The 127,984-nt window shown below is 39.1% G+C and overlaps 3 protein-coding genes across 3 annotated transcripts; all 3 read right to left on the bottom strand.

The window, feature by feature from the left end:
• Positions 1-1,677: 1,677 nt before the first annotated feature.
• Positions 1,678-2,446, bottom strand: LOC124459897. Its single transcript, XM_047009677.1, has 2 exons — positions 2,393-2,446; positions 1,678-2,331 (listed from the first exon to the last, which is right to left on the bottom strand). The coding sequence occupies exons 1-2, from the start codon at positions 2,444-2,446 to the stop codon at positions 1,678-1,680; spliced, it is 708 nt and encodes a 235-aa protein (XP_046865633.1).
• A 6,177-nt stretch (positions 2,447-8,623) lies between these two features.
• Positions 8,624-9,436, bottom strand: LOC124459898. Its single transcript, XM_047009678.1, has one exon. The coding sequence runs from the start codon at positions 9,434-9,436 to the stop codon at positions 8,624-8,626; it is 813 nt and encodes a 270-aa protein (XP_046865634.1).
• A 27,606-nt stretch (positions 9,437-37,042) lies between these two features.
• On the bottom strand, positions 37,043-105,330 carry LOC26530003. The gene is made up of 4 exons (XM_023181462.2): positions 105,239-105,330; positions 104,939-105,155; positions 38,532-38,658; positions 37,043-37,706 (listed from the first exon to the last, which is right to left on the bottom strand). Exons 1-4 carry the CDS (start codon positions 105,328-105,330, stop codon positions 37,123-37,125), a joined length of 1,020 nt encoding a protein of 339 aa, XP_023037230.2. The 3' UTR covers positions 37,043-37,122.
• Positions 105,331-127,984: the final 22,654 nt, after the last annotated feature.

A 127,984-nucleotide genomic window follows, 5' to 3' on the forward strand; every position in this document is an offset into this window, starting at 1 on the left:
TAATAATTGTACAATCTCATTTCACTTACTCTAGTCTTGGCCTCTTGGTTTCGAAAAAATCAATGCAGCTGCGTATTTTTCGCGCTTATGTGTCTACTTATATATAATAAAGTACCGCAAGAGTAAGATGAGATAGAGAGTTTTAAAGTTTATAAAAAGCGTCATTCTGATTGTTCGCACAGAATTCCGTTTTGTGCTACAGTGGTACAAAGTTTATTTGCAGGCCCGAACTTCGGCAACATTCCCTTCTAATTGGCAAGCGAGCCACTGGAGCTTACTTCATCTTTTCCGACGTCGAGGACTGCTAACTTTACTGGTGGTCTGGAGAGGACACATAGTTGTGTCTGTACCTTCGCCTGGCGGACTTGACCATCCGCTGCGGTGGTCACTTCGACCACTCGACCCTTTGTCCAGGTATTCCGCAGCTGGTTTTCGTCCACTATAAGTACGATGTTGCCTACTCCAATTGGTTTTACCTTTTTATGCCACTTGCACCTTCGTGTTATGTTTGGTAGCATCTCTTTGACCCAGCGTTTCCAAAATAGGTTGGCGGACATCTCACTCTGGCGGAGCGACCATTTATATTCAATTTGTTCAGGATCAGAAATCGGGTTTTCTCCATATGATGAGTCAAGCAACAAGTGATTTGGCGTAAGAGCTTCTTGATGTTCGTCGTCCAGGGACACGTATGTCAGGGGTTTGGAGTTGACCACCATTTCCACCTCTGACATGGCGGTAAAAAGACTTTAATCTGAGAATTTTCGACTTGGTGTTATACGGTATAACACGGTTTTGATGGAACGCACTAAGCTCTCCCAGGCTTCTCCCATGTGAGGAGCTGACGGTGGGTTGAAGTACCACGATATTTCCTGCTGCGACAATTCTCTATATATTTCCTTTGGTGTACCTCGGCGCGATATATGAAGTCTTAAACCCATTAGGCATGAGTTTGTGGTTAGACTATGCACTATCTCAATGCTTATTGCTCGCATCGTGAGGCAGGTTATCAGCATGCCCATCTTTTCAATGATTTTCTTCCATCGATAACTGTTAGCGGTCCAAAATAATCAACTCCTACAAAGGCTCAATTCACACACAATACTCCATGGTCTTTCAAGAAGAGTTGTAACCTCCAGTCGCGCTCCAGTTACTGCTGACTGTAGCTCCAAGCGGAGTATCGAGAGCGGCTGCAACGGAGGCACCTTGGATTTGGTTGAAACGAGACTCAAAAGTATTTGGTTATTTTGTTCGATAGGGAAATACGCAACGGCAGAGTAGGCGGTCTTTTCCCGCATCGACGAATACGTGAAATTGAACTCGCCAGTCTTGTGCATGCCAATTTTTAAAATACCATCTCAGAATTTGCACGTCCTCTATCAAGGGGAAGAAGGACAGCCATGATTGCCACATATCCTGAAGATTGGGTGGTATTTCCTTATCCCAATCAATCTTCGATCGCGAAACTTGTTGGAGCAGTATTTTGAGATACATCACTATACAGGGTACAAAGCCCATGGGGTCAAAAACTGACATCAAAACTTGTAAAATTTCCCTTTTGGTTGATGCGTACAAACTTTAGTGCATAGGTGAAGGCATCTTGATGTGGGCTCCACCGCATGCCCAATATTTTGTATCTCTTCACTGTTAAAGAACTGTTTTTCGTCGTGGGTTGTTGTGTCACAAAGTGCAGCTAGTACCCGTTGATAACCACTTGCGCATATGGAAGCCTCCGCGTTCGTGGACTTCTCTAACTTCCTTCGCTAATGTAATGGCTTCTTCTTCCGAATGGCATGAATCGATGAAGTCGTCTACGTAGTGACTTCTCTGATTAGCTTTAGCTGCCGAAGGAAACTTATCTGCGTGTTTCTTAGCGTTCAGGTCGCGCACATAGTGCGCAAATGTCAACACATTTAATTGGAAAGTTTCCACGACGCCTGTTGTCCGATTTTGCCATAGGAATCGTTGTGCTTTAGCGTCTTCTTCTCTTACTGCTATTCGATGGAACATTTCGGCGATGTCACCGCTGACACCAATTGCTCTCATTCTAAAGTTATACATAATCTGCAGCAAGGGCACGAAAATATCGGGTCCCTTTAGAAGAAAGTCATTTGGGGCTACTCCCGATAATTGAGCTGCCGCGTCCCACACCAATCTGACCCTGTCAGGTCTATGTGGATTTCGTACGGTAAAAATGGGCAAGTACCATCCGTTTTCGGGTTTCTCCACGACTTCTTCCTCTAACTTTCTGGCATAGCCTTTGGCTATTAGTTTTTGTATTTCACCATGTAGCTCTTTTGCATGCTTAAGAGTGATCGTTTTGCTTCGGGCAGGCTATTTGGAAATACACGGGGGAAAGCAATCCCGTGGTGTTCATCCGCGAGCTGTAACTAACAGTGTCTTCCAGAATCTGTAGAGATCGCTCTTCATCTGGAGACTTGGTAAACATCGCCGGTGATTTTTCCTCCGTTAGCAAATGTTTTTTAACCATCTAATGCAAATTCAGATCGCATTGACACTGATGCAGGTTGAGTCCTCCATCAGATCGTCCAGATCCGCCAAATATAGTCCATCCTAGTCTCGTTTTTGCAGAAATTGGTTGCTGCCATTTTCCTTCGCGCACCTTTAGCGAAGCTATGAGATTCGGATTATTGCTGCCAATTATCATTTGAGGTATTGCGTTAATAAAGGTCAGGATAGGCAGGTTTTTTAGATGCGGATATCTCTGTCTTATCCTATCTGCTATCATTGTCTCGGCTGAAAGTCCAATGGACTTGGCTGTACAGACTCCATTTACTTTAAATAATTTATTGCCCTGTCCTTCTTTTGAGATTCCCAAGTTCAGCTGCTTGGATTCCGGCTCCTGCCGACTAACATCGCCAGTCCATCTAATGCATAGGCGATTGACGAAACTTTTCACTTCGAGCGCATCACCCAATTTTTCTTCTACAAGTGTTAGCCGTCATCCATAAAGGCGTAGATATCGACGGATTTTGAATTGGAGTACAAAGTGACTAGAACGATTCGAACAAAGCATTCTGGCTGGTTGGTTAGTGACCCACGAAAATTGTGTAGGGCGCTTTCCGTCACCTCCTTGTCAAGAAGACGATGATGTTTTGCTTTGCAGCCATTTATGTCGCAAGCTACGCGACTCCAGCAGGCTCCCTTTTGTTTTTGAGACACTGAGCACATAGGTTATTGTTATTTTTTTGGTTATTTATCGCGTTCCACCTGGCTTCCACTGACATCCGCAACAACTTTTCGCAAGACACTGGTTTGTGGTGTCCTTTGCATATCGCACAGAAGATGTGTTTATGGTTCTCTGTGGGCGCTGTGGTATGTGTATGCATCATTCCTCTATTGATTCTTCTCTTCTTGTCGCTTTCTAGTAATATGTTTGGCGTGGATACGCGACTTGCCGCTTCAGCCGACTGCTAGGTGATGTATGTTCGGGAAGGGTATGGATCTTGAATGTAGGGCCCAGTTAAGCATCATATCAGGTCCCATCTTCTCGATAAGCTCTTGCAATAACGTAGGGTTGTTTGGGTGCGCATCTAGATTGCTTGCCCAAATGGTAGCATATTATATATTTTTCACCGCAAGTGCAAACTCGATCAGCGGTTCTAGTTTGTCCTTTGGAGGAGGCAAATTTCGCACATTCTCCATCAATAGTTTTATTATGTGTTCTATTAAGTACTTATAACGTTCGGCAACGTTTCTGGGAACAGTAAGCTGTCTCGCACGGCTTCAAGTGCCCTACCTTTCAGACATCTCTGCAGGCGCATAGCGTTCTCCTCGTTGCTGTATCCACCGATCCGGGTGCTAGTTTCATAGGTGCTTATAAAGAGCGGCCATTCTCTTGGATCTCTTTAGAAGGCTGGTAATTCCCTCGGAATTGATTGTCGAGCAGCTACTTGTTGTTGTGTTATGCCATTGGTTTTGCATGGCATGCTCGGCGCTCTTATACTCGTCGCCTGTGGAGTGTTGATGGCACTATCATCCGTCATCATTATGTATCGGTTTATGCGGGCAGCATGTTATGGATGGTCATTCGCTTCTCCGTTTGACTGCACTCTCGGGTTAAGCATTACTTCATCTTCGACGTGCTGATCCTTGATACCTTGGTGGTTAACCTTGAAATGTGATTTAGCTTCGAGTTTATGTTCGCCTTCATCAGGCACGTGGCGACATGTCTCCATACATACATACAGGAACTCGAGGTGCTGTTTTTTGATCCGCAGCAGGTACAGTAGAATTGAGATGTACACCTGGAGCATTTGAGCATTTCCTGGTTGTCCGGCCCCTGGCATATACCACAGCTGCCATTCGTTGCCATGTCTATACGTAATTTTACGAGTGGTAGAATTTAAAATTGTTCTTTCCTTGGGATTTGTGTAAATTCCTCCTCTTTAGGTCTCCGTAGCTTTACTACACCGGAGGAAAGATGTGTTTATGGTTCTCTGTGGGCGCTGTAGTATGTGTATGCATCATTCCTCTATTGATTCTTCTCTTCTTGTCGCTTTCTAGTAATATGTTTGGCGTGGATACGCGACTTGCTGCTTCAGCCGACTGCTAGGTGATGTATGTTCGGGAAGGGTATGGATCTTGAATGTAGGGCCCAGTTAAGCATCATATCAGGTCCCATCTTCTCGATAAGCTCTTGCAATAACGTAGGGTTGTTTGGGTGCGCATCTAGATTGCTTGCCCAAATGGTAGCATATTATATATTTTTCACCGCAAATGCAAACTCGATCAGCGGTTCTAGTTTGTCCTTTGGAGGAGGCAAATTTCGCACATTCTCCATCAATAGTTTTATTATGTGTTCTATTAGTACTTACAACTACTATTAAGTAGTACAACGTTCGGCAACGTTTCTGGGAACAGTAAGCTGTCTCGCACGGCTTCAAGTGCCCTACCTTTCAGACATCTCTGCAGGCGCATAGCGTTCTCCTCGTTGCTGTATCCACCGATCCGGGTGCTAGTTTCATAGGTGCTTATAAAGAGCGTCCATTCTCTTGGATCTCTTTAGAAGGCTGGTAATTCCCTCGGAATTGATTGTCGAGCAGCTACTTGTTGTTGTGTTATGCCATTGGTTTTGCATGGCATGCTCGGCGCTCTTATACTCGTCGCCTGTGGAGTGTTGATGGCACTATCATCCGTCATCATTATGTATCGGTTTATGCGGGCAGCATGTTATGGATGGTCATTCGCTTCTCCGTTTGACTGCACTCTCGGGTTAAGCATTACTTCATCTTCGACGTGCTGATCCTTGATACCTTGGTGGTTAACCTTGAAATGTGATTTAGCTTCGAGTTTATGTTCGCCTTCATCAGGCACGTGGCGACATGTCTCCATACATACATACAGGAACTCGAGGTGCTGTTTTTTGATCCGCAGCAGGTACAGTAGAATTGAGATGTACACCTGGAGCATTTGAGCATTTCCTGGTTGTCCGGCCCCTGGCATATACCACAGCTGCCATTCGTTGCCATGTCTATACGTAATTTTACGAGTGGTAGAATTTAAAATTGTTCTTTCCTTGGGATTTGTGTAAATTCCTCCTCTTTAGGTCTCCGTAGCTTTACTACACCGGAGGAAAGATGTGTTTATGGTTCTCTGTGGGCGCTGTAGTATGTGTATGCATCATTCCTCTATTGATTCTTCTCTTCTTGTCGCTTTCTAGTAATATGTTTGGCGTGGATACGCGACTTGCTGCTTCAGCCGACTGCTAGGTGATGTATGTTCGGGAAGGGTATGGATCTTGAATGTAGGGCCCAGTTAAGCATCATATCAGGTCCCATCTTCTCGATAAGCTCTTGCAATAACGTAGGGTTGTTTGGGTGCGCATCTAGATTGCTTGCCCAAATGGTAGCATATTATATATTTTTCACCGCAAGTGCAAACTCGATCAGCGGTTCTAGTTTGTCCTTTGGAGGAGGCAAATTTCGCACATTCTCCATCAATAGTTTTATTATGTGTTCTATTAAGTACTTATAACGTTCGGCAACGTTTCTGGGAACAGTAAGCTGTCTCGCACGGCTTCAAGTGCCCTACCTTTCAGACATCTCTGCAGGCGCATAGCGTTCTCCTCGTTGCTGTATCCACCGATCCGGGTGCTAGTTTCATAGGTGCTTATAAAGAGCGTCCATTCTCTTGGATCTCTTTAGAAGGCTGGTAATTCCCTCGGAATTGATTGTCGAGCAGCTACTTGTTGTTGTGTTATGCCATTGGTTTTGCATGGCATGCTCGGCGCTCTTATACTCGTCGCCTGTGGAGTGTTGATGGCACTATCATCCGTCATCATTATGTATCGGTTTATGCGGGCAGCATGTTATGGATGGTCATTCGCTTCTCCGTTTGACTGCACTCTCGGGTTAAGCATTACTTCATCTTCGACGTGCTGATCCTTGTTACCTTGGTGGTTAACCTTGAAATGTGATTTAGTTTCGAGTTTATGTTCGCCTTCATCAGGCACGTGGCGACGTGTCTCCATACATACATACAGGAACTCGAGGTGGCACTGTTTTTTGATCCGCAGCAGGTACAGTAGAATTTAGATGTACACCTGGAGCATTTGAGCATTTCCTGGTTGTCCGGCCCCTGGCATATACCACAGCTTCCATTCGTTGCCATGTCTATACGTAATTTTACGAGTGGTAAAATTTAAAATTGTTCTTTCCTTGGGATTTGTGTAAATTCCTCCTCTTTAGGTCTCCGTAGCTTTACTACACCGGAGGAAATAAAGAATTTGCTCAAAATTCTTTACGAAAGAGTAAATTTAATTCCTCTTGGAAATTAAAGGCAATTTCTTATAGAATTTAAAAAGAATTGTTGCTCGTTCGACTAGTTAATCTAGCTCCGCCAGTGCCTTTGAAATGAAAAGTAATCCATTTAATCCTCAAGTAAGGTCAGCGTAAACTTTTTAATTCTGCAAGTAATTTCAGGTTATTTTACAAATTTCTTATAACTAATAATTGTACAATCTCATTTCACTTACTCTAGTCTTGGCCTCTTGGCTTCGAAAAAATCAATGCAGCTGCGTATTTTTCGCGCTTATATGTCTACTTATATATAATAAAGTACCGCAAGAGTAAGATGAGATAGAGAGTTTTAAAGTTTATAAAAAGCGTCATTCTGATTGTTCGCACAGAATTCTGTTTTGTGCTACAGTGGTACAAAGTTTATTTGCAGGCCCGAATTTCGGCAACATTCCCTTCTAATTGGCAAGCGAGCCACTGGAGCTTACTTCATCTTTTCCGACGTCGAGGACTGCTAACTTTACTGGTGGTCTGGAGAGGACACCTAGTTGTGTCTGTACCTTCGCCTGGCGGACTTGACCATCCGCTGCGGTGGTCACTTCGACCACTCGACCCTTTGTCCAGGTATTCCGCAGCTGGTTTTCGTCCACTATAAGTACGATGTTGCCTACTCCAATTGGTTTTACCTTTTTATGCCACTTGCTGTTTGGTAGCATCTCTTTGACCCAGCGTTTCCAAAATAGGTTGGCGGACATCTCACTCTGGCGGAGCGACCATTTATATTCAATTTGTTCAGGATCAGAAATCGGGTTTTCTCCATATGATGAGTCAAGCAACAAGTGATTTGGCGTAAGAGCTTCTTTATGTTCGTCGTCCAGGGACACGTATGTCAGGGGTTTGGAGTTGACCACCATTTCCACCTCTGACATGGCGGTAAAAAGACTTTAATCTGAGAATTTTCGACTTGGTGTTATACGGTATAACACGGTTTTGATGGAACGCACTAAGCTCTCCCAGGCTTCTCCCATGTGAGGAGCTGACGGTGGGTTGAAGTACCACGATATTTCCTGCTGCGACAATTCTCTATATATTTCCTTTGGTGTACCTCGGCGCGATATATGACGTCTTAAACCCATTTGTTTGTGGTTAGACTATGCACTATCTCAATGCTTATTGCTCGCATCGTGAGGCAGGTTATCAGCATGCCCATCTTTTCAATGATTTTCTTCCATCGATAACTGTTAGCGGTCCAAAATAATCAACTCCTACAAAGACTCAATTCACACACAATACTCCATGGTCTTTCAAGAAGAGTTGTAACCTCCAGTCGCGCTCCAGTTACTGCTGACTGTAGCTCCAAGCGGAGTGTCGAGAGCGGCTGCAACGGAGGCACCTTGGATTTGGTTGAAACGAGACTCAAAAGTATTTGGTTATTTTGTTCGATAGGGAAATACGCAACGGCAGAGTAGGCGGTCTTTTCCCGCATCGACGAATACGTGAAATTGAACTCGCCAGTCTTGTGCATGCCAATTTTTAAAATACCATCTCAGAATTTGCACGTCCTCTATCAAGGGGAAGAAGGACAGCCATGATTGCCACATATCCTGAAGATTGGGTGGTATTTCCTTATCCCAATCAATCTTCGATCGCGAAACTTGTTGGAGCAGTATTTTGAGATACATCACTATACAGGGTACAAAGCCCATGGGGTCAAAAACTGACATCAAAACTTGTAAAATTTCCCTTTTGGTTGATGCGTACAAACTTTAGTGCATAGGTGAAGGCATCTTAATGTGGGCTCCACCGCATGCCCAATATTTTGTATCTCTTCACTGTTAAAGAACTGTTTTTCGTCGTGGGTTGTTGTGTCACAAAGTGCAGCTAGTACCCGTTGATAACCACTTGCGCATATGGAAGCCTCCGCGTTCGTGGACTTCTCTAACTTCCTTCGCTAATGTAATGGCTTCTTCTTCCGAATGGCATGAATCGATGAAGTCGTCTACGTAGTGACTTCTCTGATTAGCTTTAGCTGCCGAAGGAAACTTATCTGCGTGTTTCTTAGCGTTCAGGTCGCGCACATAGTGCGCAAATGTCAACACATTTAATTGGAAAGTTTCCACGACGCCTGTTGTCCGATTTTGCCATAGGAATCGTTGTGCTTTAGCGTCTTCTTCTCTTACTGCTATTCGATGGAACATTTCGGCGATGTCACCGCTGACACCAATTGCTCTCATTCTAAAGTTATACATAATCTGCAGCAAGGGCACGAAAATATCGGGTCCCTTTAGAAGAAAGTCATTTGGGGCTACTCCCGATAATTGAGCTGCCGCGTCCCACACCAATCTGACCCTGTCAGGTTTATGTGGATTTCCTACGGTAAAAATTGGCAAGTACCATCCGTTTTCGGGTTTCTCCACGACTTCTTCCTCTTCTAACATTCTGGTATAGCCTTTGGCTATCAGTTTTAGTGTTTCACCATGTAGCTCATTTGCAAAAGAAGGGTCTGCTGCCATTTTCTTTTGCATGCTTAATAGTGATCGTTTTGCTTCGGGCAGGCTATTTGGAAATACACGGGGACCATCTTTCCAAAGCAATCCCGTGGTGTTCATCCGCGAGCTGTAACTAACAGTGTCTTCCAGAATCTGTAGAGATCGCTCTTCATGTGGAGACTTGGTAAACATCGCCGGTGATTTTTCCTCCGTTAGCAAATGTTTTTTAACCATCTAATGCAAATTCAGATCGCATTGACACTGATGCAGGTTGAGTCCTCCATCAGATCGTCCAGCTCCGCCAAATATAGTCCATCCTAGTCTCGTTTTTGCAGAAATTGGTTGCTGCCATTTTCCTTCGCGCACCTTTAGCGAAGCTATGAGATTCGGATTATTGCTGCCAATTATCATTTGAGGTATTGCGTTAATAAAGGTCAGGATAGGCAGGTTTTTTAGATGCGGATATCTCTGTCTTATCCTATCTGCTATCATTGTCTCGGCTGAAAGTCCAATGGACTTGGCTGTACAGACTCCATTTACTTTAAATAATTTATTGCCCTGTCCTTCTTTTGAGATTCTCAAGTTCAGCTGCTTGGATTCCGGATCCTGCCGACTAACATCGCCAGTCCATCTAATGCATAGGCGATTGACAAAACTTTTCACTTCGAGCGCATCACCCAATTTTTCTTCTACAAGTGTTAGCCGTCATCCATAAAGGCGTAGATATCGACGGATTTTGAATTGGAGTACAAAGTGACTAGAACGATTCGAACAAAGCATTCTGGCTGGTTGGTTAGTGACCCACGAAAATTGTGTAGGGCGCTTTCCGTCACCTCCTTGTCAAGAAGACGATGATGTTTTGCTTTGCAGCCATTTATGTCGCAAGCTACGCGACTCCAGCAGGCTCCCTTTTGTTTTTGAGACACTGAGCACATAGGTTATTGTTATTTTTTTGGTTATTTATCGCGTTCCACCTGGCTTCCACTGACATCCGCAACAACTTTTCGCAAGACACTGGTTTGTGGTGTCCTTTGCATATCGCACAGAAGATGTGTTTATGGTTCTCTGTGGGCGCTGTGGTATGTGTATGCATCATTCCTCTGTTGATTCTTCTCTTCTTGTCGCTTTCTAGTAATATGTTTGGCGTGGATACGCGACTTGCCGCTTCAGCCGACTGCTAGGTGATGTATGTTCGGGAAGGGTATGGATCTTGAATGTAGGGCCCAGTTAAACATCATATCAGGTCCCATCTTCTCGATAAGCTCTTGCAATAACGTAGGGTTGTTTAGGTGCGCATCTAGATTTCTTGCCCAAATGGTAGCATATTATATATTTTTCACCGCAAATGCAAACTCGATCAGCGGTTCTAGTTTGTCCTTTGGAGGAGGCAAATTTCGCACATTCTCCATCAATAGTTTTATTATGTGTTCTATTAAGTACTTATAACGTTCGGCAACGTTTCTGGGAACAGTAAGCTGTCTCGCACGGCTTCAAGTGCCCTACCTTTCAGACATCTCTGCAGGCGCATAGCGTTCTCCTCGTTGCTGTATCCACCGATCCGGGTGCTAGTTTCATAGGTGCTTATAAAGAGTGGCCATTCTCTTGGATCTCTTTAGAAGGCTGGTAATTCCCTCGGAATTGATTGTCGAGCAGCTACTTGTTGTTGTGTTATGCCATTCGTTTTGCATGGCATGCTCGGCGCTCTTATACTCGTCGCCTGTGGAGTGTTGATGGCACTATCATCCGTCATCATTATGTATCGGTTTATGCGGGCAGCATGTTATGGATGGTCATTCGCTTCTCCGTTTGACTGCACTCTCGGGTTAAGCATTACTTCATCTTCGACATGCTGATCCTTGTTACCTTGGTGGTTAATTTCAATGTGATTTAGTTTCGAGTTTATGTTCGCCTTCATCAGGCACGTGGCGACATGTCTCTATACATACATACAGGAACTCGAGGTGGCACTGTTTTTTGATCCGCAGCAGGTACAGTAGAATTTAGATGTACACCTGGAGCATTTGAGCATTTCCTGGTTGTCCGGCCCCTGGCATATACCACAGCTTCCATTCGTTGCCATGTCTATACGTAATTTTACGAGTGGTAAAATTTAAAATTGTTCTTTCCTTGGGATTTGTGTAAATTCCTCCTCTTTAGGTCTCCGTAGCTTTACTACACCGGAGGAAATAAAGAATTTGCTCACTATTCTTTACGAATGGTGTGTCTACTTATATATAATAAAGTACCGCAAGATTAAGATGAGAGAGAGTTTTAAAGTATTTAAAAAGCGTCATTCTGATTGTTCGGACAGAATTCCGCTTTGTGCTACAGTGGTGCAAAGTTTATTTGCAGGCCCGAATTTCGGCAACATGTATATTAAACTTTTAACATAGATATATGTACATCTAAGTATGTTCATACATGCATATAAATATTTTCACATATGCACTATGGCATAAGCGTAACAGGAGTCAGGGCTAAGCCAGCATATGAATATATTTATATGTATATAAACATAGGCTAAGTGAAACAATACTTTTGACAAATCCTATTCTAAATTAAATCCAAAAACTACAAGTGCCCGACACTGGCGTGTCTGTGTTGATATCATCAAAGGTATTGGAATCCGGTCATTCCATTTTAGACAAACTGGCCAAACAGTTGTCTAAGGAGTATGCCTCTACCGTACATTTATTTTCGCAATAAAAATTTGTTTCACCCACTGAGAAGTTTTCCAAGAAGGGTGGCCTTGAGCTGCTTCAAATACATTCGCCAGCTCAGTCTATTACATCCTCTGCCCTTTTACTAACTGGCTCCAGTTAGTAATTGTCTCGATATCCAGAGATTATATGAACCCATATTTATTCCAACATCTCTCGCCATGGTCCGTATGACTTCAACAATCGGTGGAGGATGTTCAAACCGTTTCTTAGCCTAAAAAAATGTACAACAAGAAGTTAAACAATTTATTAGCGTTATATTACTTTTGCAAATAATAGACTACTTTCAATTACAATTTTCAATTATAAAATTAGTAGAAATAAGTAAAAAATTTTATTACGTATTCATGAAAATTACAGCTTGTATATATTTTTCATTAATCGGTTAATGTTAATTTCGTTCCATTAATTTTCAAAAATTGTTCTTACCAGGCAATAAAAAAATTAAACAGCACCGGTACAGTTTTCTCTGAGAGTATTGAATAATATTTGGAAAGTAGACTCTTTTTAAACCATAGGGTATATTAAAGTCACACCTAGAATATGTTGCTCAGTGGAATTGAGCTGTGTTTGCCACTTTTTAGGGTTGCCAATAAACTATTTAAAATGTATGTTTAAAGATGTGTACAAATAAAATTTATGCGTTATGCGTTTCCTGGTTTTCGTACTATTTGTCTTTCGATGAATGTGGCGATGATTTGGTGCCATTGGAGGGTTTCTTGCTCCGTTGCTGAAGGATATATCGGCCATAGTGTGAAAGGTGCCTCAGCGATAACTCCTTCCACGTTTCTCTTTCGGTGCGATTACGTGATACAATGCTCACTTAACTTGTTCCAAGGACTCGATCATTGTGGAAGATTTCTAGATATCCCCTCATTTCCACTCCATACCATCCGTGAACATAGGCAGCTCGCAGTTAAGAGTTTTAGGGATGTCATTTATTTAATTTTGTTAATTGACAGTTAGTTAGTTAGCTTAAGCTAAACTTGGTTTATAATCCACCCCGACTAGGTGGAGGTGTTTTGTTTGCGGAAGGTGACAGCTTGCCACAGCTAAAGTGGTCAGGGATGGGTTGAGTCCAGCGCGATGTCCAAAATATAATCAGCAGTTACGTTGAAGGTTATGGTAAAGTAAAGAAGGAAGTGAAGTGACCAAAGTTGAGCAGCGATAAGGTGAGAAAAGTCGTTGAAAAATTGGCCAAGAACACGAAAAGTTTCGTGTAGACAGTAGTTAGGGAAACAGCTACTAAGGGAACACAATTATATAGAGTGTCTAGTAGATTGGCAGAAAAGACTTCACCATTGATAATTTTATGGAGAAAGAAAATGCCAAATAATAGAAAGAAGTCTGTCAGAATAAGAAAGTACTCGGAGTACTTCCACTTAGGGAAGCAGTATTTAACCAATTTTACGATTTTAATTAAACCAGTAGTTTAGGCGAAAAGTTAAGTTTCGTTAGGAGAAGAGAATGATTAACAATATCGACAGCTTTACTAAAGTCAGTATAAATGGCATGAGTTTGAATCCTGGTACGAAAGCCGTGGTTCACAAGGTCAGACAGTTCTAAAAGGTTTGTAAGAGATGCTCGGCCTTTAATGAAACCACGCTGACATGGAGAAATAGTAGATCTATATAAATATTGAAGGAAAGACATAATAATTGTCTCAAAAAGCTAGCGTATTGCAGAAATCTTGGCGATGCTGCGGTAGTTGGAAACTGACCTTTTTAAAAAGATTTTATGCCCATTTAAAAAGCGGAATTATATGACACTTATTCCAAACCTCAACAATATTGGCGGTCTCGTTAGACAAATAGATTAGCCGAGATAAAGATTAAGATAACGAAATCGACCACATTTTTAAGATGAAGCTTGGAATATTATCAGCCCCATTTTTTTTTTAAATGGGTTTTGATAAAAAGACCCCAAATTCGGACCCGGCAAAAAAAAAAAGACACATTTTCAAAATTTGTAAATTTGATCGTACACCTTTGGACTCAAAGAAAAAGTTTTAGATCTAGTAAAACTAAGATAAACTGGCCGCAGGGTCCATTTTGGAGCCATTTGAAAAATTCAATTTTGTATGGAGTTTTTTGGTGTCTCTGCTTGACGTCACTTTACGCCACTAACACACACTAAAGTATAACTACACTTGAACTATGAAAGATAGTGAATTAAATTTCCCGTCGAATGAGATATTGTTCAACAAATCGGATTAAAAATAGATAGACTTCGTTGCCTTGCAAAAAAGGTGTTTTTTTCTGTTTCTGTGTTTTCAACAGCCCAACTATTTCCCTCTCTTTCTTTTGATGCAAAACGCCGTTAAGTGGGTAAAAGGGTTCATGAGACAGGTACTCCCACATTCGCCAACAGGCAAGCAATCAGATGATGCATTTTTTTATAAAACTAGTGCAACGAAATTTTTCAGGATAGAGGCATTAACAATTCGCAAACAGTTCTAGAAAGTCAGGTGTTTATAAGGTATTCAAATCGTGGATTCCATATCGAAGTCTGCTGTTGTGACAATCTGATGAAACAACCTGACTACTCTGGCTGCATTTGCTTGCTAAAAATCTGCCTGCTCCTCTTGCCGACCTGCCTACATTGTGCTGCGCCACCCACTTCCCTGTTCTGCGACTGCGTACCTGTGATTAGAGTTGATTGTTTCCGATCCAGCCGACGATTCTCTTTCCCTTATGACAATGGCTGGTGGTTCGTGGTGTACTGAAGTCGAGCGAGAGATCATTCAAAATTTGAAGTCTTCTGGATTCTCTATTTTAAAGATAGCTAGTATTCTTAAGTGTTCTAGAACTAAGATTTATAAAGCTCTTAGCCTTAGCGTATCTATCCAAAAATGCAAAAAAAAAAAATTCAAAATTTTGTATCACACAAGCTAGAAACCCCTCTTAATTTTTCGTTGTGTTGCACTTCTTTTTTTTTTTAGTGTGTTTTTTTTTGTATAAATTTTAAGCTGCACAACGATTACTTATTACTTTTCATTTTTCTTCAATTCAATCAGCATTTACTAAAATTATTTTCAATTTTTGGTTTATCATAAAATGCTGAAACAGAAATTACATCAACAAATCAGAGTATCAATTGACTACCAATTGATACTCTGATCAATTGACCATCAACTCATAGTTTGCAAAAACTTGGTTTGAGAATCGCCGAATTGATACCGCTTAATACACTAAGCACTTACCCTATACTTTAGTGGCAAAAAGGCCTTCCATCGATGTTCCGTAGGAGGGTGTTTTTTTTTTATGATGATATCTCCTTTGCGCTCTTTGACCACCATTAAACTCAGTTTCTGTCTCTCACTTTGGTTATTACACTTACTTCATTTACCGTTGCACTTGACTTGAATTATTTAAAATTACCTTTATGCGACTTTAGATTGATTTCATATTAGAATTTCTTCAGAGGGGAGGGGACGCACAACCCGAATAACGCAGGCAGAACAAAAAGAATAGTAACACGTCCGTACAACTCAGAAATTTATTAGAGACTAACTGAATGCGCGTGCCAGTAATTTAGTTTGCAAGCGCAGAGTTCAAATGCAAAAGAAATATATAAATGTATGTGTCCAAATACATACGCAGATAGAATACATGTGTGCGTTGCTCTGGAAAGTTCTTGTACAGTACTATTTTAACAGAATTAATAAAAATTTGTATACCCTTGCAAAAAGGGTATATTAATTTCGTCAGACGTGTGCAACGCATAGAAGGAAGCATCTCCGACCATATAAAGAATATATATTCTTGATCAGCATGACGAGACGTTTTTGGAGCTCATGGAAGTACTATAGGGTGCAAAAATTAAGCAATCGCTATGAAATTTTTTAAACATGTTCTTTAGGATATTGTGCATTGCAAGTGATAAAATTGGCTAAATATAGAAAATTGTTCATTAAAAAAATTATTGGTATCGAAAAAAAGGCAAAAAATCAATTTTTTGTAAAAAAGCTCATAATTTTTCCATTTTGTACGTTTTTTTTTTCAATTCTACTACCAGCGATCCGAAAAAGTGTCTAGATTAATAAACAATTTTCGTTTTTTGTTTTTATACAATTCAACTGCCGACGTGTACAGACGTGTTTTTTTAATGCACTCCGCATAAATTGAGTGTAAAAAAAAAGACCGCGTTTGCAAAAATTTGTGTAGGGCTCTCAGTCGCCTCAGAGACGCCTATTTACAATCATATTGCTATTAGATTGCTCTAATAGCAGTAAATACTAAGTTGCAACAACAAAGTGCGTAATTTTTACAAAAGCCAAAAGCTTTTTCGATCCCCACTAGCAACAGCTACAAGAACTAATTGTACAACAGCAACGTGGGCGTCGACTCTCGGTCCAACGCAACAACGCGTACTTTTCGGTGGTGTCGCCGACCCCACTGAATGCTAACGTAAGCAATAACACCGAAAGTGCCAGCCACTCAGCAATCAACAGCAACTTACCGTGGAGAGAGCAGTGTGCTTCTCCATCAATATCGATAACTGGGTCACCGATTGCACCGACCAGCACCGTCAGCTCGTTGACAGCAACTGCTGCAACGTCTGCCGAAGTATTGACCTGCCTCAAGCCGTCAACGACAGAGTCAGCCACAATAACATCCATTTCAAACTGGAATGGATAGATATATTAAAAGCTATTAGAAACAGTAGGGGCAAATAACTTTGTTGTAACCCCACTCAATAGGGGTAACATTAAAGAAATTAAATGTCAAACCCAAACTGAGGACAATTTCCGCATCATCGAAAAGTACCTCCGTAATGCTAACATCAACTTCTATACCTACCAACTAGAAAGCAGTAAAGGTCCAAGACTATGCAGCAACTGTGGAGGGAACCACACGGCCAACTACAGAGGATGTCCAAAAATCACTTTCAACGCCTCCAAAACTACACCGGAGGTATTCTTCGCCAAAGCTGTTAGATCATCCAACATGCCTGCTGCAACCAGGCAGTGTGCTCCGAACTGGACAGACGGAGCCCGCGAAAGAGACCCCGTCACTCCACCATCTACAGAATCCGCAACCTAGCGCACCAGAGCTTGGCCAGCAAACTCCATGTGGTTTAGAGGCCCTATTGATCTCACTCAATCAAAACATAACTACTTTTATGACGTTCATGCAAAACTTTAGGCACGAACTGATGCGGAATCAAAACCTGCTTATCCAGAAGCTTATCGAGAATAAATAATGGCTTTCCTACGTCTATGTCTTTGGAATGCTAACGGCATCTCCAAGCACAAAAATGAACTGCAACTATTCCTAGACTCAAGTGAAATCGACGTTTTGTTGATTTCGAAAACACATTTAACATCAAAAAATAAAATTTTCAAATACCAAAATATACCTTCTACGCAACAAACCTTCCAGACGGAAAAGCTCATGGCGGGACTGGTATCCTAATCAAAAACCGTATAAAACACTCATTCCTCAACAAATTTGAAACACAGCACCTACAAGCAACTGCTATAACCGTCCAAACCAGCTGCGGCAACACTACATGCCCTGTACTGCCCACCACGCTTCTCAATCTCTGAAAAGGAATGTACCAATTTCTTTAACACACTCGGAGATCGCTTCATTGCAGCAGGGGACTATAACGCCAAACATGCGCACTGGGGATCTCGCCTGGTAAATCCTAAAGGCAAGCAGTTGTACAACACAATAGTCAACCCTCTCAATAAGATGGATTGCGTCTCGCCGGGGAGGCCTACTTATTGGCCCACAGATCCACAGAAAGTGCCTGACTTGATTGATTTCGCAGTAACCAAGAGGATTCCGCGTAATCGGATCACTGCGGATACACTGCTACATTTAACTTCCGATCACTCTTCAGTGCTATCACACTATAAACAAGACCTCAAGTACTTGATCGCTCATATAGGCTTACAAACAACAAAACAAATTGGCTTAAATTTAAAATGTACATGAGTGCCCACATTGACTGTTCGCTGAAACTGGATGCTGCAGAGGACATAGATATGTGCGTCTCTGCACTTGATTTGATGATGGGAGCTGCAGCAAGAGTATCTTCTCCGCATGCCTCTTCTTACACTAAACCTGTTGACAGGCCTACGAACCGGCGGATAGAACAATTAGTAACGGAAAAACGACGTCTAAGAAGAGAATGGCAGATTACTCGCTCACCAGCAGCAAAACTTCGCCTAATGCATGCTAATCGCAACCTCTCCAAGGCGTTAGGACAAGAGGAAAGCTGGGCTCAAAGGAAATACATAGAAAAGCTCAGTCCAACCAGCACTAAACATCCTCTGTGGAAAGCCCACCCAACTTTAAGCGCTCCTACAGAGACAATTTCACCGATAAGGAGTCCAACCGGTGGATGGGCCCGCAGTAATGAAGAGAGGGCATCCGTATTTGCCACACATCTTAAAATGGTTTTCCAGCCAAATCCAACATTAAACTCATCTGTACTTCCCCGTTAGAGCACATTAACGGATAGTGAGTACTCGGAACTCCAATCGGACGAGATCACTGCAGTTATTAAAAACCACATAAAACCGAAAAAAGCCCCTGGCCATGACCTAATCACACCGAAAATGATCCTAGAACTCCCTGTCATCGCCATACAATACATCTGCAAACTGTTCAACGACTTCCCAAGAACATGGAAAAAGTCCACTTTCATCATGATTCCTAAAGTGGGAAAGGACAAAACCCAGCCATCATCCTATAGGCCAATTAGTTTGCTGCCATGTCTTTCGAAGCTTTTTGAAAAGGTCCTGCAGATCCGCCTAAACTCATTTCTGGCATCGGAGAACACAATCCTTTCACACCAGTTCGGCTTCCGCGAAAAACATGGGACAATTGAACAAGTCAATCTCATAACATCCGAAATACGAACAGCCTAAAAGAATACTGTGCGGCTGTCTTTCTCGACGTTGCCCAGGCTTTGGATAGAGTTTGGCTGGAGGGTCTGATGTTCCAAATCCGGCAAAAACTCCCACAGTACACCCACAAACTCATGGAATCTTACCTTTACAATAGGAAATTCGCTGTAAGATGTAATGGCTCCGTCTCGGCTGATTTTGAAATCAAAGCTGGTGTACCGCAAGGCAGTGTACTCGGCCCATTGCTCTACTTGCTGTACACTGCAGACTTACCAACGAGTTTAGGACTTACAACGTCCACTTTTGCCGATGACACGGCAATCCTCAGCAGATCCAAATGCCCAATACAAGCCTCTGCAAAATTAGAGGTGGTAGAGGAATGGCTAGCAACCTGGCGTATCCGGGTCAACGAGCAGAAATGCAAACATGTTATATGTATGCAGCAAAAAAGTCACATTTATTTGGAACAATTGACCTGGAGCCTGATAAGATCTTAAGATAACAACACAAAGGTCGCAAAAACTACCACTTTTGCATAATAGATTGCATAATTTTTCTTACTACATTTTTGAATCAAAAAAATACAATAATTTATGTGCATAAAATCAAAACATTTAAATATTTCTTCAGTCTTCGGTAAATTGGACTTTTAAATTTTTCGTTTTCCAATCGACTACTGTATTTGTAACATTCGAAACATTTTTTTTTTTATAATCAAATTTTTCTCTTTTTATACCATACACCCATAGGGTGAAATGGTATATTAAAGTCGCCAAAATATATGTAACATTCAGAAGGAAGCTTAATCCGACCCCATAAAGTTTATATATTCTTGATCAACAGCAACAGCCGAGACGATCTAGCCATGTCCGTCCGTCCGTCCGTAGACGGACCTAGACACCTAGACACCCGTCCGTAAAACCTAGATCTCGGAGACTATAAGAGCTAGAGTCACCAAATTTGGTACGCAGAAATTTTTACCACGCCCCCTACCGCCCCTGCAAATTAAATAAAACCGATTTTCTCAAACACTATCGCAACTAGAGACACAAAATTTGGTATGTATATTTGTTTAGTAAATGCGCACATTTTGCATGTTTACAAATTTTGCCACGCCCCCTACTGCCCCCGAAAATGAAAATAAAACTGATTTTCTTAAATATTATTCTAGCTAGAGACTAGAGTTGGTATGTATATTTGCTTACTAAATATATTAGTTTAGTTTTATGTGTAAAGATTTTGCCACGCTCCTTTCCTTAATTTAAAAAAAACTCTATTATCTCCCGTATTTGTGCACCTTGTGTAATCTTCTGATCAAAATCAGAGTAAAAATAGCCAAGTTATGCATATAAACGTTTTTCCATAAGGCCGGAGTTGGCCGTTGGCTGTTGGGGCCGCTAGGGTGCTCGTATGCTTGAATGAGCGAGATACTGAGATATGCTTGTAAAAAGCATGTGAACAGAATTTTTATTAAATTCGAAAATGCATTTGTTATTTTAAATTTGAAATATTTGTTTTAATGGTGTATGGTATACCTAAGTCGCCGAGACGACTTACTTACTTCATTTAAAATTAAATTTTTAAATTGTTGTTAAACTGTTTTGACATATGGTTTTGTCACTTTGCATGAGTACGAATGTCATGTTGCTATTTTCATTTAACACTTACTGTGTTTAAATACTTGAATTATTTGTCGTTTAAATTTAAGTGCAAAATTCTCTCGCGTCGAAGCCGAACGTAGTTCTAGATCTACAAACTTATAAGAATATAAATATATACATCAAAATAACTGCATAAAAGATTTTCAATCTTGGGTCAACATTTTTTTGTTGTACTTACGTTGAATAAGAGAATGATGTAATCATCGACTGGTTGCTGCATTGGACATGATTCACTTTTATACACTGAACATGAAAATGTTCACTTAACTTTTTGATTGACTTTTGATTGATCTTTGTCGAACTCCACTGCACTTTACACACCTTGTTTCAGAAGTGCTTTAACATTTTGGAATTTGTTAGTGCATTAGTGCACCTAAACATGTTAGGTATGCTTTAAAGATTTGCATAGTACAATGTTATGTTTTTCTAGTAATGTTAAAATAACATTTTTAAAAATTTGATTCCTTTCAAAATTTTTTAAACGTTAACATATTAATACATTTTTCAGTATGTTAAAAAATATTCTAATTTTTCATCATTTTCATAATTATTATTCTACAGATGACTGTAGCGCACAGAAGGAAACGTTTCCCACCCCTTAAAGTATATATATATACTTCATCAGCATGAGAAGTTGATTCGATATAGCCATGTCTATCTATCTGTAGGTGCGTATGCGTTTTACACAGCCATCTTTAAAGCTATCGGGATAAAACTTTTGCGTGAGATCAATTGTGTAAATCGCCCATGAAGCGGTTGGAATATCCCTATGAAATTCAGTAATATGATAGATTCGTGTATAAAATATCATCACAAAATAGCAGATCCCAAAATTTCAGATCGGATAACTAGAACACAAGTTACAGTCAATATAAATCAGCTCTGCTCCAACTTCAATATCAATCCCATACAATAAAGTCATTGAGTTGTCAACCTTATGTTGTACATTTGAAATAAAATTAAAATTGACAAAAATTTAATACAACGTTATATTATATAACTACTTATGCTATTTTATGGGTCTTTGAAAAGGATTGAGAGGTGTCAAGTAAAATTATGTATTGTTCTCTTCTTTCTTCTTCTGTCAAATAAAATAATGAGAGTTTAAAATCTCATTTGAAAAAACATAGTTCTATACAAAATTCAAACACGTAAAACAATAAATTTAACAAAAGAGTAAACATTTTAAGCGATTGCTTAAATGCATTTCGATCCAAAAATATTAAAAGTTTAATTTAACATTACTTTATTCCATTCATATTTTGATAGACGCAAAATATTATCCAAATGATGGAGGAAAAGCATCGAGATTTTAAAACTGTCAAACGACATTTCTGTGACACCGTACATTTGCTTTTAGGTTGGTTTCAGGTTGTTATCAATTTCTGTGACACCCCTGAATATTTTAATTGTCCATTTTCTTATAATTTAATTTTACTTTTAAGAGTTTGGATTCCCCAAATTATCTTGATTATCTAATTTGTACATCAATATTGTTTTCATAACCATGCCTACAATAACTAGTGAACTGTTTAGAATCTTGTTGGTTGTGTTAGGGCACTCTTTGGCGCATCTAGTAAAGAGCTTTTATTCTTATTGCTTTGCTGTTTTTATAAACGTCTCCGTCTCTGCTTTACAAACATCTGACCAATTTTATAATACCCTCTGCAAGGGTACAAAAAGTACTTCACACACACTGCTGACCGCGCTCGTTAAAAAGCTATAAGACCTAAAATACTATCAATATCGTTATACAAATTTAACAGCATACTCTTAAGACCCTATATGTACATTCGCAATTTATATATAAGATATCCTCTTTAAGTTAAATTAAATATATAGAACACAAGGTACAGTCAATATAAATCGGCTCTGCTCAAACGCTGTGTAAATTTATCTGACAAATATTAATTTTTTATTACAAAAGCTTAGAAAATAAATTTACTCATGTTATGGTTCAAAGTCATGGTTTTTGACAGATCGTTCCAACGGGAGTTATATGATATAAATAGTTATCTGATCTTGATTAAATGTAATATGTATATTAAACTAAATAATAGTAATTTGTATAACAATAGGTTTGAAAACACCAAAGCGATTGAGAAATGTCACTGATCTCATGCCTATATGACTTTGCCTATGTATATGCAAAATTCGAAATCAACTGTAGCTATTACGGTCTAGGAGGAGTTTGAGTAATGAGGTCGGAGATGCTTCCATCTATGCGTTGTAGACTTCTGACCAAAATTAATATACGCTTTTTTCAACGGTATAAAAATCTGTCGATTCCAAATGATTCCAAACTTTAAACTGAAATTACCATTGGTTTTTTGGACTTAGTAGGTAGTGCTTAGTCTTTAGTCGTGAAATGAACCCCTTATTATATAAGGAATAGCGGATTAGCACATAGGCGGCATCGAATCCACCAAAGTTTAACTAGGATCTGCCGCTATGCATTTTGCTTTTTTCTTTGTGATGCTTTCATAATAAATAATAAATTTTCAATGGGGTTTCAATGTGGCGACTGTTTGATTGCTGATATATTTTGGATAGTTGTCCTGCTGATAAAAGCTTCTGCTCTCTGACGTGACGGTCGTGTTTTTGCATAGCTCCTGAGTTTTTATTAATATTTATTGTTTTCTCTCAGTTTTTAATTGTGCTTAGTTTGTTTACGCTTTCACTGGTGTTGTTTGCTTGACACCCTTGTGTTTTATTTCCATAATTCGACAAATTAAATAGTTTAAACAGTTTTCCTGTTTCGTGATTAGTGTTTGGTGCATTTAATTTTTTTTTCTTTTTATTTTTTCTCTCGTCATTGCTTCTGCAGTTGCTCCCCTCATCGCCCCCATTATACCATCAGTGCTAGTGGCTTTGTTGTTCTATCTGCTTTGTGCTTGTGCTCAGCTTCTTTCCCGCGTAATCACTTTTGTAAGGCCGCCTCTCAAAGCTCGGCTTATAACTGTTCTTGCACTCTCTCTTGTGCTGTGCACTCTAGCTGTTCTCTTTGTTTTATTTGTAATTATTGATTTCTTATCGATAATTATCTTTGTGCTGTGTATTTAAATTTTTCTATTTATTCTTATATATATAAATTTATTTATTTATTTATTATTTTTTTTTTTTTGCCTTGTGTTTCTTTTGGCTTTATAATGGCTTGTTGTCTACCTACTTGCAAGCATTCTGATCGTTTTGATGATCAGTATAGGGCAATATCTTGTTGGCTTTGCGATAATCTTATTCACTTAAAATGTGCTGGCCTCAATGGCCGCGACTACGACAAATTTTCTGGTTTGTCTGTGTCTAAGCCTGAGCTTGGCTTAATGCGCTGGACTTGCCCATCTTGTGCCAGCCAGCAGCTTGATTTTAGCCGTATGTCTAGAGATATTCGTTTAAAGTTTCTTTCTTTAAACAAACTGGCCAAACAGCTGTCTAACGAGTGTGACTCTAGCGTACATTTATTGTCGCAATTCAAGTTTGTTCCACCTTCTGAGAAGTCGCCCAAGAAATGAACCCTTGAGTTGCCTCGCAAGCAGTCGCCAGCACTCTCTATTACATCGTCTCCCATTTTACTTTCGCCAACACCATCTTCTTGTCCCTCCTTATGCTCTTCTTTTCAGATTGAAGTACCCATTACAAGCCCTGGTGTACCTCATTCTATCCCTCACGGGAACTCTGATCAATCACAGGATCATGCTGGCTCTCAATCACTTGCTGATCCCAATGCTCCTCCGCCTCCACTAACTGTAGTGCCTCATCGCAAACAATTATTTATCTCTAGGCTTGCTTCTGATACTTCTGAGTCGTCTGTGGCAGCTTACATTAGTAATATATGCCCTGCTAAAGTGTTAATTCAAAAGTTTAAGTTTTCTAGGCCTCGCGAAATCTCCTCTTTTAAAATTACAGTACCTAATGAGTATTTCTCAGCTATGGTTGACACTAATTTCTGGCCAGAGGGCCTAGTTGTACACGAGTTTGCGCCCAATAAGCGCTCCCGTCCGTTGCCTGTCCACCTTCCTAATTTATCTTCTGCTTCAAAAAACTAATAACGTCTAGTCTTTGCATTCATTATCAAAATGTAAGAGGACTTCTTACCAAGCTCTCGAACCTGTTCTGTGATAGCCAAACCTTTTCGGCTGACATATTAGCTTTCTCTGAAACTTGGCTTAACTCCTCTGTTTTGGATAATGAAGTTCTTTTTAATAACTTTATTTCTTATAGGGTTGATCGTGTTGGTCGTCGTGGCAGTGGAGTACTCATTCCTGTCAACTCGAATCTGTGTTCAAGTGTTGTGCCGATTGATCTGCCCTTAGGTGTTGAGTTTATTTGCGTCGAAATTACATGTTCCAACTTTAGCTTATATATTTCTTGTTCATATATTCCTCCAGCTTCTGATATAACGACCTATATGCATCATGCTGATGCTTTGCAAACTATTTTCAATCGTCTTAAAGATCGCGATTTCCTTATAGTTTTAGGTGATTTCAACTTGCCTAATATTTCTTGGCTTGTTGATGATAATCTATCTTTCTTAATTCCTTCATCTCAACATGTTTTTCTTGATAGCCTACTTGAATGTCCGCTATATCAGTTGAATTCTTTCCTTAACTCTTCTAAAAGAATCCTTGATCTTGTTTTTGTCTCTGATCCCACTGTTAGTGCTGTATCCCGAACACAGCCCCTAGTGAAACCTGAAGAACTTTATCACCCTACCATTGAACTTACTATTTCTTACAATTCCGTTACTAATTCATTTAAAAACAACGCAAATTCTCGTCGCAGATGTTTTCGTAAAACAAATTTCAATCTTCTTAATAGCCTTATTTTCTCTTTTGATTGGTCATTTCTATTTGAGTGCTGCGATATAGATCGTGCAGTGAAGTATTTCTACTCTGCTCTTAATTCTCTAATTGATAAATGCGTTCCTTATGTGAATGTCTCTACCGTCTCCAGCGCGCCAGTCTGGTTCACACGTAGGCTCTCTAATCTCCGTAACATTAAATCGAGATATTTTAAAAGATTTAAAAAAACTGGTTCGCGACTTGACTGTGCAAATTACTGTATAGCCAAATCTCAATTTTGTCTTTTAAACACTCAATGCTACAATAATTATATCGTTCGCTGTAAGGTTGAATTTTATAAGAACCCCAAAAGATTTTATAACTTTGTTAATTCCAAAAGACGCTCTAATGTACTACCTTCCACCTTTAGACTTAAAGACCAGACTGCTAATAATGATTCAGATATTGCAGATCAGTTTGCTAAATTCTTTCAGTTGACTTATTCTACTACTGTTTCGGAACCCACACCCTATCCTTTTTCAATCGCACATTTAAATTGTATGTTTTTTCCTAGCATTACTGAAGACTGTATTATCTCTAGCTTGTCATCTATGACGTCTTCCTTCGTTCCCGGTCCTGATAATATACCTAGTTGCATCCTTAAAATGTGTTCGAATTCCCTATCTAAGCCTTTATCTCGGTTATTCTTTATATCGAGTGAGACTTGTACCTTTCCCGATATTCGGAAGGAGTCTTTTATTATTCCGCTTTTTAAAAAGGGTAGCAAATCGGATGTTTCTAACTACCGTGGCATTGCCAAACTTTCGGCAATACCAAAGCTGTTTGAGAAAATTATTACGTCTTCCCTTCAACACCTATCCAGATCCACTATTTCTCCTTGTCAGCATGGATTCATGAAAGGTCGTTCGTCGCTTACTAACCTTTTAGAATTGACTACCCTTGTACACCATGGCTTCCGTAAAAAGTGTCAAACTTATGTTATTTATACTGACTTTAGTAAGGCTTTCGATAAGGTTGATCATTCTATGCTTCTCGCGAAACTTAACATAATGGGTTTTTCCCCAAAACTGTTGGCTTGGTTAAAGTCGTATCTTATTGGCAGAACCCAAAAGGTGTCTTTTCGTTCGTCGATATCTAAAACTGTTCGAGTTACGTCAGGTGTACCCCAAGGCAGTCATCTGGGCCCCCTGTTATTTACACTGTTTATAAATGATTTGCCTTTGGCCTTGGCTCATTCACGCGTGCTCATGTTTGCGGATGACGTCAAGATTTGTTATTCCTATAATTATCCTTCTTTCCAACAGTACTTGCAATCAGATCTCGATGCGTTCTGTGACTGGCGCCACGTTAATAAATTACACCTTAATGCCTCTAAGTGTTCTTTTATGACTTTCAGTCGTTTGTCTCCGTTCCTAGCTCATTACTCTGTTAGGTCTGTTCTGTTAGATTGTGTACCATCGTTTAAAGACTTAGGCGTGATGTTTCACCCAAAACTTTCATTTAATGTTCATATTTCTTTAATTGTCAATAGAGCATGCAGCCTTCTTGGCTTCATTAAACGTTGGGCCAAAGAATTTGATGATCCCTATGTAACAAAGGTTTTATACACTTCGTTAGTTCGCCCTACTCTAGAATATTGCTCGCCAGTCTGGAATCCGCAATATGATGTTCACCAGCGTAGTATTGAATCGGTACAGAAGCAATTCCTTAAGTTTGCGTTACGCAGTCTTAATTGGGACCCGAGTCTTCGCCTACCTTCTTATTCTAGCAGACTTCTTCTTATTAATCTTCCTTCACTTTACAACCGTAGGCTCGTTTTTGGCATTCTCTTTCTCCATAAACTAGTCAACGGCGAAGTCATTTCTACTAATTTACTAGATACGCTATATTTTTGTGTTCCCTCACGTCGGACCAAAAACTTTTTTCCTATTCACCTTAGTAGATGTCTGACTAACTACTCTCTTCATGAACCTCTTCGTGTTCTTTGCCAATCTTTTAACAACCTTTCTCACCTAATTTCTCTTCATCTTTCTGTCACTTCTTTTCGCGCTATACTTTTTAATCATCTACAGCGAAACCAATAATAATATTCTGGACTTGGATTGGCTGCAACTCATCCCTGACCACATTGGCTGTGAACCGGGGCATAGCTGGCACCTTATGCAAATAAAAAACCTCCACCGGGTCGGGGATGTTTAGTTGTGTATATAGCTAAGCTATCTTTTTCAATTAATTACTATCTGTCTTTAGCTTAAGCTTTTTCGTCCACTGCTGTGTTAGTTGACGTAAATAAATAAATAAAAAAAATAAATAAATAAATATGTCCATTTTATGGGCATATTCCATTTGATATATGGGAGTATAACATTTATTATGATGCTGGCGTAGACATTTTGGGCCAAATCTATAACTGTTTTTTAAAATCTTTAATATTACAGATAAGAAGTATAAAACTATTTGAAGATGTTGTAGATCTAGTAAAACTAAGATAAACTGCATACCAAAACTGCTTGGTTTAGCCCCAATATTCGTTTTATTGGCAATCGGAATTCTGAATTTCGTATGGAATTTTATTGACGTTTGCCAGCATGCTTCTTTTTATACCATACACCCACGCCCCCTTCCGCCCCCGGAATTTACATAAAACTGTTTTTCTTAAAAAGTTTGGCAGATAGAAACATCAAATTTGGTTTATATACTCGTTTAGTTAGCGGGCAGAAAATAATTGTTCCAACTTTTTGCCACGCCCCCTTCCGCCCCCGGAATTTACATAACTCTGATTTTCTTAAAAACTATGAAAGCTACCGACATTAAATTTGGTACGTAAGTTAGCTTAATAGACGCGCAGATATTGACTATTTAAAAATTTTGCCACGCCCGTTTCCGCCCCCGAAAATTAAACAAAACTGATTTTCTCGAAAACTAACAAAGCTAAACTCACCAAATTTAGTATGTATATTGGCTTAGTATGCGCGCAGAATACATATATTTTAATATGTTGCCACGCCCACTTCCGCCTCCATAATTTAGAAAAAACCGATTAGCTCTTGCAATTTTTTGACCATCGCGATCAAATTTGGCAGACTAATAAATCTTATCTATTTCTATCAAACTACCAAATTTGATTGAAATCGGACTAGAAACATACAAAATATACGTATGAACGTATTTTGCTACGCGATCCATAAGGGCAGAATTGGCCGTTGGCTAGTGGCGGCGCTAGAGTGCTTGTGTGTTTGTAGAGTGAGCGAGATAGCAAATGGTATGAGGCATGTTAAAACAATTTAGTAGACATACATTTGGTTTTCGAAATTTTAAATATTTGTTTCACCTGGTGTATGGTATACCCAAGTCGGCGAGACGACTTACTTACTTCATTTACGATACTAATTTGTACTAAATAATCTTTTTCTTTAAATTAAATTTCCCGTCCAATGTTTTTTTTTTAAATCGAATCAAATCGCCCACAAGCAGGTAAGAGCAGGGTAATTGGAGTAGTAAAATTGCGGTAATCGTCCCTTTTACATACCCAGCGGCCTTTTGAAGGTTTATTTCATCACTGAGTTACTTGGGGCCGAGATAACTAAAACTAAATTTCAAAAAAACCTAAACGTCATAAATTCGTGGCCACAACTTGATGTATATCAACAAATCTTACACAAATTTCTCAACTCGTCCCCTCTTAATCCGGTTGTAATTATCGACTTAAGGGGTTACGCCACCCCTGAGGTCCAAAAAACAGGTGAAAAAACGAATTATTGCTGTGCGGCTAGTATACAATTTAGGAAAAAACTTTTATTATACACAGATTGAGGGTACTTTAAAGAATATTTATTGAGAAAAAAAATTTTGTTTAAAACAAAATGGCGGAGATATGGGACGGCAAGTGCCACCATGATTTGTAAATCCTTGCAGGTGGGGTGTCAAATTTCTCGGCTAAACATCACCCGAAAAATCCAAAAAAAAATATTGTTATTCAGGAAGGCTATGGCTATCCGCCCACGTAGGATTTTTTTTTTAAAATTTTTTTGGTAAAATGGCGGTTGTTTGAAAAAAAACGCTATTTTTCGGAGAACATTTTTGGCTAAAAAAATTTATAACTTCCAAACCTTAAATCAAAAAAATCCTACGTGGGCGGATACCCAACACTGTAAAGAATATGTGATAAAAATTTAAGCCAAATCGGTCCAGTAGATTCGGAGATATTTGACACCCCGGTTCAAAATAAGTAGTTTCGAGAAAAACGCAAAAGAAAAAAATTTACCGCGTCGGGGCCGACTCGGCCGCGCTGACTTCTAAACGCTGTAACTTCGGAACTAATTCGAATACATCTTACGAATATGATGTAAAGTGTAAAAGATTCTTAAAACTATAGAGGATTTTTAGAGCCAAAAAAAAATGTTTTTTTTTTTTCAGGGGTGGCGTAACCCCTTAAAGTTGCAAAAATTTTATAAACCCTTTGGTAAGAATAGCAAAACAGCCACGCCGAGGATCTTTTTTTAAAAAACACAATTTTTTATACCATACACCCATAGGGTGAAATGGTATATTAAAGTCGCCAAAATGGATGTAACAGGCAGAAGGAAGCATTTCTGTCCCCTTAAAGTATATATAGGGTGCGTACGGTATTTGAGGACAAAGTGATAGTAAAAATAAAAAGCTTATTTCGAATAAAATTTAATGAATGTTCACGAAGTTTTTACACAATATTTAATGGTTATATATCTATAAATTTATTCAATAAAATTTCCATTTAAAAGGGTTTCACAACTGTCCCCAGGACCTCGATATAAGCAGCAGAATTCACTCGAAGTCCTTGAGAGAAAAAGTGTGGTGGCACCACATGTCCTTTGTTGCTCACAACACCTAAAACCATAACAGTGGCTGGAAACTTGGTGTGCATAACCACTGGTACCTCTGTAGGATTGGAACATAGCCGATTAATCTTCTGGTCTTGGTCAAAATTTTTTTCGTCAGAAAAAAATCATAACATCTCCGCCGCTTCAGGGTGTTTAATTTTGTTAAGAAGACGTTTTAAACTTATAACTCGCTGTTCTCGTGTTTTATCCGACATAAACTGTCCTCTTCGCATAACATTGGACTTATACCGGAGATCTTCATGGGCATCTCGACGGATAAGACCGTCAGAAACATTAGATCCTTTGCCAGGGCCCTTATTGACTTTGAAAGGTCGTCATAAATAATCGCTTGCACTTTTTGAACAAATTCTCGTTTCTCGGGTTTTTTGCGTTTTGAAACAGGCTCTGCGTTGCCCCCTGATGCTTCCAACCCACAGCGCACCTTCTAAACGAACGAACGGGCGCACTTCACAAAATTCGATATTTCTAAATCGGTGTGATTTGCACATAATGCGACAATAACTGCATGTCTCTTCATTTGTTGAGTTAAGTTGTAGTCCTTCATGTCTTATTTAAGAGAAATTTACTGTAAAAAAGTGATTTCTGAAAGATATAGTAACATACATGTCCTTAAATACCATACGCACCCTGTATATTCTTGATCAGAATCAATAGCCCAGTCCATCCAGCCATGTCAATCCGTCCGTCTGTCCGTATGAACGCCTAGATTTTGAAGACTATAAGAGCTAGAGCCACCAAATTTGATACTTACACCCCTGTAATACATACGGTGTTAAAGTTAAATTAAAATTTTTGCCACGCTCTCTCACGCCCCCGTAAATTAGGTAAAACCAAAAACTAACAAAACTAGAACCGCTTAATTTGGTATGTTGATTCGTTTGGTATTCGTGCAGATTAAAAATACTTAAAATTAATATCTACCAAACTACCATTTTATTAATATCGGACTAGAAACATGGAAGATATAGGTACAAAAACGAATTTTACTGGGCGGTCCATAAGGGCAAAGTTGGCCGCATTCGAGTAGAGACTTATGACACCGATGATGATAACAGGTGAGAGTTAGAAGAATTGTGCACAATAGCACAATGTAAGTCGGCTATAAATAATTCGCCCGATACGATCACGCTTCCAAGAAATGCGCTTAGTAAGAAATTTAAAGCATTCCAAGTAGTAAATGTCCATAAAAACATCAATGTCTATGTTCATCATCGGGCTAATGTCTGATGTATGTCTGGTGTTTTTCTAAATTAATAAAGTGTACTGTTTTCTAATAATCAAAAGTTCTCATAATAGTATTTAAAAATAATTTTAAATGAATTAGGCATTTAGTAGATGTTGTATTGTTTGTACATATTTGCGAATGTATTAACCTTAGCTTTAAAGCTTAAAACCTTGGAAATAGTGCGGTGGAAAGAGATTAATAGAGTAATAAATACATAAATTATTTTTTTTGCTTTTTTAAGGTCATTCAACGACAGGTTCAAACAAAAGTATTCCGACAAAACACAAACACAGGACATCCCAGACGGTGTGAGTCTGAGTTCGCGGTTGTCTTTGCGGATGCTCCCAGTTTTAGTGTATCAATCGGCCTCCAAAGAATCTGTGAATCGTGGAATCTGTTTAGGACTTGCTTCGGAGTCTCTAGCTACGTACCACTGTTGGTGTCTGCGCCTCAACGCAGTTGCTGGCCAAATTTTTATTTGGTACCCCCATACGTTTGGCCCGGTCATTGGGCCAAGGGGGGGTGGAGTTGCTCTCTTGCTTGCTGGTTTTCCCGCCTCTCATCCTCTGGACTCCTGCCTGTGTGAGTGTGTCGTGAATTTATCCGCAAATTTCCCCAGGCCGTTCCATATTTCTTGTTGCTGCAAGAATTTGCTTCTTCTTTCCCGATCGTTTGTTAGCTGACCAAGTCCAGTGTTGGGCAACGCAGGGGTCGGGCCTTTGTATCTGACAGAGGGCGCCAGGGAGACTTTGGGCGGCTCTTTCGCTAATTTGTAAATTCAAATTTTAGAGTAACGGATAGCGCCTGACCGTTAAACCTCGTCTCAGTAGTGCCAATCCAGTATGGTTGAAGAGGAAGAGTTCACGTCTGGGCCGGACTCCGACTCGGGTTACGGCTCCACCAGAGAATGGCCCGCAACTAATTGTGGCACCAGCGTCAACGGAAATGGAGTGCTCGAATGCGGCACCGGTAGCTCCACCGGCATCGAATAATTGGGCTCGACGAATTGGGTAAGCTCCTTGGGGATTTAGTAGAGGTGTTCATGACAAAGGCGGTCCGACACGTCAATGTCAACACCAAACAAGCGATGACAAGGATGAACGAGCTGCAAGAACTCCCGTGTCAAAAGGTGCTCGACGGCCAGCTGACCGTCTGTAATGAGAGAAAGTCTGCTGAGTCAGATCAAGCGCCCGGCGAGGCCAAGACCATAAGTAGATTCTGTGGAAAGCCCCCATTCTGCGATTCTCCCAAACGCCCAAGTGATGAAGTGGTGACTCAAACTGTGTGCCAGCAAAAAAGCAAAAAAGTGCACATATTGGAGAGATCAGAACTGCAAAAGAGCCTGCTGCTGACGGTGCCGAATGGCAAGTAGTAGCTCCAAAACCGAGAAGGCATCCAAGCAGAGGCAGCAACCAAATGCTATTATTGTTGAAAAGAAGGGCAACATGTCATATAGTGACATTCTTAAACTGGTGGCGCGTAGCGAGGGTGCAAAGCTCAAAGCCGTCAGCGAATGTGTCCAAAAAGTGAGAAGAACAGCAAGGGGCGACCTTCTTCTAGAGATCAAAGGTAGTGCCGATAATTTGCAGCAGATTAAAGGAGATATCGACGGGGCGCTGAATGGCAATGCTGAAGACCATACCTTCATCCACCGTACCCGGCTGGAGATTCTAGACATGGATGATGAAACAACCGTAGACGAGATCATCAATGCGATTTCTGCTGAACTGAGCATAAATCTACCCCATGATGCTGTAAAGAGTCTGCGTCCGCTGCGCTCGGGGACTCAGAAAGCCATTCTGTCCCAGCACACGTAGCGGTGATTTTGCTTAAAGCTGGTACCGTTAAAGTCGTTTTTAACGTATGCAGGATTCGCATCAATGAGACCCCAGTGAGGTGCTATAAGTGCCTAAAAATTGGGCATATCGCAGCCAGGTGCAACAGGCAAGTTGACAGAAGCAAGGCGGGCCTGAGATGTGGGCAGAACAAACACAAGATAAAAGAGTGTAAAAACAAGGCTAAATGTTTTTTGTGCCTAGAAAGGGGTTTTGACAAGTTGGACTACGTTCAGAATTGCCCTGCATGGACCTAGCAAAGTCCCAAGACGGTGTCCCACCACAAAAATGATTAGATTTTTACAGATAAATCTAAACCATTGTGAGGCGCTAGCGCAAACGGTGCTTGAGCTAAACACAGACGCGGTGTTATAGGACGCGGTGTACGTAGACAGCAACTGGAACAAGAGTCTCTCATCGAACGCGACTATCTGGTGATGCAATGTGCGGGTGCAGCGTTGCTCGCAGAATTCTGTGTGGGCATCTGAGCTTTTTGTGCGTGCTCATATAAATGACTTTTGAGTCTACAGCTGCTATTTGCCGCCAAGCCTTACTGGAAAGCTATAGTAGGTCATTGGACGAGTTGATTACGGATATACGAAACCACAACCGCGTTATTGTTGGCGGGGACTTCAACGCGTGGGCGGTAGAGTGGGGCAGCCCCTTTACCAATGCTAGAGGGCGTGTACTTTTAGAGGCGTTTGATGCCGTAGACGTTGACCTGTTAAACAGCAGATCCCAATTTACTTTCAGGCGCGCAGGCATTTTATCAATTAGTGATCTCACTTTCACCAGCAGTGGCCTTTATACATCGTCGTCATGAAAAAAAGGCGACTTATACTGCAAGTGACCACGAGGCCATCGTTTTTGCTGTGGAGGAATCTGGACGCCCACTAAATGCTTCTGAGACTCAATATAAAAAATATAAGATATATACGATTAGTTTGCAGGAATTTACAGCGGCACTCAATAGCTGCGACTGGGAACAGGATGAAGCAGAGGTTATGGCTCAACATCTCTCCAATATGGTCGAGAGAGCATGCGATGCGGGCATGCAGCAATGTGGTGCATACACAAAGCACCACAAGTCTGTATATTGGTGGAACCAAAATATTAGTGAATTGCGGAAAAAATGTATTGCAGCCAGGAGACGATACCAAAGGGCTAGACGCCGTGATGCTGAAAACTGGCCGAAACAGCTGCAGCACGAATTTAGCTTGGCAAGGACGACATTAAAGCACACTATTTGGGCAACTAAGAACGAAAATTTTCTAAGACCATGCGACTCAGCAGAGCAAGACCCTTGGGGGAAGGCGTATAAAATCGTCGTAAAGCGCATATATGCAAATAGGCAGCACACACCTTTAGAAGCGGAGTAACTCAGCTTTATAGTCACGGAATTATTCCCGCGCAGAGAAAACTCAATCGATAGTAGACGTCCCGCCACACCAGCAGCAGAAAGTTATGTCACTGACCCTGTGTCAATTCAGGAAATCGTGGCTGCAACAAGCGCACTAAAGCCGGGTAAGGCACCAGGACCAGATGCCATCCCCAACCAGGCCCTCAAGCTGGCAATGGCGCTCCGCCCAGACTCCTTTTTGGAGGCATACAATAAATGCCTATATGAAGGAGTTTTCCCCAGGATCTGCAAACGGCAAAAATTGGTTTTGATCCCGAAACCAGGGACACCCACAGAGACGGCCTCATCGTTCAGGCCCATCTGCCTGGTGGATACTATGGGCAAAGTTCTAGAGGGTCTTATATGTACCCGGCTTCACAGAGCTATAAATGCCGGAGGGGACCTATCGTCCAATCAATTTGGCTTTCGCAAAGCCAAATCGACGGTCGACGCCATTGGCAAGGTTGTCAGTATAGCCGCGGCAGCCATAGAAGGCACTCGATGGAAGCACGGGACGAAGAAGTACTGTCTGATTGTCACGCTACATGTTTGAAATGCTTTCGATACTGCAGACTGGGGATGTATTTTGGATGCACTATACAATATATGGAGTCCAGAGTATCTACGCGCAATTACGGAGCTTGTCCTAATAAGCAGCAGGAAACGGGTCGAGACGGCATCGGTCAGTGTGGAGGGCTCCATCATATGCTCGAAGCGCGCTATTCGGTACCTTGGAGTTTGGCTGGATACGAGGCTATGCTTTCGAGAACATCTGGGGCGTGTGCACGCAAAGGCTCCGGAGTCAGCGAGGGCATTATCGAGAATCATGTTGAACACACGCGGCCCCAGACAAGAAAGAAAACTACCACTCTCTACCGCTACAACATCCATCATTCTCTACGCGGCACAGGTATGGACAGAGGCAATAAAGACATAGAGCTATACCAGAGGTATCCAGGCAGCATATAGTCTCAGTGCGCTCAGAGTATGTTGCGGGTTCAGGACCATCTCCGACGACGCCGCACTTGTTATTGGGGGAATGGTTCCGATCGAGCTACAAGTAGAGGAAGCTAGACTAGTAGCATCTTCTCTCAAAGATGGGCCATCTAGGAGGGAGAAGAGGGCTGACGCTAGAAGGAGAAGTATAGCCACATGGCAGCGGAGGTGGGATCAATCCTCCAAGGGGCGTTGGACCCATAGAATGATTCCCGATGTATGTGCGTGGCTTGGTAGGCAACACGGTGCCGTAAATTTCCACCTTACGCAAATCATCAGTGGGCACAGCTGTTTTAGGTATTACCTACACCGCTTCGGACACGACGCATCCCCCTTCTGCCCGTCCTGCGGGGACGGCGTCATTGAGGATGCAGAGCACGTTTTGTTCGAATGCAACCTCTTCTCTGGCGTGTACCACCCTCACAGTTGGTAACCTGATAAAGAAGATGATTTCGAGTCCACGTAAGTGGGATGCGATAAATTCTTTCGCGGCTAGTGTGATGCGCGATCTGCGATTAGCCGAACGCCGTAGGACAGAGGTACGACAATAAAAACAACACGGCTGCAGTGAAGCACTACCTTTCGGCCGTCCCGCAGCAGTTCACGTCATTTTTTGTATATTACTGTAGTGTACGTCTTGTATCTGATATGTATTGCACGTATACTGTATGTACATAAGTTGCCTCACTGTTAGATGTTAATTACTTTGTTAAATCAATAGAGTTAAAAAAAAAAAAACACAAAACACATTAAGCAAAAAAAATGGAGAAATGGAAATAAAAATATCAAAGAAGCTAACATCGGCTATGCCGAACTTTATATAGCCTTGCAGTCCTTGGTAATAATAATTTTACATGTTCAAAATTTGTTTTCTGCAACTCAATTCATCAATATTCAAACAAAACAATTTTACTCTCTATTTTACAATTATTTTACAATCACATATGTAAATTTCATAGCGTACTCCGATTTTTATGAAAATGTTTCTTCTAGTTCTTCGTGACCTATATGATATAGTGGTCCGATCCTTATGGTTTTCATACTTTATTTTTCCCGGGTAATAAAAAACCCCGAAAAAAAATTTCAGCCCGATAGCTCTTAAGACGGTTGAGTAAAACGCATACGCACAGACGGACGGACAGACGGACATGGCTATATCGACTCAGCTTCTCATGCTGATCAAGAATATATATACTTTATGGGGTCGGAAACGTCCCCTTCTGTGCGTTACAAACATCTGACCAATTTTATAATACCCTCTGCAAGGGTATAAAAACTAATCACCCAGAGAAATCCACCCTGACTTTTTCGGCTTGTCCCAACCATATTAGTATTATGCGAAATCAGTCAAAATAATTAAATATTTCTTAGTGGATAAAGCAAAAATTAAAAACATTTGTTAAATTTGTTTCTGCAGTGCAGTAGTTTAATAAAAATTAAGCTTCCGTTATGTTAAACTTCACAAATTATTTAAGTAAGACGCTTTATTATTAACATTTCGTTATTTTGTTTTTTCAGTAAAACGTTCAGAATCAATTTGGCTTGTAGTATTAGTATAACTTTTTACAGAGCATCTTAGAACCTCATCGCTAGTGAGTTGTAAGTCATAGCTTGGCTCTAAATTGTTGTTGGTAATTATTTTTCGTACTAATTTATCAATTGGTGACGAAGAGCAAGTTTGTAAGCCTAAGTTTGTGTTTTCCAAATTGACAATATTTAAGGATTTATCAGGATTCACGACCATATCGACTCCTTTACTATTAAAAAAATCGAGTACCCACGAAACAACGAAAAAGCAAGCTGCGTTCATCGGAAATGCTCTGATTAATGTAGAACTAAGTCCGCGAAAGAAAAAGTGGATACCTTCTTTCCCATAGCCCTTTATTGCACAGTCTACAAATCCATTATACTTTGCGAGGTTTCCCAGAGAATCAGATTGCATATGCGTCTTAATTACATCAATTGGGTAACAGGCTAACCAGGATGCCATTCCAGCGCAGCCTCCAGCTAAAAGCGTATATGGAATGCTAGGTTGTTTCCTCTGACGCATTATGAATTCGTAGGACACAAAGTAGCAAGAAAAACCTTAAAAAAATTTGGAAAAAATTAAATAATATAGTATTGAATTATGAATTAAAAAAAATAAAAACATATAGACAGATATCAATTGTTAGAATAGTTCATGATAAAAAATTAAAAAAGAACAAATTTTTAAAAATATATTGACATTTCTAAAATTTCTAAGCCTATGGGTTTCAGAGCATCCAATGAGTATTAAGATATCTATGTATAAGAATGTTTGAGAATGTGTTAAGCAAGAGAATTTAAGGGATATTATTCTTTGGAACGAGTTATGTGCTTTCTTTAATCTATAAGATAATTTTTTTAATCAGAATGAGCCCCTTAGGAGCGGGGCAGTGGTGGTCGTGTGGTGTCGTTTGTTGGTGTCCTGTTGTTAAAATATATATGGTTTACCGAATCGGCTCATCGTTACTCTTCCCTTAATTTCCCAAATTCCAAGTGGGTACTAACATTGAAGCTTGCATCGACATGGCCAGTCTACGGGTAATATCCCCTTTTGGTCATGTCTTTTTATAATTCTCAATAGTAGTTTCTTCGGCACGGCCAATCTCTAGGTTAAATTTCTGATTTGTAGTGGGCAGCAAAATAAATTTTTCCTCCTTAGCAAATTTTCTCTTAATGTGGCACAGGCACACAAAGAAATACTTTTTCACATTTTCTATCACTGATACTTTTGAACAAATAACTAATTACACTTAAAAACTAACTCTAACTAACTCTTGGAGAGCAGTGTGGGCTTATAAAAGCAGGCAATGCGTTGCCTGTTGGGAATAAACATGCTGTCTCATGTTGCAGGAATGTAAGATTAGGAATGTCAATGGCACGTACCGGATAGGGTGCAGAAGACCGTCCGCATCGCGACTGGTAGCTCGCTGGTCTTTGGTAAACTTCCTTTCAGGACCAAAGAACAAGGACATGAACACGCCAAGATGATGTCGTCTAACTTGCTGGTGGTCTGCGGGTCCAACGGAGATGCGGAATTAATGCAAAACAAGACGTCGGTATCATGTGGGGGTTGCGGTGAGGCAGCAGTGTGACCAGTGGAGGACTCAGAGGTGGCGCAAGGTACGTCGGATCGTGAAGTGTGCGAATGCGGTCACTAATGCCGATTCAACATGCTCCCTCTTAGTGATGGTGGGCCAAGCAATTAGCACATAACAACAAGGAAGAAGTATCACCTGCAGGACGCTACTGTAGTCTGACGTAACGAATCTGAATTGTCACTTCTGAAAAGAAAAAAGTCTGCATCGCGACTGGATGTTTTACAATACCACGAGAGGTAAGCAGGTGGACGACACAAACGTTGCCATCATTGCAGGGTGCGTCTGGTAGATATGCCATTTGTTGAATGGAAGTTTGTCGTCTGAGTACCACAAGATCGCTTACTACAAGATTCTTACATGGAAATTGCCATTTGTTTCGCTTGTGTAACTTCTTTAAATATGTTTTCACCGGGCACAGAAATGGTAATTCACGACCTTCATACGCTACGTACGGTTAATGATTAATGAGGTTTGGTCCTTGAACTCTGTTTCGAGACTAGCAAGGGGCCGCCGACTACGAAAAGACCAGGAATCAAGGCCAATGAATTGGTGGGGTCTTTGGACGAAGGAAATATCGGCCGCGAATTAACACAATCATCTATATTAGCAAGCAGAGTTGAGAACTTCCCGAAAATATAGTTTTGGTTGGAAGTGGCCTTATAGAACCGAGTATTAAAAGGTTAATGGTTTTGGCAGAGAAACACACCAATACGTAAATATGTCCCATCGAAAATATAGTTTTGGTTGGAAGTGGCCTTATAGAACCAAGTATTAAAAGGTTAATGGTTTTGGCAGCGAAACACACCAATACGTAAACATGTCCCATCGAGGTGTGGCAGGCACGGCCCGGTAGTCGTAAAGGGGCGTGAGAAGGCTGTTCGCTGGGAAGGCAGGAAGGAAGGATGTATGACTTAACAATATTTATTATTATTATATATATTATTTTTAGGATAAGACGAACCGCAAAATGATTACGATCGTCACAGAACAGTCGCAGTGATATTCGCCAAAATAATATTCACGCTGAGTGACTTGGATTAACAACTTGATCTCACCAGAGTTCACCTCGCACAAGTAGTCATTTGGAAGTCTGCGACACTTTCGGAAAACCGGACCATGTATGCTAGCACACGAAGTGTACGTCCCAGTAAAGCAGGTCATTGGTTGGCCTGGCTATTGCGATGTAGACCTTCACTACCAGCTGCTCTTGTGGGATATGTGTCGCTTGTAGCCAGTACTCTTGTGGTTCCTTGGTGGGTCGTCCCACCACAGATCATTACTGTGTACCTTTACGCAAAGGAAAGCCAGGTAAACCAAGAGCATCTTGAAGTTCATTGACAATTGCGATTGCAGTTTGTTCAGTGCGAACCCTCCTTAACATACATATAGGACTTGATAATATCGCTGGCTAACGCAAACTTGGAGTCCATATCACTTACGAGTTGCTGAATTACTCGGATGGCCAAGAATGGAGCCAAGGTTAATGCAAACGTGATTGTGTTAAGTTCGTAATCACCGAGTTGGCCGTTTTTGTTCAGGAATAGGATCCTCTGAAATGATGTGTGAATTGCAAAGATCATAACTTGCCAGTACATTTTCATGACGTCGTAAATTTTCTGGAGGCGTTAAAGGCTACCCGTACCTTCGTTGTGGTATTGTTTGTCTTGAAAAGTGCATGATGTGGCAGATAAAATCTTGTTTTCACTGCTGTAAAATGTCACCCGACGCACTTAGCCCAAATCCAAATACTCTTTGATGAGGACAGCATAATCAATTTTACCTGGAATATTTTTTAGAAGACGACGCTCGTTCTTTGAAATTGAGCCCCTGGTTTGGAATGACTGAGATTGATGTTGCTCGGGTCCCAAAACGGAAGTGAGACCATATGTCTTTCCGAATCATTTCTCCCTGTGATCCTGATAAAATTAACCTCGCAGAATTGGTCGTAATGTTCTACCGGTTTGACACATACCAAAAACCCTGTGAGAAGAGTTTCGAGAAGATCCTGTTTGCATATAGCAACCCTTTTATACCCTCTAAGCGATACGTGCAACTTTATGATCCGGAGCATTCGCTCAGGGATCACGCTAGCTTCCAAAGCAGTGTGTAACAGATCCCGTGATAGGAAAGTTGTATCCTTGTGCCAAAGGTCCGCGATGGTTGTACCCAGTTCCGCGGAGGTCTGGACGTGGGAACTGATATGGCCATTGCTGGTGTATTTTCAACCGCTTCGAGCGTACGAAACCGCTCGGTGAGGAAATCATCCATCGTTTGCCACTCTGGAATGGCGATCTTATCGCCAAGAGATTGCAACAGAAAAATACGAACATGGCACCCCACGTCGTGACTGGAAGGCCACAGTGCTCAAAGGCACGAAAGAACGCCTGCGGTGATCCTGTAGCGCCTTTCCGGTCCCATGAGGTAATTGGGATAGGTCAAGAAGTGCTTTGAATTAGCTATTAACAATAATGCGCTTGTTATCGAATAACGGGTTGGGTGCATTCAGCGCTGCTTCGAACCTATCATTTGTAAGGGGATTTTGCTTATATGATCTTCAACACTTGTTTTTCAAATGGGCAATTTTGTGAATCGCTGATGTAGATAGCAGTTAACAAATCACTGAACGTGGGCCATTAAATGTAATTTCACGTAAGCACCTCTGAGCCAATAGAGCTTACACCCAAGGTCTGTTTATGATTCGTATATCAACTCGCTGAAACTTGGTAGCACTGTTCATACTTAGCCTGGAGGGCAAGATATTTCGAACTACCTGTCGGTTTCGTTAAGAGTTCGGAGCACTGACCGTATTTCTGTTCAACCATTTTCCATAACTTTATGGACAAAGACATGGCTTGGGTGTTCTCTTCGAATTGAATTGGTTTCTCGCAGACTGAGATAATTTTCTGCAGAGCCATGGTGCATGCAGCTAGAGTCTTTTTGGATTCAGATCGAGTGGCTCTTGGAGCAGTTACGAAAATTCGTGCATGTGCTACCGGTAGCTTCACCTTTTTCCCGCTTGCGTGGACTGCTTTGGGGTGGTTTCCTGTAGAGAGGCGAAGAAGATTGGATAGGGTTTGACACGCTCCGAACGGAAGAGTGGTACTTATCTGCCGCGAAATCGGTGTAAAAATCGAAAAAGTTTTCAAATTGATTTTGCGATCCCAGCTTAAGCCACGAAGTGCAAATAGCAAGAACTGCTTTTGGACGGATTCAAGTCTAGTCTGGTGCGACTCATATTGAGGTAACCAAATGTAAGATCCATACTCTAAGATAGGACGGACAAGCGAAGTTCAAAGCATTTTAGTTGTATAGGGGTCGTCAAACTCTTTTGATCATCTTTTAATAAAACACAGAATACTCATGGCCTTTGCGACCGTGGTGGAAATATATGTTAAAATTTAATTTATGGTCCATACGAACGCCCAAATCATTTATATTATTTAGACGTCTTAAAGGATTATTGTTAAGTGACCAGTTGAGAGTTACAATAAAAAGTCATTACCTTACATTTGGTAGTGTTAAGATTTAATAGATCATCGTTATAAGAAATACAAAGCTTGACATCGTCAGCATACATAAGCACACGCGAATGATTAATGACTGATGGAGGATCGTTAATGTATAATGTGAAAAGCAGAGGGCCAAGATAACTACCTTGAGGTACAGCGGATGTCACAGAAATGGAATTGAGAAAATAAGACTTAAAAAGTACCTTCTGTTTTCTATTTGTTAAATATTCTCGAACCCAAGAAAGGAAAAGGGGTGGAAACCCAATGTCGTTCAGTTTAGAAAGTAATAGGGTATAATTAACAGAATCAAAGGCTTTGCTGAAGTTAGTGTATATGACATGAGTTTTCTTTTAGCATTTTTGAACCCCTTGATAAATATAGAGGTAAATTTCAAAAGGTTAGTGGTTGTAGATCTACGTTTCGCAAACCCATGTTGGGAGGGCGAAATAATAGAGCTACAAAAATGTTGCAATTGCGAAGTTATAAATTTCTCAAAAGCTTTCGGAATAGCGGACAATTTTGAGATACCCCTATAGTTAGAGGCTTCGGACTTTTTGCCATTTTTATGCAGAAGAATGATATATGACTCCTTCCAAATAGATGGAAATGAGGAAGATTCAACAGACAATAAAAACAATTTTAGAATGGGTTTGCAACATGCGTTTGTACAGAACCTGAGTACACATCCAGGTAGACCATCTGGCCCCGGAGAATAAACAGGTTTAACTAGTTTAAGTTCACTAAGAAGAGAACTTTCATGAATCACTGGATTAAAAATACAATTAGCCTTTTTTAAATGATAAGGATACGGACTTGCTCGATATTCCATTGAGGAATAAGTTGTTTTGAAAAAACTCGCAAACATATTGGCAATTGCCTGATCAGTGCTCCCTTTTTTATTTTGAAAAGACAAAAAAGATGGGTGCACAGAGGTCTTACGTTTAGAATTAACAAAATTATAAAATTGTTTAGAGCCAGAAGAAAACTAAAGCTTACACCGCTGAAGATAATTTTTATAGCATTGTGTATTAATGAATTTCATCATGAATTTTGAACGAGCGACTGTATACAGTAATCTGATGAACGACGTGTTTTTTAAAACTTCTTATAATATCGTGTCTTCACATTTTTCAAATTGAATAACTCACGAGAGAACCAGGGAGGTTTGTTAAGCCGCTCCAGGCTAACAAGAGGCACACAAATATCAAAGAGTGAATTTGGAGTATCATAGAAAAAACGAACAGCTGAGTTCATATCTCTACAATTATGCAGATAAGACCAATCGGTAGTAGTAATTTCATTAAGGCTGGCAAAGTCAGTCAGTGAAATTTGTCTTTTGGAAGAACAAATAGTACGATCCTAGAAACCTCACAATAAGAAGAATCCAATACAAAAGTAAGATCTAACGATTTTCCATTAGAATTTAAGACAGGATTGACTTGGGATTAATATAAGCTTAGAAGACCATCAATAAAGTCATGTGATAAAGAGGTCAACAACATGGTACATTCATCTGTTGGTGACCATGCTAAAGCGGGTAAATTAAAATCACCTACAACTATGAGCATGTATTGACTGGAAACTAAAGAGAAGACAAACTGAATTGCCTCTAAATGATTTAAATATACCACTATGTCTGACAATGGTGGAATATAGGAACAAGTAATAAAAGCATTTAAAGATTTAAAATTTACTTTAACACCGACAAACTCAATCTCCTAGGTACGGGAAAATTGATTGATGATAAAGCAGCATCAACAGCTATCAGAACGCCACCACCTATGCGGGAAATCCGGTCACGTCTAAATATAGAAAAGTTTGTGGAAAAAACAGATGCATCAGCAATATCAGGTTTCAGCCACGTCTCTGTAAAAGCTAGAATGTTATGCTCAAAAGAAAGACTATCTACATAGAGATTAGGAAGTTTAGATTTCAGTCCTCTAACGTTCTGGTAACCCAGGTTAAGGGACGGAGCTAGTTTTTTGACATACCAGCAGATGCTGATGTGGCAGGAAAAGCATTAGTTGTTGTTGTTGGTAAGCGAATCGGTTGCAGTTTTTTCTTCTTTACAGTACATTCCTTAACTATAAGATTAAAAAAATTTTAACTTCTCCACCGCAATATTCGCGATCTTAACTTTCTTTCGAATATAGGCTATTACATCGTATCTACAGATACAGAAACACTCCAAGGACTGTTAAAACGTGCCCTTTAAGTGTCAAAACTATCTCTAGTCCGCCTCATGAATGAGCGCATCTCATTCTCTATCTCCCGGCAAGCATCACATCCATATTTTATGCCACCACCTTTAGCAATAGACTTCTTGATTCTTCCTGTGTAACCTGCGCACTTAACGTGAACCGCATTGTCACACAACCAACAAAGAATATAATCATGCAATTATTTTTAGAGCAGACAACCATTTTATAAAAAATTTAAAAAGTTTTTACCTTTAAAATTTAATTTTAAAAAGCAATAAATAAAATTTATTATTTATTATTATTTTTTAATTTTAAAAAGCAATAAATAAAATTTTAAAGGTAACAACTGACCAGTTCTGATACAAGGGTTAATGTGCAGAGTAAGCGTTCGCAACTAAAGAGTAAAAAGTTCAAGTGATAGCCGCAGGTAGGCAAAAGACGAGAGCGCAATCAAACAAAAATAGGAAAGAGCGAGAGAGCGCGTCAAATTGAAGACATACCCCAACAATTTGTACGCAAGAGCGCGATAGTTAGCTACAACGGTAAAACTTAAGACAAAAGCAAAAGAGATAAGCAAAACAATAGCACCGCTAATGCAAGATTTGTTGTAAGATTAAATTTATGTTTGTTGGAAATATTCGATTTTGTTTTGCAAGTGCACAAAAACTAGTGAAAGCAATCGCGAAGTGAAAATAAAGTTCGGATGTTAAAATTTTAGTTAAGCAGAAAGTGAGTTTATAAGTAGTACAAAATTATTTAATCGCGAGAAAAAAATAAAATTTGATAAGCGCAAAAAAAACACGTCCGTCCTTTGCAACGAGTAAAAGTATTCTTGTGTTCTGCTTTGTGCCGGTCGTTAGCATAAGAGCTTGCAGCTATACAGCCGTTAAGTGGTATTTATGTATACGTGTACTTATGCTGCAACGGATAGCGGAATTTAATTAAATTAAATTGAAATATGAAAAAAGTTGTACGACTTTTCGTATGTGGATAAATATAATAACGATCATTAAATCAACACTACATTTTTGAAAAAAGGTGTACGACTTTACGTTTGTTTGTGGATAAATATAATAACGATCATTAAATCAACACTACATTTTTGGAGTCTCGTCCGGTATTTTGTTTAAAGAAATTAACACACATATAACACTGCGTGCGTGAAAGAGACAACAATCAAATTCATAGCAGTGAGCAAAGCAAAAACTTTTTGTGTAGGCATCATTGTGTAAGAGCAAGCGAAATAGGCTGTGCTAAATCTCGTAGCATAAAATCGTTTTGATGCCTAAGCACTTTGGGACACGACGGCGGTCAGTGTAGCTTCCTAGAACAGTCTAGAAAGATTTGGACAGAGGGAATGAAAAGGGAAATGTCAGCAGATGCAGAGGCAACCCGTTGGCAAAGGCAAAGCTAGACGTAGCGAGAGGTAAAACGTCCACAAAGACAGAGGCAACCGTTGGCAGAGACAGAAGCTGGCAAAAGGCAAAAATCAAAAAAAGTACAGACAGCCCGCTAGCAAAAACTAAGCGTAGACTTCGTGGGATATCTAACGCGGACAGCATAGTAAGTTCTAACATTAATAAGTATAGTAAGTTCTAACAAATAAGTAAAACTAAGCATTAATTATTGGTATTGAACAAAAGAAAACTATTGTAATGTAGACGAGGTTTTGCCACAGTGAAACTTATTGAACCGAATAGAACCTTAGCACAGTGGGAAGAAAACGTGATTGACAGAATAGACTTCTTACCCATTACAATATTCAATACCAGGATAGCGAGGAAGAAGAAGAAGACTGCCTATAAATTATTTTAGTCGAACTTGGTACACTGTAAAAGACGTTGAGGGCAGTGTATTCTATTTTTCAAGCTCAGGTAGTCCAAACAATAATCTGTGGGTTTAAGTGTTAGCATAGCGTGCTATTACAGAAAAATGGGACAAGTTTTAGAATTTATATACGCAAAACAGTTGTTAGCTGCGCTAGCTAAATCATTTATTTGGAGTCAACATAATGTACACAATTGGGAGATCTTATTTATTTATTTATCTATTTACGTCAACTAACACAGCAGTCGACTAAAAAGCTTAAGCTAAAGACAGATAGTAATTAATTGAAGAAGATAGCTTAACTGTATACACAACTAAACATTCCCGACCCGGTGGAGGTGTTTTATTTGCATAAGGTGCCAGCTATGCCCGGACTCACAGCCAATGTGGTCAGGGATGAGTTGCAGCCAATCCAAGTCCAGAATATTTTCATTGGTTTCGCTGTAGATGATTAAAAAGTAAAGCGCAAAGGGAAGTGACAGAAAGTTGAGAAGAAATTATGTGAGTAAGGTTGTTAAAAGATTGGCAAAGAACACGAAAAGGTTTGTGAAGAGAGTAGTTAGTCAGACATCTACTAAGGTGATTAGGAAAAAAGTTTCTGGTCCGACGTGAGGGAACACAAAAATATAGCGCATCTAGTAAGTTAGTAGAAATGACTTCGCCGTTGACAAGCTTATGGAGAAAGAAAATGCCAAAAACGAGCCAATGGTTGTAAAGTGAAGGAAGATTAATAAGAAGAAGTCTGCTAGAATAAGAAGGTAGGCGAAGACTCGGAGACAATTAAGACCGCGAAACGCAAACTTAAGGAATTGCTTCTGTACCGATTCAATACTACTCTGGTGAACATCATATTGCGGATTTCACACTGACGAGCAATATTCGAGAGTAGGACGAACTAACGAAGTGTATAAAACTTTTGTTACATAGGGATCATCAAATTCTTTGGCCCAACGTTTAATAAAGCCAAGAAGGCTGCATGCTTTATTGACAATTAAAGAAATATGAACATTAAATGAAAGTTTTGGGTCAAACATAACGCCTAAGTCTTTGAATCATGGTACACAATCTAACAGAATAGACTTAATAGAGTAATGAGCTAGGAATGCAGACAAAAGACTGAGAGTCATAAAAGAACACTAAGAGGCATTAAGGTGTAACGAGTGTATCGAGGAACGAAAAGATACCCTTTGGGTTCTGCCAATAAGATACGACTTTAACCAAGTCAATAGTTTCGGGGTAACTTAAGTAACACAACTGCCGCCGTGTACAGACGTGTTTTTTAATGCACTCCGCAAAAATTGAGTGTTAAAAAAAAAGACCGCGTTTGCAAAAATTTGTGAAGGGCTCTCAGTCGCCTCAGAGACGCCTATTTACAATCATATTGCTATTAGATTGCTCTAATAGCAGTAAATACTAAGTTGCAACAACAAAGTGCGTAATTTTTACAAAAGCCATCTCCACCAATTCGGGCCCAAGCTCTCTCGATGCCCACCAGCAACAGCTACAAGAACTAATTGTACAACAAGAACGTGAGCGTCGACTCTCGGTACAACGCAACAACGCGTACTTTTCGGTGGTGTCGCCGACCCCACTGAATGCTAACGTAAGCAATAACACCGAAAGTGCCAGCCACTCAGCAATCAACAGCAACTTACCGTGGAGAGAGCAGTGTGCTTCTCCATCAATATCGATAACTGGGTTACCGATTGCACCGACCAGCACCGTCAGCCCGTTGACAGCAACTACTGCAACGTCTGCCGAGGTATTGACCTGCCTCAAGCCGTCAACGACAAGTCGCCCAGAGTCAGCTACAATAGTAAACCCAACGACTTCTGTCCAAACTGGAATGGATAGATATATTAAAATAACTAAGCGGAAGCTTAGCTCGCAAAAGAAAAAAAGTGGCAATACGCCGAAAATAACCAAACCAAATAAACGGGTAGCACCCCTTAGCGGGAATCGGTTTAAAATTCTTGCCGATCAGCAAGACGATCAAGCCGGCGCTGTAGATAAAGTTAAATCGGCTAGACCACCCCCTTTATACATCCGTGGAGCCAACTGCAGCGCCCTGATTTCGAAGCTAGTAGAAACAGTAGGGGCAAATAACTTTGTTGTAACCCCACTTAATAGGGGTGACATTAAAGAAATTAAATGTCAAACCCAAACTGAGGACAATTTCCGCATCATCGAAAAGTACCTCCGTAATGCTAACATCAACTTCTATACCTACCAACTAAAAAGCAGTAAAGGTCTCCACAGGGAACCACACGGCCAACTACAGAGGATGTCCTGTCTTGAAGCATCTTAAATCACACCTAAACGGGTGCAAACCCCCAGCTGGACCAAAAATCACCTTGAACGCCTCCAAAACTACACCGGAGGTATTCTTCGCCAAAGCTGTTAGATCATCCAACATGCCTGCTACAACCAGGCAGTGTGCTCCGAACTGGACAGACGGAGCCCGCGAAAGAGACCCCGTCTCTCCACCATCTACAGAATCCGCAACCTAGCGCACCAGAGCTTGGCCAGCAAACTCCAAGTGGTTTAGAGGCCCTATTGATCTCACTCAATCAAAACATGACCACTTTTATGACGTTCATGCAAAACTGTATGCACGAACTGATGCGGAATCAAAACCTGCTTATCCAGAAGCTTATCGAGAATAAATAATGGCTTTCCTACGTCTTTGTCCTTGGAATGCTAACGGCATCTTCAAGCACAAAAATGAACTGCAACTATTCCTAGACTCAAGTAAAATCGACGTTTTGCTGATTTCGGAAACACATTTAACATCAAAAAATAATTTTCAAATACCAAAATATACCTTCTACACGACAAACCATCCAACCATTCCACATGCCTCTTCTTACACTAAACCTGTTGACAGGCTTAAACAGACAATTAGTAACGGAAAAACGACGTCTAAGAAGAGAATGGCAGATTACTCGCTCACCAGCAGCAAAACTTCGCCTAAGGCATGCTAATCGCAACCTCTCCAAGGCGTTAAGACAAGAGGAAAGCTGGGCTAAAAGGAAATACATAGAGAAGCTACTGAGCTTTGAACTGCAATCAGCACTAAACATCCTCTGTGGAAAGCCCACCCAACTTTAAGCGCTCCTACAGAGACAATTTCACCGATAAGGAGTCCAACCGGTGGATGGGCCCGCAGTGACGAAGAGAGGGCATCCGTATTTGCCACACATCTTAAAATGGTTTTCCAGCCAAATCCAACATCAAACTCATCTGTACTTCCCCGTTAGAGCACATTAACGGATAGTGAGTACTCGGAACTCCAATCGGACGAGATCACTGCAGTTATTAAAAACCACATAAAACCGAAAAAAGCCCCTGGCCATGAACTAATCACACCGAAAATGATCCTAGAACTCCCTATCATCGCCATACAATATATCTGCAAACTGTTCAACGACTTCCCAAGAACATGGAAAAAGTCCATTGATTCCTAAAGTGGGAAAGGACAAAACCCAGCCATTATCCTATAGGCCAATTAGTTTGCTGCCATTTCTTTCGAAGCTTTTTGAAAAGGTCCTGCAGATCCGCCTAAACTCATTTCTGGCATCGGAGAACACAATCCCTTCACACCAGTTTGGCTTCCGAAGATTTTAAGATCAATCACGGGGGCCCCGTGCTATATACGAAACGACAACATTCAAAATGATCTAAATATACCTGCCATACGCGAACTAATAATAGAACTCGTCTTAAAAGAAATGACAGACCAACCCAATAACAAGTGAGTAGGGCCGCCTGCAATATCCCCAGGATTTATCTTAAGTACTAGACTAAGAAAAATATCTCAAACTTGTTGTTAGGCTCTAATTTAAGAGTAGATTCAACAAATATATATTAAATGTTAAAAAAAAAAAAAAAAAAATAGTTTCGGGGAAAAACCCATGATGTTAAGTTTCGCGAGAAGCATAGAATGATCAACCGTATCGAAAGCCTTACTAAAAGGTTGGTAAGCGACGAACGACCCTTTATGAAGCCATGCTGACAAGGAGAAATAGTGGATCTGGATTGGTGTTGAAGGGAAGACGTAATAATTTTCTCAAACAGCTTAGGTATTGCCGAAAGTTTGGCAATGCCACGGTAGTTAAAAACATCCGATTTGCTACCGTTTTTAAAAAGCGGAATAATAAAAGACTCCTTCCAAATATCGGGAAAGCTACAAGTCTCACTCTATATAAAGAATAACCGAGATAAAGGCTTAGATAGGGAAATCGAACACATTTTAAGGATGCAACTAGGTATATTATCAGGACCGGGAACGAAGGAAGACGTCATAGATGACATGCTAGAGATAATACAGTCTTCAGTAATACTAGGAAAAAACATACAATTTAAATGTGGGATTGAAAAGTGATAGGGTGTGGGATCCCAAACAGTAGTAGAATAAGTCGACTGAAAGAATTTAGCAAACAGATCTGCAATATCTGAATCATTATTAGCAGTCTGGTCATTAAGTCTGAAGGTGGAAGGTAGTACATTAGAGCGTCTTTTGGAATTAACAAAGTTGTACAATTTTTTTGCGGTTCTTATAAAATTCAACCTTACAGCGAACGATATAATTATTGTAGAATTGAGTGTCTAAAAAACAAAATTCAGATTTGGCTATACAGTAATTTGCACAGTCAAGTCGCGAACCAGTTTTTTTAAATCTTTTAAAATATCTCGATTTAATGTTACGGAGATTAGAGAGCCTACGTGTGAGCAAGACTGGCGCGCTGGAGACGGTAGAGACATTCACATAAGGAACGCATTTATCCATTAGAGAATTAGGAGCAGAGTAGAAATACTTCACTGCACGATCTATATCGCAGCACTCAAATAGAAATGACCACTCAAAAGAGAAAATAAGGTTGTTAAGAAGATTGAAATTTGTTTTACGAAAACATCTACGATGAAAATTTGAGATGTTATTAATTGAATTAGTAACGGAATTGTAAGAAATAGTAACTTCAATGGTAGGGTGATAAGGATCTTCAGGTTTCACACGGGGCTGTGTTTGTGATACAGCAGTAACAGTGGGACAAAGATCAAGGATTCTTTTAGAAGAGTTAAGGAGAGTCAAGTAGGCTATCAAGAAAAACATGTTGAGATGAAGGAATTAAGAAAGATAGATTATCATCAACAAGCCAAGAAATATTAGGCAAGTTGAAATCACCTAAAACTATAAGGAAATCGCTATCTTTAAGACGATTAAAAATAGTTTGCAAAGCATCAGCATGATGCATATAGGTCGTTATATCAGAAGCTGGAGGAATATATGAACAAGAAATATATAAGCTAAAGTTGGAACATGTAATTTCGACGCAAATAAACTCAACACCTAAGGGCAGATCAATCGGCACAACACTTGAACACAGACTCGAGTTAACAGCAATGAATACTCCACCGCCACGACGACCAACACGATCAAGCCTATAAGAAATAAAGTTATTACAAAGAATTTCATTATCCAAAACAGAGGAGTTAAGCCAAGTTTCAGAGAAAGCTAATATGTCAGCCGAAAAGGTTTTGCTATCACAGAACAGGTTCGAGAGCTTGGTAAGAAGTCCTCTTACATTTTGATAATTAATGCAAAGACTAGACGTCATTTGTTTTTTAAAGCAGAAGATAAATTAGGAAGGTGGACAGACAACGGACGGGAGCGCTTATTGGTCGCAAACTCGTGTACAACTAGGCCCTCTGGCCAGAAATTAGTGTCAACCATAGCTGAGAAATACTCATTTGGTACTGTAATTTTAAAAGAGGTGGTTTCGCGAGACCTAGAAAACTTAAACTTTTGAATTAAAACCTTAGCAGGGCATATATTACCAATGTAAGCTGCCACAGACGACTCAGAAGTATCTGGAGCAAGCCTAAAGATAAGTAATTGTTTGCGATGAGGTACTACAGTTAGTGGAGGCGGAGGAGCATTGGGATCAGCAAGTGATGATCCTGTGATTGATCAGAGTTCCCGTGAGGGATATGTGCTGTCTTCTAACACGATCCGAGATAACGATCGTTGAGACTTCTGAGAACATAATAGCGAATTTGGTCTGCAAGGTCGGCCCTCGCTAGACCCAAAAATCGGGCCCATCGATCAACACAAAAAAGGTCTGAGTAGGAGTTATAAATGAATTATTATGTATAATTAAGTATAAGTTGGATTTTTAGACCCCATTTAAATCTCGTAATAGCATAGGGATATCTGTATATATCTTGCCGTAAGAAATTTCCTTTTCTTTTACTTTGTTTCCTTTTAAATAATTTTGTAAATTATAATGTCAAACGAATTTAAATGGTATTGGTCGCGTTTATTAATTCTGAAATAACCATGAATTGTGAATAAACATTGAAGTTCTGTCACCTACATAAAATCCATACCGAATGTTTCGCTAGTATAATTTTTTGTGGTCTTGTTTTAGGGTCAGTTATGAACTATGTATGGCATCTGCCAAGGTAGGGAGGATAGAGAAGGGAGATGCGTTCAACAGCATAGCATGCTCATATTTTCCTGACAGGTCCATAGATTTAAGTCTCAGTTGACAAAAAGTGCACTTCATTTTTCTTCAATTGTGAAGTACGATAAGACTAGGCAAGAACCCCGCCCCATCCGTCGAGCTATCCTTCCAAGGAGTCGGATAATAAGTGCACGCCAGCCCGCAGTCTTCTCGTGGCCGAACTGCTTTAGTGCAACCCACAATACACCATTCACTACGCGTTAACTACATAGAAAAAATTTGGCGCCCAACAGTGGATCCGTCTACGAGGAATAAAATAACTTCAGCAAGCGATCCTTATAGAATAAAAAAAAAAAAAAATTAAATATTATCATTCTTTAGACAGCTATCCAAAATCTATGCTTGTTAAACCATCCAGTTAATTACAAAATTTTGTCTTCGTTAAATAAGAGATTCTTTTTACAACAGATATTTCGAAATTTTGGAATTTGTTTTAGAGATTGCGATGGCAGATCGATGGTTATGGTCTGAATCGACTAGGACAAACCAAGTTTGACAAGGTGATATCGATTGTCATAAGATTTTGTTAAATTTAAATTCATTTTTGAAGTCTTTTATTTGCATTATGGCAATGCAAACTACTAGAAGAATTCTGATAACTTGACCTAGGCAGATTGGAAGAATTAGAATAAATCAAAAATAGTTAAATTATTAATGTCCATAGATACACCAAATTGGTGATGGATTCGATATAGATGTAATGTATGGTGACAGAAATTAGGATACAAATTTTGTTTGGAACAAACTTTTTAGAATTAAAGCACTCTACAATGACTACTCGACATAGTAACCAAAATTTAGCACAGGCTTTGCGTTCATCAGATGTCTTTTGCAGTATTTGCAACGAAGTCTTAAATACAAATGAGCTTCTGACAGAGACTCCGTACAAACATAAGTTTCATCATCGTTTATCACTGAAGTATTGCAAATTTCGACAACTTACCCATTGTGTAAAGATAGCTGCCGCAGCAACCAACTTAAATATATAAATAATAATTTAGAAGCAGAATTAAGAGACGCAAGTTTCACCTCGCAGGCATTAGGCCTTCTGAATGGGCACCGCCTAGCAATATACCTTCGGGTGTTCCCGTCCAATTGTACCGTGTTTTATATATGTGTATTTTTAGATTGAGCTTAACAAGTGTATTTGTGTTTCGTTGAAAAAAGTTTAATGTGAGAAGGTATTAACAAAAGTATGCAGATAAATGAGAAACTAACAATTTTTGTCCGAATCCACACGATTTTTAAAAAATCAACTTTTTGCAGTACAATATGTGTTCAAAAGGGCGGAGCTGCTTGACGTTGGAATAACAACAATCGTTCCCGTGACGCGCATCATATGTTGCAAAACATTGAACAAAAGCACATAAATGACGATGGCATTAAGACAATAAATGAAAACGTGAAAGCTTTCGTTAATTATATAAATAAACACTTGTTAAAGTGTAATTCAACTCTGGCAAAATTTAAAGGAAAGCATGCAAAATGGCTTGAAAAAGACACTTCCATAGAAATCTCCGGTCTCTGTTCAACAGAAATAACCGGTTCAACAGAAAAAAATGGGTCGTCCAAAGTGTGATTACGAGAACGCTGGTCATTGCCTTAAAAGAAAATTAGCTGCTGAGCTTTCCGATCAGAATAACAACTTATCTCCCTTACTTATACATTTAGCTGTTGTTTTGAAAGCTGCTGGGAGTTGCGAGACCCTAAAACAGGTAAAAAGTAAACTTTTTATAGACGAGCCAAAGCAAATGTCCGCTGACTGTGCACTTGCCTTTCTATTGGAAAATGGATTTACAAAAAATCAGTATATAAATATACAACGGAATGCAAAAATGCAGGGTTATGATATATACCCAACATATCCAGCCGTACTTAATTCGAAATTAAAACTCCGGCCAAAAGAAATTCAATATTATGAAAATAATTCGTATGTTTTACTTTAAAATCTTTTGGACCATATATCTTCCCGTATTCTGGAAATGCAACATGAAGTGAAGTGGAAACACTTCCCAACTTGGAACATTGCAAACTAATTTTCAGCTATGGATTTGATGATTCGTCCGGCCAGAGTGTATGAATCGATCGACAGTTTTCTATTTGTTACTACAATTGTTCCGTTAAAATTGATAAATGAGACAAAACAAATAATTTGGATTAATAGGGCTCTGCAATCTGTTAGATTTTGTTGACCATTCAAAATCGAGGAAAGTACCGAGCTCATATAATCAGAAAAAAACAACTTAGATGCCCAGATTCTCAACATGCACATATTTTTGTAGAAATTTAAAGAGAAATGTATATATGTATGTGCAGTATACTGGACACATAACACTGATAGATGGTGAAGTTCTAAACGTATTGTCAGGAACCAACTCGTGTCAATCTTGTTCAATTTGTGGAGCGAAGCGAAAACAATTGCTGGACATCAAAGATGTGAACTCGAAAGTTTTCATAGCTAAATCACATGCTCTTCAATTTGGAATCAGTCCATTACACACTTGGATCCGCTTTTTCGGGTTTGTTTTAAAAATCTCATTTAGAATAGAGTTAAAAAAGTGCCATGTCAACGACGCCGACAAGATTAAATTAAAAGCATGAAACAATTTGTTACAATTAAAAATGATGAAACAAATGGGATTGAATGTAGACAAACCTCTTTCAAAAGGCAGTGGGAACTCCAATAATGGCATCACAGCGAGAAGAGCATTTTCCAATCTTGACTTATTGTCATCAATTCTTGATTTTGACTGTGACATATCAGGAAAAGTATCCATGGTACCCCATGTCGCCCACTGTTCACAAAGTCTTAGTACATGGGCATCAAATAATAGACACTTGTATAGTTCCCGTAGGCTGCTTTGGGGAACATGCATCGAAATTCCGAAATAAACTATACAAGCGCGACAGAAGAACATTGGCAATAGTAGATAACACCCAACTCAAGGATACAGCTACTCTAGCTTCAACACCAGTGAATGCACCGGCGGCCCTCATGCTCAACTCAGTGAAAAACGCATCAGTCGCCCACTGACGCCGAGTCCCCAGGCATCATAAACTGAGGCGCTAGATTATGGTGAAAGCGCGAAAACCGAATCGGCTAGTAGCTGTCCGATATGAAGAGGATATTCTGGCCCCTACCATCGTCGAGAGATCCGAAATCCAACCACCAGTACCAGGAACGATTGGCATTCTAACGTGTCCACCGTTAATGGAGTTGAGCGGTCTGCCACATTTGAGCATTGCGTTCCTGCCACATTGGAGCCATCTACGGACCAGAGCAACAGGCATCAAACTACGCCGTTGCACAAGTCCCTGTGGACAAAGCCCTCGGTTGGAAACGAAAACACTGGCGTGAACGAAGAAACCGTACTGGCGAGATTGTTTCGTGAACCTAAGGTCGCCGTTCCAACAAACATATGCGCCAACGACATCCTATCAACGTTATACGGCTCCCAGTGGTTTTCAATGATGGATCTACAAAGCGGATAATGACAGGTGCGGATGGACAAACCCTCCCGACCAAAGACAGCCTTCACTTAAAATGCTGGACTTTTTGAGTTCAATGTGATGCCACTTGAGCTTTGCAACGCCCCCGCCACGTGATGGACAATCTTCTGTCTGGGGTGATGGGGAATTTCGCGCTAGTCTATCTGGATGACGTGATTGTTTACTCTCGTACAACCGAGGATCACCTCACACACCTGCAGGACGTGTTTGAACGACTGGCAGGGGCTAGTCTTAAACTTAGTCCGAAAAAGTGCAGCTTTTTTGAGAAACAACTTAGTTACCTAGGCCATATCGCGAGCCGTGATGGGCTACAGGCGTGCCGATAAAATTGATAAAGTGCTGAGCTGGCCTACACCTCGAAATACCAAAAAAAATGCGATCGTTTTTGGGACTTACCTCTTACTACCGCAAGCTTATCCCCAACTTCGCTAGTATCGCTCCACCCCTCCACCAGCTGACCGAGAAACTCCGAGGCTTTGAATGGGACACTTACTGCAGTCACTCGTTGGACACCTTGAAGCAGTGTTTAACGACAACCCCCGTTTTGGCGTTTCCTAATGACACCGGTCAATTTATTCTGGACACAGACGCCTCGAATTCTGGCGGGAGCGGCGCTCTATCAACTACAGGATGGACAAGAACGAGTCCGTGCCACTAAACACTTTCATCATTATTTGTATGGCCGTCCGTTTCTCGTACGGACTGACCATGCATCTTTACAGTGGTTGTACAACTTCCAGAAGGGCAGATGGCACATTGGATAGAACGTCTGCAACAGTACGACATGCGGATTCAGCATAAAAGTGGTACGCAACAGGGTAACGGCTACAGCCTCTCTCACGGATATTGTAGCGACTGCGAGAGAGTCGAACGAAAAAATGGAGTGGCCGTTCTGTTTACCCAAGTCCTGTTTCCCGACCTTCGTAAGGAGCAAGAGGCCGACGAGGCCCTCGATATAGTGCTCGATTGGATGAACAAGGCTGAACGACCGCCTTAAACTACTTTGTGGGGCGAGAGCCCGGTGTTAATTTCTTCGACATAAACGCTATAGGTTTCTCAGCTCCTTCTTCGTCCAATTGTACCGACATCGCGCCGATGTCGTAGTTGCTTGCATCACAATGCACAAAGAATTTCTTGTTGAAGTCTAGATTAATCAAGATCGTTGCAGAGGTAAGTTTATCATTGCAGCAATCCGCGCCTATCTCAAAGAGCACCATCCCGAATGGGTTTTACATATACCTACTATAAGTTGTGCACTAAGGAATTCGTATTATTAAAGTATAGGATGCTCTCCTTTCCATGCTTTGTTTGGCTTTGACATGGCCACACATGGCTCCCAATAAACTCTTTTTGAAAAGATTAACATGCTAAATGAATCAAATAACGTGTTGCGAATGAACGATCAGTAAGCATTACGGCGTAATATACTCAAGAAGAATATAGCAGTCAGCGGAGCAGAATGCAAAGGTATATAATTTAAGAACCAAGAAGGTTAATTTCAAGGTAGGACAAGAAGTCTTTAGACGTAATTTTTGACAGAGTAACTTCCAAAAATGAGTTAGTGCTGTATTTCGGTAAATGGTGCATAATTGTGTCGATAAAAATTATCAGCTGAGCTTAGAAGTTCGATAGGTTTACTAGTGCAACCCTAGCGAAGTGGCATCATGCGCGATCACATGCATTGGTCACTCTTTTTTCTGACGAATTTCCGCCCTGGCTAGACGCCTTAACCATGCTGCTCTTCCAGAAAAAATATAAAAATTTAAATCTGAATTTTCTCGGCCATCAATCTAAGTTATTGAGTGAATTCTAATCTAGAGCATCTAGGACAACAATTATCATACATTTTGTTTTGAATCTTATTATTGTAAGCTATTTTTATACCATACAACCATAGGGTGAAATGGTATATTAAAGTCGCCAACATGTAGGTAACAGGCAGAAGGAAGCTTCTCCGACCCCATAAAGTATATATATTCTTGATCAGGATCAACAACCGAGTCGATCTAGCCATGTCTATGAAAGCTAATGATATTAAATTTGGTATGTAAGCTAACAAAACTGATTTTCTCGAAAACTAACAAAGCTAAAGTCACCAAATTTAGTATGTATACTGGCTTAGTATGCTCGCAGAATATATATATTTTAATACGTTGCCACGCCCACTTCCGCCCTTTATAATTTAGAGAAAACCGATTGGCTCTTGCAATTTTTTAACCATCGCAATCAAATTTGGCAGACTAATTAATTTTATCTATTTCTACCAAACTAATTTTATTGAAATCGGACTAGAAACATGCAAAATATACGTATGAACGTTTTTTTGCTACTCGATCCATAAGGCCAGAATTGCCCGTTGGCTAGTGGCGTCGCTAGAGTGCTCGTGTGTTTGTAGAGTGAGCGAGATAGTATATGGTATGAGGCATGTTAAAACAATTTAATAGACATACATTTGGTTTTGAAAATTTAAATATTTATTTCACCTGGTGTATGGTATACCCAAGTCGGCGAGTCGACTTTCTTCATTTTGTGGATATTTAAATCTTTGGAAGTGTCTAATAAGTTCTTTTGAAAATTTAGCCCTAATATAATTGAATATTGAAAACCTGATCAAGGAATTTCATAATTGAGTTCCGAAAATTAGCCAGAGATATTTCTGAGACGTCGAGGGCTCAAAAGCTGGACACCGTGAAGGGCTATAAAGCCAATTCGACAAAGCCAACTAGTTTGGAATTGTCGCCCGAGTCGGATACGAGAGAAAGTTTCTTCGTTGCGGTTCGACCGAATTTGTTGCATAGGAATGCCAGTCGCTTGATTTAAGTTAGCATTTTATTCCTAAGCATCATCCAGCAGACGACGAAGGCCTTCGACGGTCCGGACGGATGGGTAAGTCCTAAGTTCTTGACAAAAAATCATGTTCTTTCTGGTACTTCCTTGTTTTTTTATGCAAAAAGAAAACGAGTTCTGTAACGAAAAATCTGCAAGTAAGAAAAAGTTCTCTCAAGAACAGTAATGTTAAAAAAAAAATATACTGTTTTTCTTTATCCTTGTAGTTCATTTCCCTGATTCCGTAAATGTGAAATATATGTGCTCTAGGGACTTTGTGTTATTATATGTACTATGGGTGTATTGAGTAATGCTGGTCCAAAGAACCCCTCCAAAGACTGTTTGCTAGCCGACAGCCAGAAGTCCCACCCGGACCAAACTTTTCGATACTATTATCCCGTATGAGTTGGCATCGGCCTGATTTGTGGGGCTCTTGTCCATCATAACATCTGATGATTCGGGACTGCGAGAGAGAATACGTATATAGGCCGAAACTGACCTCGTTTGTCGTGCCCTAAGCACTATCGGTTGTCGGATTGTTGGAATGTTTTTTAAAAACCTGTCTTGTTAGTGCCTCTGTGCCTGTGTTTTTCCTCTTCCTTGCACTTGGACTATATTCCCTTTTCTGTTAACTACCACGTGGTACGTACTCGGAAGTATAAAATGTGGGTGTCAGCTTATGTGAGCACAAGACATTCTTCAGCACAATTTTGTCTCCGGGTTGGATATCGAATGCTTTGGCGTCATTTTCCTTGTCTGCTTTCTCTTTTCCCTTCTGTTTCTTCCAGCAATCCAAGTCCCTTTCCGAAGATTCACCGACATCACCTACTACGTCTTGAATATCCGGTCTTTAATGATTCGATTGAGCATCAATTCCGCAGGAGCTACCCCTGTGGTTCCATGTGAAGTTACGTTGTACATCATGACATGGTTTTAGTTTTCTCGTTTGTAATCTTTCCTTTTCGACGAAGCAATTTTAATACGTTTTACCAATGACTTGTTCATATTTTCAACTTCGCCAATAGCCTGTGGCCAATAGGGTGGTGACGTTTTTTGGGTAACACCATTTGTCCGACATAAATCTTAAAGTTCGAGATCTACGACTTGCCGACGTTGTCAATTCTCAGCGTTAGTGTTATTCCCAAACGAGAAAATATCTCCTCCATATGTTCGATCACCATCTTCAACGAAATGGTTTTTATAAATTTCAATTCCAAGTATCTGGAAAAGTAGTCGATTAACTCCATTACATAGTCTTTGCAGGGTAAAGGTCCTAGTAAGTCAGATGTGACACTTTGCCAAGAACCTGCTGGGAGCGCATTCCGATCCATAGGCGCTGATAGATGCAGTCTCTGCAGGCTTTAACAAGACCTTTTGCTTCCCGATAGATCTTTGACCACCACACCTTTAAACGTAATCTTCGTTTTATAGCAGATTCGCCAGGATGGCCCTCGAGAACTAGTTCGAGCATTTGGAATCTTGGAATATTGTTGCTATGACTATTTTGGTTCCGCGTAAAAGTACATTGCCAACTGTCGATAACTCCCATCGGAATGGATAATATGGACTGAAAGCGTTCGCCTTTCATGAGCTGGTACTAAGGTGAGGCATTATTTCTCCGTCATGCATACTTTTCTTCATGATTTCCGATATGGCTAGCAACCTTGGTACTCCTTTGGCTACAATTTGATAGATATTCTGCTCATCCTGCCAGTCGAAATCTTTCGCTTCTGTTATGTGGCAAAGACGCGACACGAAATCTGCGATGTTTTCCTTTCCTGCTTTATAAATATCTAGAAATCGGTAGAGGTAGCAACCAACGTTCGATACGTAGTTGGATTGAAGATGGATTCCAAAGGCTTATGGTCCGTTATCAGATCGAATTCCAGACCTGCTACGAAGTAGTAGAACTTCTCCACTGCGCGTACTAGTGCCAAGCTTTCTTTCTCCGTTTGCGATTATCTCTTCTCAACATCAGTTAGCCTTTTACTGGCGAACGATACGATAAGATGCTCGTCGTGGTCATCAGTCTGTACTAGAACAGCTCCCAATGCCACTGGGTTTGCATCGGCTATGAGGCACGTGAAGAAATTTGGTGAAATATGGTGTTTGCCTTTATCAATCTTCTTAGTGGCTACGTCTCGAATTTTCCGGAGTCCGCTTTAATACCATGGTCCGATAGAATATGGTGAAGAAATTTGAGTTTTGTTGTTTTGTACACACATTTCTGCTTATTCAAGACACCGTTGAGGATGTCAAAGATTTTAAAAACTGCAGATAGCGCCTTGTTAAATTCTTCTTCGATTTCGTCAATATAGTTCAGAGCATTAGGGCAGCTAACTAACAATTCCTCCAGCCGCCTCTGGAAAATTTCTGGGGCCAAGTTAACTCCGAAAAACAGTCTTTTATATCGAAATACATAGTTCCTTGTGTGTAATCTAATTTGTATATTGCAGTTAGCTTTTGCCTTGGTTTGTATACGTCTCTTTTAACATATATATACATTTTTCCCTTTTTATTTACATATTAGTTTAAGGCCTAGTAGCTATAGCTAGTAAGAAGATTGGCTTTAATTTACAATCACTGCCCAATCACAGTATAAATAAATAAAATAAATATTTACATATTGATTTATAATTTGTTTTTATATAAATCAATTATTTAATAAAGTCTGTCTGTTGCAAATATAATTGCACTAATCCCAGCAAGACAAGTGAAGACTTTCTTTACTGTTGGCTGTGTGACAATGTAATGCACTTTAAATGTGCTGGTTACACAGTCAACACAGCACAGGGTGGCTGCCTTAAATGGGGCTGTGATTCGTGTTGTGGCTTGGAGCTCGAGATGCGAAGTTTTATGAAACGTACTGGGGATGCATTTAAGACCCTGTCAGCTGGCGTTCATAAGCTCTTTTGGCGATGGAGGTTCAATTCAAAAGTTCTAAATATTTGATTGAATCTTCGACGCGAAAGAGGGCCAGGTTTCAGGGCGCATCCCTCAGTGCGTCGGCACATCATTCTCTACCAGTTCCGGCTTCCGACAATGACCCTATGTCACCAAATGCACAGCAGCTGATATCGTTTAGGAGTCCGGCTTTGGCAGGTCTGAAGTCTCTTCCCATTTCCCCTGGAGACAGTATCCCACCTACTAACACGATATCGGTTGTAGTTTCCGAACCGTCCGGGCAAACATCCGTTTTTAGGAATATTGCCAATAAAGTAGTTACAAGAGGAGCTAGTAAAGTGCTGGCTGCTTCTGCTGCTAATGCGTCTGCTGCTAATGCGTCTGCTGTAGCCGCTACTGCTGTGCCTGGCACTTCTAGTTCCCTTCTTGTAGTTCCACCCAAAAAGCAAATTTTTATTTCGAGGCTTGATCCCAATACTACTTCTGAAGAAGTCCATAACCTACATCAAGGGCAAAGTTCAGGCACCAAACATTGCTACACTCGGGACATTTCGTCCTTTAAAATAAGTGTCTCCCCAGATCTTTTTGGTCAAATATGTCATAAAGATTTTTGGCCGGAACACCTTGTTGTAAAAGAGTATACAATAAAAAAGAGGAATCGGCCTCCGATTGGCTTGCTACCTGCCTCTGTAAATAACGTTCCTACCGACATGATCGGACTATCCGCAATGGTGGTGGTGTTTTGATCGCTGTTGACTCGGCGTTCTCATCTGAAATTGTCTAGTCTTCCAATCAGGAGATTGAATTTGTTTGAGTTAAAATTTCGTTTAATTCTTTTTCTGCCGATATTACTTGTTCGTATATTCCACCAAAGTCCGACTTGGCAGTATACACTCACCATTTGGAAGCTATTCAACTTATTTCCTCATATCTCTCTGACAAAGACTTGCTCGTTGTTCTGGGAGATTTTAATTTACCTGAGATTGCCTGGACCCTCTCATATGATTCTTTATTACTGTGGCCCTCCTCGTCACATTGTTTCATAGATGGTCTGCTTGAGTTGTCCCTAACTCAAATAAATCCTGTCCGGAATAGTCGTAACAGATCCCTAGATCTGGTATTTGTGTTGGATTCTTCCAACTGCGATGTTTCCAGGACTTATCCCTTAGTTATCCCTGAAGACAACCTTGATCCAACTCTGGATGTAACCATTGACCTTCCTTTTGGTGTTATGCCTCGACATAATAACACGATGCCTCCAACCCGATGTTTTCGCAGGACAAACTTTACTAAACTTAAAAAACTCTTGTTAACTAATGATTGGACATATCTGTATACTTGAACGGATATGGACTGTGCCATTTCTGTCTTCTATAAAACTCTTGACTCGTTCTTTGATATGTGACTCACGTGAGTTATGTAACTTGAAGAACGTAAAATCGAGATGTTATAAAAGATTTTAAAAATCCGGTAAAGCATCGGATTTTTCCCTATATGTAGTTGCTCGATCAAATTTGATGGTGCTGAATTCACATTGCTATAAGGACTATCTTCAGCGATGTAAACTTAGGTTTTCTCGCGATCCTAAGCAGTTTTATAAATTTGTAAATGTTAAACGTAAGACTTCAGTGCACCTTGCTTGTCTTTCGAAAACAATAAAGCTGACAATGATCAGGCAATTGCCGAAAAGTTTGCTGATTTTTTCAAAACAACTTATTCCTCTTCGATTTATCAAGAAAATGCTCCTTATCCTCATCACTTGCAATCGTCTAATTGCATTTTAGACCCTGTGTTTGATGGAAGTTCGGTTCTTAGCGTGCTCAGTTCCGACAAACCAATATATGCACCTGGCCCTGATGGAATACCAGGCTGCGTATTAAGGTTTTGCGCAGAGGCCCTATGTAAGCCAATACTTAAGTTATTTACACTGTCCGTCACATCTTCCGCTTTCCCGCCTATCTTCGGAAAAAGGGGAAGAAGTCCAAAGCCTCCAAATATAGGGGTATTTCTAAATTGTCTAAGATACCCAAAGCATTTGAGAAAATATATATCACTCGTTTGCGTTTTTGTGTGTTTGTGTTAATAATTTTTAACAACCTTAATTCTGTTAAAACCTTTGTTGGTTTTTTTCTTTTCTTTCTCTCATTTTTTTCTTTCTTGTAAATCACAAGCAACGCTCATTTGTTGTTGTCTTGAAATTTCTGTGAGTTCAAATATAGGGGTATTTCTAAATTGTCTAAAATACCCAAAGCATTTGAGAAAATATATATCACTCGTTTGCGTTTTTGTGTGTTTGTGTTAATAATTTTTAACAACCTTAATTCTGTTAAAACCTTTGTTGGTTTTTTTCTTTTCTTTCTCTCATTCCCACCTTTTTTTCTTTCTTGTAAATCACAAGCAACGCTCATTTGTTGTTGTCTTGAAATTTCTGTGAGTTCTTGTTGCAGTGTTTTTGTGATTTCTAGCTCCCGCGCTCGCGCTCTTTAACTTTTTTTTTTTTTCTCTCGTTTTCGTTTCACTTGTCGCCGTTATTTGCGCTCATACAGCAGTCTGTTGTGTGTCTGTAATCTAGACCCTATAGTGCTCTCTTTATCTTTTAACCCTTGTGCACCCTCAATATCTCGCTTTCTTATTATTTCTGGACCTCAGAGTGAGTTATATATTTTAATACCAATACATATCTCATTTTTATTTGTTTGGTTACTAATTCATCTAATTAACTCATAATGCCTGTCTGTTCGGTTAAAAATTGTTTGCAGCCCGCCCCACCCCTGAATAGTTTTATTTACTGTTGGTTGTGTAAAACTACAGTACATGTTAAGTGCGCCGGCTTTACATGCACGGTAAAGGATCTCTTATATCAAAAAAAAAGGGTCTCAAATGGGGATGTGACTCATGCCGTATCGTGGAAGATGAAATGGAACTTTTCATGCGGCAAACAAAGGATAACCTGATGAGTCTGTCCGCCAGTTTTCTTAAACTCTCGCAAGAGTTTGAAGCTGTTTTAGTTTAGTAGTTTAACGCTACTGACTGAGTCTCGAAAGCGTAAGAAGGCAGGAGACTCTACTCTATCAAAAAACTAACAACTTCCTTCTCTGTCGGCTATCAGAATGTCAGAGGCCTTAATACTAAACTTACTAAACTCTTTGTAGATAGTCTGTCTTTTGATTTTGACCTAATTGTCTTTACTGAGACTTGGTTAAAACCTGACGTTTTTGAAGCCACAGTTTTACCCTCTAATTTCAATATTTTTAGACGTGATCGTACTGATCGTAGGGGTGGTGGAGTTCTTATTGCTGTAGATTCCGCCCTATCATCGGGTCTGATAACAATACCTGTCTCAAGTACTATCGAATTTATATGCGTTAAGGTATCTTTTACTCGTTTTTCCATTTTTGTTACCTGTTCTTACATTCCGCCCCAATCGGAATGGCCAACCAATTTACTACACTTAGATTCTATTAAATTTATAGTTGAACTACTTTCTGACAGAGACTTATTAATTGTCTTAGGGTACTTTAACCTGCCCACTATGACTTGGTCAACAGTTAATGGTAGAAAAACGTTGCTGCCCTCTGGGTGTCATGATTTTATTGATGGTCTGCTTGAGCTTTCGTTGGCCCAGCTGAATTCGATTTCTAATACGTCTGGCAGATTTCTGGATCTGATTTTTACTTCTGATCCTAGCTTTTGTGAAGTATCTAGAACTAGTCCAATGGTGTTACCAGAGGATAGTTATCATCCAACTTTAGAGTTATCTATTGAGTTTCCCAGCCGCGAGCCCATCTCCGAGTGTGATCCTACGATACGCACCCGATGTTTTCGGAAGACTGACTTTGTCGCACTAAACAATGCCTTTCTTAATACCGATTGGACTAATTTATACACTTGTACGGATATGAATTCCGCCATTTCTTTACTTTATACCACTGTTGACTCGATCTTTAATGACTGTGTACCCCTAGTGTCTCCTGTGGTGATGCAAAAATCACCATGCTTTACGCGGGGGCTGTCAAAACTGAAGAATCTTAAGTCTAGGTATTACAAAAAATATAAAGTCACGGGTCTATCATCGGATCTGTCTCGTTACTTGGTTGCTAAATCGAATTTTATTGTTTCTAATTCTAAATGCTATAATAATTACTTACAACGTTACAGGTTGCAATTCTCCGAAAATCCTAAAGAGTTTTATAGTTTCGTTAACTCAAAGCGAAATTCTATCTCCCTTCCATCGTTTGCAGTTTTTAATAATGATTTGGCGTTTTCTGATCAATCTATTTCTAATTTATTTGCTAACTTCTTCTCGACTACGTACATATCCACTAAGTACAACTCTAGCCAGATATATCCATATCCTATAACGAAATCCAACTGTATTCTTAATCCTATTATAACGCAAAGTTCGGTAGCTAAGGAACTAATGACGATTAAGCCGGTATACTCACCTGGCCCAGACGGTATTCCCGCTTGTGTCCTGAGGTTCTGTGCGGAGTCATTGTGCTCGCCTTTACTTAAGCTTTTTGAGTTGTCCGTTACACTGTCCGAGTTTCCAACTATATGGAAGGATTCGTTTGTTTTACCTCTTCACAAATGTGGTAATAAATCCGACGTCACTAATTACAGAGGAATTTCTAAATTGTCAGCGATACCTAAACTGTTTGAGAAAATTACGACGTCTCAAATACAGCATTTATGTAAATCTATTTTTTCGCCATACCAGCATGGGTTTGTCAAGAATAGGTCTACCACAACTAACGTTTTACAGCTTACATCTTTTGTAATCCAAGGTTTTAAGAAACAAAAGCAAACTGATGTTATATATACGGATTTCAGTAAGGCTTTCGATTCGGTAAACCATGCCTTACTATTACATAAGCTGAATTTAGTTGGCTTTCCGGGTGCTCTGCTTGCTTGGATTTCACAATATCTAAGCAATAGGAGGCAGAGGGTTCTTTTTAGGTCCTCTCTTTCTAAGATCATTTGTGTTGAATCGGGAGTCCCACAGGGCAGTCACCTTGGCCCATTATTATTTACCATTTTTATTAATGATCTCCCCACCGTTCTTTTAAATTCCAGAGTTCTTATGTATGCCGATGATGTAAAAATCGCTAATCGCATCGTAGGCTCTCTCTCATGTCATACCTTGCAAGCTGACCTGAATTCTTTTCAGGGGTGGTGTAGTGCTAACTTGTTATCTCTAAACTGTTCTAAGTGAAAGTTATGTCTTTTTATAGAGGTTCTCCCCAATTAACGAGTTACTTTTTAAATAATTTCCCGTTAGAAAAAATTAATAATAATTCCTTGGTTGTAAAAGATTTGGGGATCTTAATCGACCACAAACTTAGTTTTAATCAGCATATGTCGACTACTGATAGTAGGGCTAAGAGTGTTCTTGGCTTTATAAAGCGCTGGTCGAAGGAGTTCAAGGATCCATATATTACCAAAATACTTTTTACGTCTTTAGTCCGCCCCATATTAGAATATGGATCTTGTGTTTGGTCTCCTCAATATGAGTTTTATCAAAACCAATTAGAATCTGTACAAAAACAGTTTTTACTCTTTGCCCTTCGTGATATGCGCTGGGATCCAACTGTACAACTTCCATCTTATTCTAGTCGACTTCAGTTAATTAACCTTCCTTCTTTAACTAATCGTAGAACAATGCTTGGTGTAACTTTTCTTTACAAACTTTTGAATGGTGAGATTGACTCTTCCGAGCTGTTGAGCCAAATTAACATTTCTGTTCCATCTAGAAGGACCCGCATTTTCACACCGCTTATACTTCCCACTTGCACAACTAACTATTCTCTGCATGAACCTTTTCGTGCACTATACTTTCGTGTAGTGACTACAACAGACTTTGGCACGTTATCGGTTCCGAAACATCGCTTCCGGGTATAAAAACTGCGATCTTGTCATTCCTCGCTCGTAATTAGTTGTAATCATCTTTATTTAAACCTATCCTGTTTTCTTTTTATATGTAACCTATTATCTCATGACATTTAATATTTTCTATTTCTTTAGTTTAATTTATGTTTATATCTGTAATACGCCTATGCCCTTAGGTCGGAGTGGGTAGAGGTTGTAACATTAACTTTACTTAGGGTCATTCGTAACAGGCCCGGGCCTGGTGTCATATGGGCCACTTGTTCGTACTGAGCGTTGTACGACTACGTCTATATAAAAAAAAAAAAAAAAAAAAATACTAACATCTCAATTGCAGCATTTTTGTTGCTCGATCCTTTTGTCATCCAAACATGGGTTTAAGAAACGTATATAGACAACTACTAACCTACTAGAATTTACATCTCACTCAATCAAAGGGTTCAAGACTGCAGTGCAAACTGGCGTCATTTATACTGACTTCAGCAAGTCCTTTGACTCTGTTAATCATACTCTGCTTTTATATAAATTAAACGAACTTGGCATCCCCAGCCTTTTGCTAGATTGGATTCTTCAATATCTTTCTAAGCGTACACAAAAGGTCCTCTTTAAGTCTTCATTTTCTAAGACCATCCAAGTGACCTCTGGAGTACCTCAGGGTAGTCATTTGAGTCCATTGCTATTCACTTTTTTTATAAATGATCTTCCATTGGTAGTGTCACATTCTACCTCAGCTATGCTATCTTTATTCATAAACTTTTAATAGGTGAAATAGACTCTCCTGAGCTATTGAACCAGTTAAACCTATCTGTACCCCGTAAACCTACTAGAAATTTTATTCCTCTATCCTTAAAACACTGTACTTCTATTGTACTATTCTTTGCATGAACCTTTTCGAGTCCTATGTTCTGATTGCAATCTTCTGTATCCCGTAATCAGATCATAAGCCTCTCTTTCTCTTGTGAAAACTTCTATTTTAGCACATTTAGCTCGTAATTAGCTGTAGTTAATCATATTTTTAATTGTTTGTCTGTTTTATTTGTATTTGGGCTGCGGTCCACGGTCGGTCGGGCGGGAGGTGGACAGCGCGCTGCTTGGGCTCGCGCGAAACAGGCTATGTCCTGGTGTCGTGTTGGCCACTTGAACGTACTTCGCATTGTACGCGTCAACGTCCAGACAATAATAAATGTAGTCATCTGCCGACTTGACTCATCGAGCTCCAATTGATGATAAGGATTTTTTAAATCCAGCCCGGAAAAGTATCTCTCTTCCCGATGCTTGGTCATGAACATGTCGAGTGTTGGCAGAGGGTTGTTTTCCCTCGAGATGGCCATATACGCCATTCGCATATCCAGACATAGCCCTATCTCGCCGGTTCCTTTATATGTCATTACAACTGGCGAAATCCATGAACTCGATCCATGGGTTGGCTCTATAATTTCTACGCAGCACACCGGCATTTACAACTGTACTCATCTTCCTATGTATGCATGTATGTATGTTCAAATCATCAAGTACACACACAAATACAAAAGCATTTCGGAGCGAAATTATTCTCTTCACAGCCGATAACAAGTTCCTAAGAACGAGTTATATCGATCGGCGACGAGAACTGATAGAACCAATTCTATTGGTAAACAAGTTCCTAAGAACCAGTGATATCGATTGAAGACGTGAACTATTTATAAATTTAACAAAAATCTAAATTATCAATATCAAAAAAATAATACGAACAATCAAAGAGTCCCCTTGTACCTCGAGAAATCACTTCCCGTGATAAAGTTAACTGTAAATAATGATACCATTACTGCCTTGATTGATACTGGTTCAACAACTTCCATTTTAGATAGAGATAAATTGTTACAATACCCACGAAGAACTTTATGTCACTAAATATCACTTTCATCTCTTAATTCAAACTCGCAACTTACGCAAGAAATTGTACCTGATTTGCCTATAGAATTTAAAAAAGGCGCAACAATGAGTTGCAAGCTGGCAACATTCAATAACAAATCTATTGATACTATTATAGGGCAAAACATTCTGAGGCCACTAAATGCATTATTGACTTTTATCAAAACACAATTACAATTAATAATAATGCTATACAATGTCAAAATAGCTCACCATACTCTGAAGAGGTAAATCAAATTGAACCAATTGAAAGAGTCGATAGCACACAGAAAACTCATCTCAATGATTTAAATCAAGAGGAGAGCTTGCTCTAACTCAAATTCTAACTAAATTTAAAAGATTAATATTTCTTGAAGGTCAGTTTCCTTGCAGTACATACATTATAGAACATCAGATAAAAACGATAGTGGATAAACCTTTATATTGTAAGATTTATAGATACCTTCAAGTAAATGAACAAGAAATATATAAGCGAATTGAAGAAATGTGACAATAGGGAAGAATACGTAAAAGCAATTCCCCATATAATGCCCCGTTATGGCGTGAACCTAAAAAAGATAATAACCGTAGGAAGAAATAGTGGCGCATAGTTATCGATTACCGCAAATTAAATGAAAATACGGTAGATGATAAATTTCCTATTCCCAATATAGAAGCTATATTAGATAAGTTAGGCAGAGCGCAATATTTTTCTAACATTGATCTTGCGAAAGGCCTTCACCAAATTCTCTTTCAATTCAGGGAAGACAGCATTTCCTACCCCTTACGGGCGTTTTGAATTAATTCGGATGCCATTTGGGCTCAAAGCGCCCCTGCCACATTTCAAAGGCTTATAAATACAGTTCTAAAAGAAGAAATAAATACAATCTGCGTCGTTTATCTCGACGACGTTATTAATTTTTCCACTAGTTACGGAGTTAAACTTGACATTTTATCCGATCATCAACCACTTAAGTTGCTCCTAATTAAATATTATGGAAAAGAACTCAATGGATTACTTTATAGATGGCTTGTTAAGCTTAGTGAATTTAATGTAAACGTATCATTGAGTAAAGGGAAGGAAAACCAGGTAGTTGATTTTTATACTATACACCCATAGGGTGAAATGGTATATTAAAGTCTCCAAAATGTATGTAACAGGCAGAAGGAAGCTTTTCCGACCCCATAAAGTATATATAAAATATCATGTAAAGCTTTAAGACTTCAAAGCTTGCGCAGCTCGCAGGATATATCCAGCTCTACAGTTATCACTCGAGGCTTTGGTCCCACAAAGCTTGTATTTTGCAGCTGATAGCAGCTTGAGCTCGATAGGCTTGAAGCCCGCACCCACGTGTGCAGTATCAAAAAGAACTCAAAAGGCACTACACGCAACGCTAAAGCGGTAGATGTCTAATACTTATAAATTAACCTAACTAAATAAATAACCTAAATAAATTGGAAAGCAACGAAATTATTAACTGGCGCCCAACGGAAAAACCTGTAACAACGGAAAACTGGAAACTACGGAAAAATCTTCGCAAAACTAAATAAAGAAATTATAATTCATCAAAATTTTTGTAAGTGTTCTGCTCACAGTGTATGAATTTTCTCAAACACGTGCCTAAAAAAAAAATTTTTTTTTTCAACAATTATTTCAATTTTTATTTATTATTATTTATTATTTTTATTTATGAAACAGATATTGCTGATGCAATAAACGAAAATAGGAAAATAGCGAACGAAAATAGCAGACCAATAGGACCGTCACTGACAACCGGGTATCGCAAAAAAGTAACAGCACGCCGGGTGTCATACAATACTTGGGCGAACCAATGGATGTTGACCCTTCCACGTCACGTTTCAGACAAAACACAGCGCACTTAGGCCGAGGCCAATCAGGTAGACAAAACCTTGAATCTTAGCAGTGGGTTAATAGCCCGCCTGATCGTTAAAGCTCTAGAACTAATCGAATTAATCATCTTAATGAGGAAAAGCCTGACTCTGACGCAGCATACAACAAGCTTGGAGAACAAGAGGTTGCAGGGATAGAAGATGACGAGCTTAATTTTTTAGGAGTAGTTCCCTCCTGCCATGGACACGTAGATATGTAGGGGGAAAGAAATAGAGTTGCTGATCGATACGGGAGCATCGAGAAGCTATATCAAACCATTACCTGTGCTAAAGGGTATACGGATAGTCGATAAAGTATTTTTTGTAAAATCCATTCATGGAACTACCTCTGTAACTCACAAATGTAAAATTAACTTGTTCGGTGTAACTTCAGACTTTTTTATTCTCCCGAATTTGGCATCTTACGATGGTGTTATAGGACTTGATCTATTAAAAAATATTAACGCGACTCTGAATTTCAAAACCAAAGTAATTACTCATGATTCTGGCAGTGAACTTATTCAGTTTTTGGTAGGCCAAGATGTGAGTCATTTACAGTTACAAGCTGAGGCAGTGCCGTCTGCCATAAAGGAACCTTTTCATAAAATGATAAAGCAAAAATTCGGGGTCTTCGCCGATCCTAATGAGAAGCTTCCCTACAATACTAATATTGTTGCAACAATCCGAACAAGAGATGAAGAGCCAACACATTCTAAATTATACCCGTACCCTATGAGTGTTAGGTCATTTGTCAATAATGAAATACAATTACTGCTCGACGATGGGATTATTAGGCCATCGAGATCCCCATACAACAATCCTATATGGGTTGTCGATAAGAAAGGATACGATACAAACGGAATTAGGAAGAAAAGGTTGGTTATAGATTTTAGAAAATTAAATGCAAAAACAATCTAGGATTCGTATCCTATTCCAATCATCGAAGTCATTGTATCCAATCTGGGCGGTTCTAATTATATTTCAACACTTGATCTAAAATCTGGATTTCACCAAATCGAGCTAGCCGAGCGGGATCGAGAAAAAACAGCTTTTTCTGTTAGCGGTGGAAAATTTGAATTTTGTCACCTTCCTTTCGGACTCAAAAACGCCCCGAGTGTGTTTCATAGGGCCATCGATGATGTTCTGCGGGAACACATCGGGAAATATTGCTTTGTTTATATCGATGACGTTATAATTTTTTCAAAAACAATGGAGGAACATCTTAAACATGTAGAGTTAATTTTATCAAACCTTTTTGCCTCAAAGATGAGAGTATCCCTTAAAAAATCAAAATTTTTTGAAGAAGAAGTTGAGTATTTGGGATTTATAGTCAGTCGCAGTGGGATTAAGACCTGTCCCAAGAAAATGAAGCACTCAAAGCTTTTCCGGAACCACGCACCCTAAAATCGCTTCGCTCCTTCTTGGGCTTATCCGGATACTATAGACGATTTATAAGGGATTACTCAAAAATAGCTAAACCCTTAACAGATATTCTGAGAGGCGAAAACGGCAGTGTTCCAGCGTCGCAGTCAAAAAAAATAGTAATTTCATTAGACGAGAATTAGCGCGAGGCGTTCAGTAAATTAAAACAGATTTGAACTCAGAGGCCGGCCCATCACGATGATCTCGAGAATCCTACAAAAAGCGGAGGAGCATTATGCGACCAACGAGAGAGAGTTGCTCGCAATTGTTTGGTCTCTCAGATCATTAAGAAATTACCTTTACGTAAAAGGTCTTAAGATTTATACGGATCATAAGCCTCTTACTTACGCCATATCGGATCGAAATTTGAATTCTAAAATCCAAAGATGGAACGCGATTATTGAAGAATTCGATGCAACACTTCTCTATAAACCCGGCAAGGATAATTTGGTTGCGGACGCTTTGTCTCGGCAGTATTTAAATTATACTGAGGAAGATCAAAATTCGGACGCTGCAACAATTCATAGTGAGGAGTCGTATTCAAATACTATAGAATCCGTTACTAGACCGGTCAAATGTTACGCCAACCAAATAATTCTCGAACATGGAAAATCTCACTCTAAGAAAACCACTTTTTTATTTGGCAAGAAATTAAGACATATGATCGTATTTACTGATTTTCAAAACTTAATAACACTGTACAGGATTGCGTGAAGTTAGGTGTAGTTAACGCAATTAAGTGTGAATTGTCTGTGCTTGGCAAAATTCAGCATCGTTTGGTGGAGCTTTTTCCCAAGACAGTTTTCCGACACACTGAAGTAATGGTAACCGATATTGTTAACCCAAACTAACAACTAGAAATTATTAATCAAGAACATAATAGAGCTCATAGATCTTCTCAAGAAAACATCAAACAAATTCTTCGCGATTATTTTTTTCCTAGAATGGAAAAAAAGGCAAAAGAAGTTTCGTTAAATTGCAAAATTTGTTCGAAGGGCAAGTATGCTAGACATCCAACGAGACACCCTGTATGCGAGACTCCTATTCCAACTTATGTCGGGGAACTTTTGCATGTTGACATCTACTCTACGGACTCAACTTATTTTCTGACATGTGGATAAGTTATATAAGTTCGCAATAGTACAAAAGATAGCTTCTCGTACAATTTGGGATGTAAAAATACACCTTCTGCAGCTGTTAAATGTATTCCCTCGAACAAAAACAATTTATTGTGATAACGAGCGCTCTTTGAACTCGGACACTATTGTGTCCTGTCTTCGCGATCATTTTGGTATCGAAATTGCAAACTCTGCTCCTATGCATAGTTCTTCGAACGGGCAGGTTGAGAGGTTTCACAGCACCTTGAGCGAAATAGGCAGATGCCTAAAGCTAGAAAGAGGAATCCAGGACACAATAGACATAATATTGCTAGCCACTATAGAGTACAATCGAAGTATTCATTCTGTAACAAGGCAAAAACCAATTGATTTATTTAATTCGAACGATGAAAGAATTAATGCGACTATAAATCAAGTAAAGAAAGCTTAAGTAACTGAATTAATAAATCATAATAGGAACACTGTTGATCGTAAATATAAAACAGGAGATAAAGTTATGGTGAAATCCAATAAGAGACTTGGTAACAAACTAACGCCCCTATATACAGAAGAGGTAATTGAGGAAGACTTAGGATCAACGGTTAAGGTTAAGGGAAGAGTTGTGCACAAAGACAACATCAAATAAAAAACAAATATTTCTCTAGATTTCGACCTTAATCAAAAAATTTGTTTGAGCGGGGCTTCAGGTCCATCTTACTGATTTATTTGTAAGATTTGAAATCATAGGCAGCACAAAAGGTGAGCAGGTTTTCTGTATAGCTATTTCAAGAACCACCAAGTTCTATCATCAGCAGACTTCGCTAAACAATTGCCGGTCCTTTTTCGCTTCATTTAGTTGGCAATGTAATTCCCAACTAGTTTTAGCGTTGATGATATGGTATGGCCATTACAATTGTGGATTCTTTAGCGAAGTCTGTTGATGATAGAACTTGGTGGTTCTTGAAATAGCTATACAGACAACCTGCTTACCTTTTGTGCTGCCTATGATTTAAAATCTTACAAATAAACCACTAAGATTGACCTGAAGCCCCGCTCAAACAAATTTTTTTATTAACTTCAATAAGGTCGAAATCTAGACAAATATTTTAATAAAATTTTGTTTTAAATATATTTTTATGACAATTGCCCGTGTGCATATTGTATTAGATCTTATCTAGATTATTAGCTTGGCTTAAGGCCCTCTTTGTTACACATTTATTTTGTAGGTGTTTGATCTGCCCAGTTGCAGATGAGAAAAAATAATGAAATGAATGAAAAAGAATGAAAAATGAGGGGTAAAAGTAAAAGAAAAAAGATAAACAAAAATTCATGCTGGTTGAGCAGTTCACATCGTTATATTCATACGAATTTTGTTAGTTTGTAAAATTAGTTAAGCCACTTTGTAGAAGATTATCCACAGTCCAACAAAAATCAAAATCGATACCGTATTGCCTGAATTACTGGATCAACGCTTCAACCAAACTGCTTAAAACTCACATGTGCACAGCAATAGGCAAACACTTATGGCCAATCTCGGAGAGAAGTTAATCCTCTTTTGCGGCACCGAGGACGTCCCCGATTGAGGGGGGATTAGTTATCATATAAAGCTTTAAGACTCCAAAGCTTGCGCAGCTCGCAGGTGATATCCAGCTCTACAGTTATCACTCGAGGCTTTGGTCCCACAAAGCTTGTATTTTGCAGCTGATAGCAGCTTGAGTTCGATAGGCTTGAAGCCCGCACCCACGTGTGCGAAAGCAGTATCAAAAAGAATTCAAAAGGCACTACACGCAAAGCTAAAGCGGTAGATGTCTAATACTTATAAATTAACCTAACTAAATAAATAACCTAAATAAATTGGAAAGCAACGAAATTATTAACTTATATTCTTGATCAGCATCTACAACCGAGTCGATCTAGCCATGTCCGTCTGTCCGTCCGTCTGTCCGTATGAACACCGAGATCTCGGAGACTGTAAAAGCTAGAGCTACCAAATTTGGTATGTAGACTCGTGTAGTATGTAAAGTGATCAAGTTTATTTCAAATTTTTGCCACGCCCCTTTCCGCCCCCGCAATTTGAAAAAAGCGTTTTTCTCAAAAACTATTCTAGCTAGAGAAGCCATATGTGGTATGTATATTTGCTTGGTAAATACGCATATTATGTATGTGTAAAGATTTTGCCACGCGCCTTTTCGTCCCTGTAATTTGAAAAAATTCGTTTATCTCCCGTAATTTTCTACTTTGTGCAATCAAATTTGGTACACTTAAATTTGATACTAATATCCAGCAAATCCATTTGATCAAAATCGGACAAAAAACAGTCGAGTAATGCATATAAACGTTTTTCCATAAATCAGCGAGACGACTTACTTACTTCATTTAAGTCCAATAAGCAACGATGAAATTTGTGAAATTTATTAAATTGTAAAATGTTCATTTCACGCAAAAGACATTGAGAACGAAGAAGATGTATATAACTAAATTGAACGATTCCATATATATGAAACTGGCCAAAAAGATATAAACGAAAATTACCAAAGTTTAAAAACATTAGTTACTTTCCAAAACTTCAACGTTACATCTAAAAGTATGTGAACAATTGTAATATTTGTATACAAAACAAAAATGTAACTTTCTCACATTTATTGACCGATTTTCCGATTTTGCTTCCTCTTACTTTCTCGAAGACAGCAACAACCAGACTATAATTGAAAAAATGCGCATGTGCAAATCCCAAAGTGGACGTTTCGAAAAATTGATCGCTGATAATGAGTTTTATAGCGTAAATATAAAAGAATATCTTAGAAATGAGAACTTCGGAATTCACTTTGTAAAACCGAATAGTCACACTGGCAATTCAGATGTTGAAAGATTCCGTAACACATTAACAGAGAAAATTAGAATTGTATATCTTAAAAACAAAAACCGATCAATTATAGATAAAGTGAGTAACGCCATAGAATATTATAATAACAGTTATCACTCGGCAATACAAAATACGCCAATGAATAATGAATATGGAAACTGCGATAAAAAACTTATTTATAAAAATATTTTAAAATATAAGGAACATTACATTACATCTATAAATTAAACAGGTAAAAAATATGAAGAAACCAGAAACGAGGGGTATATATTTAAAACTATAAGTCTCTAAGACAACAAAATAAACCGAAATTAAATATTGTGCATGGTTCCCATATAAAACGAAGGAAGAATTTTCAGACTTGATTATCTCCAACCATATTATTAATTTAATATTTCGAAATGTATATCTTTATGTAATTTAGTATAATCTGAACTTCTTATATATTTGAATTGTAAAACTCAGGAGACTCTTAAGTTAAACGATGGGGAAGTTATGTAGTCAAAGTTCTGCTACACACTCTCTTCGCCTACATTAAACATAAAGAAAGTAAAAGCTCGATCAAGCATAAAAACTTAAGACCCAAAGCTAAAAATAAGCTTTTGCCACAGAAAGAAAAGAAGCTGAAGAGTACACAAGACGTAATAATTGTGAAAATAGTTAGATATAAATATATAGGAATGAGGCAAACAATAATAAAGCCCTTACGTGAAAGCTCATTGCGTGTCGTATGCCGCGGAGCTTCATGTATGTTGACCGCCTTCCGCAGAAAGCTCTCTTTGCACGAGTTTCCACAGTATCTAATATCACTCTGTCAAAAGCTTACATTGGGGTTTCATTAATGACTAAAGGTGTTTTAATGTGTGTCAACGTTTTGGACTTAAGTCATTTTTGACACTTTATAATGTAGTCTTTGACATAACGTGTCATGTTTTTTAATATAGTGGACACTATCATGCCTTCTTACTTCATCCAAAAATTTTTAAATGCCTGTATGACTCCCCTGTATATGCAGACAATATTGCTTCTTTATCTTAATGAGTTCAATTATTTATTGCCCATTTCTTTAAAAGATCTAATGAAAAGGTTTCTGAGCTTAGGTATACCGGCTTGTTTTTCAAGCCTTTGAAAAAACTGAGCTAAGTAGAGATTTCCATTGGTGTACAGATCTCTAATGTCAATTTTTGCTATAACTTTTTTCCCATGTTTAATGAATCATAAATTGTTTGTTATATACAAGGTCACTACTTTTCGTTCCTCATCAATGCAAAGTACTTCATGTATTTTGGGCTTAGAGGCGTTGTTAGGTGGCCAGTGATTATTTTGTCTACTTTGCTGCCTGGTAGTGACTTTCAGGACATGCGCGTTTGGTTAGGTCATTTATTTTAGTGCGGGATAACGCATCCGCAACAATATTATCTTTTTCCTCCATATATTCTTTTGTGAATTCATATTCTTCTAGATCAAGTGTTATTCTAGTTAATTTTTAACTTGGGTTTACCATAGAGAATAAATACATGTTATGTATGTTAGTGGTCTGTTTTGAATCCGAAGTGTACGGACGGCAGTGTGTAATAGCCCAGTGTATCGCGGATAGTTCCTCACCAGTAGTGCTTTTATTACTTTCTCTTTTAGTGAATGAACGACAATCGTATGCTACTGGTAACTGCTTATCACATAGGCATAAGTTTGAGTCAAAGCTGCACCACATGCATATTTGCTAGCATCTGTTATTATACAAAATTCTTTGCTAAAATCTGGATACTGTAGTAGTGTGTGTTCTATTAAAGCTTGTTTCAGATACTCAAATCCAAGTTTTTAATGAATCGTCTGTAGTAGTTGCAAAAAGCTACGAAAATTCTAGCACTATCAGCATCTTTCGGTACTGGGTATTTTTCAATGACATCGTATTTTGTGTCTAAGAATGCCACTTCATGTATGAAGAATGATCACTTTCCTGGGTGTAGTTTGAGGATGTGAAATCAAAAATATCCTTTAGGTTTTTGAGCACGTGTTTTTCGGAACAACCGAAGACTATTAAATAATCCATGTAAAGGAAGAATTATTACTTTTCTAAGTGTAGTTTGAGGATGTGATTTCTGCATATGTCAAAAATATCCTTTAGGTTTTTGAGCATGTGTTTTTCGGAACATCCAATGAAATATCGAAATCTAGTAAACTGATTAGATCCATTTCTAGTGGAAAATGACGTAATGTCTCGCGATTTTTCTTGTAGTTCTTTTTGGTAGAAACCGGACAATAAATCTAGGCATGAAAAATATTTAGTTCTACCTAGTTGATCGAGAATATAATTTTTTCTTGGTAATTAAAGTCTATCGGTAAATAGTTTTTTATTCATTTGACGATAGTCTATTACTAATTGCCATCGTTTGGAAAGCTTTTTTTCGGCCCAGTAATAACGGACAGTGAGGGTTCAACTATTTTGTCTTTAATTAGTTTATCGACTTGCCTTGTTATTTCTTCCTTATGAGTATGTGGCATTATATAATTTTTTATGTATACTAGCTGTTTATCATTCAACCTTAGTTCTTGCTTGTAGAAATTTTTTGTTGTAATTAATTCGGTTTCTAGACCGAATATATTTTTGTATTTGGTGCAGAGTATTTCTAGTGAATCTTTGAATGGGAAGGTGGGAAGTTTGGCTTCAGTTACTCATTGACTTCTTTCATAATGATGTAATGCTTCGTATTTGATATTTTTTAAATTTAAAATTTTTACTCCATTGGTTGTATTAAAAATTCGGACGATTGTTTGCTTCGGCCTTGAGCTCGAGACCCAATAAATATTCCTTTTTCGACCTTTTGATTTAAGATGACGATATGATTACTTTCATTTGGAATGTTTATTTGTCGGATTACTTCAGCTCTAGCTGGATGTATTGGGACATCATTGTCACATGTTTGCAATGTTGAAATACTTATTGCGAAATTTAAGCTATTTGGTCTTAATATTAGTGAATTATTTAATTCACTGAAATCTAATTCACAATTAAAAGTTTTGAAGAAATCTTGTCCTAAGATTCCATCAAATGGTATCGGAAAATGTTCATTTACTACATACTGTGGAATAATGAATTTACTTTGCTGGAGATCTAAAAGGATCCTATTAGACCTTTAGAAATAATTAAACAATAGCTGGTTCCTCAAAGATTATTTTGGATTGATCTGAAGTCACTCATGGTTTTTCTTGATCTGTTTACGATATCGCTTCATCAGCCATTAGCTCAGTTTGGTCATCCAGTAATACTAAAGTATCCAAATCAGCTTTTTGTTTAAAATCAATATTGTGTGTTTTGAGCACGTGTTCGATTAATACTGCCCTAGCTTACAGATTCTTATGATTTTTGAATGTTTGTCTATTGTGCCTTGGGATGTTTCTCTATTTGGGAAAGGCACTTACAAGATTTATTGAATTCTTGTGCGTAGCAAAGATACGCACAAGCAAAGTGGCGTCGGAGGAACATTTCATAATCATGAAGGAGGATACCGCGGAGTCCGGTTTTCACCACATTAAGTTGCACCAGAACGTCCGTTATGGTACGCCAAGGACTACATGGTTATTTATTTTCCTAATACAGTACCGACAACTTAACGGTTGTGGCCACTAAAGGCACCGGTAACCGAATTCTAGTGACATATAATTGCATGGCACACGGCAGAGAAGCGCCACTGGAAGAGCAGCCCTTGGTCATCGGTACAAATGCCAACTCCCACCACAGCCTTTGGGGCTGCCCAAACATTAACACAAAGGGTGAGTCTCTCGCAGTAATATATATATCTGGGACCGCTTTCAAACAGTGGTACTGGGGAAGCTCGCGCTCCCCATATCATTATATAGGGTAGATGTCTGTTGGATGAGAAGATGAAGATGAAGAGATTCACCCCAAGGGAAGACTTAGCGATACGCTTCTGAACTGAGTTTTTACCGCAGTAAAAACCGCTTGGAGTTTATTAAAACCAGCCCTCAAAGTGTCCAAGTGTCTTGATTCTACCTATGTAATCTACACACTTAATGTAAACTGCATTGTCACAAAACCAACAAGGAATATAATCATGGGTGTCAACAGCATTAGTGGCGACCAAGCAATTACTCTCAGAGCAGACAACCATTTTAAAAGAATTTAAATTTAATTTAATAAGAAAAAAACAAAATTTAAAAGATCTCAAAATATATGAGAATATGCAGACCAGTACTGACACAAGTGTCAAGAGAAAAGGTTAAAGAGAAATAAGAACAAGAATCACACTTAATATAAACATGTCCGTCCGTCCTTCCGTCCGTCCGTCCGTCCGTCCGTCCGTATGAGCACCTAGATCTCAGAGACTATAAGAGCTAGAGCCACCTAATTTGGTTTGTACTCTCGTGTAGTATGTACAGTTATCGAGTTTGTCTCCTAATTTGCTTTGACTATTCCTTATAAGCATTTACAGACGAGACGATCTACCCATGTCCGTCCGTCCTTCCGTCTGTCCGTATGAACACCTAGATCTCAGAGACTATAAGAGCTAGAGCCACCTAATTTGGTTTGTACTCTCGTGTAGTATGTACAGTCATCGAGTTTGTCTCAAATTTTTGCGAACCCCCTAACGCCCCCGCAAATTAAATAAAACCGATTTTCTCAAACACTATACTAACTGGACACACTGAATTTGGTATGTATATTTGCTTAGTAAATGCGCATATTTTGTATGTTGTAGCATGTTCACATATCGAATGATCACTGTACCTAGTTACATACATACATAATTCATAAATAATATCAAAAACATATTGTAGCACTTTGTCACAATATTTATGTATACACATTCAAGTACCATGCGTTTCCCGTAACATTGCATTGTACTGGACAGTGCTGAGTCGTCATATCTAACACGCGCAACGACTCAGGCACCAAGTGAACATGATACGTCCTCACTCTCCCGCAGCGAACCATACATAATTATGTAAACATATATACATAAGCGTACCGCTCCTCTGCTGGCTTCACTGGCACCGCAGTCACGCGGACTTTAGCTATACTGAACAATTGTGAAGATTTAAGAATTCATTCAATAAACAGAACACTAAGTGAAAACACCAGCAACTAAGCGAAAATATAATTGTTGTATTATTGTGAATTGTGGGACATAGTACATGGCGACCGTGACAAAGGTCAAGGAATAAGGCCTGGACAAGGAAATCTACAATCGCTGGAGGGAAATTTGGAGTTCAACAAATGCAAAAACTGAGTGAGTAGAGAGTGAGTTATGTCAAGAGGGGGAGTGCAAAACAAAATAAAGAAAAGAATAGCACACATAAAGTGGCTATTATATGCGAACAAAAATCCACCCCCCTGGGCAACAGCCCAAAAGCTTCAACAAGAACTTGACTTTTTAAAGTCAACGTTACTTAAAACAAAAAAGAACATAACTCACGCTCACTCAGTGCATTTTGAAATAACAACAATAAAAACTAAAAAAACTCCTCCTCCAAGAAAAGAGCTACCAAAAAGGAAAAAAGAGTGCCCTGACGATTGCCCAGGACCATTGGACAGTGTACATTGCGAGTACACATGTATGCTGAGAACTGGTGCGATGACCGGCACAACAGCAGCGGTGACAACGAGCGTGAAAGGCAGGCCGCCTTTTACGCCTTCGAGGGAGCATCAGCGGGCTAACCAGCGACGACCAGCTGATGCTGCTCATCTGACGTCTGACATGCTGACATCGATATAACTATAAAAACATATTAAATATTACATATTACATGTATAACACATACAAATAAGAAAATTTCAAATGTGAAAAAAAAAACCCATTGTTAAATTGTGGGGAATCTTATCTGCTCAATAGAAGTATAGCCTGTAAAGCTATGCGAACTAATAGATAGAATTTTGTTAATTATACTCCATTAGAAGATCAAAAAAAAAGAGTCACTCTAATTTTTATGCTTCAAAATAGTATCAGCAAATTTAATGAGGAATATACTACACCCGTAATGGGGTTAATAGAAACTAAAACAGTGGATTCCACTGCTAACGTAATTAACAAGATTGAATCACAAAATATTGATTTGAAATTCACGAATATATTGTTATTGATAATTGTTGTAATATTATGTGCATATGTTTTATACAAAGCGTATTTATTACACAATAAATGTGTAACTAAAAGAACCCTCAGCGTCGCAAACGATTTGGATAAAGTATAAAATTTTTTTTTCTATATGCACACAAACAATTGATATAACTATACATTGCGCAAATAAAATATTTTTTATTGATTATGGCAATTTAAAAAAAAAAATAATAAACTTATAATACCTCTGAAAATCTCAAAAAAAAAAAAAAGTCCACTATTGATAAATATTTCGAGAAAGTAAATGATAGTAACCCTACAATAGTAGAAGATTTGTTGAAAATTTTTAAAAGTGAGCAAATAACCTCACCTCAGCGCTCAATAAGCTTAGCGCAAATCAAATTAGCGTATTTAGACTTCACAGGAGAAACATTCCCTGTACAAGGAAATAGTAGAGTGCAAATGAGTTTCATTCTAACGTTACCATATGTATGCTGTTATCTAAACGCAGCGGGTACGTTATGTTTCTACTTGTTGGATGAAACACAGCACAGAAATTAGAAAAGTATAATGAATAAAGTAGAATTAGTACATTTACAAGTATACATACCATTTCTTGATTACCTGATACACTCAGCCGAAAGAAATTACAAATACAAAGAAATTAGGTATTGGATATCCAATAATTTTAAATTTGAAAGAAAAATAGTAGAACTTATGGAGAAAGCCATAAAGATAGCATATAATAGATTACTTGTTAAGGTGCCAAGAAGAAAAGAGGTGCCTGAATGGGTACACGAACTTTTCATGGATACAGTCGAAACGGTAATTATAGATGATTCTGATGTGAAAATAATAATATCAGAGGATTAAATTAAAATGATCAGAGGCAGAACACATGCCAATTTATTAATACAGAATCCCTAAGAATGGATTGGGAAGAACTTGTCCCATATATTCTTCAAATTAAGGAAACGTTTACAAAATCTTATAAATGTTTAAACCAAAACAGAAAAATCCAAAAAGAAACGTTAGACAAGCACGTAAAGATTCTTGTGGACTCTTTTAACGAAGCAAGAAGCCTAGTGCATGCAAACAGAGAAAAGATAGACGGAACAAACTGGTCAAAAGTATCAAAACTATTAACCAGGTTACGTTCTAACTTAGTTACCGAACAGAAAAAGTATAACCTTAATATATTTATACCGACGATCCTAAATACACCTTTAATAATAGACTCAGAAGAAGAGGAGAATTTGGAATCTGACGAAGGTGCAGAAGTAGAAGAAAAAGATCTAAACGATCTGACAATCCCTGCACGATTGACATTATCAGAACAGGATAAAGATTCAGAATCAGAAGTAGAAATAAAAGAAAACATCATGGCTGACTTAAGCGCCCGAAGGGCATATATGAAGGACACTTCAAGCGCCATTCCAGAATTCAATGGAACAAAATTACATCTCCGAAGATTCATAACAGCTTTGGAGATGGTTAATATGATGAAAGGTGATTTTGAAGATATAGCTGTTGTGGTAATAAAATCAAAAATTAGTGCCCCAACACTGTACACAGTCCAAAATGAGACATCAGTTGAAGCAATAATACAAAAATTGCAAGACACTATAGTTGGTGAAACACCCAAAGTGATTAAAGCCAAACTAAACAAAACTACTCAGAGTGGTAAAACAGCTGAAGAGTATACATCGGAGGTCGACAATTTACGCAAACTCCTAGAAGCTGCGTATATTGACGACGGTATGTCGGCAGAAATTGCCCAGAGGTATAGCGTTGACGATGCTATAGAAGCAATGGTCCAAAATTGTGAGCAAGCAAGACTTAAAGCAATTCTTGACGCCGGCAATTTTAAAACCATGGATGAAGTAATACTAAAGTACTTACGAAAGAGTACTGAGATAAATGGAAAGCCAAACGCTGATATGTTTGCCCAAAGAGGCCGTGGTAATTATAATAACAGATATAATTATCGTGGTAGAGGTAATGGTCGCGGTAATTATAATAATTATAACAATTATAATAATAATTACAACAATGGCCAAAATTATAACCAGAACTACAACCAGAGAGGAAACAACAGAGGTTACGGCAGAAATAATAACAGAGGGAATAGAGGAAATAACCAACAAAACAGAGGTTATAACTCTAATAATAGCAATGTTAGGGTAGCCCAGAATACTTCGGGAAACTCTCAACAACCTTTAGATACTCAACAATAAAAAATTACAAGGTTTACACCATCAGTCTCAGTCAAAGCACATTTGCAAGTTTCACTAACGTAGCAACAGGAAAAGAGTTAGTACTTTTAATAGACACAGGTGCTGACATATCCATATTAGAAGAAAATTCCGACAACTTCCAATATATTCAAACCAATCAAATAATAAATATACAGGGAATAAGTCAAGAAATAACAAAATCAAAAGGACTTACTTCCATAGAAATACAAACCTCTAAATACATAATTCCACACGATTTTCATATCGTAAATTTACAATTCGCTATTCCTTGTGATGGAATACTAGGTATCGATTTCATAAGAAAATATAACTGTCAATTAGATTTCAAACCGACTGAGGATTGGCTTATAATTAGACCAAATAATTTACAATATCCCATATATGTACCAATAGCATACAGTTCTGGCAACAACTCCATAATTCTGCCAGCAAGATCACAAGTTGTCCGAAAAATTGAAATAACCTCAGCGGAAGACAGTATATTAATTCCGAACCAAGAAATTCAGCAGGGTATTTACATAGCAAATACCATAGCATCTTCTCAAAACGCATTCATAAGATTGCTAAATACAACAAACACAAATCAAATAATCAATATAAATAACTTGCAGTACGAATCACTTTCGAACTACGAAGTAGTTAAAACAAGTTTAGAAGATAGAGAGAAAACGGTATTAGCGACACTCTCGAAGAATTTTCCACCACATTTCAATACCCAACTAACAAAATTATGCACACAGTATAGTGATGTATTCGGTTTGGAAACCGAATCTATAACTACGAATAATTTTTATAAACAAAAACTGAGACTGAAAGATGATGAACCAATATATATAAAGAACTACAGAAATCCTCATAGTCAAAAAGACGAGATACAAAAACAAGTCGAAAAATTAATAGATGACAAAATAGTAGAACCATCGGTATCAGCTTATAACAGCCCACTGTTACTTGTACCAAAGAAATCACTGCCTAATTCCGAAAAGAAAAAATGGCGATTAGTAATTGACTATCGTCAGATTAATAAAAAATTGTTGTCCGATAAATTCCCACTCCCAAGGATTAATGATATTCTAGATCAACTGGGATTTAATGTCAGGTTTTCATCAGATAGAACTCGAAAAAGAGTCACGAAATGTTAGATCCTTTTCAACAAACAATGGTTCATATTGCTTGACGCGATTACCATTTGGCCTAAAGATAGCGCCAAATTCATTCCAGAGAATGATGACTATAGCATTCACTGGACTTGAACCTTCTCAAGCATTCCCTTATATGGACGATTTAATAGTCATTGGTTGTTCTGAAAAACATATGCTCAATAATTTAACAGATGTGTTTGAGAAATGTAGGCAACACAACCTAAAATTACATCCCGAAAAATGTTCATTTTTTATGCATGAAGTCACCTTTTTGGGGCATAAATGCACAGACAAAGGAATCTTGCCTGATGACACAAAATACGACGTCATCCAAAATTATCCAGTTCCCCAAGATGCGGACAGCGCTAGAAGATTCGTTGCATTTTGCAATTATTACAGAAGATTCATAAAGAATTTTGCCGACTATTCTCGTCACATAACAAGATTATGTAAAAAAGATGTAAAATTTGAATGGACAGTTGACTGTCAAAATGCTTTTGAACATCTAAAATCGGCATTAATGAACCCAGCTCTATTGCAATACCCAGATTTCAGCAAAGAATTTTGCATAATCACTGATGCGAGTAAGCACGCATGTGGAGCAGTCCTAATACAGAACAGAGAAGGACTCCAGCTACCAGTTGCATACGCATCAAGATCCTTTACAAAAGGTGAAAGCAACAAGAGTACAACAGAACAAGAATTAGCAGCTATTCATTGGGCAATAACACATTTCAGACCATACATTTATGGTAGACATTTCACCGTCAAAACTGATCACAGAGCACTTACTTATCTATTTTCAATGATAAATCCAAGTTCGAAACTAACGCGAATGAGACTTGAATTAGAGGAATATAACTTCACAGTAGAGTATCTAAAGGGTAAAGATAATTATGTAGCAGATGCCCTATCAAGAATAACAATCACAGACTTAAAAAACATACAAATCGATAATAAAATTCAAAAAATCACTACCAGAAACCAAAATAAACAGTTAAATTCCTGCGCAGGGAACGATAAAGAAAAAGAAGATTTGCAAAAGCAAACTCTAGATGCTTCTAAGCCCAACGTATACGAAGTCATTGTAACTCTAGATGCTTCTAAGCCCAACGTATACGAAGTCATTGTAAATGACGAGGTACGAAAGGTAGTGACCTTGCGAATAACAGATACTCTATGCACACTAAAACATGGAAAGAAAATTATAGCAAGAATTGATGTTAGCGATATGCACCAATGGAATTCTTGACCTAAGTCAATTCTTTCAAAGGCTCGAAAAAGAAGCCGGTATACTCAATATCAGCCAACTCAAAGTGGCACCGAGCGAAAAGATCTTCGAGACCATCTCAATAGAGTCTTTTAAAATAATGGGCAAAAACATATTACAATCATTAAGAGTAGCGCTACTCAAGCCGGTGACCCTATTAGCAAATAATGATAAAGAAAAAGAAGCAATACTGTTTACATTCCATGATGATCCTATACAAGGAGGTCATACAGGAATAGCTAGAACATTAGCAAAAATAAAAAGACATTACTACTGGAGAAATATGACACGAGATATCTCAAAATATATAAAAAAATGTAACAAGTGTCAAAAGTCAAAAACGACTAAACATACTAAAACTCCAATGATTATTACTGAAACGCCACAAAAGGCCTTCGACAGGGTAATAGTGGATACGATCGGTCCATTACCTGAATCAGAACAAGGAAATGAATATGCAGTAACTTTAATCTGCGATTTGACAAAATATCTGGTAGCAATACCAATTAAAGATAAAAGTGCGAAAACAGTAGCAAAAGCTATATTTGAAGATTTTATTCTGAAGTACGGTCCAATGAAGACTTTCATTACGGGCATGGGAACAGAATATAAAAATTCTATTATTACTGACTTATGCAAAAATTTGAAAATAAAAAATATTACTTCTACCAAACATCATCATCAGACTGTAGGTACCGTGGAGCGAAGCCACCGAACACTTAATGAGTTCATACGCTCATACATTTCAGTCGACAAAACAGATTGGGATGTATGGCTACAATACTTCGTATACTGCTTTAACACAACACCCTCTATGGCACATGATTATTGTCCATATGAGTTGGTATTTGGTAAAACTTCGAATTTGCCAAAACATTTCAATAGCATAGACAGTATAAACCCACTTTATAATGTGGAAGATTATGCTAAGGAATCGAAGTTTAGACTAGAGCAAGCGTATAAGCGAATAAGAAAGTTAATTATGATAGAAATATCTTGGATTTCGATTTAAAAGTAGGAGACCAGGTTTTACTAAAGAACGAAACAGGTCACAAGCTAGATTTTAGATATACAGGACCATATAAGGTAGAAAGCGTAGGAGATAACGATAACGTTACAATACTAGGCAATAAAAATAAAAAACAAACAGTACATAAGGATAGGTTAAAAAGTTTTGTTTCATAATCATTTTATTTCTCTAAATATATCGAGTATGGCCATACATAAAATTAAAAAAAAAAAAATAATACAATATTTTTACAATTTTTTGCCTTTTTACAATATTTTGAAGTAAATCAATATTTCATGACTCGATTAATAAAAATAACAATAAGTAGATAAAGAAAAAAAAAAAAAAAAAACACAAAATACAATAAAGAAAAAAAAAAACTTCATATAATTCCGTTATTTTTCTAAAGGAGGGAGATTGTAATGTACAGGAATTTCAGTTATTTTAAAATTAAACTGATTTCGCTTATTTAGTATTTTTATTGTTGTTATGGATATTTGCTAAAGTGGTGAGAATCGAAATTTAGGTAACCAGCTGGAAAAAGAATGAACTAAGTGGCAACGCCACACAGCTGATCGGTTTGTTTTGCATTGCTTTACATTATTTTTCTATAAATGGAGTTTGGATAAAACAATAAGAAAAATAAGGCAAAAGAGACTTATTGAACATCGTGGTTTTTGGAAAAGTGTTCTTTCTTTTCTCCACGTGAATTCCAACTGATCGGACGTATTTGTCCAAAGTTTTAAATAACCCAATAGGGGAGTGCATCATAACCCCTACGCGTGTGCGAAAATAAAAGTTTATGCGTGTGTATGTGTTCAAGAGATTAATGTAAGTTAATTTCATTGCAATAATTCTCGAATTATTGTACGTTTAACTTATGCATTTTCTCTTTAACAGCATTGGAAATAGTTTCCATCAAGTATTGGCAATTTTTCTATTAATTCGCCTTACTTGACCTTTCTTTGAGACACCTGTCTTCGGCAGACTTGCCCCCAGCAGTCTCAAAATTTTTGTGAGTGAACTGTTTGCGTCAGTCAACGGTTTGAACCGACGATCAATTGTGGAAATCCGAGAGTTAAATATATTTAACTTTTGCCTCGGATTGTATTAAGGGTAATTAAAAAAGATAAATTTCCCAAAATAGTTTTGTGTCTTATACAGTGTTATTATAGATACGGCGTTAGCGAAGCAAAGTGAAATTCGAATGTTGCAACATTTATAATTGTCAACATCGCACTTTCGCTTATCCTGTCTCACATGTAATCCAGACCATACCAGCAGAACACGTGTAGGATTCTAACCTAGAAGGATGTACAAAACCTAACCTTTTTCCCAATTGTAACCTAACCTAAAGCATGAAGGATGAACAGTAGAAGGAAGTATTCAATCTAACCTTTCTACGAACAAAACCTAACCTCACTCAACACGTTATATAAATGAGAAGAGCATTTTGGAATTATTTTCAAGCATAACCAAGGCGTATAATTTGCCTAAGGAGATTTTTTATTCGTCTTCGGAACGGACGAAATAATCAGGATTAAGTGAAATGAGTCAAAATAAGGCTCCACAGTAGTGTAGAATCAATTTTAAGATAATTTTACATTGAATTTCCTTTTTTTTTTGTTTGTTGGCTAAATGGTTTAATTTTAAAGGAAATGGAATTCAATGGCAGTGTATATTTTCGTTAGTTAATAATTTTCATTTTTCAGAATTTGAGTATGCATGTAAATTCACAATGTAATATGATGCTTTAGCTCTATTTGGAATATGTAAACCTTCCTATTTTCAACAGCGACAACAACACAACGAAAGATCTTTCTGCGTGGGAAAAATTAACAAGCTGTAAGTGTATCAAAAACCAATTTTCCTTATATTTTTATAAATTTATCTGATGAACTGAATTTATTCGGGTGACCATTAGCATTTAATACATTGTCAATGGACATATATAGAGCAAAATATTTGTAGAGAGTGAATTTGTGTGGATATTAGCGTAATCACGCCACATAAATGTACAATTTTTTTTCTTTTTTTTCTTTTTTAATTTTTTTTTGAACTAATGTAAAAAGTTTAATTATAGTAAAGTTAGGAAATCATGAATATTAAGTAGTAGAGTAATCATTAGTAATAAGAACCAATATGCAACATTTGCAACCTTTTTAATCGGAATTGTACCGAGATTCAGCTATTTAGCTAAACATTGTTTTGAAAATGAAGAATTTTTGTAGATCAAATTGATCGAACCTATAGCACGATGATGCTAATTATTTTGAATGTTTGAATAAATATTAAGTTTATTATGAATCATTAATTTCTTTAGTTCCCTGATGTAGAAGAAGAAGTCCTAGCTTTCGTTTTGGGAGTCTGCGATAACTTTCGCTGGCAGGGTCATGGTATGGTGGGTACAGACGCGGAGCGCAATTATCATCTATAGCGCCTGCAAGAAGTGATGTCCGTAACTCTTTTGTATTCTCCTCTAATAAAAATCCAGGCAAGGGATTCGGTTAATATGGATAGCCGACATACATAAAATACGCTGTGAAAATACTAGCTATGACGTTCACAAAGGACCCCCCCACAGGCTGTTTTTGCTAGTCGTTTATGAATCCCATTGAGCAGTCATATGCATACTAAACATCTTCTCTAAAGTCTATCACACGCGTTCTCAATATAATTCAAGTGGTTCGGTTAACTCTAGTTGGAAATCGAGGTATAGTCCTGGTGGAACAGCGTGAGTAGGTTTATTCGTTCTGCCTCCATTTTATTGAGCAAAAGGATCGCAGTGTCACTAACCTTTGTGTTTTACTGACCTATGTCGACAGTTACAGGGTGTAAAACAGGAGTGTTAGACTGCTACTTTATTTTATTGATATATTAGCTAATACATATATAAGGCGGGATGTCCCAATTTTTTTTGAGATTGTGTCGTCATGTGTCCGGGTCTATTACAAGATGTAGCATGTTCACATATCGAATGATCACTGTACCTAGTTACATACATACATAATTCATAAATAATATAGAAAACATATTGTAGCACTTTGTCACAATATTTATGTATACACATTCAAGTACCATGCGTTTCCCGTAACATTGCATTGTACTGGACAGTGCTGAGTCGGCATATCTAACACGCGCAACGACTCAGTCACCAAGTGAACATGATACGTCCTCACTCTCTAAACATATATACATAGGCGTACCGCTCCTCTGCTGGCTTCACTGGCAGCGCAGTCACGCGGACTTTAGCTATACTGAACAATTGTGAAGATTTAAGAATTCATTCAATAAACAGAACACTAAGTGAAAACACCAGCAACTAAGCGATAATATAATTGTTGTATTATTGTGAATTGTGGGACATAGTACAATGTGCACAAATTTTGCCACGCCCCCTACCGCCCCCGTAATATGAAAACTCGATTATCTCCCTTTATTTTCTACCATGTGCACTCAAATTTGGCACACTTTAATTTGATTTAAATATGTAGCAAAATTTGTATCAAAAACTGACTGAAAATAGCCAAGTTATGCATATAAACGTTTTTCCATAAGGCCGGAGTTGGTCGTTGGCTGGTGGGGCCGCGCCAGGGCGCTATGGTGCTCGTATTCTTAAGTGAGCGAGATACTAAGATATGATTGTAAAAATACGTAAATGCATTTTTTATTATTTGAAATATTTGTTTTACTGGTATATGGTATACCTAAGTCATCGAGACGACTTACTTATTTTTTTTTAGGGCCTTACAACAAGTTTCTTATATTTCTTCTTAATCTAAATCCAAAAGAGAAGAATGAAAACGGCGCTAATCACTTTTTTATTGGGTTGGTCTGTCTTTACTTTTTAGACGAGTTCTATTGTTAAGTTGGGTAAGAGAAATGGCACTCAGCTCAGATTTTAAGATATGTTTGTGTCATTTTGGATGTTCTCGATCCTTATGTTCCACGGAGCCCTAGTGATCGTTCTCAGGTTCTTTTACTGTGTCACTCATATAACTTCAATATTGCTTGTACTTGCATTACTCCATAGTACGGCTTCATAAGCCCAGATGGGCTACAGTGTGGATGGGCTACGCATGCACTCATGTACATTTTAAATTTAAGCCGATTTGTTTTGTTGTCGTAAGCCTATATTGGCGATCGAGTACTTGAAGTACTTGTTAGTCAGGTGAAGAGCACTGGAGAGTGGGAAGTTAAATTTAGTTAAATTTAGCAGTATCTTTTGGTCCTGCTCAGAGTGTCCTCTTCGTGAGATGCGATCTATCTCATAGTGTGGGTTGATTATTGTGTTGTACAACAATTAACCAGGTGAAATCCCTAGTGAGTATGTTTGGCGTTACCTGCTGCAATGAAGCGATCTCCAAATGTGTTGTAGAAATCGGTAAATTTATTTTCGAAGATTGCTGTCTGAATGATTTTATGCGTTAAAGGCATATTTTTGTATATACATTATTTTTTTAGCTGTAAAATGTGTTTTCGATATCAGCATAGCGTCGGTATCACTTGAGTCTTGGAGTAGTAACAATTCGTTTTTGTGATTGGAGATGCCGTTAGCATTCCATAGACATAGATTTACGAAAGCCATTATTTATTAAAATGAAGCTTTTGATGAGCATGTTTTGAATCCGCATCAGTTTCTGCATGCAGTTTTGCATCAACGTTATAAAGGTGGTCATATTTTGGTTTAGTGACCCCTAGGAGGTCTTCAAACCACTAGGAATTTGCTGGCCAAGATCAGATGCGATTAGTGACGAATTTACAGTAAGTCGATACTCTCTTTGGGGGGTTCATCTGTCCAGTTTAAAGAATGCTTGCAAAGAATAACCCAGAGCTGGTTCTAAATGAGATGGTAGATAATCTAACAGCATTATGTTTAAGAAGGCGTTGTAGCAAATAGACGGTCTATCTGAAAGTTGGCACCGGTCGAGGCGTGATTAAAGGTTCTTAAAGACAAGACGTATGCTGTAGTTGGCAGTTTTTGCATAATCTTCGCCCACCGTTTCTTCTGTGGTTGAAGTAATCGCTATCTTTATGATGTCCACAATACACAAGGCACACTAACATTAAGGTTGGAATTGTAAGATTGTGAGATTATTAGTTAGTTGTATATTGGAACATTTTTGCACTCAGATGGTTGGATAGGGCTCCACTACGGTGCTTATTCCAACTTTGCTTTTTACTCGGTAACATTATTCTGGGGGTCTCGCTGATCGTCAAGATTGCTGAGGTTGACTCTCGGTATTGCAATAGTTGCAGTCGACATGGTTGGTTATGTTGCTGACGTTGCACAGTTTGGCCTCTGCCCGGATAGCGTTGCAAAAAAAAAATTGTTCATTATAGCGATTGGCCAAAATGATATACGCCGACAGGAATCAACTAGTATCAATGCCGGACTACAAACACTGGGTAGATAAAATATTTACCTAGATAATTGGGTTACTTCAAGTTTAATACTTTTTGGTTTCCCTATTTACCTTCACTGAGTGAAAATCAGTACTGCTGCGAACTTTGAAGCTTGCCTACCAACTTCCTCTACCAGTTTTGCTTCGCTAAAACACTTGCTTTCATAAGAGAATTTGGAAAGTAGCAACTATAGTTCCAAAAAGTTGAGTTTATTAGATATTAATGTAAATAATGTAAATATGAATGAGAATAGCCATCAAAAGTAAATATTCAAAACAAAAAAAAAAAAAAAATTAAAATCAGTAAAAATGCATATCTAATTTTTTAAAATTGTGTTTAAAAGTCTAATTAAAACATTAAACAACTATATATAGTTGTTTAAAAAAAATTTAAAATGTTATTTGGGATGAAAAAAAAACGGTTTTCATTACATTTTAAAAGGAAAAACATGTTTGGAAATATTTGCTGACTTTGACCTTAAATATAAATAGCTTGAGAAATTTTTTATCAAATGCTTTTTTAAATTTTTCTATCGGTTTAGCTATGATTTTTTTTATTGTAAATGGCAAAATGTGCGTCGTTGTTGTAGTTGTCAACGAGCTGACGAGTTTGATGCAATTGACGACCCAATTACCAATATAGACGTAGAAACACATTGCTCTCTCCACGGTATTTTGTTGCTGTTTGGTGAGTGGCTTACGTTTCCGATATCAGCTCTTGCGGTAGCATTTTGTTGGGTTAGCGACACAACCCAAAATCAAGTGTAGTTGCGTTGTACGGAGAGTCGACGCTTGCGTTTTATTTTACAAGCTGTTCTTGTAACTGTTGAACGCGACAAATGTCGTGTAGAGCGTAGTTAGTGATAGATGTCTCATTAACTACTCCAAAGTGAATAAAAAAAAAATTCTCGTCTGGTAAATTGTAAAGTAAGTAAGGGAAGAAGAATAAGAAGTTAGGCGAAGACTTGATAGAGTAATGAGCTAGGAACGGAGACAAACGACCGACTGTCAAAAAAGAGCACTTTGAGGCATTTATGTGTAGTTTCGATGCAGAATGCATCGAGATCTGATTGCAAGCACGGTTGGAAAGAAAGACCATTATAGGAATAACAAATCTTGAGAATAAAAAAATCATCATATGGCTAGAAACCAAATTGTGGACGGTAAATAACACAACCATATGACAAAAGTGGACTCTTATTTAATACGCAATATTTATAATTAAATGAAATTAAATGTAACTTTTCTGGTAGAGATTTTAATAGGTGAAACATCACTGCCTAGTCTAGAGTCTATGAAGCATGCTGTAATTAAGTAAGGATTAGTTGGTGTTTTAAAATGTATTTTAACATATTTTACGGCATGACACCCCTTGATATCTCTCTATTAAGTGGACACCTAGCTACCCAGTGATACAAGGAACCGCATTCGAAGCAAGATTCTGGCACTCTGTCGGGAATCATGTAGTCCTTGCTCATGTGGCCATTTGAGTTACAGTTGTAACAACGAAAATCTTCTTTGGAACGTTTGCCAGTAGCGGCCAATTTTGTAGCTTCTTGTTCTGCGTGCTGTATAGGTAGCTGAATGCTTGAAAATGCACGGCACAATTCTGCAATGCACTTGAATCTCTGCTTGGATGCGGAGTCCCTCCACAGGAATTCCTTCAATGGCTTTGTCTACTCGTTCCTCTTCACTGACGCAGATAGCGTCAGACAGCCTGGCCTTCTCGTCGATGTAGCTGACGAATTTCTCATTGGCTCTCCAAATACGAGACTCGAATAGGCGCCTGGCATCTGCTTGAGGCACAATTTTTTCGAACGACTCGCCAAGCTGCTCATAGATGTTCCCAACGGGTTCCAAAATTCAAGTACATAGGCACTCAAAAGCCCGTCCTTTTAGCTTGGTCACTAGAAGCATGTGCATTAGTACACCTTTAGTTCCGCATACACCGCTTATGTTTGTCAGCTGCGTGACCCATTTCTTTCCACACGAGTTCCCATTAAATTCCGACAAGGCTTCCTTTGCTGATTGGAATGTTGCAGCCGACGAAAAGCCGATTTCCAACATATACTCTGAGCGTTGGTTTTAACATTGGTTCACGTCGTTGGTTCTGCGAACCAGTTGGTTCTGTTGCCGTTTCGTTTACGTTGCCGTCGTTTTCCCCGCCGATCTCGTTCCCCTCACAACAATCGTTGCTCGTCGCCACTAAATGGTGCGTTTCGCGTTCTGTCTGGCGTTGAGGCGCAATCATGTCGGACAATTGTGGTCGCAGTAAATCGCACAATTTTTTCAGCAAGACATCTGTGTTGTTGTCTCCCTTTTTCTCATTTATGTTCTCTGACAGTTAATTTCGTCTTCTGTACTTTCCTGGACGGTCTCAGTTCCAATAGATATGGAACAAACTCCTCGTCGACTTTCGTTTAAGCGCGCCACAAGCTTGGCCTTTGACCCTGTAGTGGGCAAGTCCATTAGCTCGAGCCACAAAGCAAATTGTGAGCCTCAATGTTGATGTCCGTTACGTTAAAGTTCACCACCTCTGATATTACGGGCAATAATAACACAACCGATCTCTTAACTGTACTTTTAGTTATTTTTAATGTCCACCGAGTAATTATTTCTCGATATCTATCAAACTCCCATCAACGCTCAGCAACCGCTGACTCACACACTAGACGCTCCACACTTACCTCTTTTTCAAAGTGTATGTAAGTAAAAACCAGAGGGTCGGGGTTAACTTCGACCGCGCCAATGCTTATGTACCCTTGCAACTTTTTTGGTAACATTTTTTCTTACCTATAGCCATCAAAGTAGAAACGGGCCACAATCTTAGCATAGAAATAACAAAGATATTGATCAAAGTCACTGTATTCCACCGATTGTTCCTATGGGAGCTATATAATATAATTACCCGATCTTGATCAAAGTTATTTGTACAGTTATTAACCGATATATTAAACTAAAAAATGTTTATTTTGAAAGCAATCGAATTAAAAGTAACGAAGTTATTGACAAAAGACACTGTTTTCGAGCGAATGTTCCTATAGGAGCTATATGATGTAATCACCCGATCTTAATTAAATTTGGCACAGTCGTTTATATGTTTAATAAACTCACCAATATTAAATTTTACCACAATAGCTCAGAAAATAACGACAAAAAAAATATTGAGACAAGTCCCTGATCGTGACTTTGTCGTTTGTATGGGAGCTATATGATATAGTAGTCCGATCCGGCTGAATCCGAGATATACAACCCCTACAGTATATACAAGCTTACATTCAAAATTTCTCTGTAACTCTTACGGAGGAGGAGTTTGCGCTGATCCAGACGGACGGGCAGACGGACGGACACGACTATTGAAACTCGTCTCGTCGTGCTGATCAAGAATATATATACTTTATATGGCCGGAGATGCTTCCTTCTATGCGTTGCACACTTCTGACCAAAATTAATACACCCATTTTGCAAGGGTATAAGAACGGGATCGAAGAGTACCAAGAAAGAGGATTTGCAGGATTTATTTAAAAGCTATTCATTTTATATCGCATGGCTTTTGCAGTATTTCTCCCTGCCGAATATTCGGAAATCATTTACTTTACGTTACGGGCGTTATTTACGCCTTTAACCGTAAAATAGAATTACCATTTGTATTTTATTACAATTTCCAAATTTGCTTGGAAATCTTAAAGTCAAATAAAATTGGCGACTTGTTTTTTTGAACGTATACTGAATGTTTTTGATTATGGCTAGGGAAATCCATCCCGATTTGCGCTATTTTTTTAAAATATAAATAGTTAAATTGGTTTTATGGGTCGATGAGTCATTTAAGCATTAATTTTTTATGCATAAGTAACAAAAAAGTCCCAGCCAAAAATGTTTGATACTTAACGTTTATTTCCTCGTTTAGGAAAAGTGTAACCAGTATGGAAGAGTTACGATGAGACGTATTTTTTACAGTTTGGCGAGGAGAACGCCAAGGTGGCTTCCTTGAGGTAGACAAGGCTTCGAAAAAAAAAATTTGAATAAGAAGACTTGAAAAGTATCGTCTGTTGATTTCTATGATACTCCAGAACCCAAAAAAGGAAAAGAGGTTCTGTCAGAAAGTAGTTCAAGTACAAATTTAATAGAATCTAAGTGTAGTAAATAGGTTGGCCATTCCGATTGGAGCGGAATGTAAGAACAGGTAACAAAAATGGAAAAACGAGTAAAAGATACCTTAACGCATATAAATTCGATAGTACTTGAAACAGGTATTGTTATCAGACCCGATGATAGGGCGGAATCTACAGCAATAAGAACTCCACCACCCCTACGATCAGTACGATCACGTCTAAAAATATTGAAATTAGAGGGTAGAACTGTGGCGTCAAAAACGTCAGGTTTTAACCAAGTCTCAGTAAAGACGATTAGGTCAAAATCAAAAGACAGACTATCTACAAAGAGTTTAGTAAGTTTAGTATTAAGGCCTCTGACATTCTGATAGCCGACAGAGAAGGAAGTTGTTAGTTTTTTGAGAAGAGTAGAAGAAGGAATAGGGAAGGAAGGAGGGGAATAGATGAGGAAGAAAGAGGAATAGATGGTGAAGGAATCCTTGTTTGGCCCCGTGTCTTCCTCTTGCTGGATGTAAACTCCTTCACAATTAAGCTTTTCGGCCAGAAGCTAGAACTGCAGATACAGTCAAAGAACTCAATTGGAACACTGATTTTAAAAGATGAAATTTCTCTAGAATATGAAAATTTGAACTTTTCTATTGATATATTGGAGACATTGAGTTTAGCCCGAATGTGGGCCATGACATCATCCGATGTAGCATCAGGGAGAAGTCTCGAAACACAAATGTGTTTTTTTGTCGGCATTCTAGGTATTTCATCAGCTACCGCATTAATTGTAGCGTCAGTTGCAACAAGTGGCACTCCGGCATTACTATTACTAGAATCCCTGTCGGCAATATACATTGGTGTAGATTCTTGCCCAGATAAAACGGACACTACAGACATCGTCTGCCGAATTGGAGTTTACATTGGTTGAGAAGGGGTCAGAACCGATATAGATGTGGAGACCGGCAAACACAAGGACAAATCAGAAGTCTGTTCTGCTGCCTTCTTACGCTTTCGAGACTCAGTCAGTAGCGTTAAACTACTAAACTGAGACTCGACAGCTTCAAACTCTTGCGAGAGTTTAAGAAAACTGGCGGACAGACTCATCAGGTTATCCTTTGTTTGCCGCATAAAAAGTTCCATTTCATCTTCCACGATCCGGCATGACTCACAACCCCAATTGAGACCCTTTTTTTTATCTAAAAAATCCTTTACCCTGCATGTAAAGCCGGCGCACTTAACATGTACTGTAGTTACACACAACCAACAGTAAATAAAACTATTCAGGGGTGGGGCGGGCTGGAAACAATTTTTAACCGAACAGACAGGCATTATGAGTTAATAAGATGAATTAGTAACCAAACAAATAAATATGAGAAATACACTCTGAGGTCCAGAAATAAAAGGAAAGGGAGATATTGAGGGTGCACAAGGGTTAAAAGAGAAAGAGAGCACTGACTAAGTGTTATAGAGTCTAAATTACAGACACACAACAGACTGCAGTATAAGCGCAAATAACGGCGACGAGTAAAACGAAAACGAGGGAAAAAAAATAAGTTAAAGAGCGCGAGCACGGGAGCTAGAAATCATAATAACAAAAACACTGCAACAAGAACTCACAGAAATTGCAAGACAACAACAAATGAGCGTTGCTTGTGATTTGCAAGAAAGAGAAAAAAAAATTAAATTAAGGTGGGAAAGAGAAAAAGAAAAGAAAAAAAACCAACAAAGGTTATAAGCAGAATAAAAGTTGTTAAAAATTATTAACACAAACACACAAAAACGCAAACGAGTGATATGGTGCAAGTTAAATTTAATATTATAATATAATTATCGAGCGCGATGCCGATAAAACAAAATAAACCAGAGGGCCGGGGCTAACTTCGACCGCGTCAAAGTTTGTATACCCTTGCAATTTTTTTGGTAACTCTTTCCTTACCTATAGCCATCAAAGTGGAATAACGTTTAAGCTAAAAAGGCTAATGTTTCCGAAAGAACGGCCTACATAGGAAATAACGAAGATATTGATCAAAGTCACTGTTTTCCACCGATCGTTCCTATGGGAGCTATATGATATATATACCTGATCCTTATCAAATTTGGCACAGTCATTAACAGATATATTAAACTAACAAATGTTTAATTTGAAAGCAATCGCGTCAAAAGTAACGAAGTTATTAACAAAAGTCACTGTTTTCGAAAGATCGTTCCTATGGGAGCTACATGATATAGTAACCCGATCATGATCAAATTTGGCATAGTCGTTTATATGTGTAATTAACTCACCAATATTAAATTTCACGACAATAGCTCAGAAAATAACGAAGTTATTAAGAAAAGTCACTGTTCGTGACTTTGCCATTTGTATGGGAGCTATATGATATAGTGATCCGATCCGGCTGAATCCGAGATATACAACGCCTGCAGTATATACAAGCCTACATGCAAAATTTCAGCTCTGTAGCTCCAACGGTCGAGGAGGAGTTTGCGTTGATCCAGACGGACGGACGGACGGACGGACAGACGGACGGACGGACGGACGGACATGGCTATTTGAACTCGTCTCGTCGTGCTGATCAAGAATATATACACTTTATATGCTCGGAAATGCTTCCTTCTATGCGTTGCACACTTTTGACCAAAATTAATATACCCTTTTTGCAAGGGTATAAAAATTATAAAATCAGTTAAAACGCGGGAACTTAAAAAAAACACGTCTGTCTTCCTCGAGAGCGTTGATGTTAGTGTGTTTATTGTCAAAAAGGTTAATTTTTAAATGTTAGCGTTTGTAGATCTTAATTTTACAAAACTTACGTTGGGATGTGGACATAATTAAGCCGGAAGTGTTACAATGGTGGGGTAATAGAAATAAATTGTAAAAAAAAATTGTTATAAAGACGAATCATATTTGATTCCCTCCAAGCAGATAAAAATGTGAATAATGTTATCAGACCCGGTGAACCAAACGGTCAATGAAAAGGCACTCTGTTAACTGCATTGGCATATGTGCGGAATTTCCAAGAAGTCTTAGTTACATTCCGTATTTTATTGGATTGTGCTTCAGTTTTGTACTTCGTTTCCTTCAGAGGTGGCTGCTCTCTTCAAATGATGTCTTATGTCTCATCTGTCTCACGTTTTAAAAAGATTACCTCATCATTTAAAATATTCATGCTTCATCGCTGTCGGTATTTACCGGGTATCGAATGGCTGACCCTGAACTCAAAACTTATGCTTCAGACGACATTTTCCTGGGCACTGATTACATTTGGTTAGTTCTGACCGGAGAAAACACGTGCGATGGCCAAGGGCCCCCAGTCGTGGCCAACACTATATAATCACATACTGTACAGTTCAAGACACCATCTACGTCACTGCTGTCAACGATCGATGTGGATGAAGTATTGCAAAGATTTTGGGAAATAAAGGAAGTTCAGTCGCACACAACTGTGCGCTTTCTAGTCCCCAAAGACCAAGATTTTTAACGAATTGGCGAAAAGGATACTTCTGGATGATTTATACATCGATGACGTACTGACAAAAGCTAATACTTTTTATGGCACGAGCACAATTGAAGGTTAGCAAATGGGTCTCAAATAGTAAATAAATTACCAATAGCAAGGGCAACGAAGTTGATATTTCAAGTGAAAAATCCTGCTTTAGGATACTGTTCAATACTATTACCGAATATATTTGCTTGTTTTTCCAAATGATTTACCACTTCTTCTGCCCCGGTACTTTGGGTAGGATATAACCATACGAACTTACCAAAACAATCGACAACTACTAAAAAATGATTGTACCTCTTCTTAGTAAGGACCATTGGACCCACATGGTCAATATGCTTCGTAACTAGAGGCTGATCTCCCTTATCAATGGCTGTCAGGTACCCTTCTTTTCTACCCATTTTCGCATTTGATATAATACACTGTACGCAACTCTCAACTAATCGTGTTACTTTATCTTTCAATTTGCGAATGAAATATGATTGATTTTTCGACCTATAACTGTGTTTTCTTTGTTGAGAAATGTACTTGTTTATGGGCAAGTAAGATTATTTCATTCTCCATCTGCTCGGGTACTACGATCAACTGCTTATTGGCATCTTTGAACAAGACCTCATTCAAAATATAGAAATCCTCATACGCGCCCTTTTTAACTAAACTTCTGATAGCATTTGTCCAATCATCTACCAATTGAGCTTCTTTCAGACGATGAATAATACTATCTGGTTCTGAATAACAGGCGACTCGACTCAAATCACCTACATGCCTCATCCTTAATCCTGACCGATGTTCTAGACTGTAACTAAAATCCTGCAAAAACATGACCCACCTCAAGGGAAAGTTTCCCAGTAAGTACTGTATCTGATTATCTACAATTTCCTGATCGCAGTAGGCCAACCAATTGGGTGTTGGTATACAGGAATATCATCTTTCAAAATAATTCTCAAATCGACCTTCGCATCAGGATTGCGTTTTGGCTTGTATCGTTGAACTATCTTTTCGACCTCTTTAGCCTGTTCTTGGCTTAAATGAGACAACTCTAAAACGATTTCGTCCTTCCCCCGAAAACTGTGCAGACATCTTTAAATTTCTTCATCGAATCCTTATCGGATTAAAATATTTTCTTTTTTTAACTTCTGCTCATTGCTAATCAAAAACTGAGTGTCATTTTTTGTTACCTTCATGTCAACACTGCAGTGTGGACGGAAAGCCCGATTTTTTGGCATAAAGTCTAAAAAATCATGAAACGATATGGTGCCTTTTGTTATTTATTTAGAAACTAGACACTCTAAGCTCAATATATCGATGAACTATAGATTAGTTGTTGCAGCCCTGCATGAGAGCCAGGGCCCCAAAGACAAGCACGTGCTCAGATCTTTTTTAACATTTGCAAGCTTTACAAATTTGCTCAAGTTTGAGGTGACTTATTTTACAGAAAGTAAACATTAATTACATAATTACTTATGGAAAATACAGAGCCAGGTAGCTTAATGACAGTGCACTGTCAAGAATCGTTCTTCCCAAGATAGCGTCAAACCCCATGTCCTCATCGGGAACTACATAAAATTCAACTATTACCTTAATTTTTTCGATGATCACCATTATAACGAAACTACCAAACGTTAAATTTTTGCATCTTCTATTCCTACCAAACATTTTCCAAGACTACCAGTAGTTGTTTAACTCCTAGCTTCCAAAAAACACATCCACAAATTAAGCACATATCTGCTTCTGTATCTATAAGCCCTTTAAACATTTTAACACTTTCGAGATCGAACTTAGGACAATCTTTTCTTCAATGAGTCGCATCTTCATTTTTGTGTCCGGAATACCTTTAACGAAGTACTCTATCAGACTCTCCTCATCAACGTTTACCGGCATCGACATTTCCATAAATGCGTATAAATATTCTTTTAAAGATTTGCATTTTTTCTGTTGGCGTTGATTTAACTTTTTATGGACTGCAGCTGAAGATATTCGTACACTAACTCACCACGAAGAGCTGTTTTCAAAGAATTCCAGTTTTAATTATTTCTTTGACTCCTTATAAAAAATTTTGCCGCCCCACACAATAACTGTTTTCCACACACAAATACCTGTAATTCATTCCACTGTACCGATAGTGCACATTCTTCTAGTTCTTCAATCCATTGAGCAATGTTAGGAATATCTGTACCAGAATACTGTGTCACACTGCCATCAACATCTTTCAAAGTAAACCATGATCTCTCAGGTCTAACTACGTTTTCTGCTGCAATCTCTTCTTCCCCATTAGCTGTTACAACTGACTGATCATCTGATTTCTCATCTTCTTCCTGCAAACCATAATGGGTGAGTAACCTATTCAGCAAAACCCGTTTCCTGTAGTAGGAAGCAATAGTTTGCATAATTCCGACAGCAAAGCAACCACGCTTAGAACCAGAATCTCTGCAAGCTCCATGTCAATTCCAAGAACTTAAAACGCACAAATCCTTTTTTAATATGTTAGTATTATTTTCTAGCTTTGAAAATCGTTATCAGTTTTCGGTAGTGATGCTCGTTCGTCTAGTTAATCTAGCTCCGCCAGAGCCTTTGAAATAAAATTTAATCCATTTAATTCCATGTAACCTTAGCGGTAAGCGGTAAAGCGGTAGATTCCGCGGTAAGCGGTAAGCTTTTTCATTCTGCAAGTAATTTCAGGTTATTTTACAGATTTCTTATAACTAATAATTGTACAATCTCATTTCACTTACTCCAGTCTTGGGCTCTTGGCTACGAAAAAATAACTAAACACGCGGTTCTTATGTATGTACTTCGATCAATGCCGCTGCGTATTGCTCTAATGTGTCTATTTATTAATAATAAAGTATCGCAAGAGTAAGATGAGAAAGAGAGTGTTAAAGTTTTTAAAAAGCGTCATTCTGATTGTTCGGACAGAGTTCCTCTTTGTGCTAAAGTGGTACAAGTTTACTTGAAGGCCCGAATTTCACAAAATTCCCCTCCCAGCAAGCGAGTCACTGGAGCTTGCTTCATCTTTTCCGACATCGAGGACTGCTAACTTTACTGCTGGTCTGGAGAGGACACCTAGTCGTGTCTGTACCTTCGCCTGGCGGATTTGACCATCCGCTGCGGTGGTCACTTCGACCACTCGACCCTTTGTCCAGGTATTTCGACGGTGATTTTCCTCCACTATAAGTACGATGTTGGCTACTCCAATTAGTTTTACGTTTTTATGCCACTTGCACCTTCGTGTTATGTTTGGTAGCATCTCTTTGACCCAGCGTTTCCAAAATAGGTTGGCGAACATTTCACTCTGGCTGAGCGATTATTTATAGCCAAGGATTTGTCTATTTGTTCAGGATCGCAAATCTGTTTTTCTCCATTTGATGAGCTAAGCAACAGGTGATTTGGCGTATGAGCTTCTTGATCTTCGTCGTCCAGGGACACGTATATCAGGGACCTTGAGTTAACCGTTAATACCACCTCTGTCATGGCGGTAAGAAGACTTTCATCTGAGAATTTTTGATTTTGTGTTATACGGTATAATTCGGTTTTTATGGAACGCAATAAGCGCTACCAGGCTCCTCCCATGTAAGGAGCTGATGGTGGGTTGAAGTACCACGATATTTCCTGCTGCGACAATTCTCGATGCATCTTCGCATCATCCAGTTGAAGTTTGTCTCTAAGAAAGGCATCGGACCCTCGAAAATTAGCCGTTATCGCAATATATTTCCTTTGGTGTACCTCGGCGCAATTATGCGACATGATTAGTGTGATAATACTTTTTGTGGTAGTGCCGGACTTTCAGCTTTGTAGCCCAGTGTTGGGTGGGTATAGCGATACGTCCTTCAGCAAAGCGACGGGCTCGATCTCATACACACAATTTTCCATGATCTTTAAAGAAGAGTTGTAACTTCCATAGCGGACTGCTTCGGCAAACGTGGTGGCCTTTTTTCGATGGCTGTTTACTCTTCGTTGTAACATTCTTGTTGTATGTTTCGGGATAGAAACATTCTGGCTTCATTAATTTGGGATGCCAGTTGACTTGATTTACGTATTTTCTTCATCAATTTCCTCTTATAGGGAAGCCAACATGCAATTGCCCTTGTCATCGATTCCATTTTGAAAAGTACTCGTAATTGATTCTTGCTGATTTTCTTCGCATGTGAAGGAAAAGAGGACGCAGTTCCTCAGATACTGTCTTTTCATTGGTAGTTTCCGGCGGCCAATCTGCCGGTGGTAGTTTTAGAAAATTGGGTCCTTCCGATGTCTGCCTTGGCGATGTCTGCAACATTTAGTTTGCTTGGTACCCATCTCCAGTTTTTGGCCTCTGTGAGCTTACATATCTCGGCTATCCTAAACATTACATATTGTTGATATCGTCGAGGGTCTCCATTGAGTCATGCTAGTACCGTTTTCGAGTCGGTCCATAAGTCGATTTCATGTTGCGATATTATGTTTCGCATCAGTCGCGCTTCAGTTACTGCTGACTGTAGCTCCAAGCGGAGTATCGAGAGCGGCTGCAACGAAGCCACTTTGGATTTGGCTGAAACGAGACTCAAAAGTAGTTGGTTATTTTGTTCGATAGGGAAATACGCAACGGCAGAGTAGGCGTCTTTTCCCGCATCGACGAATACGTGAAATTAAACTCGCCAGTCTTGAGCATGCCAATTTTTAAAATACCATCTCAGAATTTGCACGTCCTCTATCAAGGGTAAGAAGGACAGCCATGATTGCCACATATCCTGAAGATTGGGTGGTATTTCCTTATCCCAATTAATCTTCGATCGCCAAACTTGTTGGAGCAGTATTTTGAGATACATCACTATACAGGGTACAAAGCCCATGGGGTCAAAAACTGACATCAAAACTTGTAAAATTTCCCTTTTGGTTGGTGCGACTTTTGTCGCTATTATATTGCGCTTAAGCCGTACAAACTTTAGTGCATAGGTGAAGGCATCTTAATGTGGGCTCCACTGCATGCCCAATATTTTCCCGTAAGAGTGTATCTCTTCACTGTTAAAGAACTGTTTTTCGTCGTGGGTTGTTGTGTCACAAAGTGCAGCTAGTACCCGTTGATAACCACTTGCGCATATGGAAGCCTCCGCGTGCGTGGACTTCTCTAACTTCCTTCGCTAATATATTGGCTTCTTCTTCTGAATGGCATGAATCAATGTAGTCGTCTAGTGTCAACACATTTAATTGGAAAGTTTCCACGACGCCTGGTGTTCTATTTTGTCATAGAAATCGTTGTGCTTTAGGGTCTTCGTCTCTTTCTGTTATTCGATGGAACATTTCCGCGATCTCATTGCTCACGCCAATTGCTCTCATTCTAAAGTTATACATAATTTACAGCAAGGGCACGAGTAAATCGGTTTCCTTTAGAAGAGAATCATTTAGGGCTACTCCCGATGATTGAGCTGCCGTGTCCCACACCAATCTGACCCTGTCAGGTTTATGTCGAAAAATGGGCAAGGTTTTGTATTGACTGTGTAGCTCATTTGCAAAAGGAGGGTCTGCTGCCATTTTCTGTTGCATGCATAACAATCGTCGTTTTGCTACTGACCCGTCTTTCCAAAGTAATCCCGTGGTGTACGTCCCCGAGCTGTAACTATCAGTGTCCTCCAGAATCTGTAGAGATCGCTCTTTATCTGGAGACTTGGTAAACATCGGCGTTGATTTTTCCTCCGTTAGCAAATGTTTCTTAACCATGCAAATCCAGATCGCATTGACGCCGATGCAGGTTGAGTCTTCCACCAGATCGTCCCGATCCGCCATATATAGTCCATCCTAAACTCGTTTTTGCAGCGATGCCATTTTGCTGCCATTTTCCTTCGTGCACCGAAGCTATGAGATTCGATTACTGCCACTTATCATTTAAGGAATAGCGTTAATGAAGTTCGGGATAGGCAGGTTTTTTAAATGCGTATATCTTTGTTTTATCCTTTCTGCTATCATCTTCTCGGCTGAAAGTGCAATGAAATTAACTGTACAGACTTAATTTACTTTAAATAATTTATTTGCCTGTCCTTGTTTTGAGATTCTCAAGTTCAGCTGCTTGGATTCCGGCTTCTGCCGACTAAAATCGCCAGTCCAACTAATGCATAGGGGAATGGCGAAACCTTTCACTTCGAGCGCATCAGCCAATTTTTCTTCTACAAGTGTTAGAGTCGACCCGTCATCAAAGGTATAGACATATTTCGAATTAGAGTGTAAGGTGACTGGAACTATTCGAACAAAGCATTCTGGCTGGTTGGTTAGTGACCCATGATGATTGTGCAGGGCGCTTTCCGTCACCTTCTTGTGAAGAAGACGATGATGTTTTGCTTTGCAGCCATTTATGTCGCAAGCTATGCGACTCCAACAGGCTCCCTTGTGGTTTTTGAAGCACTTAGTACATAGGTGATGGTTATTTATCGCGTTCCATCTGGCTTCGACTGACATCCACAACAACTTTTCGCAAGACACTGGTTTGTGGTGTCCTTTGCATATTGCACAGAAGGTGTGTTTATCGTTCTCAGTGTGCGCTGCGGTATGTGTACGCATCACAGCTCTGTTGATTCTCTTCTTTTCACTTTCTAGTAATATGTTAGGCGTGGATACGCGACTCGCCGCTTCAGCCAACTCAAACAACCAATCCGCTAGGTGCTGCATGTTCGGGTAGGGTATGGATTTTGAATGTAGGGCCCAGTTAAGGATCAAATCAGTTTATTATGTGTTCCGGGCGTCCAAAGTGCACTCTCAAAGTACTTATTACGTTCAGCAGCATTTCTGGGAGCAGTAAGCTGTCTCGCATGGCTTTAAGTGCCCTACCTTTTAGACATCTCTGCAGGCGGATTGCGTTCTCCTCGTTGCTGTATCCACCGATCCGGTTGCTAGTTTTATAGGTGCTTATAAGGAGTGGCCATTCTCTTGGATCTCCTTTAAAAGCTGATAATTCCCTCAGCATTGATTGTCGAGCAGCTACTTGTTATTGTAAAACGCCATTGGTTTTGCATGGCATGCTCTGCGCTCTGGTACTCGTCGCCTGTGGAGTGCTGGTGGCACTATCATCCGTCATCATTATGTGTCGGATTATTCCGGCAGCATGTTGTGGATTCAGTCATTCGCTTCTCCGTTTGACTGTACTCTCGGGTTGAGTAGGGCGTACTTACGGCGCAGGTATTCTCTTTCGAGGCACATTTCGTCCTCTAATTGTTGCAAAAGTATTTGCTGGTCTTCCGGCATTGCTTCATCTTCCACGTGCTGATCCTTGTTACCTTTATGGTAAACCTTGAAATGTCATTTAGTTTTAGGTTATGTTCGCCTTCATCAGGCACGTGGCGACATATCGCGCACATCAAGGAACTCGAGGTGGCACTGTTTTTCGATCCGCAGCAGGTGCAGTGGAATTGAGATGCACACCTGGAGCAGTTGAGCATTTCCTGGTTGTCTGGCTCCTGGCATAGACCACAGCTTCCATTCGTTAGCATGTCTATACGTAATTTTACGAGTGGTAAAATTTAAATATGTTCTTTCCTTGGGATTCGTGTAAGTCCCTCCTCTTTAGGTCTCTGTAGCTCTACTACACCGTAGGAATAAAAGAATTTGCTTAAAATTCTTTACGAAAGAGTAAATTTAATTCCTCTTGGAAATTAAAGGCAATTTCTCATAGAAATTAAAAAGAATTGTTGCTTGTTCCTTTGAAATAAAGTTTAATCCATTTAATTCCACTTACTCTAGTCTTGGCCTCCTTTCTACGAAAAAATAACTGAACACACGGTTCTTATGTATGTACTTCGATCAATGCCGTATTGCTCTAATGTGTCTATTTTTATATAATAAAGTATCGCAAGAGTAAGATGAGAGAGAGAGTGTTAAAGTTTTTAAAGAGCGTCATTCTGTTTGTTCGGACAGAGTTCCGTTTGTGCTACAGTGGTACAAAGTTTATTTGCAGGCCCGAATTTCGGCAACAGCTAGATCTGAATGACATACGCTGCAGTTTAGCGTTGCAATATCCAGATCCCTCAAAAAGTTAGTTTTCATCCGGGCTTTATGGTTCGAGGCATTGTCCTGCTGGAGACTAAGCGTCTTTGGCTACAAATGTATCGAACTCTCCTTCTTTTAAGCGCCGTCTGACTGTCCCCTCCCTGATTGACTTATTGGCTGTCAAGTTCAACAAATCGGCTGCTTTTTGATGCTTCAGCAAAACGTTTTTTTTTTGTCAATACAAGTGGTACTCTTTGGCAATGTCCACTATTTTTTTTTTCCGGCGTGAAACCTACTTACCATTGCCGATCTGACTTCCAAACTTAACTTTGCCGTTTTACCCATGGCTTACAATCTGTCTTGATAAATTTTTATATTTTCACGATCTTAAATTAAATTTAAACGACTTTTGGTTGAAACTTGCTCAAAAATGAAATCACATGTGCAAAATGATTTCGTCAAAATAGTTATGTCGCGCTTAATTTCGAGGTTTTCATGCAGTTCTACAGCAAAAAGAGAATGCAAAATGTAAACAATGAAAAATTTTACTTGCAGAGAGCTATTATTAGGATATAACGAAGATATTCATCAAAGTCACTGTTCACCACCGATTGTTCCTATGGCTGCTACATGATATAGTCGCCCAATCTTTATCAATTTTGGCACAGTTATTAATAGTTATGCTCAACTGAGAATTATAAATTTTTGATGACAATCTTAGCATAGGATATAAATAAAATATTGATCAAAGTCATTCTTTTCTACATGATATAGTCACCCGATCTTGATAAAATTTGGCACAGTCGGTTGTTAGTGTAATAAATTCATAAAATTAATTACACGACAATAGCGCAGAAAAGAAGAAAGTTAGTGAGAAAAGTCACTGTTCGTGGCTTTGACATTTGTATGGGAGCTATATGATATGGTGATCCGATCCGGCTGAATCCGAGATACACAAACTGTGTAGTATACCCAAGGCTTCATGGCTTTCAGCTCTTTAGCTCTTACCGTCTAGGAGATCGCGTCGATCCAGACGGTCGGTCGGACGGACGGACGGACATGGACTATTTGAACTCGTCTCGTCGTCAAGAATATATATACTTTATATGGTCGGAGATTCTTCCTTCTATTTATTGCACACTTCTGACCAAAATAAATATACCCTTATTGCAAGGGTATAACAAGGAAGCATTAAAAGCGATATCAACAGCTATCGGAAAGCCACCGTCCCAAGAATAGTGTTCGATATTAGCAGCATTTGTTTGTATTAAATTGGAAATTTTGCATCCCAAGTATTATTAATGGGCTCTGGCGGCACCGAGCAGAAAAAAAGCGTTGTTTTCAATTCGACTACGCGTACAACTCCATCTTCACCTGGAAAAACTTTACACGCGGCGTGTTGTCTTTCATACCAACTATGTCGTCGACTCCAAGTTTGGCACATTCTCCCGATGTATAAGTGTGGGAAGATATTATTTTTAGCAGACGTTGACGATACTATGCGCAGTACGTTCAAGCGACCCCTACGACACCAGGACAAAGCCTGTAACGCGCGAGCCCAAGCAAAAGTTGTCCACCTCCCACCCGACCGACCGAGCGGTGCAGCCGTATAACGCACGGCACGAATCGCGTGGAGAAATACACAATATAGCTATCTATGAACTAAATAGGAAAGGATAAAAGTTTTAAGTATAGTAATAGAAGACTCTGATCAGATTACAGGGAATAGAAGGATGCAATCAGCAGCAGAGGAAAGGTTCATGCATGGCATAGTGAGAAAAACAACGACTAAGGGTTAAAGGTATAATATGATGTCTAGTCCGTCTACATGGTACTGACAGATTTACCTGAGCCAATAACTCAGGCGAGTCAACATGACCAATTAGGAGCTTATGCATAAAAATTCTACGGTTAATTAAGGATGGAAGGCTTATCAAAAGAAGTCTACTAGAATACGAAGGCAAATCGATCTTACGATCCCAGCTTAAGCCACGAAGTGCAAATAGCAAGAACTGTTACGGATTCAAGTCTAGCCTGGTGCGACTCATATTGAGGCGACCAAATGCAAGATACATACTCTAAGAAAGGACGGACAAACGGGTCGTCAAATTCTTTTGACCATGGGACCCAGAACACTCATGGCCTTTGCGACCGTGGTGGAAATATATGTTAAAATTTAATTTATGGTCCATACGAACGCCCAAATCATTTATATTATTTAGACGTCTTAAAGGATTATTGTTAAGTGACCAGTTGAGAGTTACGATAAAAAGTCATTACCTTACATTTGGTAGTGTTAAGATTTAATAGATCATCGTTATAAGGAATACAAAGCTTGACATCGTCAGCATACATAAGCACACGCGAATGATTAATGACTGATGGAGGATCGTTAATGTATAATGTGAAAAGCAGAGGGCCAAGATAACTACCTTGAGGTACAGCGGATGTCACAGAAATGGAATTGAAAAAATAAGACTTAATAAGTACCTTCAGTTTTCTATTTGTTAAATATTCTCGAACCCAAGAATGGAAAAGGGGTGAAAACCCAATGTTTTTCAGTTTAGAAAGTAATAGAGTATGATAAACAGAATCAAAGGCATTGCTGAAGACAGGGTATATGACAACGGTTTGATTAACAATTTTGAACCCCTTGATAATTATAGAGGAAAAATTTTAAAATGAAGCTGCAAAAATGTTGCAATTGTCAAATTATAATTTTCTCAAAAGCTTTCGAAATAGCAAATAATTTTTACACACCCACACAAAATTATAAAATTGTTAAGGGTCAGAAGAAAACTGAAGCTTACACCGCTGAAGATAATTCTTATAACATTGTGTATTAAGCATCAGGAATTTTGAACGAGCGTCTGTATACAGAAGGTAATCTGATGAACGACGTGTTTTTGAAACTTCTTATAATATCGAGTCTTCACATTTATCAAATTGGATAACTCGACACGTCCTCTATCAAGGGTAAGAAGGACAGCCATGATTGCCACATATCCTGAAGATTGGGTGGTATTTCCTTATCCCAATTAATCTTCGATCGCCAAACTTGTTGGAGCAGTATTTTGAGATACATCACTATACAGGGTACAAAGCCCATGGGGTCAAAAACTGACATCAAAACTTGTAAAATTTCCCTTTTGGTTGGTGCGACTTTTGTCGCTATTATATTGCGCTTAAGCCGTACAAACTTTAGTGCATAGGTGAAGGCATCTTAATGTGGGCTCCACTGCATGCCCAATATTTTCCCGTAAGAGTGTATCTCTTCACTGTTAAAGAACTGTTTTTCGTCGTGGGTTGTTGTGTCACAAAGTGCAGCTAGTACCCGTTGATAACCACTTGCGCATATGGAAGCCTCCGCGTGCGTGGACTTCTCTAACTTCCTTCGCTAATATATTGGCTTCTTCTTCTGAATGGCATGAATCAATGTAGTCGTCTAGTGTCAACACATTTAATTGGAAAGTTTCCACGACGCCTGGTGTTCTATTTTGTCATAGAAATCGTTGTGCTTTAGGGTCTTCGTCTCTTTCTGTTATTCGATGGAACATTTCCGCGATCTCATTGCTCACGCCAATTGCTCTCATTCTAAAGTTATACATAATTTACAGCAAGGGCACGAGTAAATCGGTTTCCTTTAGAAGAGAATCATTTAGGGCTACTCCCGATGATTGAGCTGCCGTGTCCCACACCAATCTGACCCTGTCAGGTTTATGTCGAAAAATGGGCAAGGTTTTGTATTGACTGTGTAGCTCATTTGCAAAAGGAGGGTCTGCTGCCATTTTCTGTTGCATGCATAACAATCGTCGTTTTGCTACTGACCCGTCTTTCCAAAGTAATCCCGTGGTGTACGTCCCCGAGCTGTAACTATCAGTGTCCTCCAGAATCTGTAGAGATCGCTCTTTATCTGGAGACTTGGTAAACATCGGCGTTGATTTTTCCTCCGTTAGCAAATGTTTCTTAACCATGCAAATCCAGATCGCATTGACGCCGATGCAGGTTGAGTCTTCCACCAGATCGTCCCGATCCGCCATATATAGTCCATCCTAAACTCGTTTTTGCAGCGATGCCATTTTGCTGCCATTTTCCTTCGTGCACCGAAGCTATGAGATTCGATTACTGCCACTTATCATTTAAGGAATAGCGTTAATGAAGTTCGGGATAGGCAGGTTTTTTAAATGCGTATATCTTTGTTTTATCCTTTCTGCTATCATCTTCTCGGCTGAAAGTGCAATGAAATTAACTGTACAGACTTAATTTACTTTAAATAATTTATTTGCCTGTCCTTGTTTTGAGATTCTCAAGTTCAGCTGCTTGGATTCCGGCTTCTGCCGACTAAAATCGCCAGTCCAACTAATGCATAGGGGAATGGCGAAACCTTTCACTTCGAGCGCATCAGCCAATTTTTCTTCTACAAGTGTTAGAGTCGACCCGTCATCAAAGGTATAGACATATTTCGAATTAGAGTGTAAGGTGACTGGAACTATTCGAACAAAGCATTCTGGCTGGTTGGTTAGTGACCCATGATGATTGTGCAGGGCGCTTTCCGTCACCTTCTTGTGAAGAAGACGATGATGTTTTGCTTTGCAGCCATTTATGTCGCAAGCTATGCGACTCCAACAGGCTCCCTTGTGGTTTTTGAAGCACTTAGTACATAGGTGATGGTTATTTATCGCGTTCCATCTGGCTTCGACTGACATCCACAACAACTTTTCGCAAGACACTGGTTTGTGGTGTCCTTTGCATATTGCACAGAAGGTGTGTTTATCGTTCTCAGTGTGCGCTGCGGTATGTGTACGCATCACAGCTCTGTTGATTCTCTTCTTTTCACTTTCTAGTAATATGTTAGGCGTGGATACGCGACTCGCCGCTTCAGCCAACTCAAACAACCAATCCGCTAGGTGCTGCATGTTCGGGTAGGGTATGGATTTTGAATGTAGGGCCCAGTTAAGGATCAAATCAGTTTATTATGTGTTCCGGGCGTCCAAAGTGCACTCTCAAAGTACTTATTACGTTCAGCAGCATTTCTGGGAGCAGTAAGCTGTCTCGCATGGCTTTAAGTGCCCTACCTTTTAGACATCTCTGCAGGCGGATTGCGTTCTCCTCGTTGCTGTATCCACCGATCCGGTTGCTAGTTTTATAGGTGCTTATAAGGAGTGGCCATTCTCTTGGATCTCCTTTAAAAGCTGATAATTCCCTCAGCATTGATTGTCGAGCAGCTACTTGTTATTGTAAAACGCCATTGGTTTTGCATGGCATGCTCTGCGCTCTGGTACTCGTCGCCTGTGGAGTGCTGGTGGCACTATCATCCGTCATCATTATGTGTCGGATTATTCCGGCAGCATGTTGTGGATTCAGTCATTCGCTTCTCCGTTTGACTGTACTCTCGGGTTGAGTAGGGCGTACTTACGGCGCAGGTATTCTCTTTCGAGGCACATTTCGTCCTCTAATTGTTGCAAAAGTATTTGCTGGTCTTCCGGCATTGCTTCATCTTCCACGTGCTGATCCTTGTTACCTTTATGGTAAACCTTGAAATGTCATTTAGTTTTAGGTTATGTTCGCCTTCATCAGGCACGTGGCGACATATCGCGCACATCAAGGAACTCGAGGTGGCACTGTTTTTCGATCCGCAGCAGGTGCAGTGGAATTGAGATGCACACCTGGAGCAGTTGAGCATTTCCTGGTTGTCTGGCTCCTGGCATAGACCACAGCTTCCATTCGTTAGCATGTCTATACGTAATTTTACGAGTGGTAAAATTTAAATATGTTCTTTCCTTGGGATTCGTGTAAGTCCCTCCTCTTTAGGTCTCTGTAGCTCTACTACACCGTAGGAATAAAAGAATTTGCTTAAAATTCTTTACGAAAGAGTAAATTTAATTCCTCTTGGAAATTAAAGGCAATTTCTCATAGAAATTAAAAAGAATTGTTGCTTGTTCCTTTGAAATAAAGTTTAATCCATTTAATTCCACTTACTCTAGTCTTGGCCTCCTTTCTACGAAAAAATAACTGAACACACGGTTCTTATGTATGTACTTCGATCAATGCCGTATTGCTCTAATGTGTCTATTTTTATATAATAAAGTATCGCAAGAGTAAGATGAGAGAGAGAGTGTTAAAGTTTTTAAAGAGCGTCATTCTGTTTGTTCGGACAGAGTTCCGTTTGTGCTACAGTGGTACAAAGTTTATTTGCAGGCCCGAATTTCGGCAACAGCTAGATCTGAATGACATACGCTGCAGTTTAGCGTTGCAATATCCAGATCCCTCAAAAAGTTAGTTTTCATCCGGGCTTTATGGTTCGAGGCATTGTCCTGCTGGAGACTAAGCGTCTTTGGCTACAAATGTATCGAACTCTCCTTCTTTTAAGCGCCGTCTGACTGTCCCCTCCCTGATTGACTTATTGGCTGTCAAGTTCAACAAATCGGCTGCTTTTTGATGCTTCAGCAAAACGTTTTTTTTTTGTCAATACAAGTGGTACTCTTTGGCAATGTCCACTATTTTTTTTTTCCGGCGTGAAACCTACTTACCATTGCCGATCTGACTTCCAAACTTAACTTTGCCGTTTTACCCATGGCTTACAATCTGTCTTGATAAATTTTTATATTTTCACGATCTTAAATTAAATTTAAACGACTTTTGGTTGAAACTTGCTCAAAAATGAAATCACATGTGCAAAATGATTTCGTCAAAATAGTTATGTCGCGCTTAATTTCGAGGTTTTCATGCAGTTCTACAGCAAAAAGAGAATGCAAAATGTAAACAATGAAAAATTTTACTTGCAGAGAGCTATTATTAGGATATAACGAAGATATTCATCAAAGTCACTGTTCACCACCGATTGTTCCTATGGCTGCTACATGATATAGTCGCCCAATCTTTATCAATTTTGGCACAGTTATTAATAGTTATGCTCAACTGAGAATTATAAATTTTTGATGACAATCTTAGCATAGGATATAAATAAAATATTGATCAAAGTCATTCTTTTCTACATGATATAGTCACCCGATCTTGATAAAATTTGGCACAGTCGGTTGTTAGTGTAATAAATTCATAAAATTAATTACACGACAATAGCGCAGAAAAGAAGAAAGTTAGTGAGAAAAGTCACTGTTCGTGGCTTTGACATTTGTATGGGAGCTATATGATATGGTGATCCGATCCGGCTGAATCCGAGATACACAAACTGTGTAGTATACCCAAGGCTTCATGGCTTTCAGCTCTTTAGCTCTTACCGTCTAGGAGATCGCGTCGATCCAGACGGTCGGTCGGACGGACGGACGGACATGGACTATTTGAACTCGTCTCGTCGTCAAGAATATATATACTTTATATGGTCGGAGATTCTTCCTTCTATTTATTGCACACTTCTGACCAAAATAAATATACCCTTATTGCAAGGGTATAACAAGGAAGCATTAAAAGCGATATCAACAGCTATCGGAAAGCCACCGTCCCAAGAATAGTGTTCGATATTAGCAGCATTTGTTTGTATTAAATTGGAAATTTTGCATCCCAAGTATTATTAATGGGCTCTGGCGGCACCGAGCAGAAAAAAAGCGTTGTTTTCAATTCGACTACGCGTACAACTCCATCTTCACCTGGAAAAACTTTACACGCGGCGTGTTGTCTTTCATACCAACTATGTCGTCGACTCCAAGTTTGGCACATTCTCCCGATGTATAAGTGTGGGAAGATATTATTTTTAGCAGACGTTGACGATACTATGCGCAGTACGTTCAAGCGACCCCTACGACACCAGGACAAAGCCTGTAACGCGCGAGCCCAAGCAAAAGTTGTCCACCTCCCACCCGACCGACCGAGCGGTGCAGCCGTATAACGCACGGCACGAATCGCGTGGAGAAATACACAATATAGCTATCTATGAACTAAATAGGAAAGGATAAAAGTTTTAAGTATAGTAATAGAAGACTCTGATCAGATTACAGGGAATAGAAGGATGCAATCAGCAGCAGAGGAAAGGTTCATGCATGGCATAGTGAGAAAAACAACGACTAAGGGTTAAAGGTATAATATGATGTCTAGTCCGTCTACATGGTACTGACAGATTTACCTGAGCCAATAACTCAGGCGAGTCAACATGACCAATTAGGAGCTTATGCATAAAAATTCTACGGTTAATTAAGGATGGAAGGCTTATCAAAAGAAGTCTACTAGAATACGAAGGCAAATCGATCTTACGATCCCAGCTTAAGCCACGAAGTGCAAATAGCAAGAACTGTTACGGATTCAAGTCTAGCCTGGTGCGACTCATATTGAGGCGACCAAATGCAAGATACATACTCTAAGAAAGGACGGACAAACGGGTCGTCAAATTCTTTTGACCATGGGACCCAGAACACTCATGGCCTTTGCGACCGTGGTGGAAATATATGTTAAAATTTAATTTATGGTCCATACGAACGCCCAAATCATTTATATTATTTAGACGTCTTAAAGGATTATTGTTAAGTGACCAGTTGAGAGTTACGATAAAAAGTCATTACCTTACATTTGGTAGTGTTAAGATTTAATAGATCATCGTTATAAGGAATACAAAGCTTGACATCGTCAGCATACATAAGCACACGCGAATGATTAATGACTGATGGAGGATCGTTAATGTATAATGTGAAAAGCAGAGGGCCAAGATAACTACCTTGAGGTACAGCGGATGTCACAGAAATGGAATTGAAAAAATAAGACTTAATAAGTACCTTCAGTTTTCTATTTGTTAAATATTCTCGAACCCAAGAATGGAAAAGGGGTGAAAACCCAATGTTTTTCAGTTTAGAAAGTAATAGAGTATGATAAACAGAATCAAAGGCATTGCTGAAGACAGGGTATATGACAACGGTTTGATTAACAATTTTGAACCCCTTGATAATTATAGAGGAAAAATTTTAAAATGAAGCTGCAAAAATGTTGCAATTGTCAAATTATAATTTTCTCAAAAGCTTTCGAAATAGCAAATAATTTTTACACACCCACACAAAATTATAAAATTGTTAAGGGTCAGAAGAAAACTGAAGCTTACACCGCTGAAGATAATTCTTATAACATTGTGTATTAAGCATCAGGAATTTTGAACGAGCGTCTGTATACAGAAGGTAATCTGATGAACGACGTGTTTTTGAAACTTCTTATAATATCGAGTCTTCACATTTATCAAATTGGATAACTCGACACGTCCTCTATCAAGGGTAAGAAGGACAGCCATGATTGCCACATATCCTGAAGATTGGGTGGTATTTCCTTATCCCAATTAATCTTCGATCGCCAAACTTGTTGGAGCAGTATTTTGAGATACATCACTATACAGGGTACAAAGCCCATGGGGTCAAAAACTGACATCAAAACTTGTAAAATTTCCCTTTTGGTTGGTGCGACTTTTGTCGCTATTATATTGCGCTTAAGCCGTACAAACTTTAGTGCATAGGTGAAGGCATCTTAATGTGGGCTCCACTGCATGCCCAATATTTTCCCGTAAGAGTGTATCTCTTCACTGTTAAAGAACTGTTTTTCGTCGTGGGTTGTTGTGTCACAAAGTGCAGCTAGTACCCGTTGATAACCACTTGCGCATATGGAAGCCTCCGCGTGCGTGGACTTCTCTAACTTCCTTCGCTAATATATTGGCTTCTTCTTCTGAATGGCATGAATCAATGTAGTCGTCTAGTGTCAACACATTTAATTGGAAAGTTTCCACGACGCCTGGTGTTCTATTTTGTCATAGAAATCGTTGTGCTTTAGGGTCTTCGTCTCTTTCTGTTATTCGATGGAACATTTCCGCGATCTCATTGCTCACGCCAATTGCTCTCATTCTAAAGTTATACATAATTTACAGCAAGGGCACGAGTAAATCGGTTTCCTTTTGCTTTGCCTTTTGCCATTTTGCTGCCATTTTCCTTCGTGCACCGAAGCTATGAGATTCGATTACTGCCACTTATCATTTAAGGAATAGCGTTAATGAAGTTCGGGATAGGCAGGTTTTTTAAATGCGTATATCTTTGTTTTATCCTTTCTGCTATCATCTTCTCGGCTGAAAGTGCAATGAAATTAACTGTACAGACTTAATTTACTTTAAATAATTTATTTGCCTGTCCTTGTTTTGAGATTCTCAAGTTCAGCTGCTTGGATTCCGGCTTCTGCCGACTAAAATCGCCAGTCCAACTAATGCATAGGGGAATGGCGAAACCTTTCACTTCGAGCGCATCAGCCAATTTTTCTTCTACAAGTGTTAGAGTCGACCCGTCATCAAAGGTATAGACATATTTCGAATTAGAGTGTAAGGTGACTGGAACTATTCGAACAAAGCATTCTGGCTGGTTGGTTAGTGACCCATGATGATTGTGCAGGGCGCTTTCCGTCACCTTCTTGTGAAGAAGACGATGATGTTTTGCTTTGCAGCCATTTATGTCGCAAGCTATGCGACTCCAACAGGCTCCCTTGTGGTTTTTGAAGCACTTAGTACATAGGTGATGGTTATTTATCGCGTTCCACCTGGCTTCGACTGACATCCACAACAACTTTTCGCAAGACACTGGTTTGTGGTGTCCTTTGCATATTGCACAGAAGGTGTGTTTATCGTTCTCAGTGTGCGCTGCGGTATGTGTACGCATCACAGCTCTGTTGATTCTCTTCTTTTCACTTTCTAGTAATATGTTAGGCGTGGATACGCGACTCGCCGCTTCAGCCAACTCAAACAACCAATCCGCTAGGTGCTGCATGTTCGGGTAGGGTATGAATTTTGAATGTAGGGCCCAGTTAAGGATCAAATCAGTTTATTATGTGTTCCGGGCGTCCAAAGTGCACTCTCAAAGTACTTATTACGTTCAGCAGCATTTCTGGGAGCAGTAAGCTGTCTCGCATGGCTTTAAGTGCCCTACCTTTTAGACATCTCTGCAGGCGGATTGCGTTCTCCTCGTTGCTGTATCCACCGATCCGGTTGCTACTTTTATAGGTGCTTATAAGGAGTGGCCATTCTCTTGGATCTCCTTTAAAAGCTGATAATTCCCTCAGCATTGATTGTCGAGCAGCTACTTGTTATTGTAAAACGCCATTGGTTTTGCATGGCATGCTCTGCGCTCTGGTACTCGTCGCCTGTGGAGTGCTGGTGGCACTATCATCCGTCATCATTATGTGTCGGATTATTCCGGCAGCATGTTGTGGATTCAGTCATTCGCTTCTCCGTTTGACTGTACTCTCGGGTTGAGTAGGGCGTACTTACGGCGCAGGTATTCTCTTTCGAGGCACATTTCGTCCTCTAATTGTTGCAAAAGTATTTGCTGGTCTTCCGGCATTGCTTCATCTTCCACGTGCTGATCCTTGTTACCTTTATGGTAAACCTTGAAATGTCATTTAGTTTTAGGTTATGTTCGCCTTCATCAGGCACGTGGCGACATATCGCGCACATCAAGGAACTCGAGGTGACACTGTTTTTCGATCCGCAGCAGGTGCAGTGGAATTGAGATGCACACCTGGAGCAGTTGAGCATTTCCTGGTTGTCTGGCTCCTGGCATAGACCACAGCTTCCATTCGTTAGCATGTCTATACGTAATTTTACGAGTGGTAAAATTTAAATATGTTCTTTCCTTGGGATTCGTGTAAGTCCCTCCTCTTTAGGTCTCTGTAGCTCTACTACACCGTAGGAATAAAAGAATTTGCTTAAAATTCTTTACGAAAGAGTAAATTTAATTCCTCTTGGAAATTAAAGGCAATTTCTCATAGAAATTAAAAAGAATTGTTGCTTGTTCCTTTGAAATAAAGTTTAATCCATTTAATTCCACTTACTCTAGTCTTGGCCTCCTTTCTACGAAAAAATAACTGAACACACGGTTCTTATGTATGTACTTCGATCAATGCCGTATTGCTCTAATGTGTCTATTTTTATATAATAAAGTATCGCAAGAGTAAGATGAGAGAGAGAGTGTTAAAGTTTTTAAAGAGCGTCATTCTGTTTGTTCGGACAGAGTTCCGTTTGTGCTACAGTGGTACAAAGTTTATTTGCAGGCCCGAATTTCGGCAACAGCTAGATCTGAATGACATACGCTGCAGTTTAGCGTTGCAATATCCAGATCCCTCAAAAAGTTAGTTTTCATCCGGGCTTTATGGTTCGAGGCATTGTCCTGCTGGAGACTAAGCGTCTTTGGCTACAAATGTATCGAACTCTCCTTCTTTTAAGCGCCGTCTGACTGTCCCCTCCCTGATTGACTTATTGGCTGTCAAGTTCAACAAATCGGCTGCTTTTTGATGCTTCAGCAAAACGTTTTTTTTTTGTCAATACAAGTGGTACTCTTTGGCAATGTCCACTATTTTTTTTTTCCGGCGTGAAACCTACTTACCATTGCCGATCTGACTTCCAAACTTAACTTTGCCGTTTTACCCATGGCTTACAATCTGTCTTGATAAATTTTTATATTTTCACGATCTTAAATTAAATTTAAACGACTTTTGGTTGAAACTTGCTCAAAAATGAAATCACATGTGCAAAATGATTTCGTCAAAATAGTTATGTCGCGCTTAATTTCGAGGTTTTCATGCAGTTCTACAGCAAAAAGAGAATGCAAAATGTAAACAATGAAAAATTTTACTTGCAGAGAGCTATTATTAGGATATAACGAAGATATTCATCAAAGTCACTGTTCACCACCGATTGTTCCTATGGCTGCTACATGATATAGTCGCCCAATCTTTATCAATTTTGGCACAGTTATTAATAGTTATGCTCAACTGAGAATTATAAATTTTTGATGACAATCTTAGCATAGGATATAAATAAAATATTGATCAAAGTCATTCTTTTCTACATGATATAGTCACCCGATCTTGATAAAATTTGGCACAGTCGGTTGTTAGTGTAATAAATTCATAAAATTAATTACACGACAATAGCGCAGAAAAGAAGAAAGTTAGTGAGAAAAGTCACTGTTCGTGGCTTTGACATTTGTATGGGAGCTATATGATATGGTGATCCGATCCGGCTGAATCCGAGATACACAAACTGTGTAGTATACCCAAGGCTTCATGGCTTTCAGCTCTTTAGCTCTTACCGTCTAGGAGATCGCGTCGATCCAGACGGTCGGTCGGACGGACGGACGGACATGGACTATTTGAACTCGTCTCGTCGTCAAGAATATATATACTTTATATGGTCGGAGATTCTTCCTTCTATTTATTGCACACTTCTGACCAAAATAAATATACCCTTATTGCAAGGGTATAACAAGGAAGCATTAAAAGCGATATCAACAGCTATCGGAAAGCCACCGTCCCAAGAATAGTGTTCGATATTAGCAGCATTTGTTTGTATTAAATTGGAAATTTTGCATCCCAAGTATTATTAATGGGCTCTGGCGGCACCGAGCAGAAAAAAAGCGTTGTTTTCAATTCGACTACGCGTACAACTCCATCTTCACCTGGAAAAACTTTACACGCGGCGTGTTGTCTTTCATACCAACTATGTCGTCGACTCCAAGTTTGGCACATTCTCCCGATGTATAAGTGTGGGAAGATATTATTTTTAGCAGACGTTGACGATACTATGCGCAGTACGTTCAAGCGACCCCTACGACACCAGGACAAAGCCTGTAACGCGCGAGCCCAAGCAAAAGTTGTCCACCTCCCACCCGACCGACCGAGCGGTGCAGCCGTATAACGCACGGCACGAATCGCGTGGAGAAATACACAATATAACTATCTATGAACTAAATAGGAAAGGATAAAAGTTTTAAGTATAGTAATAGAAGACTCTGATCAGATTACAGGGAATAGAAGGATGCAATCACAGCAGAGGACCCTTAAAGGTTCATGCATGGCATAGTGAGAAAAACAACGACTAAGGGTTAAAGGTATAATATGATGTCTAGTCCGTCTACATGGTACTGACAGATTTACCTGAGCCAATAACTCAGGCGAGTCAACATGACCAATTAGGAGCTTATGCATAAAAATTCTACGGTTAATTAAGGATGGAAGGCTTATCAAAAGAAGTCTACTAGAATACGAAGGCAAATCGATTTTACGATCCCAGCTTAAGCCACGAAGTGCAAATAGCAAGAACTGTTACGGATTCAAGTCTAGCCTGGTGCGACTCATATTGAGGCGACCAAATGCAAGATACATACTCTAAGAAAGGACGGACAAACGGGTCGTCAAATTCTTTTGACCATGGGACCCAGAACACTCATGGCCTTTGCGACCGTGGTGGAAATATATGTTAAAATTTAATTTATGGTCCATACGAACGCCCAAATCATTTATATTATTTAGACGTCTTAAAGGATTATTGTTAAGTGACCAGTTGAGAGTTACGATAAAAAGTCATTACCTTACATTTGGTAGTGTTAAGATTTAATAGATCATCGTTATAAGGAATACAAAGCTTGACATCGTCAGCATACATAAGCACACGCGAATGATTAATGACTGATGGAGGATCGTTAATGTATAATGTGAAAAGCAGAGGGCCAAGATAACTACCTTGAGGTACAGCGGATGTCACAGAAATGGAATTGAAAAAATAAGACTTAATAAGTACCTTCAGTTTTCTATTTGTTAAATATTCTCGAACCCAAGAATGGAAAAGGGGTGAAAACCCAATGTTTTTCAGTTTAGAAAGTAATAGAGTATAATAAACAGAATCAAAGGCATTGCTGAAGACAGGGTATATGACAACGGTTTGATTAACAATTTTGAACCCCTTGATAATTATAGAGGAAAAATTTTAAAATGAAGCTGCAAAAATGTTGCAATTGTCAAATTATAATTTTCTCAAAAGCTTTCGAAATAGCAAATAATTTTTACACACCCACACAAAATTATAAAATTGTTAAGGGTCAGAAGAAAACTGAAGCTTACACCGCTGAAGATAATTCTTATAACATTGTGTATTAAGCATCAGGAATTTTGAACGAGCGTCTGTATACAGAAGGTAATCTGATGAACGACGTGTTTTTGAAACTTCTTATAATATCGAGTCTTCACATTTATCAAATTGGATAACTCTCGAGAGAACCAGGAAGGTTTGTTAAGCCGCTCCTGTCTACCAAGAGGTACACAAAGATCAAAGAGTGAATTCAGAGTATCATAAAAGAAGCAAACAGCTGAGTTAGTGGTAATGTTTTCATTAAGGCTGGCAAAGTCAGTCTTACAAAAGCACCTAGTTAGAAGTAACTCAAGTAATGGTGATAGTGAGGGTAGATCGGGAAGAACAAACGGTTCGATCTTAGAAACATCACTATAAGAAGAATCCAATACAAGATCTAACGATTTTTCATTAGAATTTAAGATAGGAATGACTTGGGATAAGGATAAGCTTAGAAGACCATCAATAAAATCATGTGACATAGAGTGCAGCAACATGGTAGATTCATTTGTAGATGACCATGCTGCGGGTAAATTAAAATCACCTACAACTATGAGCATGTCTTGACTGGAAACTAAAGAGAAGACAAACTGAATTGCCTCTAAATGATTTAAATATACCACTATGTCTGATAATGGTGGAATATAGGAACAAGTAATAAAAGCATTTAAAGATTTAAAATTAACTTTAACACCGACAAACTCAATCTCCTAGGTACGGGAAAATTGATTGATGATAAAGCAGCATCAACAGCTATCAGAACGCCACCACCTATGCGGGAAATCTATTCACGTCTAAATATAGAAAAGTTTGTGGAAAAAACAGATGCATCAGCAATATCAGGTTTCAGCCACGTCTCTGTAAAAGCTAGAATGTTATGCTCAAAAGAAAGACTATCTACATAGAGATTAGGAAGTTTAGTATTCAGTCCTTCACCAACGTTCTGGTAACCAAGGATAAGAGATGAAGCTAGTTTTTTGACACACCAGCAGATGCTGATGTGTCAGGAATAGTGTTAGTTGTTGTTGTTGGTTGGCGAAACGGTTGCCGTTTTTTCTTCTTTACAGTATATTCCTTAACTATTATCTGCTTCGGCCAAAAATTTTCTCGACATATAGTCTCGAAGATATTGACAGAAACACTAATTTTAAAGTACGAAATGTCCAAGATTAAAAAAAATTTTAACTTTTCCACCGCAATATTCGCGATCTTAACTTTCTTCCAAATATAGGCTATTACATCATCAGATGTGACAACAGGGTCTAGCCTAGAAACAAATATATGTTTCTTTGGTGGTATGCCAACGAGAGGCCGCGGTCCCGAAGCGTCAGCCGCAGCAGCAACGTTGGACAAGTCACCCACTGCAGCAGTCAACTTGTTTACGGGGCCCTCGATAATTTTAGAATTGGCATCGTTTTTAAAAGATCGTTCCCAGGTGATACCAGTAATTCCTTACTAATCGCATTCAGCACCGGGCTGTTAAACGATATCGATTGCTGTATATTGGAAGTGGACGGTGCATAAAAGCGGTCGGGGATGATAAGAGACGCTTGCGGATCTACAGATAGAGAAACACCCCAAAGACTGGTCCTGTTAAGTTTCGGAGACTCATTTATAAGCGATAAGCTTCTAAACTGAGTCTCCACCGCAGTAAACTGAACACATGCACCAACAATTTGTACGAAAGAGCGAGATAGTTAGCTACAACGTTAAAAATGCGGCGAAATGAAAATAAAAATCGGATGATAAAGTTTTATTTAAGCAGAAAGTGAGTTTATAAGTAATACAAATTTATTTAATAGCGAGAAAAAAATAAGATTTGATAAGCGTAAAAAAAATAAAAAAACACGTCCGTCCTTTGCAACGAGTAAATGAGCTTGTCTTTAATGAAACGTTTCCTGAAAGAGTCGATTTGATACTGCGAGATTCTCTAAGTTCGTGTTTCCATCGTATTGAAGGTAAAGTTGCCTGGGCCATGGAGTATGCAGCTTTGCGGGATACAAATATCGTTTGGACATAGACCAAGTTCGTCGTTGCACTAACAATATGGAATACAAGTCAACTTTCTTATATGCTAACAATAATAATGCATTTCGTTCAGAATCATACCGGCGCCCCCTGAACTATTAGTTCAGCACATAGGGAGGGCCGCTACTTTGGTGATAGGGCGTTTGTAAGACCCATGGGCAGTAGTTACAGTAACTACCCGAATCAATCCATCGTCTCCAGGATGGACCGCAGAGACTCGTCCCAATATCCATTTGGTGGGTGGAAGATGTGGCTCCTTGAGCACCACAAGAGTTCCATTACAAAGGTTATTCTCTCTTGATAACCATTTGGTTCGGTCTTGCAATGATGTAAGATATTCCATATACCAGCGCTTCCAGAACCCCTGTACCATAGCTTGAAGTTGATTCCATCTCTCCACACGGTTGAATGTCATGTCCAAATAACAGGGCTCAGGTAGCGCAGTGTAAGGTGACCCAACAAGAAAATGAGCAGGTGTGAGAGGGTCCAGAGAGCTGTCACCGTTTGCGCACAGTGGTTTTGAGTTTAATACAGCTTCAATTTGCGCTAACACAGTAGACAACTCCTCAAAGGTCAGTGCGTTAGCGCCGATAACCCGACGGAGATGTAGTTTCACGGATCGCACTCCAGATTCCCATATGCCGCCAAAGTGTGGTGCTGACGGCGGTATAAAATGCCATGTGAGGCCTTCACTCGCGGCAAAACTAGCAAGTTCCTTATCTTTCATGTGATCGATGGCCAAACGTCTCATCTCGTCTAGCGCACGTCTACTTCTGGAAAGGTGGTATCATTGTCCGAGTAGAGATCAGTGGGTCTCGTTCGGCGAGAAATAAATCGTTTAAATGCTGCAATGAAAGCGTTGGTTGTTAAGTCACTTACGACCTCCAAGTGCATTGCCTTTGTTGCGAGACAGACAAATATAGCAAACCAAGCCTTTCCAATACGAGGTGTTCGACCCTTATTCTCCTTGATTGCAATTGGACCAGCATAGTCTAGGCCAGTATGCTGGAAACACGGAGTTGCTTGAACTCTAGGTAGAGCCAAGTTACCCATTAGCTGAGTATGAGTTGCTCGTCGTTGCAAGAAGCAGAGCTTTCATTGAAAAACCACTCGGCGCACTAGATTACGTGCACCCAAAATCCAATATTGTTGCCGAAGAATAGTGAATGTGGCATCGACTCCAGTATGAAAATGTGTTTGATGAATGTGTCGAATTAATAACAAGCTGATCGGTGACTCCTTGGGCAGTAGAATGGGATGCTTTACATTGTAGTGTAGGGATGA

This window comes from Drosophila willistoni, assembly GCF_018902025.1.
Source record: "Drosophila willistoni isolate 14030-0811.24 chromosome 2L unlocalized genomic scaffold, UCI_dwil_1.1 Seg168, whole genome shotgun sequence".
NCBI classification, from domain to species: domain Eukaryota; kingdom Metazoa; phylum Arthropoda; class Insecta; order Diptera; family Drosophilidae; genus Drosophila; species Drosophila willistoni.

Coding starts and splice junctions, on each gene's coding strand:
- LOC124459897 (XM_047009677.1), bottom strand. CDS start 2,446: ATGTTTACCAAGTCTCCAGATGAAGAGCGATCTCTACAGATTCTGGAA. Junction 2,332..2,392: donor TACAGATTCTGGAAGACACT/GTTAGTTACAGC, acceptor ATTTCCAAATAG/CCTGCCCGAAGCAAAACGAT.
- LOC124459898 (XM_047009678.1), bottom strand. CDS start 9,436: ATGTTTACCAAGTCTCCACATGAAGAGCGATCTCTACAGATTCTGGAA.
- LOC26530003 (XM_023181462.2), bottom strand. CDS start 105,330: ATGACAGAGGTGGTATTAACGGTTAACTCAAGGTCCCTGATATACGTG. Junction 38,659..104,938: donor GTCAAATCCGCCAGGCGAAG/GTACAGACACGA, acceptor TTGGACCCGCAG/ACCACCAGCAAGTTAGACGA. Junction 37,707..38,531: donor GGTCTTCTGCACCCTATCCG/GTACGTGCCATT, acceptor AATTTTTTTAAG/GTTTTTCTTGCTACTTTGTG.